Genomic DNA, 144,179 nt, shown 5'->3' with positions numbered 1-144,179 from the left:
TTCCCGAACCCTCTCTCACCGTACCTGGCCCTGTCTGCCTCTGCCCTTATTACAATTTCCGACCGTTAGGTCACGTGCTTCCCCTCACGCGACCCTGTCAACGCTTGTCGCATCAATCATTATTAGCAACCACTTAGGTCTGAACTTACCCTAACGTGACCCTGTCTGTTCCCGTTACGTTGATTAGTAACCATGGCCATGGGGAGCCGTACTGTCCCTACATCACCCCGTACTGTCCTTACACAAAATTTATGCAAACCGACACACCTGATGATGACCGTTTGAGTTATGGTCGAAACGTCGTGAGAATTTTGTATTGTTTTATATATATTTTGTTATTTTGTTGTTTCTCTTCAACGTGACTTTACCGAAAAAACTAAGAATATGTCCTTACACCATCAAGAGATTGGCTCCCACTATTGCAAAGTGATTTTTTTTTATACCACTGGCTTTGGACTGCCATCTGAGAAGAGCACCACACAAATATATCTTTAGTAGATAAACTGTTTAGCCTGTAACATTATGTAACACAATTTTTGTTCCTGGGTAATAAGTGCTATTTATTAATTGATTATGCCTCAAAAGTATAGAAAATGGCTATTATTCCCCACAAACTTTGGTTTCGTGACCAAGATAGTGATATTTTGAAATTTACCTATTTGCAATGAGAAAACGGGCGAATTTATGTCTTTTTGTTCACATAAAGTCAGAAAAAAACAACATATGAATCAAAATTCACATGTATTTATACTAAAGTTATAAAACAATTACTACAAAAGATTTAGAAGTGAGTAGCTCACTGGTTTTTTTTCGGTAAAGTCACGTATGTAGAAATACAATGAAATTATATTAAAACAAAGGTGGTCATTTTTTGAGCTGCCGTTTTGCATTTACAAGAGGTGGTCCTTTTTTTGAGTTGCCGTTTTCTATGTGTAAGATGTGCGTGTTTGAGCTGCCGCTCTCGCTCTGGCTCCTCCCCCCCGTCCAACCGTATTTCCTATTTAAGCTTCTGTTCATCCCTCCGGCCCCCTCTCTCTGCCTCCTTGTCCGTCTTTCCTCCCTCCTTACCTCTTGGTGGACTTGTATATGTATTTCTACTGACCATGTACCTCGTATTTTTCATTCTATCTATGCTGGTATGTGCAATCCAAAGGTTGAACACGAAATTTAACACTCTTCTGAAATTCGTGGTCCGCCAGGAAGCGTATAACTGTATTGTTGGCCTGACTGGATGTGCTTCACGTAATGTTTTTTTCAGGTTTGTTGAATTCTCGTCTCTCATCTTTTTGTTGTATTTACCTCCGTGATTTGTTCTTGACACCTGATGAAGATCGCTTGTGTTGTGATCGAAACGTCGTGATTGTTTTGTTTTAATATAATTTAATTGTATTTCTACATACGTGACTTTACCGAAAAAAACAATGAGTAATTTTATGCAGTCACGAAAGCTTTAATACTTTATCAAGTGAGTAGCTTTTCGAGATTTACGATTATACTGTAAATCACTTTTACAAATCAGCCCCCATATGTAGTCTCCCATCATGTTCTCGTTATACTGTCTATGGCAGCGGCGTTCAAAGTCCACGTATATCCTGGTGGAAGTGCTCGCCTTGCTCCTCCGAGTAGGCTCCCATGTTTTTGAATTTATCAAGATGAGCATCAAGGATATGGACTTTGAGGGACATCCTACAGCCCATTGTGCCGTAGTTCTTCACCAGAGTCTCAACCATCTCCACATAGTTTTCGACCTTGTGATTGCCCAGGAATCCATGAACCACTGCGAAAAAGCTGTTCCATCCGCTTCCTCCTATCTAGTGAGCTTCTTGGGGAATTCATTGCACTCCAGGATCTTCTCTATCTCTGGTCCGACGAAGTCACCGGTTTTGAACTTTGCCTCAGACCGCTTAGGGAAGAAGTCTTGAAGGTACTTGAAGGCTGCCGACTCCTTATCTACAGCTCTGACAAATTGTTTCATAAGGCCCAATTATATGTGCAATGGTGGCATCAGCACCTTCCGGGGGTCCACCAGTGGCTCCCACTTGACGTTGTTCCTCCCCACAGAGAACTCGGTCCGCTGTGGCCAGTCCCGCCTATGGTAGTGCGCCTTGGTGTCCCAAAGGCAAAGATAGCAGGGAAACTTGGTAAACCCGCCTTGGAGGCCCATCAGGAATGCCACCATTTTTGTCTCCGATGACCTCCCAGCCGTACTCATCATACTTCAAGGCGTCCAGCAAGGTCTTGATGCTGTTGTAATCCTCTTTGAGGTGCACCGAGTGAGCCAGGGGAAGAGACGGATACTTGTTACCATTATAGAGCAGCATGGCTTTGAGGCTCCTGGATGAGCTGTCAATGAAGAGGCGCCACTCATTCTGGTTACAGGCGATTCCGATTGCCTCGAAGAGACTGGTCACATTGTGGCAGAAGCAGAGCCCATCTTGACGGATGAAGAAGCTGCAAAAAGGTTTGTTTACGCTTGCTATGATCTGCAACTTACACACTTTCATCCAGCAAGTTACACTGCTTGAGCCTAGACGTCAAAAGCTCGGCATTGGACTTGGTGAGACCAAGATCGCTGATCAAGTCGTTGAGGTCTTTTTGGTTGGGGTAGTATGGGTTTCTCTCCTCAACTCCACCTCTGAAATTGTCATCTGGATCTACAACGTCTTCCTCGCTCTCTGACTTGCTGCTCTCTTCTAAAGACGGCTGCTCTCTCCGGAGGAGTGGGTATGGGGAGCTCATGGCAGTGTGGCACCGGGGCGATGGATGAAGGAAGGTTTGGACACGTGATAGCAGGTGCATTCTTGCCAGTCCGACGTTTGGAAGGGTCCACCATGCAGAAGTAGCAGTTGCTTGAGTGGTCAGTGGGCTCCCGCCAAATTCTTGGGAAAGCGAACTTCATGGCTCTCTTTTCCCCTCTGTACTATCCTACAAAAATACATTTATTTCACCCATGACTAATGTGTAAGAGATTCTCGCAAGATTTTTCATATATGATATATATTCAATAACATTGAAAATTGTAAAATATGAAAAAATTACAATTAAAAAAATTGTAACAAATTTTTTCACATAAAGTTCTGAGCAACAATTGTCCATATTACCTTCCAGAGTTTTTTTTTTGCATTGCTCGCAGGTGAAATGAGGTGCCCAGGGTTTGTTTTGATCCCCGACAGGCATGCCGAAATGCCTTGTAGGCCTCACATATCTTAGCAGATGCTTCTACGGAGTACTTTTTCGCTCTTGTCTTGATAAATTGGCCACAGACATAGCAAAACGCGTTTGCCAGATGCTTGCAGCCTCTTGATGCCATCAGAAAAATTCAGATATGTATCCACTTAGGCAGCTGGAACTAAACTGAACTGGTGGGCTTAAGGCCCCTGAATTTATACCAATGTAATGGGTTCATTTGAGGCGCGCACTTGATCTTGGTAACTCCTACTTAACAGGATAACGACTAAGGATGGTGACCACCACGAGGGATGACTATTTACATATTGGATGGGACATCTACTAAATCGGACCAGGACAGCCAACACTGCCTGGCCCACGTGTGCGAAGACTCAGGACCCACATTATGTGTTCCTCTCACCTCCTCCCTGGTCCTCGTTACCACCTCATCCGGTCACGTGCCCCCTCAGTTTCACCCAGACTGTTGTGACCTCACCTGACCTGTTCCCTGGTCTACTCAGGTGCCAGGGAGAGGCTCCGCACATGCAGTACCACTCACTCTATACTGTCGCTACACTATAGTGCCATCATCTATGACACTACACTAAAATTTATGTTACTGAAAAGTTCTAGAATGTTCTAGAAGTTACTCCAAGTTTACTCAGCACTGAATCTATCTGGAATGTTCTGAAAAATAGGTAAATTTCAAAATATCACTGTCCTGGTCACAAAAGCAAAGTTTGTGGGGAATACCTGCCATTTCCTGTACCGTTGAGGCATACGCAATTAGGAAATAACACTTACTACCCAGGAACAAAAACAATTGTTACACAGTGTAATTATTTTTTTACTTGACCACCTCATTGTTTTCGCCTGACAGGGGCATGATGCTGGGGTGGAGATTGGGTGCCACATGCCGCACTGGCCTGGCTGCTGTCACCAGAGTACTTGAGGTGGCCCAAGGACCAATGCTGTCTCCGAGCATGCGCTCATTGCATGGAGAGGACTACAGTTTGCAGGGCATATGCCAGACAAGGAATGGAGACCCAAACATCGTGCCCTACCAGGTGACGTGTCTCTGTGAGTGTGTGGAGTAGCGGTAGTGTAGTGGTGCGTGCAGTGAATCTCGATTGTGTAACAAGTCTGCTACTGCTTTTACCAATCAAAAATTCCAGGTGAAATGTGATACCTCTGCATTCTGTCTGTTCCCCTTCTCTCAAATGATCTGGCTTTGAAGTGTAGAACATAAGATCTGGAAGTGGAGTTGAACAAGCTGGTCTAGTTTATTGGGGCACTCACATGAGGCTGCAAAACCTAATATAAATATAGCTACATCATGGGACCTCCTTTGCCAGTATCAAAATATGAGAATAGGTTTTCCCCTTTTTTCTGGCAACAAAACAGGTGGTAAGATGTTAAAACACCAAACTGAAGCCTTTTACAAGGAATCATGTCTGCATTAACCACATGTACTTGTGGTCAAAATGCAAAAAAATCATACTCTGATAGCATATGCATTGTCTTTGAAACTGATTGGTCCACACCAGAGACAGCTTTCTTTCGAGCCTAGTCTTGTCTTTGAGCTGTACGCCTTTTGGGGTCCTCTGGTCTAACACTGTTTGAGACTAGGCTCAAAAGAAAGCCGTCTCTGGTGTGGACCAATCAGTTTCAAAGTCAATGCATATATTATCAGTGTTTTCTTTTAAATTTTGACCACAAGTATTGTGGTTAATGCAGACATGATTCCTTGCAAAAGGTTTCAGTTTGGTGTTTTAACATCTTAACACAACTGTGTTATTACCAGAAAAAAGGGGAAAACCTATTCTCAAAAATATAGCTACCCTTCATGTCGTATTTCACCACCTCACTTTTCTATAAATACATTAACTGTACTTTCCCTCCAAAAACCCTAGATTATTCAAGTTTCAGCAAGTTTAGTCACCACACCTAACAATTTTAAGTGAAGTAATGTTCATATTCTGATATCCAGCTTAACCTCTCCACAGTCTGGCTATCACAGTGGGTGGTGGGTGTTTTCCCAGGCTGAGACTGCAGTGGTGTGAGGCTAAACACAATGAGCAGATACTGTTCTTGCAGATAAATGCCAACTCTGTGTTAACGCTTTAATCAGGGAAAACTGATGTAGGTAGTTGTACATACCTGTTACCTTTACACATATATGCAATGCATTGGCATGTTGTCCGAGTACATATGTGTGAGTGGACGGAGGTATTTGCCCGTGGACACGAGCAAACATGCAAATGTGGCACTTTCGAACTGTGGAGCATGGGTGTGTCCAGTTCAGTGGCTGCACATTTGTAGTGGGTTCTATTGAGACGCACTCCCGAGTATGGAGGCAACACGTTTTATTCACTAACACAACAGGTAAGTCGACACTCAACGGGATAACGACTAAGGGGGATGACCACCATAGATAGCTACATAACCACACGGGAACACTATATTATCGGCCGGGTCAGCTAACATGCTTTCCGGCTCTCGACGACTTGTCCGACGCCCGAAGACCGAGGATCGAAGACCTGGCCGGTGGATTCCATTTCCCTGGGACAGGACAACGACGTCGGCAACCCTGCCGGCTTCTCCGCACCGGCTTTTAACCACCCCATTCCAGATTCTTCCCGAGGGTTCTGGTTCCCCATCACGTGTCCCTCTCGCCCCCTTTGGGGGGGGGGGGGGGTAGCCCCTTCCACCTCATCTGGTCACGTGTCCTCATGGGTTCACCCAAAGGCCATGTCCTCACGCGCTCTCTCTCACCCTTGCCAGGGCGATGCCCCCTACAGTACCCTTTGTCACTTGGTACTGTGGCTGCCCTCTAGTGACATCTAATATGTCACTACACATTCATGACTTTAGAATGAGTTTGTAAGTGAACTCGGGGGTTGACATGCGGACCACGATGGACGTGGAGACATCTCCACGGTAGATTCCCTGTTACCCAAGTCTATCAACGAAGGGAATGCCACGCTGAGCTCTCAGCCCACGTGCGTCAGCCATCGCTCCCGACACCTTATCTCAGACGCCTGCTTAACACCCTGCTCCACGCAAATATGCAGTGCCGGATTATCCCAATAGCAAAAGTAGCGACATATGCTACGGGCCCCGCACTTTCAAGGGCCCCGCGCGAAATGCTTTGAAGCTATCAATTCCGGTTCAGTGATTCTGCACTTGCTCCTACTACTGTAGTACTATACTGCCTTCAACGTTTATGAACAATTGGGTGTTTAAGGTTAGCGATTTGTCGTATTATTTGGCTGTATCGCAAATGCAAAAATACAATTACTTTACTATGCAAGTAATAAAATGTTTTAATATTTATGTGTATTTTTTGTATTATTTAGGGCCCCTTTATAACATATGCTACAGGCCCCACACTAGCTTATGCCGGCACTGCAGACATGTCTTTCATGTTGAAGTGGCGACACTTCACAAAACTTAGGAGGGCATTGCCACAACGATACACTCGTATAGTTGTGTAAATTGTATAGAATGCAGGAGGACACGTGGTGATACGGGGACCCAAATATGGTGGATCCTACTATCGCGAAGGTTTCCAGCGAATTGAATCCTCTTATCCACGACGCAACTGGAAATAATCGTAGCTTCCGTTACCCACGAATAACCACGCGACTTCTCTTATCCGCGAAAAAAGCGCGGGTCAGAGGAGATTTAAAAGTGCAGCCGGGGGTCGTTAAAGCCACATGGCTCAACTTTGCCTGTCTGTGTAAGCAACAGAGATGGAGACACAGAGACGCACAGATAGACACACTGACATAGACACGCACACAGTGTACAAGCCACTCAACTTGTGTACACACGTCTCCATTCCTGTCGACCCATGCGGTTTACCCGTATTCTTGTACAGGGAAATTTAGTTTTTAGGTCCATACGGCGTACAACCCTTTCAATACGAGCAAAACATTGTTTTTGTCTATTTGTTTGTGTTTCTTCCTTGTGATGGGACCTTTGTTGGAATTAAAGTTGAGATTTATAAGGGCACGGGGTGACCAATAAGGTCTGAATTGGTCTGTAATAAAGTAGGCACTGATAAGGGGTTGACAGGTATGAGTCTCTTGTGTTCTGATTTGGTTTTGTTGTCGTATAGATTTAAAGCTTTCCAACATTTTCAGAACGATTATTTTTTCGTTGCACAAATATAATATTTTCTTCATCAAGCAATGCAGCTTACGTGTTGAATTCCCACCACAGTCTCAGCACCACCAGAAACCATTTGAGCACGCAGACACTTTAGCTGTAATCGTTACATGCATAAATAGAAAAAAAATTCTGATAACTGAGCACTTTTATTATCATTTCTTCCTCACCTGACCCCAGGAATGGGATTATTACTCCCGAATCGCGAAAAGCATACGGATGAGCCATGATGACAAACATAACCTGTTATACGATGTGGCCGTGAAAAACCTCATACACACGTACCAGGTGCATGTAACTTTAGTTTGTGTGTGTGGACGGATGTGCATGCATGCATGTTGAACTTCTTTGCACAGTACGTAGCCAATTGCACTAAACGGAGGTGCGGGGGAAGGACAAACTGAACATTAAAAGGAGTTCTAAAGAAATGAGTTTTTAAATCTAGATCACTTAAAAGTGCATAGCTCCAGTGGCTTCCAAATATCGGAAGAGCAAACGGCTGCATCGCGCATCTGAAAGTGCGCGATGCGGTGACCGTCTTTGTTTGATGGCCAGCTCAAAGCCACTGCTGCGAGATGACCGCCGGAGTTTGCGTGATGCTTGATGCTCCTTGACGAGGTCGGCGCGGTGTTGTGGTTCGGATGTCTATGCCGTATTCATAGGGGTGTTTAAATGCCTCGGCTTCTAAAAAATCCCCTTACATCACGTATCTCAACAATTTTGTTGACCAATAGGGAACATTTTGATTTAAAGCTTTCGTGACTGCAGTAATTCATATTCTTAGCTCTTTCGGTAAAGTCACGTTGAAGGGAAACAATAAAATAATAAAATATATATTTTATTAAACAATAAAATAAAAATATATTTTATTATTTTATTGTTTCCCTTCAACGTGACTTTACCGAAAGAGCTAAGAATATCAATAGGGAACAGTTTTGCCCTTTTGATTTTTTCCCAATGATGCAATGTGCGGGTACATTTTTAATGAGAATAGGTTTTCCCCTTTTTTTCTGGCAACAAACAGGTGTTAAGATGTTAAAACACCAAACTGAAACCTGGTGGTTAATGCAGATGTAGTGGGTTCCGGAGACACTTTCCATAGGCAACTTCTTTATTACAATACAGCACTCCAACAGTCCTCCTGATACACTGCTACAGCCTCGGGACACAGCCTACTCCTAGCGTGCCGTGACACTGCCTACGCTCTCGGGTCCTCCGCTATGATTACCCTAGGGGAGGCTACCCTGACCCCACCCAGCCAAGGTGCGGGTCTAGACTCTGGCTTCCTCGGACCTCGCCCTTACAAGGGCGTGGGGCCGGGAGTCCCAGAGTCCCACCACTGGCCCAGAGTCTCACCACTGGCCCAGAGTCCCACCACTGGCCCAGAGTCCCACCACTGGCCCAGAGTCTCACCACTGGCCCAGAGTCCCACCACTGGCCCAGAGTCCCACCACTGGCCCAGAGTCCCACCACTGGCCCAGAGTCCCACCACTGGCCCGGACAGTGTCCTGGCCCAGGGTCCTATCTAGCTGCTGGTCTTCGGCTTCGGTCTTCAACTGGTCCCGATCGGCTGTGGAGGTCCCCTTTTATACCCCTTGCCCATTGAGGGGTGGGGCTGCGAGGGATCCTAGAACCCCCGCAGCCCCCCCCCCCCCCCCGTTCGGGGCGCCGAGGGGCTTAGCTGTCTGGGGATCCTGAGCCCCCAGCAGCCCCTCCCCTCTTGGGCTGGCACTGCAGCCCCTCCTCTGACGGTACGAGGTACCGTTCCATCTATGGTGCTACACAGACATGACTCCTTGTATAAGGTTTCAGTTTGGTATTTTAACATCTCAACACCTGTTTTGCTGCCAGAAAAAAGGGGAAAACATATTCTCATATTTTGGTACTGGCATAGGAGGTCCCATGATGCAGTTACATTTTTAATATTTGAACTAAGACGTCAGCACACATAGACTTCAGTTTTTGTTTTTAAATAATGTCATGGAATCTTTAACATCCACCCTGAACAAGAAGGTATGTGCTTTAAATGAATACACTGCGGTATTAACTAGGGTGGCTGCTAGGCTGGAACCGCAAACCTCTGCAACGAGTGTCAATATTGCCACTCCCCAGCCACATCACTGCATAAAGCAGAGATGAAGTTCAAGAGTTCATCAGAGAGAGCTACTTAGCTCACACCTATGGCTCTCGAAACACTGCAAGTTAAAAGATAATTTAAAAAATGCACTATACGCTCCAAAGATAATGAAGTAGACTAAATGTATGGATATATTACGCAACAACGAAATGAGAATGTTATTTATTTTAACATCATAATGGGTGACTTTCTGGCACGCCTCGGTAAAAGATGCAGATGGTGTTTTATGTACGTCTAATAGACTTTCTCCAATGGTATATGCTCTAAGGTAGTAAAGAAGGGGATCTTAGGTGTGTGTGTGTGTGTGTTTTACAACACAACAGTGGAATAATGAATTCGACACTGTACTACAATGTTTTATTTTTATTATTTTATTATTTCCCTTCTACGTGACTTTACCGAAAGAACCAAGAATATGAATCCCAAAGAAAGTTAAATGTATATTCTTAGTTTTTTCGGTAAAGTCACGTTGAAGAGAAACAACAAAATAATAAAATATATATAAAACAATAAAAAAAATCTCACGACGTTTCGACCATAACTCAAACGGTCATCTTCAGGTGTGTTGGTTTGCATAAATTTATTTTTAAACGGCGCATTTATTTATTTATATATAAAAAAACGTTAGCGCCACGCGCAGCGATTTGGCAGTTTACCCAGGACTAGTCCATCTATATAAATTTATGCAAACCAACACACCTGAAGATGACTGTTTGAGTTATGGTCGAAACGTCGTGAGAATTTTTTTTATTGTTTTATATATATTTTATTATTTTGTTGTTTCTTTTTAACGTGACTTTACCGAAAAAACTAAGAATATTAATTACTGCAGTCACGAAAGCTTTAAATCAAAATTTAAAGTTAAATGTGTTTCACTGCCGTGCACAAAGTGCTTGTGTGGCGTGTAAATATTAGTTCTGGCGAAATAAATGTAACTCTACGTAATTGCTCCGCCACGCCATCATCTGCCGTGCCAGACCAAATAGGTGCTTACTAACAGCACTGGCCTCAACAGTCTATAAAGCAAGAGGAATGTGTTTTTGTGGATTGATTGATGTACATATGTATTGTATGTCAAAGTATCTCCGTACTAAACTGAGTATGGGGTGGTGCTTATCTCCACTCATGGCCCCGAGCCACTAACCCCCATATCCAGAATAATGAGCAGATATGGGTTCATCTGTGTGTGTTGTTTTTGAATTCACGAGTAACCTGTTGTGTTCATCACATGTACACACACACGCGCGTACAAAACTACTCTCCCGTCAGGTGCGAGGACACCGAATCGCCAAGCTGGATCTGCAGTTGCAGAATACAGACCAACACCGCTGGATCCCAAATAATCTCATCTACGACATGACCAGCCTGGGTACGTCTCGAGGCTCGGCACAGGTGGCCTTGGTTTTGACAGTGGCAGTCGAAAATGAATTGGTGACGATGGAACACTTTGAGAAAACACCTCAAATGCCTCGACCAAATTGCCACTGAAGGCGGCTTTGAGTGCAGATAACTCGGTTGGTCATACACCACATTCACTCTCGCAGCCAAGTCGCTTTATTTCAACCTCGGTACTCGTGCAATTATATCGACTGGGCTGAATATGCAACTCACAGCAAACCTGTGAAGACAACACAGTTCAGAGGACAATGATGAACGCAAGAATAAGTAAACATATCATGTTTGCCCAAAGTAATTTGCAACACAGTCGCCAAAAATCGCCAAGTATTACTGGTAAATGGAAGTGACGTTCAGACGGAATTTATCAAGGGGAAGTAAAATAATAAACAACATTTGTCAAAAACCTTTCTACAAAACTCCCCAAGCACTGTACATGACACGAAAATAGAGATAAATAAATACATCGTTCGTCAAGGGGAGGATTAACTAAAGAAGTATGGGATCTAATTTCGAGAACCGAAAGTAAGAGACCATAAATGCATCTTGAGGTGGATTTTAAACTGCCATTGTCTCTGAAATGCTAACACCGCTGGGTAAAGGGCTCCCCAGATGGGGAACAAGAAAACAGAATGCACAATCACTCTTTGTGTGGAGTCACATCTAGAGAATGCACAGGGCATCAGCCATGGAAGAACGAAGTCTTCGTGATTGATCATATGAGATCTGAAAATCTTGCGAGATGACTTGGTTGTCCATTTTTGAAAACCTTATGTCAGAAGGAGAATATTAAACTCAACTCTAAATATCATAGGGAGCCACGAGAGAGACACCAAGGCCTGGACTAATAGATTCAGATGACAGGACTCTTGATAACATTCTGGCAGCAGAGTTCTAGACGTGTTGCAATTCATCCAAGACTTGGGCAAAGGCACCAAACAGAACAGCACAAATCATCAACCCTTGAAAACAGAAAGGCGTGGATCAGCCTTTCCGCATCAGTGGACGAATAAAGTCTTAGACAAGCAATGTTTCGTCATGAAAAAAGGTGCTCAAGTGATGTTTTTAACGTGAGCCTTGCATGAGAGAGCTGAGTCAAAAAGAAAAAAATATATATTTTGAACAATCTGATGTGGAAAACCCAAATGTTCATCGCCTGTGATGTGAATATTGCACCATTAACAGATAGAAGTCGATTTTGAGAGCCCAAAAGAAATACCCTGGATTGTACGCTGTTTAACTGTAGCCAAACGTGACGTAAAAGATGAAAGAGCTAGGGCGATATCCAGTTTTGATTAAATAAACATTTGAGTCATCCACATAGAAATGGTATTTAAAGTCATACCGCTGAATGACCCAACCCGAGTAGTGTCATGCAGATGCGAAACAAGATGGGACAAAGCACCGATCCCTGAGCTACCCTGAAGATCACAGGGCCATGATTCATAATTGATTTATGGGTCAGATCACGTAAGTAAAATTTATGTTATAAACCCTGCTCACCCGACACAGTCAATTAATATAAAGGAGGCCCCATGATGTAGATGCTCACCCGAGCTCTCATTACTCTGATAGTGGCATTGTCTTTGTGCTGTACGCCTTTTGGCGTCCTCTGGTTTAACACCGTTTGAGACGAGGCTCAAAAGAAAGCTGTCTCTGGTGTGGACCAATCAGTTTCAAGGACAATTCATATATTATCAGAGTATATTTTTTGTTTGCATTTTGACCACAAGCATTGTGGTTAATGCAGACATGGTTCCTTGTAAAAGGTTTCAGTTTGGTGTTTTTAACATCTTAACACCTGTTTTGTTGCCAGATAAAAGGGGAAAACCTATTCTCAAATTTTGGTACTGGCATTCTTAGCAGGGCTATAAATTTGTGCTCTCTTCTGATGAGCCCTATTCAAGGTGAAATCTTTAAACAGTCTTGTAGGATAGTGAAGACATGCTGCACTTATAATTCCTAATAACAGTCAAATTGATATGCAAGTGCATTCATGTTGTATTGTTAATCAATGTCTACACAAGCAGCATGCCGCCAACCGGATCACTCAAATTTGTGTATGCGGATGGCCTTGTCCTGGCAATGCAAGCAGTCACTTTCAACGACATTGAATCCACTCTGAACCAAGACTTAAAGACCATGGGGGAATACTTATGAAAATGGAGGCTCAAGCTGAATCCACACAAAACAACAGTCACTGCATTTCACCTTGATAATAGGAGCACCAAGTACACTCTGAAAGTGACCTTCTGCGGCAAAACTGTGCGACACGACCCCACTCCAACTTATCTCAGAGTGAAGCTGGACCGTACTCTAAACTTCATCAACCATCTGAAAAAGGTAGCCGCCGATATCAAAACAAGGGGTCAACTTGGTCCAAAAACTGGCAAGCACAAGCTGGAGAGCATCAGCAGCAGTGCTATGAACATCAACAATGGCCCCTGTGTACTCTGTAGCCGAGTACTGTGCACCAGTATGGACCAGAAGTTGTCACACTCGACTTGTTGATGTCCAACTGAACACTGCAATGCGGCGTATCACTGGAACCCTCAAGTCAACCACAACACCCTGGCTGCCCGTACTGTCACATATCTTTCCCCCACCCATCCACCGCGATACTACAATCGAGGGAAACAGTTGCCTTCTCATTCATCAGGATCTCAACAACGTCCCTTGTCATGACTTAAAGTCACGTAAGCCCTTTTCGACCCATGCGCTTAACATTAATCAATGGAAATTCAACCCCGATAAAGCTTGGACGGCTGGAGTCTAAAAGAAGTCACAAACACCTTGTGAATGACCCAGCACAGAAGATCCCTGGTTTTGATCTTCCATGAAGCTCATGGTCTACCCTAAACTGCATCCACACAAACTATGGCATGTGTGGATACCTGATGCGCAAATCTAAATTTTTAAACTCTCCGGTGTGCAACTGTGGTAATCCAGAACAGACCGTGAAACAACATATAACGACGCAACGCCCGATCCACAACTAGGAAGGAGACATCACAGCGACGATGATACACTCCGCTACTCCTGACGCGGTTTGTTCTGGCTTGACCACCTGAATGTGAGATTGTAGTTGTTGCTCTGCACCTACATCGGCCGTACAAAATAATGAGATTGCTATACAATTTTACAAACTGCCACACTTTCCTATGAGTTAAACAAGCTCCACACATTATGCACTATGGGGAAGGCTGAAAGTGCATCATGGGTATTTCCTGCAGTTCTGCGAATTTCATGTTGTGTGATTGTTTTACTATTTGTTCGGTGTAGATGTTACACACTCTCATGTGCTCAATGCAAGTCCTTTATTTATTTCCACTGTTGCAAGGTTGGTCGGAGATGAATTCACAGTAGATCTTGACTCAAAGCCTTCATGACTGCAGGATTCCTTGGGTCTTTCGGTAAAGTCACGTAGATGGGTTCAAAGAAAATAACAAAAAACTACGACTTTTTCATCGCAACACAAGCGGTCGTCATCAGGTGGAGAAAAAGGAGGTGTTAGCCTCTAAAGGCAAACTGTTTATGAAGTTTAAAATGGGCGTAGCCCAAGTGTCAGAACGGAGTGGGAGGGGCACAAGGGCCATGGGCCGGCATGGGTGGAGGAGCTTATGTTAATGTCAGCGATTAAAAAACGTTGGGTTGCTACATGTGTAGTGTCTTCTTTGGTTCTTTCGGTAAAGTCACGTAGAATGAGAATAAAATAAGAAATTGATAAAATAAAATAACACAATAATATTCTCACGACGTTTCGGCCACAACACAAGCGGCCTTCATCAGGTGAAGGGACGAGACTGTCTGGTAGGACAGCGCTGTCCTCCAGACATAATTTTATTGTGTTATTTTATTTTATCAATTTATTATTTTATTCTCATTCTACGTGACTTTACCGAAATAACCAAAGAAGATGAATCCTTGCAGTCACGAAAGCTTTAAATCGAAATGTGTAGTGTCTTCAAAAATTACTCACACCGACACATTGTAACAAGTCACCTGCTTACACTTTATTCACTTATTCTTGCACCAGTTGTAGGCACTCCTATAACTATCTATACAGTCACTTATTTTTAACTTCTCCCCATTCTTATCTTCCTTTCACCTCACTTTTCCTGCACTCAGCAGCTCTGCCCTCGGCGACTCCGCATACAGCGTGCTCACACACAGCAACTCTGCACACACTGTCTTCGCACACAGCGTCTCCGCACACAATGTCTACGCACACAGCGTCTCTATATCTTCACCGCTGCCCTCATCTACGCTCCCTGAGACCCGCTCACCCCTCTGTCCCGGGTGGGAGGATCAGCCAACGCCCGCCCGGCAACGGCGTGAGGGTTGAGGTCCCGTTGATGGCTGGAGCGGCAGCGGTGAGATGTCTTCACTCTTCGTCCCCGGCCACAACTCCCCCTCCGCTCACACACCCTAATATCCCTCTGCTAATTATCCGAGACTTCTCGTGCATCTCTTTAAGCTCTCGCCAGGCCGGTGCCTGTTGGCCCATCAATCAACCCTTTTCTCCCGTCTCCCTGGCAACACCTCCGGTCTCAACGTGCACAACCGGTCGACCCCGTTTGCACCTGCTTCACCCCTTAACAACTGGCGGTTTGTCCGTGCAAACCTTATGTTGCACATGCGCACCTGTTTGCCCTCAGTTGCCCTTGGTTAACTGTGCACATCGTGTATTTCACTCCTCTACACATGTAGGGCAGAGGTTATATTAATGTGATGGGGGGGGGGTTAAAAAACTAGTGAGCAACGGACAGTGCTGAAATGGCAACATTACAGCCAGTTATGACTTAAACTGGTTGATAACTGAAAAATCACTGGAAGGATGTTATCAACCAGTTTAAGTCAAAAATCACTGGAAGGATGTTATCAACCAGTTTAAGTCATAACTGTCTGTAATGTTGTCATTTCAGCACTGTCCGTTGCTCACCAGTTTTTAACCCCCCCCCCCCCATCACATTAACATAACTTTCTCCACCCTATATGTAGCAGCCCACCGTTTTTTTAATCCCTGACATTAACATAAGCTCCTCTGCCCATGCTGCCCCAGGGCCCTTGTGCCCCTCTCATTCTGACACTTGGGCTACGCCCATTTTAAACCTTTATAAACAGTTTGCCTTCAGAGGCTAACCCCTCTTTCTTCTCCACCTGATGACGACTGCTTGTGTTGCGATCGGAACGTCGTAGTTATTGGTTATTTTCTTTGAACCTATCTACGTGACTTTTCCAAAAGACCCAAAGAATAACTCACAGTAGCTCATGCCTTCTTCGCCCCCAGCCAGTTATGGGTTCCTGGAGTCCGACCCGGACCAGACGTTGAAGCTGCCGAACACGACCTTCATCGGCAGGGACCACTCCGAGTTGATCTGCTGGCGTACACCACCCACGGCACCATACACCTTGTCACCAACAACCAGGTGTGACGTGCATACGGCTGTGCATGTCTGTGTGCGGGTTAGGTGTGTGTGGAGAGAGTTGGTGCCGGACGGTAACGCTGTCGTGGCTGTGTACAATGCCATGGGGAGAAGACCAATTCCAATCGACTCTTCCCTGATGGCTCGTAGCCACCACAGCAGCAAATGGGGGCTCTGGACAAGTGCGGGGGGCTGGTGACCCCTCCACGTTCAATTCCATTACCACGTGAAAAATATCTAAGCTTGTGCCGAAAGCCCCAGGGGGCAGGCATCTATGATGTCTCCTTGCCAAACCCCGTTTGACTGAACCCGCACCCTCGGGGTGAGGTTTGGGAAGCTGTAAGTCCCAGGCTACTGTGGGCTCGCCTCCCCATCAAACAGGAGGCGAGGATTAGTGATGGTGGCTTACACTCCCACCAAAAATGAACACCAGTGGAGAGATGCTGACAAGGCCAATGAGTCAGATGCCTTCTATAACCTCCTGTCCCAGGTGCTCGCTAAAGTGGCCGCTCAGGAAAGACTCATCCAGTCATACACCATGGATGCACGCCAGGTCCAAACAGAATCTGCTAAGACTATATAGTGATGGAACAGCGGATGCAGGCCCATATCCTTGACACCAGGACCTACCGTGGAGCTGATCCACCGACTGACCATCGGCTTGTCATCTGTAATATGTGCCTGCCATTCTATCACTGCGATGGTGGGCATCCACCGAGGAACCCATTCAAACCAACAATAGCCTGCTTTCACCTAGCTGATGAAAGTTCAAGCAAGAGTTTTGCCCTCACTTGCAGCTGGGAAATAGGTGAGGTTCAGGATTGTGGTTCATGCAGCTGCAATGGCTACATTGGATGCGCAGTCCAGACCTCTCCAAAGTCCCTGGCTGACAGAGGTGTTCCAGCTAGCCGAAAGAAAGCAACAGGCCCAATTCGACTGTGTACAACATCCCACATCGAAGATTGAGGAGGCTTACCGCAGCCTTCACTCTGAGGTTTAGATAGCCGTGCGGCACTCCAAAGATGAGAAGTGATTGCGGGTTGCTGAGGAGATGTAATCTGCCTCAGTAGCCTATAATTATCACAAATCACTCAATAATTCCATCAAAAAAGTAACTTTTAATACCATACCTATCACCATCCTTAAGGGAAAGAACAGTGATCCAATCTCCAACCCCTAGGAACAGGTCTGCAGGTTTGCAAAACATTTTTGTGAGGTCTTGGAGGGAGGTAAGGGAAATTCCTCAGCTCTGATAACGTCATTGGGCAAGGTAGGGATGGATGACCTTGCTGGGGCTGCCATGCCTTACATATTGGAACAAGTATCCAGCTCCTGTGAGTGGCTGGTTGAGGTGCCATCTGTTGAGGAAGTACAAAAGGGGATCCAGAGTCTAAGACCTGGAAAAGTGTCGGGCAGAGATTACAGATGCAGTGGCATTTGTCTGTAGACTTCCCTATATGACATATTCACAACTCTCTAGACCACTGGATGGGTTTTTTTTTAATTGGGTGAAATTGTGAATAACAGCCATATCAGACATTAGTACATCTAATCGGCATAATCATTGGTTCACTGCAGCTCAAACTCACTCCTACAAGGCGTGTGGTGAAGTTAGGAGATGTCCATGTGCTCGGCATTTGAAGGCCTGAAGACCAGAATCGGTTATTTCGCTGACAATGTATTCAGGGAGGCAGTTCCATATCTGGACAGCAGACTGAAGGGAGCTCCTGTCCAGGGAGCATGTTCTGGCAACTGGGGGGGCAAGGTGTGGCTTGGCAGGGTTGTGCATAATCAGGTGACATGGTGTCTTTCATATGGGGGTGGAAGCATGGCCTGAAGGTCTGTTGGACAGTGGTTGGTTTTCTACAGGACTGTTGACAACAGCAACTTGTTGATGGTGATGCAGGCTGGCGATGCTTAGTTGTGTGCTGACAGTGGCTTCAACACTAATTATTTTCAGTGCCTTCCTCTGGATGCTGTCGAGAAAGTTGAGGCGAGTTGGTGGGGCATTCATCCAGCACAAAGAGGCGTGCTCCATGACACTGCGGACTTGAGCTTCATAGACTGTGGCTCAGTCCTCTCTGTCAAGTTTATTGGCCACCTTTCTCAGTGCACCCCGTTTCTATCCTCCTCTGATGTAGATAATGGTGAGATGTTTTGATCATGTCAGCTTGCTGTGTTGCGCCCGAAACGTCGTGATTTAATTTATTTTATACCTACGTGACTTTACCGAAAGAACCAAAGAGTATACTTCCGCTTTATCTCGTGCTGTGATATGAGCAACATCGTTGTGCACAATGACAGGGATGTCAGAGTTCGCAGCTCTTCCAGAGAGGGAGTTGACGAGCCTCCACCATTTCTTACTGATCAGCAAGCTCCTTCTTGAGTTTGATGTTGTAGTTCCTTCTAGCCTGCTTCTCAACCTGGTTGTAGGAGTGTCTTGCTTGGGAAAATTCCAGCTTGTTGGCGGCAGTGTTGTTTTTCTTGAACTGGCGGAAGAGGCATCACTTCTTCCTTGTAGCTCTCCTACACTTCTCGTCAAACCATGCCATATCTCCGGACTTTTCGGTTACCCTTTTGCTGGAGATGTATCACTCCACAGCATTACAGATGATGTTAGTGACCTCGCTACGTGTCTTCTCAGGGTCTTTCTCTGAGAAGACTCTTGACCAGGCTGTTGATGCGATGAAGCCTCTCATTCCCCAGTCGTTGCCTTTGTTGTATTGCCACACTTTCTGTACGCAGGGACATCAAGCAAGGACCGGGCTATGGTCGAAGGTACGCAGGTTGGAAAGCATTGTAAATACGGCATGACAAAGTCCAGGATTTGGTCACCTCTTATTGGAAATTCAACAATCTGTTGGAGGCTCAAGCAGCTTGCAAGCTGTCGCGCTCGACAGCCAGCTGAATCTGTTGTTCGGCTCCCTAGCCAGTCTTCATGATGGACATTGAAGTCTCCCACCATCATTATGGAATGTGCATTGGACTGTAATTTTTTGACAAGGTTTCAGTATCCAGGTAGTCAAATATGTTATTGTTAGCACTGGGTGGTCTGTACATGTTTCCTATGAATATAAGGTGACTGAGAGCCACATAAGTTCCATGTTTGTTGGATCTCTTTAGGAGTCATGATGGATGGCAATTCCTTGTAGGGAGTAGACTGCAATGCCCCTTCCAGATGATGCAGCTCTTTCTCTTCGGCAGCACATGGTGTAACTGGGTATTGCAATGCAGTCTGCTCCGTCTTGAACAGTTGGGTCCGGGAATGTTTCTACCACGATGATAATTGTGGGTTCCCTGTCCTTGCACAAGTTGGCAAGTTCTCCGATGTTAGATCTCAGGCCACAGATGTTGACCTCAATGATTCGCAGTTCCTTGTCTCGTAGTCGAGAGGCAGGCACATGTCTTCGTTTTGGTCCGTCCTTTCGAGCCTTTGCTTTGTTTCTTGTAGCAATTGAAAGTAGGGTTCAAGGGTTGCTGGTTTTTGACCCCAGATACACTTGAGCAGTGTGGTGGAGGCATACACTATACATGACCTGATCTGAAAGTATCCAAAGACTCATAACAGATTGTACTCAGGCAAGAGCCACTCGGTCAAGGGTGGGGTGACCAGCGTTTTTGTTATACCCCCACTACCCCTGCAGGATTGGAATGATGCCATGGTGGTCCCTCTCTTTAAGAAGCAGGACCATACTGATTGTAACAACCACCAGGGTATATCCCTTTTCAATGTGCTGGGAATGGCTTAGGTAGCACCAATGTGATTTCAGGCCGCGGCGGTCCTGCACGGATGCAATATTCTGTCCATTTGCTACAGCAGACGAGTAGAGAAATTCAGCAGGACATACATCTCTTCTTTATTGACCCAGTCAAGGCCTACGGTACCATCAATAGGCCAGGGCTCTGCGTTATTCTTTGTGCTTTCGTGATTGTGCGGCCGGGAGTCAGATCCATTTTCTGTTCACCTTGGGGTGTGAGAGGAATGTCCTCTGGCCTCTACACTATTTAACACATTTTCTTTTACCACTGCCCGTATATGGACACCGGCGCTTGTGAGATAAAGATGGCCTGTGGTGCTGGCCACTTCACACCAAATTTTGCTATTCTGGCCTGAATAAGTGTTTGCTTACAGCACTTACCTCACTGGTGTATTTAAGGCTTGGCAGATGATTTTTATTTACATGTAAGTTCATGTGGGCATATGTACACAATTGTGTGCTCCTGTGCATGTGAAGTTTCTGTGTCAGCCTACGAGTATTTGTGCCTGCTTGTGTGCTTGTTTGCTGGTGCTCATGCATGTCTGTGCGAGTACGTGCAAATGCGCATGCACGTGTGTTTTTGCGTTTATGTGCTTGTACCTGCACGCATAAGTTTGAGCACGTATATTCTTGTGTGAGAAACACCTGTACTATGGTGTCCGACAAGGCTCCATCCAGTCTGAATTGATCTCCTCCCAATTCGCAAATTCACCTCCAACTTTAATGCCAATATTCATTTGCATACTGACCAGAGGATGTACATATGTTCACGCGTATGCATGTATGCTTGTGTACACGCGTAAGTACATGTGTTTTTATCAATATGTTGGTACTTTTCTGTTCTCCCTGGCGCGCCATCGCCCTGGCCCGTCACAGATCGGCTTCACGACGGACCCGCGCTCGTCGCGCTCGTCCCCGTACTGCACGGACGTGGCGCGCGTCGTCAACGCGCCCATCTTCCACGTGAACGCCGACGACCCCGAGGCCGTGACGCATGTGTGTCGCGTGGCGGCCGAGTGGAGGAACACGTTCCACAAGGACGTCGTCGTCGACCTGGTGGGTCCGAGTGGCTCTGTGTGTACCCCGTGGAATTGTGCGTGGCAGTACTCGGTGACGCAGGCGATGCCGGAAACAATGTCATCGAGGACCTTTGCCAGTGCAGTCTCAGTGCAGTAGGTTGGAATAAAGGTGGACTAGAAGTATAAAGAGGAGATAAATATGAGCCTTGAGCTGGGTGAGGGAAACACATTCCCAAAGCTTGGAGGTGGAGGATTCATGGAACAATAGCTCACTGGGCCAGTCATGTTTCTTGGGTAGCGGTCTGACTTGACTAGTTTCATAATATGGGAAATACCTGACTGCAAATTAGACGTTGGTGATGTTGATGATCATAATGGAGAGTTCTGTGTGCAACGTTTGAACAGAGAACCTGGAAGGGTGTCCAGAGGAGATGAATTTATGTTAAATGCTTCGATTAGGATGAAGGACATCCTTCAGCAAATGGGCAAGGACAGGAACATATGAGAAGTTGACATGGATTTGGGGGCCAGGGCATGAGAGAGGTTTGGGTAAAGTTTAAGCGGTGCCTTGATAGTTTCGGCAATGGTGGCAAGTTTGTTGACGTACACGCTGAATGAGGTTGTGAGTCTGATTAATGCAATGTGGGACATGTTTACAAAGGTCACTAGAGCTTTCTGAGACAGTTTGGATGCAACCTTTGATGTAGGAGGTGCGTGATGTAAATATCAGCTCATTTATCTCCTTGAAAGCTGCTCTGCAATGATCTGGGGTCAGTGGCAATATCTATAAGCACAACAACAATAACAATGGTGTCCATAGCAGCATAACTCCTGTTGAGAGCATCAAAATTAGAAACCAGTAACAGTAGACTAAGAACCACAGCACAGAGGTCGTAGAATCACTCCCCTCTGCTGGACCCTTCCCATGAGATATCCTGGCACCGCCAAGTCTCTGGCGAGAGCTTAATCAACTGAGGTGCCCACCTCGAGCAATCTCTTGGAGCCACTAGAGAACTGCATGCCAGTTACACATTCTTTTGAAGAACCTGGGTCCCAGCCAGATGGCCACAACAATCTGAAGCAACTTAATCGATGGGGATCAGTAGTTGCACAAGATGTATCTGAGACCAACATAATTTGGTGTCCTTAACTTAAAACTGGCCTGTACTGTGCTACTTCAAGTTGGTGTTTGCATTTTACCTTCCATAATATAGCGCTGTAGTCTAAGAATAACACATTTCATGTAAACTCATGTAAATTATTATTACTTGGTATTTAAACTCATTTATCTTCTAATGGACATCATTTATTTAAATTAAAAACTGTTATATTGTAAATTTCACATTTATAAAGGGTGTTAGGGCACCAAGCAATGAAGTGTGATCTCCAAGATAGTCAGACTTTCTGCCATTGCTCGAATTGTTAGCCGCATGAATATATGTTACGTAAGGCATTGTTGCATATGGATGGGTGACCATCATCAAGGAACAAGAGGTCATTAGGGCTGAGGAGCTAGATGGTGGGCGGCAGTAGGCAGTGCAGCAAAATCAATTGTGGATTGTACTTCTATGCTCCCGTGTCTCTGCTGCCCACCATGTTAATGTCAAATACCCCCCCCCCCCCCAAAATCCACAGAGTTGGGAAGTCCTCGTCCAGCAACGGTCTAAGAAAACAGCTGCACGTGTACAAGACATTAATGAAGGTGGCGAGTTGACCTTGGTTTGTGCGTGCGTGGTGTCGGTCGCAGGTTGGCTACCGCCGGAATGGCCACAATGAAGTTGACGAGCCCATGTTCACGCAGCCGTTCATGTACAAGCGGGTCGCACGGCAGGTGCCTGTGCTCAAGCAATACTCTGACGCCCTCATCAAGGAAGGGGTCACCACGGGCCAGGAGTACAAGGTACCCGGGTTATGAGATCGTTTGTTTTTTTAGGAGTCACGTCTGGCTACGGGGGAGATCTCAAATCCTAGGTTTATTGTATCTCCTTGCATTTCCATGAATTGTCACAATCCGAGGTCGCAAATGTGTTGCAAGATTTTATTACACTATGTAACACAATTTTTTTTCCTGGATAGTAAGAGTTATTTCGTAATTGCTTATGCATAAAAAGTATAGAAAATGGCTATTATTCCCCACAAACTTTGCTTTTGTGACCAGGACAGTGATATTTTGATATTTACATATTTTAAATGAGAAACGGGCGTATTTGTGTCTTTTCGTTCACATAAAGTCAGAAAAAGAACATATGAATCAAAATTAACATGTATTGATACTAAAGTGACCACTTAGATGCCAGAGCTACCTGTCTGTCAATGACAATCGCACACAGAGTAAACCACGCAGCCAATTCCCTTCATCTCATCGATAAGGAACGTGATCATACGCACCGTTTATCACGAACACAACCAACCCGGTTACAGTAGAACCCACAAGCCTGAGAGGTATATTACCCGGATATCGGCCAGGCAGCCCCACCTCAACGGCACCAATGCGAGATGGCAGCACTGTACCCACTGCACTTATTTTGTCTGCACTTGGCTGTGGGTGTCTGTACGCGTGTCGTCACGCAGGTTTTGACCTGGGCCTCGCGATGTCCAGCCCCCACGCGCTCGTGTGCTGGGAGGCACAGTTCGGTGACTTCCACAACATGGCGCAGTGCATCATCGACCAGTTCATCTCCTCGGGCCAGGCCAAGTGGCTGCGGCAGAATGGGATTGTCCTGCTACTCCCGCATGGCATGGAGGGAATCGTACGATCATGGTACCTTACAACAATTCACAGAGCCATCAACATTATTCATTCCAGCAATCTCTAGGTGTTATATGTAGAGTAAGTCAGCGTATAAATTTCCCCATATTCCCCTTAACCACCAGATTTGGTTTTGGATTCAGAAGCTCAGATTCAATTTAAATTCCATTCAATCTGGTTATTCTCATTCCTAATTGAAATGGATATCAAGTGTGGAGAGAATACCATAGATGGGTGTGGTACTGCCCTCACCATGCCTCATACTGGGTTGGGCTTAATAGTTGATTATAAGCATTTTTATAAATTTGAGTTGCATTTTATAATGCCAATAACAATATCATAATTTCAGTTCCCAGTCAGGGGTTGATTCAGCCCTTCTTCTTCTTCTTCTCTTTTGGGTCAATACAATGAATACTGCGTTGTGGAAAGTCAATTTGCGGTTGTTTTGTAGAGATATTTTCCCTGCCATAGGAATATGGAATTCTCACCATCAGGTCAGAGACACAAGCTGATATAAGCACTGTTCTGAGCTTGTTTGAACACGGAGACAATTTAACTATTTATTTACAACAGCACGTGCAGCTATAGCTTGTGAAGATAAATTTAAACTTATGTCTGGCATTACGGTTAGCATTTTGTGCTTTGGACCCTATAACCTGAGTTCAATTCCATAGCGAGCTCAATTAATTTAATGAGCGAGTGATATTTGAACGGCTCCTGGGCATTTCCAAGGCCTTAAATGAATGCCTGGTGAGGTGTACAAACATTCGCATTGGGGGAGACAAATAGGATGGACTGACCATTACTACTCAAATTCTGTCCAAAATACGTAATCGCCAACAGCCTTTGCCACAACGGTTTGCTAAAGGCCACACTGGAGATATTTGCCCTTCCCTGTTCTGTATGTGCTCATGCATGTGTTGTGTGTGATGATAAATGGTTGCATAGTAGTTATCAGACTCCATTAATGTGCTAATTACTGCCCTCCTGGCATGGATTTGATACCAGGCTGTGGAAAACAGTGGTAAGTGGTATCTGAATCTGCTTTTGGACTCTAAGTTGGTTCAGCCTTAAACGAGTAACTGATTTAATGTGTAAATATCAGCACGAGCGAGACAGAGACAGTGGATGATCTAAGGCTAAATCAGGATCTTTTTCCGTGTATGTGTGTGAATTACAGGGTCCAGAGCACTCCTCCGCAAGGCCAGAGAGGTTCCTTCAGATGTGCAATGACGACCCAGATGTTTTTCCGCTAAGGAATTGCAACCCTATCAAATGATGCTCATGTATGGCCAATGAAGAGCCACTATTAGGAGATTCAGTTTTAAATTATTTAACCATTCAATTGCTTTGTCTGGGCGTTGGTGAATTGCAGATACAGCACCTTAACATTTATATTTGGGGCAGCACAAGGTTACATGGTCCGTGGTGTGGTGCTCACAACCACAGTCTTCCATGGTTTGCGCAGATACGGTAAAGCGCTGCTTATTGTTTCTGCCTCCATGATCCATGTGTGTCTTCGCGTGTGTGTGTGAGACGCTGCTGCTGAGACTGGAGCGTGCCACTAAGAGGTGGGGCCTTACCATCAGCCCCACCAAAACTAAGCACCTGCCTGGGTATTTTGTACCATCAGACACTCCACCCCCACAACTCCCAATCGGTGATGGGGCAGTTGTGGAGAGAGTGGAGAGTTTCCCATACCTGGGCAGTGTGCTTATGACTGGCTCCAGTTTAACAGCAGAGGTCTCACTCCGAATCAGTCGAGCGGCAATATATTTTCATCGGTTGCGTAACGCTGTGTGGAAGCTACCTGGTCTGTCGCTCCGCACTAAGCTTCAGGTCTTCTCGGCCACGGTCATTCCCTCCCTTCTCTACGCTTGCGAAACGTGGACCCCCCTAATGGAACATCTTCACCGGTTAGAAACATTTAGGCTAGCCTGCCTACGATCCATCCTGGGTTTAACCAGACTGGATTGTGTGAGGAGCTCACAAATCCCTGAAAGATCTGGGCAGGGTCCCATCGGTGAGCTCCTCCGGCAGGCAAGGCTGCGATGGCTGGGTCATGTAGCCCGCATGCCCAGCCACCGCATGCCGAAACAGCTTTTGTTTGGCCAGATTGAGGGGGCTAAGCGGGCGCGGCACGGGCTAGAGAGGAGATGGAGTGATGTGGTACAGGAGGACGTGGAGCTGAGTGGACTTGCCAATGACTGGTACCAGCGGTGTCAAGATCGGCCTCTGTGGAGGAGGCTCGTGAAGGATGCTACTGGGCAGTTGGAGGCAGTCGCCCTCCAACAACAACGGAGGGCGAAGGAGCGACGCTCACAACAACGAGCGGAGCGCCGGGTGGCTAAAGCACAGCAGGTTGGCACAGTAGGGGGCACAGGTGGTGCATCAGCCAGTCATCTCAGTCAGTCGACCCGTGGCACCTGGGTCTGCCCCGTGACCTCCTGCCAGTGGGCGTTCGACACTTCACGTGGCCTCAGGGTGCACATAGCCTGGCACAAGCGTCGTGGTGACGTCACCGCCACTTAGTGGCGAATGGCGGTTGTTGTTGTTGTTGTTGTGTGTCAGAATGTGTCTCTTGTGTGTGTATCTGCACGCGTGTTTGTCCCATACACATTCTTGCTGGCAGACAATTGTTGAGCACTTTGAGGAGCGTCAGATCTTCGATTCGAACTGGACGGTGGCCAACTGCTCGACGCCTGCCAACTACTTCCACATCCTCAGGAGGCAGATCCTCCTTCCCTTCCGCAAGCCGGTTTGTGACCCCAGAATAAATCCCTCTACATTTTAAGCTAAACACATTGTTTTATTCACAGCATCCCAAAAGTCTGAAAGATGTTTGAATCGGAAGTTTTTTACACAGCAGGTGTAGTGGCATTATAATCGAAAGGATGCTAAAAGTCATCCGTATTCAGAGTTGTTAGAAATAATCAAAGGTTGCCATTAACGTGGAAGCGTGGCAACTCTGCCATGGAAACGTCACAGGAGACTTGTACGTTGGCTTGCATGACAATCACTTGATGGTAACGGCTCTGCCATTGGATGCCTCCCATTGGTTAGGAGCCAGACAGGTGACAACATAACGGCTTTACGATTGGGACTACCATTGGTTTAGCGCTGAGCGCATGGCAGCAAAAACAGCTCAGCCAATAAGCGAGGTGCAAGAAGCTCTAATTGGCCGTTTGTAACATTGTTCTGAATTGGCAATTCTTTAAAGCGGCATTCATAAACGCCTTTGACAGCTTGATAAACAAGAATGACAGTTGCTGTTGAACTATATAAGGGGCATGTAATAGAGCAACTCAGGACCATTTGCTTCAACTCTAATAAACCTGTAAAAGACTGCCATGCCCATCAAGTGCTCACTGAGTTGCACTGGCTTCTGGTTGCTGAACGGATACATTATAAGGTCGCACTCATTACACAAAAAGTGTTTGCCATAAATGAACCACAGTACATTGCTAATCTCGTCAATTTATATAAACAATCACACGAACTCTGGTCATCCTCGCCGTGGATTTTGGCTAGCCATTGAACAAAGACGGTCAATGCATCGCGCCCATTCGGATGCGCTTCTATGCTAGTCTAGAACGGTCTTTCCGATCTTCTTTGGTTCTTTCGGTAAAGTCACGTAGAATGAGAATAAAATAATAAATTGATAAAATAAAATAACACAATAATATTCTCACGACGTTTCGGCCACAACACAAGCGGCCTTCATCAGGTGAAGGGGCGAGACTGTCTGGTAGGACAGCGCTGTCCTACCAGACAGCTGTCCTACCAGACAGCGCTGTCCTACCAGACAGTCTCGCCCCTTCACCTGATGAAGGCCGCTTGTGTTGTGGCCGAAACGTCGTGAGAATATTATTGTGTTATTTTATTTTATCAATTTATTATTTTATTCTCATTCTACGTGACTTTACCGAAAGAACCAAAGAAGATGAATCATTGCAGTCACGAAAGCTTTAAATCGGTCTTTCCGATATTTGGAAACCACTGGAGCTGTGCACTTTTTAAATCTAGATTGAAAACTAATTTCTTTAAAACTGCCTTTTACGTTTAGTTTGGTGTCCTTCCTCCGTACCTCCATTTTGCACAGTTGGCTACGTACGGTGCAAAATAAGTTCAACTTACACACATACGTGTGGTGGAACTTCTCCTAAACATGATTAATTACCAGCATGGTGCAGAATGTGCTGTTGGACACAATGTGCTGATGTCACTCACTTCTCAAGGTGTGACGATGTGAGATGCAGGGCAGATCTGCAGTTTCCTGTGCCCATGGTTCCAGGCCACCAAGCCAGTCAGGGCTTGGGATTAAAGGCCACATGTTCATGTAGGGTCGGTAGGTAGGTGGAGCTCCTTAACTCCAGCCCCGCTGAACAAAGAAACACATTCTCGTGTGTGTGTCACCCAAGTAAGCTTCGAAGAAGTAGTATATAGGTGAGCATAAATTCTCTGGTAAGCTTTGGAAATTTGAGTGTAAATGTTGTTCGTTGCAAAATTGGCGCAATAGCATAAGTATTCTTTTTAAATTGTGTAATTAATGTATTATAATTAATAATTAATAATACATTATTAATGGGTGTAAAGTTGATTAGATCATGACAAATTTCGAATACAATTTAACTTTAGTATGTGCAGTAATCTTATAAAGGTTAAAAGGGGGAAAAATAAGGAGAGTTAAAGTTTCCTGCCAACATTTGACCATTGTAAACCATAGACTGCGTTAGCAATGGTTATTAGATAGCAGGAGGTAGAAGTAATTGATCAAATGTGCAAATGTAGAAACTAATAACTCTGATATTCTTTGGGCCTTTCGGTAAAGTCAAATAAAGCAATCTATGTGACTATACCGAAAGACCCAAAGAACATGAATTCCTGCAGTCACGAAAGCTTTAAGTCATAATAACTCTGATATAACGTAGGCTGTGAGCGGTTTTAAGGAACAATTTTTGAGGAAGGCTGATGCTTGAATAGTTTAGCAGGGTCAAGAGTGGCAAGATAATTAACTCCCTTATAATGCAGTGGTACATAAAAATGTCCCCCGTTATATATTTATATTTTTAAGGCAACAGTATTTTCAAATGTAAGTGTTTGTTGTTTTTGTGAAACATAGATGCTTATGGTGGGGGACAATACAAGCCATATACGAAGATTCATAATAAAGGTTTTTGGGTTAGATCGCGTTATTTATAAATGTGTCGTAACCCTCCACCACCCGACACGGCCAAAACTGACACCTTTATACTGGCAAAGGAGGTCTCATAATGTAAATGCTTACCCCGAGCTCTCAATACTCTGATAGTGCGCTGTTTTTGAGTTGTACGCCTTTTGGCGTCATCTGGTCCAACACCAGTGGAGACTAGGCTCTAAGAAAAGCCGTCTCGGGTGTGGACCAATCAATTTCAAGGACAGTGCATATCATTATCAGAGTTGTCTCTTTTTGTTTGCATTTTGACTGCTTGTGTTGTGGTTATTGCAAACATGATCCCTTGTATAAAGGTGTCAGTTTTGGTGCCAGATAAAAGGGTAAAAACCTATGACTATATCTTAATTACCTATTCTTGGTTCTTTTGGTAAAGTCACGTAGAAGGGAAATAATAAAACAAACTAAAAAAGCGGCGGTTTTTTCAACATTTTCTTGCTGTGGTTTTCACACCTGATGATGATTGTTTGTGTTGCAATGGAAACGTCGTGAGAATTTTATAATGTAAATTTTATTATTTAATTATTTCCCTTCTACGTGACTTTACTAAAAGAACCAAGAATATGAATCCCTGCAGTCACGAAAGCTTTAAATCGAAATCTTAATTCTCTTTCCAGCCTTGGCTCGATGCCTAACGTGAAGACTAACCCAAACTTTGAGACAAGTTATAGACCGCACACATAAAGCTGTGAGGGGTTCATTCCATTTCTGCCGATTAGGTCGACACGGCATTGGGCTGCAATTAATTCAGGGCTATTACGTTATATGTTTGTTTTACAATAGGATTTGTGCATTATTTTTGTCAGTGGGTTTGAGACTGAAATGTAACGCAGGACTCAAACCCAGGATACGACTGGCGCTGGCTCATTATCCTGATGAAAGGAATCGCATTGGCCCATGGGCGGAGTTTGCGGGGGGGGGGTGCACAAGGAGGGGCAATGCCCCTCCCAAATAGTTTACAATTAAGATAAAACAAATATAATTATATGCACCCACGATTCCCAATGTGAGAGACAAAGCGAACCAATGCCCGCCCCACCCTGCCGAATATAGAAGACAAATTCCGCCTATGAATTCGCTTCAAAAGCCTCCCAACTGCTTCCACGACTTTAGCACTGAGCCCAGTTTTCAGAGGCGTCCGCCACCAAGCTCGGGTTCCTTGGTCTCGAACTTTGACCCTGAGCTAGCATTCAGAAATCTAGATAGGATTCAGGGCTGAGGGGAGTCCCACGTTGTCATGCTTGTAGATCAGCTTCTTACCCGCCTAAACAAACACAATAAAAATCACGTGTCCCCTAGCCACCAGGAAGACAACTCGAATATCAAAACAGCCAAGAAGTGGGACATAACACCACCAAATCTTTGTATTTGAGAGGACAGTGAGGGAGAGCCGAACATGGCAATGACCAACTCTGAAAAGTAATTTAAAAAATGGCTTGACGTGAGTACTAAAACTCTGCTTATTCATTCGGTGTTTACTGCCACGCTACAGTTCCTTGGTCTCAACCCAGTAACACAGCCAAACCAAGGCAGAGGGGGAAACAACTAAACTAGCCTATGGGAAATAGGAGACGGTCACTAATGTGGAGCTGCCACAGAGAGCACTGCTCCTGTGAATCCATCGTGGCAAGCTTGGCGAGAGTATCAAAGCTCCAAACCACTGCCCAACAAACTTCTGCCAGAAGGACACCCAATCTAGTGGCCCAAGAGACCGTCATGGCCCTTCTAGAGTGAGCATTAGATCGAAGAGCCAATCCCTGAGCCATGATCGTATACACCTTCTGTATACATACGCAGAACTGAGTTGCAACTCGCTGCTTTAGAGCCGCCTCACCCTGATTTCCCCCCCCCCCACCCCCCGATGAAAACTAATGAAGCGGTCACCGTAGTGACAGGAGTAGTATTGTCGTAGCGAAGCAGGACCTCCCTACCTGCCATATCCTGTTTGCAGATGCGCCAAAGCCAGAGGGATGGCACACAGCTCGAGAACATTTATACAGGCATGACGATCGAATGATGACCACTGACCCTGGACTGCGAGGGCCCTGTAGCGGGCACCCCATCCAAACGGGCTAATATTTTTCAACAATAAGCTCTTCCTCGAAAAACTCGAGCAATTTTCCCCACTCCAGGTTGGCAGAATGAGACCACCACAGATCATCCCTCTTTTCATCTGAACACAATGACCCCATGCTGCCTGGGAAGGGATTCCGTCTGGCCCGGAAGGCACCATTGAAGAACTTGATAATTTTATTCGAGCCCAGTACATGGCATCGTCCAATGCAGCCATGTGCCTCAATGCCACCAAGAAGGCACAAAGCCATACTCCCGTGGGCAGCCAGCAGGTTTGCTGATAGTAGCGGAAGGTGCTCGACCTTCTCGGGGACCACGAAAGCACGGACTTGCACTGTCAAGACCACCCCTAAATGCTTCAACCTCTGAGTTGGGGTGAGATGGCATTTGGCTGCAATTGAACATGGAACCATGGGATTTCAGCAGACCCAACCGTGGAAGTCTCAGACTCTGCCCAAACAAGCGGGTCGTCCAGAAACGGTTAAACGTGGTGGCCATGATGCCCACTAACACCTTGGTGAAGACCCTCAAGGAGAAAGTGAGCCCGAAGGAAAACACTGCCTAAGACAACCCAGCATGCTAAAGCACAGACAACGCTGATGAGCAGTCACAATGCTGATTCACAGATATGCATTCTTTAGATATATGGATTCCAGCCAGTCCAGGGGCCTTGCAGCCCTTGCCATGGCCACCAAGGATTCGAAAACAATGGTATGCCTTGAGAGCCCACACCCAAAGGCTTCACCTGAAGCATTCATGGAATGCCGGGCCAACTGCAGATCGTGCCGGATCTTGAGGAGCTGTGCTTTCTCAGCCTAGCTCCATCGTGCCTGGTTCCCAGGCAGTTAATGGGTCATGATGGTCGGTTAATTTGAGCCAGACTCCTCCGTGCGTCGAGCCATGTGCACCACCATTCCTGCAGCCTACCATAATTCGCGAGCTGTTACCCGTCAGTTTCTTCTCGCGGTGTGCTTCGGCTCGACCAGCACTGCGCAACCTGGGGTACCATATTACTCGTCCCCTAGCTGGACCTAGCACCAACAGCTTGGAGCTCATACTCTTTGTTTTTTTCGGTAAAGTCACGTAGGTAAAATAAAATAAATGAAAACTAACTTATTTTATTTTACCTACGTGACTTTACCGAAAAAACCAATGAATCCTTGCAGTCACGAAATCTTCAAATCTAGCTTGGAGCTCCCAGTGCAGGAGTTACAAAGCAGTTCTGTAGGTGATAGCTCAGTCATTTAAAAAAACAGTCTTCCTGGTGGCGGGGTGACATGTAATGAGGGGGTTCCCCCCACACCTCCTCTACGCTGGAGGGACGGGGAACCCCGATTCATATTTCTGAGAGTCGGTGTGAGGTTCAGGGTTTGAGACGAAAGAACTTGTGCGTGGCATTGGCAGTCAAATGATCATCTTCAACTTGTATTGGTAGGTTGATTGGGGTGCCACGTTAGCGAGATGTTAACTACCTCGCCTGGTTTTCAGGAGGTCGTGGCTTCGATCCCGATCTCTGACGCCTGTATATTTGGAGCTTGTATTTTCTCCCCGCGTTCGCGTAGATTTTTCTCCGGGTCCTCCTGTTTTCCCCTCTACATTTAGAAACGTGCATTTAGAGTATGTTGCTGCTATACATTCCATGTGATAAGCCACTTTGTTGAGCAATCATTTGTGGCCAGGTCGCTTCTGAAAAAAAGAGCTATATAGCCGAGTGGGTCTTGTAAAATAAAATAAAAATACGTAGTTTTAGTTTCATATAATTGCTGCCATGTTGTGGACAGCCATCCTAGAGAGTGCATGGTCACATGACCTTGCACAATTACTGATAGACAAGTTGGGATGTAACATATTGATTGGTGTACTGGGGCTTGACTGCAGAGACACTGCATACAACCCACCATACCAACGCAATTTACAGAAGTGAATTCTCATTATGTAAAAACGCACATATATATTGGTTTGGCAGTATTGGTGTGAGTTAATGGAGGTTTTATTAACTACTTTTGAGAAATGTATGCATACATTACACTGCATGTTATCGATGGTAAAGTATACCCAGTGTGGAATGGTTATGTAGTTAAGTTACAATGTTGAGCATTCCTTTATCCTACTAAATTGGAAATCTTCTTTGTTTTTTTCGGTAAAGTCACGTAGAATGAGAATAAAATAATAAAATAAGACAATAAAATTCTCACGACGTTTCGGCCACAACACAAGCAGCCTTCTTCAGGTGAAGGAACAAAACTGTCGGGACAACAGAGCTTCAATAAACGCTGCTAAGATTCGTAGCGTCTTTTAAGCTGGTTGAGAGAAGTGAGGCACCGCTTGCGTTGTGGCCGAAACGTCGTGAGAATTTTATTGTGTTATTTTATTATTTTATTCCCATTCTACGTGACCATACCAAAATAACCAAAGAAGATGGATCTCCAGGTATATTAATCGTTTGAATTTAACAAGCTATAATTACATTACTAGTATGTTGCTCAACATTGTTTAACATTTTACTTCACTACCTTTGAGTGACAATTATCAGCTAATCACTTGAAATCATATTCGATGAGTTTTTATTTTGAAGATGTTTTAAAATAAAGGTATGTTTAGGGCGATGAGATTGTTTTGAACTGGACGTATCCTGCTCTGAGTGTTAATATGGAATGTGTTGCTTAGTGCTGCATCCAGTCTTCAATGATCATCTAATTACTGGGCTTGAAAATGTATTTTTAATATATGTTCCCATTTTTGAGCTGAACTAAGCCATGATTTAATGATACATTATGCTGATGGTAATTATTATTAGTTTGCTTAATTTAATAATTAAATGTGATTTTAATGACCATTAATAGTGTCTTTACGAATATCATGTATAAGCATTCATGATGCTATTTCTTTTATTTTATAAATCACATTTTTAATTGGAATTGTGCTCAAACTAGAGCAACTGACTTGGGCGGGCCCCTCTTTCATGTTTGTCTCTTACAGTTTTTTCATGTGCGATTACCTAGAACAATAACGACGCCTTTTAAGCAGCACACACCACAGATCGCCAATACAAATTAAACTTTCTGTACTGTCCAGCAGGTAAGGATCTCACCTGCATCGCGGCACCGTTCCTGTGCGATCCACCAGTCCCACTTTAGAGTGGCTGTATGATTTAGTGATGCAAATCCAGCCAGGTGGCACCGGTTATGGTACTTGCCAATGAAAAGGATGCAAACGGAAATTTCAGCCGAATCCAAACCACAGCACATCATACGTTTCATAAATTAGCACCACTTTATTGAAAGCTAAGTGGTCATTATTTGGCGCCACCGGCGCCACCATAAGATTGTGGATTGTACACCACCGGTGGAGGTTACGGTAATCAACGTCGGCTTGTGGTATTTTAACTGCGCCATGCGAACGAGGCCGTGCTTCTTTAAATAACCCAGTGTGCGACGCGCGATGATGAAACTGTCAGTTGAAATCAGAAAGAGGGCAGTTAGAGTCCTTTATTTTTTTAACCAGGTGACACCGCGCACCTCCGATCAGCACGGTTGGCTGTGTTACGGTGCGATGGAAGCTCAACATACATCGATTGAAACAACACGCCTTTTGAAATGGAATGCTAGGTTAATGTAGGTGAATTTAATCACTTGCCAACAAGACCTGAGGAATAATAGTTTACATAAATATGAGTTTTAGAACAGTTCGTGCAAATTTGAAAAGAGTAACATGACATTAATTAGGTACAAAAAATTGCTTCATATATGCAATAAGTTAACACATTTATATTAGTACAAATGATAACATTTTAAATTAAATAAAACATACTTGAGGTAAATAAAGAGAACTCTCCATCATTATAGTAAACATTAAAGATCTGTATTATCCCTAAAACCACATTTTGGTCCATGGGTCAAAAGGCCGACCAGTTCAATGTTTTTGCACTGGCACTTTTGTCATTTGGTGAATATTTATTCGTTTGATAGAATAAAATCACCTCCATATTCCCTTGAGATGGAACATTTGCATGGGTTTTTCTGATGATAAACAGATCCTGGTCCATTTTTTGGGTTTTTCACAATTCACCAAGACATAAATAAAAATGTATTTGTGTATTTACAAACATTAACTTTGTGCAATAAAATCGATCAGGTGATAAGCGTGTACAATGAATTACAGACAAAATAGTATCATGCTTATAAGACTTAACCAAAGTTTGCATTTTGGGATTTGACAAAGATGCTAAGTCCAGTAATAATACGGGTTCCAGATGTGTACATGTAGACAGAGCAACCTCGTTCACTGCAATGGCAAAATTAGAGCAAGTCGTTTTGAGAAAAAAGAACTGACCAATGTCATTTCTTTTTAAAAACGATAAACATAAAAAAAAGTTTTACCAAGTAAGCCCCACTGAGCCATATAATATCTCTTTTTTTTAGAAGCAATCCGGCGACAAATGATAGCTCAACAAAGTGGCTCATCGTGCGGAAATGTATAGCAGCCAAATACTCTGAACGCATGTCTCTAAGTGTGGAGGGAAACATCGGAGGACCATTTTCAATCGCCTACCAGAATAATTACAAACATCAAGGTCATTGTGGCAGGTGGGAATGAGTTTGCTCAACGATAAACTAATGCAGGATGGGAAATTGAATCTCAACTCATGTAAGGTTATTATTGGAGCTGCCCTAGTTTATAATGGCATAAATGTTGAATAATTGGTTTTGGAAGTGCAGGTTCATGACATTGGTTGTGAAGTTTTGGGGTAGGAAGATTCTCATAAAGAGTTGAACATGTATATTTCTATGTATATACACTTATGCATCTGTGATATATTGCACATCTAGTAGGTTAATGTGTTCGTATAATATCTAGGTTTATTTTTTATGTGTACATATACTTATATAACATTTGACAATATAGTCTTTTTTAATATATATATAAGATATAGGTTTTCATTTACGTAATTTTTTTTACCATCGCTATATTTATTTCCTATTCACAGTCTAAACCAGATGGAATATTGCAGCTCGCTAATACTGCCAACGCTATTCGTGCATTGGTGGCATATTTTCAACACGCACATTTAAGAACACACGCATGGAAAGTATAAGTACGTAAGTGCAAAAACAAATGTGGCAGATTCACATTGGAATTCCACGCAGTGCTGCATGTCCCATGTGAAAGTTCTGGAAACGCAGTCAATCAACGGACTTTCAGGAAAGCTACTGCCATTGTTTTGTTCACTTTCGTCTTTTTCAGTTCATCCATGTCACTGTATGCCACTATGCATTAAACCCCAAGCAATGCCCAACCAAGAGTCCACCATTCTCTTGGCTGTTTAATGCTAAAAGCAGACACACACAATCTTGCTCTTTGTTACTTCGCACAATAATGCCTCTCAATAGAATTTGAGTGTAGCCTTGGGCTGATTTAATGCTTTCTGTGGTGTGTATTTGGAAATGCATAACACAAAGCACTTCATGCAAGCACTTGCATGAAAGCACAGCCAATCTGCACATGGTGGAGAATCGTGTGGCAAACACTTTTCCAAATACACCTGGCCGAGCGGCAGGGGTGTTCGGCCATTACTGGTAAACCCACCATGCTATACCCATCCTGCAATCTATGATAAATAATTCACAGTACAGGATTATTTGCTAGAGTCTGCATTATATAGCTCGAATGCTCAAAGCCATTAAGATCCTTTAATGTATTATGCAAGCCAGAGCTGAAGTCAATTTAAAAGCTCAAATAAGCATGTGATGGCATCCATCTCCATCGGTACATCCAAGCTAGTGGTGTTAATTCCACACTACAATGCTAAGTACCAATCTCACCAAAGCATAACCACTGCCGACTTTCTACAAAGTGGTGTTCATGTTTTTGGTCAGGATTTGAACTGGCAACCTTCTGACGCAGCAGCACTTCGACAGATTAGACCTTACCAACTGGAGCAAAATATATTCACTGATGCAGAAGATGACTGCCCTGATATTAAAAGTAAAGGGCTGTAAAATGCACTTTGAGATATAAAAGAAACTAAAGCCCCAAGGCCTAATAAAATTCTGGTTTAATGGGACAAAATCTCAAGATTGAATTGCCCGCTGTATTAATTATGTAACACTGATGAGAATTAAATTATTTAAAGACAGATGCCTCAGTCTTCATTCGTGAATATTTTCAATAAAATTTGACATTTGATAAACAAATCGTTCATAAACAATTTACAACTCTGTAGCATTCATCATGCCAGGTGGTGCTGCGGTGAGAGAAACTTCACTCATCATTGGAAGATTGTGAATTTAAGATTGAAAAAAATGGACTCAATGTGTATCCGGCGGTTACGAGAGAGACTACACTCGAAGTGGGGGAGGGGCATTCTACAGGCTGCGTCCTCTGGGGCAGTGACTCTTTCTGTAAGGAGTGTACTCGTTTGGGAGTGAGGAGGGGGGGGGGGGCATTTTATACTTAAGTATGGTCAAGGAGCGACTGCCAGATGAGTGGAGGGGGGTGTTAGGGAACTACAGACCTAAGAGCTTTCCTCTCATTTTGAGGCCTTCTAATCGGGGGGCACAGTAGTCAACTATTTCCTTCTGTTTCAGACCCTTCTCCTTGGGGTTTCTGGGTGGGTGTGGGGGGGACTAGGTTGAGTGGACTGCTGGGGAAGGTGGGTGCGGTTAGGGAGATAGGGATATAATTCCATGTAGGAAGCGAAGTCGACATATCCTGTAGGTGCGGTGGGGAATCCCTCTGGAAGAGAGTGGGGGAGGGGTTGGGGGGGGATTTTTACACCTACATATCTGATCTGGGTTGGCCACCATCTGAATGGCGAGAGTGCTTCTGGAGGCTTGGAAGAGACTGGGGAAAGTGGCATTAGTTCCGATGTCATTGAATTCAAATCATAGCCAGAGATCGTGGGCTCGGATACGGTTGGCAGGATGTCGTCTGCGTCGAGATTTTTTTTTCTTTCTCTCGTCGCCTTGCGTATTCCGAAAATGCCTTGACTGGATCTGAATTCCAGTGCCAAGAGAAAAGGGGCAGGGGGGGGGGAGAGAATTCCTTGCCTCGTGCCTCGACTCAGTTGGAAGTTCGGGGAAATCCAGCTGTTGGGTTTGACTGTCGCAGGAGGGTTTGGAGTATAGCTGCTTGCAAGTGTCTATGAACCGAGTGGGGAATCCGAATTTTCCAGTGGCCCTTGGCAGCTATGTCAATTGCATTTTATTAGAGTTCTGATGTCAAATCTCTGCTTCTAATGAATCATGTTTGAGTTTCGCTGACTAGGCTCAATAGAAAGCTGTCTCTGGTGTGGACCAATCAGTTTCAAAGGCAATGCATTTCTTATCAGAGTATGTTTTTTGTTTGCATTCTAACCACAAGTATTGTGGTTAATGCAGACATGATTCCTTGTAAAAAGGTTTCAGTTTGTTTTGTTGCCAGACAAAACGGGGAAAACCTATTCTCATCATTACGGTAATGGAATTACATCACAGGATAGATGATCACATAATTTAACATAATCATAATTTGGGCTTGTATAGTTTCTAAATGTCCTTGCGCAGGAGGTTAGTGCAATGCATGAGAGGCCATTTCGCCTCCGTGTTGAAATACATCTGCGCTGTACTTATCATTACGTTGTTGTGGAACCGTCCATATTAATGTCAATACCGATACCTGCCAAGTAACATTCAGAATCAGTCTGTGAACGCACGATCGAGTTCGTCATTTATCTGTCTAGACCTGCGGCTCCGGAGCCGCATGCGACTCTTTCAGGACCGCTGCTTCGTGACGTTATTAAGGACCGCCGTCACGTATTTACCACGTGCATTGTGACTCTTGAAATTTTAGTTTTTTTTTTTTTACCCCTGGTCTAGACCTACATACTGGTCATTCTAGTCCTATCAAAGACCAGTACATAGGAGTCGTCTCTGTACATTCATATATAGTCTGTTCAGTCTGGCACCAACCTAATGCTATGGTGGACTAGCATATAAGTGAATGCCCTGTGTAAACACGCATATATCTGTACTGTGTAGCCCTATGGGTGATGAATACACAATCAGCATGTCCAATAATGCAAATGTCTCATTATCCTTATACCTGCCTAGTCCTGTTGATAACAACCTCTACAGGACTTCTATCCCTGCTCAATCCTCGCCCCCAGTCGATGCTCTCAAACTTTCTCACTCTTTGGTCTTTGCGCCGGCAATTGCCGAAGATCCATTTCCGGCCACGGCAGAAGCCACGGCCGGAGCTGTGCCACGATTTGTGGTGGTGGTGGCCGTGGCGGGGGCAGTAGCGGGGGCCTTGGAAGGCGTCGTGGCAGGCCGCTGTGCGCGCTTGTTCTGCCTCTCGCACAGCGCCCGCATCTCATCGAGGCTGTCGTGCAGCGCGCGGGAGAAGTGCTCCGAGCCCGTGGTGGGGTCAGAGTGGAAGCTGGAGATGCAGAAGATGAAGTGGTTGTCCTTGGGGTTGTAGGAGACCCCGTAGCCATCCGGCACCACGGGGCCATAGCACATGAATGCGTCCATCGTGGTGGGGATCTGGGGTTCAGAGGATAGAGGGATGGCGCTGACAAATCACATGCGTATTACTCCTGCATTAAATAATCTTATTTATTTTGGTCCTCCCTAAGCTGTATAAGTCAGGGTTTCTTTCACCATATTTCATCATGCTGGTAAGTACGGGCTGGCGAAAGGATAGCCTAGGGAGATATCACTTGCCACCGATGTGAGCTGTGGCTTGGAATCAATTTCTATCACCCAAGTCTCCAGTGTTCTGCAATAACCAAAGCGTTACCACCCGATCCTATGCAGAAATATACCCCTTTCTTTACACGAGAGTTGGAGGTGGCTGGGTGGGCTTTGAGATCATATCGTAATGAGCGACTTCCGCGATACGTCGTTTAGAGGGTACTTCTTCTTTATTCATACACGGGCACAACACAGGCCAACCTTATCTTCTCATTCTGAGTACAACACTTAGATGTTAGTGTCTCTACTGGCTACACACATGGTCGATCACACGGCGTGGTTCCACCCGTCCACTCTCGGCTCTGTCGCCGGCTGGCGGCGTGCCGGGAAGGGCAATGGAACCCCGCAGAAGATCTTCCACGTGGCCGGACGAAAGAGAGAGATGACGGAAAGTATGTATGTATGTTGAACTTCTTTCGCACCGAACGTAGCCAACTGTGCTAATTGGAGGTGTGGGGGAAGGACAAGTCACCTCTGACTGCATAAAAATAATTAAATTCAGTTCACTTAATTCGGCATACTTCAGCTCTGTTAATTAAATATGTAAATGGTATTGACATGCAATGGACACTGCAGAGCATACAAGAAGGGTTAACCCCATCGGGGAAAAAGAGCTTATCAAACTGACTTACGAACGTAGTTCTGTAATGTCAACTTCCACAGCCGTTATCTGAGACAAGCAGGTGAACTGCTCAATTCAATAGCTTCAAATTGAATTGGAATGCTATTGTGTAAGTATATTTTGGTAAATAAAAAATCTAAGCAAAAAAATGTGTATCTCTGCTCTTCCAATGTAGTTTACATGGAGACCACCAACAATCTTACCTCTGAGCACAATACATCTCTTGCTCTCCTTCTGAGAGGTTCATGCATTGCTTCTATATCAGTCCAGAGAGCTTGACTTTAAGAAAGCAACATTAACCCTCTTGGCTTTGAATATTGATGCGTGTGGGAGGATGCTCGCAATTGCACGGCAGTACCAGGATAAGTGAATTAGAAATTTTTAATAATGTGGCAAGCAAGCATCGTCAATGTAATGAGGAAGAGGTTGGCATGGGTGCAACATGTGTGCTGGATCGAGAGCCCAAGTAACCGACACAGACATTGGAGTGAGCCTCATAAGTTATTGACCAGGGCAGGTGAAGAACTACAGCCGGACGTGGAAGACTGTCAGAGTGACCTTGAAGGTCGTCAGGCAGTGACAACAGTCGACGCAGAGAAGTGATGGAAAGGTGTGGTGACATCATCAGAAATGGCCACGATGGGCTCCTCAACTTGACCCAGTTGCTACATTTAGGGGGGAGGTGGACCCCTAATGGACTAAAACCTCAATAATATAAAAAAAGGCATTATTAAAAATTGGACATACAAAAATATAAGATAATTATCGGGTGTAAGTAATTATTTACATTAAAATAACCCCAAACGCTATCACTTTTATTGTAAAGCACAGGAAAGTGTATCACCCTTTATCATTAATGTATGTATGTTGAACTTCTTTCGAACCGTATGGAGCCAACCGTGCTAATCGAGGGTGTGGGGGAAGGACAACAAACTAAGTTGTTTAGGAATTAATGGGGTTTGTTAAAATCTAATTATGCAGTGATATGTAATGAAACATACTTTTACAGCATTTATGTTTCTCTTTCCCCCAAAAAAACATTCCAATTGTGTTATCAGCAACCTGTTAATGAGATGAAAACATCCCCTCATTGTAAGCAATGCATCATCGAACGGATGACTTTTGGAAAATGCCAAAGAGCCACTTCCGAATTAATTTCAATGGCATTTTAGCTACACTAGGTAGTGCACCATTATATGTCATGCAAATAATATTATTAGTTTTTAGGTCTCACAAGTGGAATAGGCCCACGTGCTCTCAGATTAGTCCTGTACCCACTTGGTCACCTATATTTTTGGTAATTTAGCCTTTGCATTGATACATGTGTGGAATTCTTTGCAAAGCAAAAAGTATATTTGAACAACGACATGAAAACGGTTACAACACACGTTTTTCGCTGTAAGTATAAGGATATACATGGTAATATGTAGATGTTACCATGTAGATTCAAGGGGGCCTCACGGTGGTCAAATGTTAACTACCTCGCCTGGTATACAGGAGGTTGTGGGTTCCATCCCGACCCTGACACCGTATATTTGGAGTGTGCATGATCTCCCCGTGGTGGCATGGATTTTTCTCCGGGTCCTCCGGTTTTTGTCTCCACATTTAGAAACGTTCATTTAGAGTTTGTGGCTGCTATAAAGTTCCACGTGACAAGCAAACTTCGTTGAGCTATCCTTTGTGGCCAAGTCGCTTCTGAAAAAGAGCTATATTGCTCAGTAAGGCCTTACCTGGCAAAATAACAAAAAATAGTTTCGTTATTTTTGTTTTAACAAATGTTACAAGAGTCACGTGACAGCGATGTCACTGGCAATCTGGGCAAATCTTGAGGGTCAGGTGACAAATAATTGCCGGTGGTATCGCAGGTGGCCCAGCTGATCACAGCGCCGAAATCTGGCGACGTGAATTTAATTGAAAACGCCAAAACTTCGAACGTAAAAAAACCTGCGCATTTTCCCAGCGTGCAATTAACAGCATAATATTGTAAAAAAAAATTGTAAAAAAAAGAAATCCGATTTGCACACGTGGCAATTATTTTGCCGACTGTAAGGCAGAAATGATTTAGGATGGGCTGAGAATGATTAAGGAGCCAATTAAAATTCAATTAACACAGGTGCAGTGGTGAATGGCATGGGTCCCTCTTGATGCTGCTCAGCTCTGGATGATCGCCATCGGCCCCCGACTGGGGTTCCCCATGCCGTGTAATAGATTATTGATCTCGGCTGTGTCATCGATAACACGGAGTCGCGCGTGTTGCACCGCTGCCACTCGCTCCACCCACACGCACGCGGGAAGGTGCTCAGAGAATGAATCGATTCAATTAGGCCCACATCGATGATCTGAATGTGTTTTCTTCAACGTCCGATTTAACCCCCAACAACAAGCATTTATATTTAAAGCAGGCACTGATCCCAATAATGTTTGTTTAAAATGGAACTTAACCCAGTATCGTATTTTTAGCTCTAAAACCTGGTTTAGATGTGTCCTGTAGCTTGCTCCATTAATTAAGGAAGGACTCACCACAGCTCTTCATTCTAAGTGTATTTTTTAAGGGCTTAATCTCAATCCTAACACTATATCTTAAGCACAGGGTGAAACCCTAACGATATACCTTGAACACATGGTTAACCCCTCCCTCTATGCCTTTAACAAATGATTCAATGCAAAACCTATACAGGGCTAAGCCATACAGCAATATATTAATTTAACACATCAATTAATGCTGACCCTATAAATGTAACAAATCAGTAAAACGTAAGCATCAACTTAGAACATTTAACCAATAATTCAACTGTAACTTTAATCTTAACAATGTGGTCGTGCGATGGGCAAACTGGTCCCAACTGTGGCAACGTGGAATTTGTATCACTGACTTAGGATCACACTGCCCTGTCTTCATGGGGCTACACTGATTGACATTCTGACTACTGTAGTTGCCCTTTGACACGGGATTCCTCCCCAACGTGAACCGTACTTATATGTGTACTTTCCTTTTTGTCAAATTCTTAGAGCACGGGGGGTAAAATTTACAAGGTGAATCTGGCAAGAGGTGAATTGTGGCCCACGACCCTCATCCCTGATCCCTATCGTACTTTGAAATCAGCTCGGCGGCGCAGCCTAATGTTCCTCCACGGTAAAGCTAGTCTCGTTTTGTAGAAGGCCAACACCGGACAAGTGTCGATTCACTCTCCCCCAGTGATTCTTTATTGCCTCATGTTTACCATCTGATTTTCATTGTCTCTCCTATTATGTGTCTTGTTTGTTGACATAAATGTAACAACGTAATTATTATTCTTGGTTCTTTCGGTAAAGTCAAGTAGAAGGGAAACAATAAAAATAAAATAAAAATATATTCATTTAGCACATCAATTAATGCTGACCCTATAAATGTAACAAATCAGTAAAACGTAAGCATCAACTTAAAACATTTAACCAATAATTCAATTGTAACTTTAATTATTTGTAGTTTAACGGTAAGTGTCCTTCAGTTGATGTCCTTTTGAAGGGATTATCCTTTACCGTTGGAAAGTGTAATTTCCACTTTTGAGTTAGCCTGTGAGATAACTAAAAACCAAATTGCCCGAATTGTATTTTACCAGGGAAGGGCCACTGAGCTATATAGCTCTTTTTGAGAAGCGACCTGGCCATCACAAATTATATTCTAAACGCAAGATGATTCTAAATGTAGAAGGAAAAACCAGAGGACCCGGAGAAAATTCCACGCGACCATAGGGAGAGAACTCCAAATATACAGCAGCAGCAGGCGTCAGAGTCGGGATAAAACCCACGACCTCTTGTAGACCAGGTGAGGTAGTTAACATACATCTCCTAGCCACCGTGATGATGATGAGAGAGAGACACGCAAACTCCAAATATACAGCAGCAGCAGGCGTCAGAGTCGGGATATAACCCACGACCTCTTGTATACCAAGTGAGGTAGTTAACATCTCCTAGCCACCGTGATGATGATGAGAGAGAGACACGCAAACTCCAAATATACAGCAGCAGCAGGCGTCAGAGTCGGGATATAACCCACGACCTCTTGTAGACCAAGTGAGGTAGTTAACATCTCCTAGCCACCGTGATGATGATGAGAGAGAGACACGCAATCTCCAAATATACAGCAGCAGCAGGCGTCAGGGTCGGGATATAACCCACGACCTCCTGTATACCAGGCGAGGTAGCTAACATCTCGCCACTTTGGCGCTCATTGAGGTGCACAGACAATAATTCACTTTGACTTCACTTTATAGCTCCGACAGTGTGAAACCAAATCCCGAACCTGCACCCGCATTTACGAACAAATCAATCAATAACACATAGTGATGCAGTGAGGAGGGGAAGCACACACCTGACTGGTGGACAGAGCAAAGAGGTTGCTTTGGACGTAGGTGATGTCCTTAAAAACCTCGGGGAGATCGTGGTCCAGCTCCCGCGCAATCTCCCGTAGCCCCAACATGTGACAGTCAATGGCCATTCCTGTTATAGCCTGCGACAACAACATCATCATCATCATCATCCGCGATCAACAAACTGCTGAATGAAGACTTCCCAAAGCCCTCGCTATCTCTCGCTGCCCCACGATGTAACATTTTACCTCTGCATACGAGCCGATTTCATTGCTACATCCACGCGGTGCACACCCCCTTGGCTGCAATTCCATCATTAGTCTCAACCACCGGTCATCATCCCTTCTGGTGACATGTCCTACTCAAACCCCCTTGCTATTCTTAACAGCCAATGTCACATATTTAACGTGCGTATGCTCTTTAATCCATCTGTTCCTGCAATTATATGAGCCTCTGACGCACCGACACAACCTCTCATTTCCGTGACCACTGTAACCAGTGCCGGCACCGGACCAGCCCGGAGTTTTAAGCCAGAGCCGTCTGTACCCATTGGCGAATCCACTTTGTGTGCCTGGTTCCCTAAGTGGGCCTGAGCGCTCCCTTCTCTAACCGTGTTACACGCTCAGAGGGGGTCAACAATGGGTTAACACGGAAACGAGATGTGCGCTGTCACATCCCCTCACATGGTTTAACCATTGGGGTCATGTTATTGTTACATCTACACGACAGAACGTTTTAAAACATGAAAACAATTGCTGTACTTAAAAATAGCCTAATCCAGCAACGGCTTTCGGGGTGAAAATGTAAAGTATTTTGCTGTACTGCCCTATTCTGCCCACAATGCCTATTGCACCTATCTTTTGCTCATTTTGCTCACCCATCCAAACACCATCCAGACTCAATCCTGCCGAATGTCCGAGATTGTACGTTGATCGGGTGCATTCATTTGTGATTTTGTTATAGCCAATAAGATATTTGTGTATATATATGCACATACACACATACGGGATATAATCACTCACAAGTATGGTGTAATCCGTCTGTGCCTGTATTGCCTTCCACAGGAGCTCCATTCTCTCAGCATCCTGAACGGGGGAAATTGTGGTCACAAGGGGAGAGGAGAAGTCCCATTATGAAAAGCTGAACAAAGTGGCAGTGAGGAGGGAGTAGGCAGTGGAGGGGTTACACTGGATCAAAAATGAGACTTAAGGCGAGCGAGGAGGAAAAGGCAGATATTGGGGGCAAGCTAGGCTTGGCGTTGAGAAATGATTAAACGCCTTTCCTGGACTGTATATTTTTTTGTAAATATAAGAAATGTTCTACCTGGCGTTTGCTCCAGGGTAAGATCCTATTTCCAATCGTTGGCCTTATTTGATACGAGTTAAAGAGCCCTGAATTCTTACACGAGGGAGGGAGAGGCAGAGGGGGCAAGAAGGTCGCATGTATTTGGGAAATTACACAGGGTTTTATGGGGTTTTTTTGTTGGTGCCTTTTCATAGGTAGTTCGCACGCTTTCGTGCTCATATGACAAAGCACTCTTGACCCACGCAGCTGTTTCCTCAATGTAATAATTTGCAGTGAAGTCGTAGGGGGTATGGAGAAATCATTGGACTGTTGAGTTATTTCTTTACATTTTTTTTCGGAAACCAAGAAAGCCTCACCCCGATAAGAGAGACTCCCAGGAGGGTCGTGCTCAAAATATTTGGTTCAGTTCCTCAGGGAGGTGTGGGATAAAATTAATATTTGGACGAAACCCACACCTGCGAGGCTATAGAAGTGAAATCAATTTTAGTGGTTAAAGTATAATCATCGCCTGTTAAGTATGGGGCAGTGCCCTGATCAGATAATGGTTCTGATCAGTGGCAAAAAAATTCCACATTCTCATGGCAGGGGCTTGAATATGCATAGGACAAATTTTTACTTTTCACGGTACTTGTTTTTGTAATAGTTACCACTCTGTTGGTAACTGTAACTGCTATGCCACGCAGAAATATCATCCTTCATTTGAGAGAACACCAGCATGCTTGGAAAAACCCATATGTTAGTGGAGAACACTCTGAACATGCGTTATACCACGTTTATAATTAACTTTCTTAACTTGAAAAGTTGTAATTTACTCGGACAAGTTATTTTGAAAATTAATGTGGAGGTCGAACATGTAGACATCCTTTCAATAAAGAAATCATTACTTTTTTATGATTACATTTTAGATGCAAAAAATTAGTTGGCACGTGAAATGAGCTCCGTGTGATGGATTATGTCCCGTCACAGACAGTTTTAATCAGGAACAAACTCTAACACAAGGCTTAAATCACCATCGCATGACAGCAGCGATCGCAGATACAGAAAAAAAACTGTTTGGGTCAACAGCAAGTCATATACGAATAGATTTCAACTTTAATAAGTGGAGTTATTTTTCCTTCTTCTTATTGTAATGCCAGTGTATGTAAAAATGATTTTCCCTTTACACTGGGGTCAGACACACCCTTGAGAGATCTGATTATCCAGACGATGAGTGCCATCTTGCACAAAATGAAGGCTGTCATCCCCGCCTGATCCACCATATTCCCCACTTCCCAAGTCACAGTATTACGGGCCACAGTCAACGAGGCACCATTATGCGCAGACCGGGAGCTTGGCAATTTCATTGCAGCAGGAGGAGTCCTTCACCCCCCACCACGAGCCCTCCGTTTTTTTCACTTAACGTCATACGCCGTGCTATTAAGAGACTGCGCGAGACACCGATGTGACCCCCCCCCCCCTCCTCCCCCCGGTACAGACGGGGTCATTTTCATCAGAAGGTCACGCTATATGTCGCTTTTTGAGTGATTTTTTGTTGTCGCTATATATGTGTGCGTCAGTTTAACGCGTAGGCTGTTGCGACCGATATCCATAGTAGAGGGGGGATTTTTTTTTTGGGGGGGGGGGGGGGTGATCGCGTGAATATAAATGTGTCGTTAAACCCGCCACCACCCGACACAGCCAATTAGTAAGGTTTGTCACGTAAACAAAACGTGTCAATTCGTCACTCATTCAGCACACCGGTTGTGTGTTGGAGTGTAAACACACAACATTTACAATTCGAGTACGACATTTCGCCAGTAATCACAACCATCATCATCATCATACATCCTCCTGTTTCGGTCTTAAACAGAGGGATAGATGTGACGGTCGTCGCTTGTGAGCCAATCAGGTGCGAAGACAATCGGCGGTGTGGGGGTGAATGTATTCATGTAAATGATAATGGATATATATTATTGGTTTGGTTGTTCACAGTTATTCGTGTGTGTGTGTGAACAATCTTATAACAGAGACGTGCTATCCAATAGGCACAGTGCCCACGAAAACAAAAGGGTCTACGAAAAAAAAAACTTTGACCACGTCTTATTTTACTTGTATGATAAAAAAAATGTACCCAATTATATCTTCCTGAATAAATGTATTTATTTATATAGCAAGGATGGGCACAGCGTTTCAAATGAAATCTGCTTATGTGCGGCACACAGCGCGTTCCCACCGAACGAGGGCACGGACTAAATAATGAACAACTAAATAATGAACAACATCTATCCAGCGGCTGGACGAAGTCCGCGTGAAACAAGCGAGTGACAGCTGCGGTAGTGGTAACATGGGGCAGCAGTGGTACCAACTGTAGGGTTATTATCACTCAGGCAGTGGCGGTTTATCCTCGTAGTACAAGTAGCTACATAATGCTACGGGCCCCGCACTTTCAAGGGCCCCGCGCTAAATGCTTTCAAGCTTTCAATTCCGGTTCTGTTATTCTGCACTTGCTCTATTACTATAGTTCTATACCGCCTTTAACTTTTATGAACGACTGGGTGTTTAAGGTTAACGATTTGTCGTATTATCTGGCTGTATAGCAAATGAAAAAATACAATTACTTTACGAAGCAAACTAAAAATGTGTGTTTTAATATTTACGTGTGTTTTTATTTAAGGCCCCATCATAACATATGCTAAAGGCCCCGCACTAGCTTAATCTGGCACTGCAGTCAAGGCCTATGAAACAGAAGCGCTTACGAAAGCTTTAATCTGGCCCTGTCTTGTAACGACCCCCTTTGTGGCCCGATGGGACACTGCGCGGTTTTCAGCGGCTGACTCGCCATCAGAAGGCGTGCGAGCTCAAATCTTAGCCGGGGGGTGGGGGGAGGAGAGGATTTGACTCGTTAAATAGAAAATCAGACCGCGTTATGGGAAGTCGAGAGACATGACCAACTAAAATTGGAGGCAGAACATCAATCGTTATCCTAGGTCAGTGGTTCTCAAAGTGTGGTCCCCGGGACCATCAGTTGGTCTGCGACAGTCCTCCAGGTGATGCAAATGCAGGTTGGTCCGCAAATAATGGCAATGTTTGTGATACCTTTCATTTCGGAAATTAATAAAAATTTAACTCACGAGAATTCATTTTTTTAAAAATGAAGGTAAACTTGCCCTGATTGAACTACCCTAACCCTAAGATCTAGATGCCTTAACAAAAAAAAGTTAGTTGCGTTTAAAAAGAAAAGTTTTTTTTATGTTCCATTAATATGAACAATTTAATATGAGTGGTATTGAGAGAGAAATGAACGCGGTTCGTCACCAGGGGTGTGGGGGTTGGGTGGTCCGCGGAAGTGTTTGCATCGGTTGAGTGGTCTTTGGGCCAAAGAAGTTTGAGAAACACTGCACTGGGTCATCATGAGACTCCAGTTCAGAATTAGCTGAGTGTGGCGTCTGGCCAAGTACCCGCCACTGTGATTATAGCGCTCAATTAATCATAATAAGACGGCAGGAGAGATGGTGAGAAGACGTCAAATTATTCGGAGGCCACGACTGAACACGTTTTTTTTACGAAAGAAATGAAGTGATTGAATAAAATGAGAGATACGTTTGGCCAGCAGTGAAAATGTACAGGCTCAAAACAACAACACCAACAACAGCAATATCGGAAAGAAAATGAAAATCTCGACTTTTCGGCAGACTCCCCCTTCTCCACCGTTCACTCACGGACACGCCGGCTGCTGCCGCCCCAGCCTTGCCGAGGCTCGCCGAGGACCTGCCCATGGCTCGCACAAAATCCCAGGCCTCCCTCGTGGCCGAGCGAATGTTGTCGACGCGGCCCTGCTGGAAGCGGCGCAAGGAGGCGCTCTCGTACGTCGATACCAGCCGCCCGTGGCACCTGCAGAGGAAGGGCGGGTGGCGGGGTAGCGGGCAGAGAGACCTTGAGGAGGTGCGACCGAGAAACACTGTGGCAGGGAGAGAGCTGATGAGCGCGCGAGAGTGCCGTGCTGGCATCCGGATGAGCGCCTGGGTTAAATTTCGGGCAGCTTCCTCATGTTAAACGACATGTATGCCGAACATATTTGCCCTAGCAGATCACCAGTTGAAAGAGTGGCCAGTTATAAACTTTAGACAGACAAAAAACATTTCTAAAATAAATAACTACGATTACATTTGTGACATCAAAATCCACGAATAGTAGTTTTTTTGCATCGTGTTTAAACTTGATAATTATTTAACGAATTGTTTAGGCTTTGTGGATATTGGTGTGGCTCACCGCATGTCTTCCATGATGCACAATAATTCGCTCTCGGACCTCAAACTGAATACCTCTCAGAGTTTACACGTGAAGAGAAAAAAAACCGTTATTTTATTGATAAGGAAGACACTTTGACTTTCAATGCGTATTTGAACACTGTGATTGATAGTACAAAAGATATCATGAGCAATACGTTAAATTATTTTCATTCCTCCATGTATGTACGTTGAACTTCTTTCGCACCGTACGTAGCCAACCGTGCCAATCGGAGTTGCGGGGGAAGAACAACAAACTAAACAACGAAAATCAGTCCTCAAGAAATTCGTTTTCAATCGCGATTTAAAAGTGCATAGCTCCAGTCGCTTTCTAATATCGGAAGGAAGAGCGTTCCAGACGGCCGCGGAAGCACATCTAAAAGCGCGCGATGCGGTGACCGTCTTTGTTGGATGGCCAGCACAAAAGCCGCTGCGAGGATGACCGGAGTTTGCGAGACGGTTTTTGCTCCTTGGCGAAACTCGACACGCATGTATACATGGATACATGTATACATGGATATATAAATGCACAAGCCCCACATTTGTCGTCCATTCATCGATATGATATGGCAGACTTATGTCCAGAGAATGAACATCTCTACAGATAGGCACGAATGATGACAGCAACATTTGAATGAAGGGGCCAGATGCTGACGTCTGTGTCAGAACACTGAGCCAGTAGGGATAAGAGATGGTTTAAATGATAGGGGGCTGCCTCATTTCAAACTGGTCATGTATAAGAGAAGGCAGACTTGAATCGCGACACAAGCTGTTTATAAATGCACAGATTGCCAGGAGAATTAAGGTAAGAGACGTAAACTGCTGACACAAGAGATGCACTTGAAGAACAGCCCTTGTATAACACGAGAATAAAGACTGTCGAGACATAGATACCATCTATTGCGCTTCTGTGTGACGGGACAAATATAATAAACTCGTGTAATAATCATCCTTTTGTCTATGCACTCCTGGACAAAGGCTAAGTCAGTCGAAATGAATTGCTTTTATTCTACTTCACTATGTTGTATAGTGGAGGTTTGTGAATATATTATTTGGGTCTTTCGGTAAATTTACGTAGATAGGTTCAAAGAAAATAACAAAAAAAACTACGACGTTTCGATCGCAACACACAAGTGGCGTGAATTTACCGAAAGACCAGAAGAATATTAATTCCTGCAGTCACGAAAGCTTTAATTCAAATTTGTTTGTGAAGATGTAAGCCAATCACAGTGTTCAGACATAGACTAAGATCCCAAGTATAGCATTAACAGACTTTTGGGGACAAGTGTTCTTAGAGAGCACACGAGGGGGTGGGTGACCAAACACCGCGTCCATAGTCTCCCGAGTGGCGATGTTTACACATCACACACGCCCATTACACACGTACACACACACCCACTACTCATGTACACACACACACCCACTACTCATGTACACACCTACACCCACTACTCATGGACACACACACACTACTCATGTACACACACACACTACTCATGTACACACCCACTACTCATGTACACACCTACACCCACTACTCATGGACACACACACACTACTCATGTACACACACACACACTACTCATGTACACACCCACTACTCATGTGCACACTCGCACATTCCCTTCCATACTCCAAAGATAAAAAAAACTCAGCAAGTGTTGTTAGTGAGCACCTTTTAAGGCCGGCACGGGACACGAGGGGGTTGGTGACCAGCACCACGTCAGGCCGCCTTTGTCTCCCTGGTGGCGATGTTTGCACGCTGCAGCAGCTACTCATTTGAGGCTGAGTCGACCTAGGGGTGGCCCAGGACCGGTTCAAATAATCGTCACTGGTTTTGGCCGTGAGCGGGAATCGAACTCGGGGGGTCAGGTTCATAGGTGCGTAGCTCCAAGACCAAGATCCTCCGTAAAGCCTGAAGATACTGTTGGAGCAAGTGCTGTTAGCGAGCACCTATGAAGGCCGGCACGACACGCGAAGGGGGTGATGTTGCCAGCAACACGTTCGGTCACATTTGTCTTCCCAGTGCTTAGAACAATGACATCAGCTAGGCCTCTTGATTGAAGTCTGTGTTAACCTAGGGAAGGGCCATGACTGGGTCAGATTCTACTCACCACTTATATCGGACGTAGCCAGGATGAATGTCAGTTGTTACCTAAGATGGCTCATTCAGAGGATGATCGATCTGACAATATTTTGACATCTATATAGGTTCTCTACCCATATAGGACTTTTATTGCTAGAAGCATTGCTCTTTGTTTGACTAGGTGCAAGTTCTAGTAAGCTTCATTAAATATTTAATCCCATCATATCCCAAGGACAGCTGTTATTTTACCATAGAAGAGTGCAGATGCTTTCATATTCCAGATTTGGGCTAAGGCACTGACACACAATGGCCTACTATTGCATACGATGATACCATAAAAAGAGCCTTTCAAGTCCACTTAGCAGCACCTTTTGTTTAGTTTAATAAATTCCGAGAATATTACCATACCAGGTGTCAAACTGTCACATCCATACAAAGTGGACCTATAAACTATGAACTGTTTTTTTTATTATTTTAGCAGGTAAGGCCCATTGAGCTGCATAGCTCTTTTACAGAAGCGACCTGGCCACAAATGATAGCTCAACAAAATGGCTTATCACATGGACATATAGCGCAGCCACACACTATAAAGTCTAAACATGTGACGTTGATTCTAAATATGAAGGGAAAAATCGGAGGACCCCGGAGAAAAATCCACAAGACCACAGAGAGAGAGCGAGAAATGCAAACTCCAAATATATAGCAGGCGTCAGGTTCGGGATCGAACCCACGTGTTCCTGTATACCGGGCAAGGTAGATAACATCTCGCCACCGCGGTTCATTACGCTCTCTTAGAACTGGCCGAGTGTGGTGTCTAACGAACCGTCCGGCGCTGTGGTCAAAGCACAAACTCACCGAGGAAGATCACGAATGAAGATCGTCACGAGTTCAAGGGTTAACTCATCCCTCTGGAATAAAAAAAAATGCAGTGGCCTATCCTTCACCTTTCCCCTTCTCTTAAATGGTTCAGTTGCGTTGGGATCATTTCTGTGAACTGCGTCGCCTGGGTGAGTGAGCTATGCAACGCGCTGTAACGAGCTCGCATTTTGTAACAATAAAAATAATGCACCGTGGCTGTTTGGAGAGGCCGGTCCCACCACCGGCACAGGAATGCCGACAGCGATGGGAACCGTCCCACGGTCGGTGGAGCATGGAGACGCTTGGACTCAACTATGCCCATTTGATTTCACTCTGAACGGCGTCATATAATACACCAAAACAACAACAAAATACTGTTCATATTCTTGGTTCTTTCGGTAAAGTCACGTAGAAGGGAAACAAGACATTTTCTTGCTGTGGTTTTCACACCTGATGATGATTGCTTGTGTTGCAGTCGAAACGTCGTGAGAATTGTATTGTTTTATATTTTTTTATTGTTTTGTTGTTTCCCTTCTACGTGACTTTACCGAAAGAACCAAGAATATGAATCCCTGCGGTCACGAAAGCTTTAAATAAAAAAAAATACTGTTCGCTAATAAGATTTAACATTTTGGCAGTGCCTTTGACAACAGAGGTGTTATTTTTTAATAGCTTTTTTCACTTTGATTTTCCTTCTTTATTTAATGCAATTGACTTTACCAAGCACTACACGACAAGAGAAGAATCGATTTTGCACGTCAGCCGTTTCCTTCCACAACTCTGATGTGTGGGCGTGTGCGAGTTTTTTTGGCGAGGAAATGTTCGGTGGAGCTGCTAAGTGTATGGACATGTGATGTGCAGGCATGCACGTACTGTGCATGTGGGTATTTATCCAGTGGAGGAGGCTGGTGAAGGACGCTACTGGGCAGTTGGGGGCAGTTGCCCTCCAGCAACAATGTTTGGCAGAGGAGCGACGCTCACAATGCGGAGCGCCAGGTGGATAAAGTACAGGTGGTCTACCAGTCATGTCAGTCAGTCAATCCATAACAACTGGGTCAGTCCTGTGACCTCCTGCCAGCGAGCCTTCAACACTTTGTGACCTCAAAGTGCACCTAGCCTGACACAAGTGATGTGGCGACATCACCGTCACATAGTGGTGAAAGGCAGTTGTTATTATTTGGTGGAACGGTGGTTGCAGTGGTTCTTGCACTGTGCTACGATCTGGGTTCAATTGCCTGCTCTGGCGAGTGATATCTGATTATGCCCTGGGTAGCCCCTTCACCAACCATCACGGATCAGCAGACTGAAGTCGAGTAATGTTATGAAACTGTTACAATCCTCAAATCCGTTTCCAGTACTTTTTCACACTTGCGTATTTCATCATCGTTTGCGGTTAAATTCCGAAACCAATAAACGTTATCTCATCTGAGCGCGGTGTGCGTGACGCGTCTTAGGAGGTGCACAAAACATGCTGTTGAATAATCTTAATATTATGAACCCACGACCGCGGCCTCGCCTCCGCTGTCTCAACGTGGCCCCTTCCCCCCTCTCCACCAGCCGTGCTCCTCGAAAGCGCAGCAGCCACCCTCACTCCCCCAGGCCTCCTTCGTCTCTCCTCCTCTCGCTCCAGAGCCACCCTCTCTCCCCTCCTCGTTCACGCCTCTCTTCTTTATCGCTCTCCCCCCCCAACCACCGCCGTCTTAATCTCCTGCCTTTGTTCCAGGTCTTTATTTTAGTTCTTAGCCTTTGAATGGGCTCTAATGGGCTATTCAGCAATGGGCCACTATTTACATTTCACGGGGCTGTTGAGTATCTGGGTTATTTCCACCCATATCCTGCTCTTGCATCGGTCGCGACAGTCAACAAATCCCATGACTGATTGACGTGGAGTGGCAGCGGATTGACAAAGGGCAAATATTTGCATTGCATTCATAATTATTATAATGCGTATATTTGTTTAGAGCGGTGATGCAGTGGTGTGACGCACTGCAGAAGGGTCCACTCAATCTGGTTGAAATTCCCAGCCTGGCACATTAGTGGCACATGGCATCTAATCACTCTTGTTGTGCCTTCTCAGCACGCATAGCTGCTTATTAACAGCAATTAATTTTATACACTGACACAACATAATCAATTTTCCTTTGCAAGAAAATATATCAAGCTTTAGAGTGGAATAAAAAACTCCAAAGTGTTTCCCCGCTCAGGGGTTTGAGCAGTGACGCAGTGCCTAACGCACTGCGGAGTAAACCCCACAGACCTGAGTTCGATGTCCGGCCGTGGCCAGCATCAGTGGTGAATTGCATCTGAACTGGCCCTGGACAACCGCCAACTTTGCCGACCCGCACTGACCAAGGTGGATGAACTATGCTTCAATAATCCCCACGGCTGACAAAACCGTGTGGAGCGGGCCCTTCTTCCACCGTAACGCTGCGATTGTTATCATCGTCATCGATTAAGAGACACCGACCACAATGCAAGTGAGCACACGGTGCGCGCGTGCGCGCGCGTGCGTGTGTGTGTGTGTGCCACCCACTTGTAGTGCGCGAGCTGAAGGGCCACCTGCACGTAGGCGTCGGGGCTCATGCGCTGCTGCTTGATGAACTCCTTCCCGTAGCCCGAAAAGCGGTCGATGAGGAGGTCGAGATTTTCCACCACCCTGCGGGGAGGCACGCACGGCACGGCACTCACTCCCCTCCGTGTCCTACAGCGGTTGTGCGACCGGCATTACGCACATGCTTTGCGATTGTTTAGATGATATTGCTGCGATACATTTGCATGCGATTAGCCACTTGGTTGAGCTATCGTGTGGCCGGATCGCTTCTGAAACACAAGTCAATATCTCAGTGGGCTTTGTCTGGTAGGATGGGGATGCTTTAGTGTCATCTGTATGTTTTTGCATGATTTGTTTTCCTATCCCTATACTTTGTACAACTGTCGTGGTTTTTTTTTTATAGTTTGTCGCTTTAACGTTCTTACCCGTCCCTACTGGACATCTGCGAATAAAGAGCTTCGTTAGCTCATCGAATTCCTCCAGTCTGAATATTCAGATTCTGTGACCTCCTGCCAGCGGGCCTTCGACGCTTCACGTAGCGGCCTCAAAGTGCACCTAGCGCGGCACAATCGTCACGGCCGCTCGACGGCGAACGGCCGTCGTTTTTCTGTTTGATGTTGTTGGCTCACGAGTCGAGGTTCCGTGCCGCGAACGCCAAGTGCTCGTGAATCTCGGGGCTGAGCTTCCAGCGCAGGCGCCGCGGGGCCGGCAGCTCACACACCGAGTCGGCGCGCAGCAGCTTCCTCTGGGACGTGTCCTTGCTGCGAACGCGGTGGCACACAACGTCATCAATCGCGACCGTGATCTACATACAATGGTTAAAAAATACATAACATCGCTCACATGGCAAAACCACCCCCTACTTGCAGAATCGTGTCTGTTGGCAGGCCGGTGCTATGTTACACCTTGTGCTGCACAGTGAAAGCTGCCACTGTGGAGTCCCCTTGGCTAAAGTGCAGCAGAGCATTGGAACGGTTGAGATGAGATGTGATTATTAGGCATTTAAGCAAGCGCGTTATAAATATAAATCCTGATCCCTATGTAGCATCGAGGTGCAACCACATCTCAAGGTGGACCTTTCGATGCATGTAACGATGGATGCATCCATTCAGCAATTAAGATTGATTCTTACTTTGACTGTACATGAATCAATTAATTATTTTCTAATTCATGTAAAGTATGTGCTGTTGGTATGCTAATGTTATGTACTGTATTGCTAATCGAGTGAATAAAACTGCACACATGAGACAATACAAATTACACAAATTTGGTGTAAAAAAATAAGATGATTCTTGAATTGAATCGTGACCCTGGATCGTGACATTTCATAAGACCGCTGAGGAGTAAATAATTATCCACGCCTAGGAACAGATTACAAGTAGCAGCACACTGAGAAACTTAAAAGAAGTCCATATGACTGAAAAAGAGACATTTTGTCTCACTGGGCTGTTAGCTGGTTATTTAACAATAGTGATATATGTATTGGTCTATCTGCGACACCAGAGAATGGGACACTGAGATATGAGACGCTAGGCCATGGAAGACAATGCGATAACACTTTACATTGTAATTGTCAAGTGCTGAATGGGATTTGTGCAATAGTATCACATAGAACAACGAAGGCACGTGGATATTGCTCTATCATCTTTAACATCTACTTCCCTGTAAAAAGGTATCCAGTACTTTTCATCTGCAGTTATTCATGAGTGACTGGTAGAACTGACCTATCAACTCATTGTATACCAGGTACTAACTAATTTTCAAGCCAGGTTAACATACCAATTGTCACCGATACAGATGTTGGCACGAATGCGGAGGTTGATTTATAGCAGAAAACAACCTTCTTGCGTGTCTTCCCACTTAATTAGAAACTAGTTAAGAGGTGGCCCATTAGTTCATGGCACTAATCACAGTGTTAGAGCACTGAGCGAGCACCGATGATTCCATCGGCTCCAATCCAGGTTTCAGCCACCTGTGATTAAATCAAAACAAACGTTAGCATTGACGTAGAGAATATGAATAACAAATGACATAATTTGTTATTTGTATTCTCCATAGCAACGCAAATAATTATTTTGAACTACGTGTCACGTAATTTCGCGTCGAACTGACGCTAGATGGTAAGCGGAGGGCCCTGTAAGACCGGCAGGTCACCAGCATTGTCAATTTGAGCAAGACTGACTCTGCTGATGAGACTATGACTGTAAAAGGCGGTCCAGAGTTTGTTTGTTTAGAAACAACGCTGCTGAAATTACGCACTCCCCAGAAGGCCGTGCGGCTGATGAGTTGGTACGAAATGCTTGTTTTCTTTTTGCATAAAGTGACGGATTACATGTAACGGATGATACATTGTCTGTTTATTACTGATTGATTAAGTCAGGCTCTCATGTGTAATAAGTTAACGGTCTGAGCCCAGTCACCCGGTGATTGTTTATTATGTAAACAAGCTCCGGATACTTGAAACATCAATTCCACTGGCATGCAATGAGCAGCTTTTACAGTTCTCGCAAGGGTGCACCACCATGAGTCAAATAAGAGGTCAATTGAAGTGACGTCAGACGCGGTGAACGTGGCATCATCTTCCCGAAGCCATTCACTCGCGCAAAATAATGCACTGGTGCATCATGCAGAGATTTCGTAAATCACAAAGAATGCCACCTTAAGAGTTCAGTGAGCACGCCACAATAAATAAAACATCTGCTATCGAATCTTGGACGCAGAACAAAAGGCACGTGCCCGCGGAAGAACAACACCCCGCCTGCCTCCGCGCGCCCACTCCGAGCTCACAACAAACGCAGTCATCGATCGCCAGCTTTAATGTTTACAACTGCAGCATCCGAGAGGTTAAAAGGTCATAAGGGACAGATGGTTTGGCACCAAGGGATGGCTCCAGGCTCCTCTTTGACCAGGCTCTGTCTTGTGTTTTCCCCAGTTTTTAGGTAAATGGCACCGGTGGTCCAACATCTCATGGGATCCTGAGGCTGATTATATGAATGCATATTTTGCTGTAGGAAATGAATGATCATTGACCACCAGCAATCAGATGGATTTCCACGGATCAGGGTCTGGTTTATTTCAACAATCAACAATGTTTGTCTTGTTTTTACCCTCTCGTATGTACTGTCAGTCTTGTATATAAATGCGTTTTGTTTGTATTTCTTTGCCGCTTTTGCAAAGGTGGCTAATTTGAATCGCCTTGTTTGCGTGTCCTGTCCTGTACTGCATCTCTTGTCTGGTCTGTCTCATGTGTCGTGTCTCATTCACATAATCTGTCTCGCTTGTTCCATAAAACAATTCGATTGCCACGAATTTGCATTTATTATAAACAATCAATACTGACAAGATTCATTTGATGCATGTATCGTGAGCATGAGAAGTGATTTCAATTGATGAACTGACGATGTCGTAAGATGTTTGTTAGCTGATGACCTGTAAGTCAAAAAACATACCCAGTGTAACTCTGCTCAAAGTGAGATCATCACCCATCTCAGCCCTGCGCCAGTCATGAAAACTCTACATTCCAATTACAGGCACCAAAATATCCATCAGGATGACCACTGTTCACCTTTTTACAAAGGAGAAACGATTTCATCAACCCCAGAGACGTGAACGGCTTGATAGTGAGAATGACTGTTCAGCATACAATAAAAAGTATATAATTGGTGGCTTAAAATAATTGTCCATGCGATAATAAGTTTGGCTGTGTTGGGTGGAGGAGGGGTGCACGACAAATGTTTGATCAGATTGTTACATGGCATGACCGAACCAAAAAACATCTATTATAATTCATGATTATATTATCATTTGCTTGCCGATGAGACTCATTGATATCAAAACCAGTCAAAGGTTGCTTTATTTACACAGGGAACAATAATTATTCTTTGTTTACCCACGAAACAACTCACTATCAGGACTTTGTTTTTTAGATTCATACTGATGGATTAAAGATATATATTCTTATACTGTCATCTTCTGGTCACCTTGCAGGCCAAGCTTACAACATTCAGTATTCCTCATGGCATTCTCCAGTCCAAGCAACAACCATATTCCCTCCTGCTTAGCTTCCCAGACGCGACGAGATTGGCTGGACTTTTCAACGGCGAGTTGATCACAGGTTGGTCTTACGGCGCTAAAAATTCAGTATCTGAAATGTTTATTCTCCAGCACACCGGAATGCTGTACTAGTAACGAATTGGCGTGTTTTGTTTACGTGACAAATATTACTAATTGGCTGTGTCGGGTGGTGGCGAGTTCAACGACACATTTATATTTACGCGATCAAACCTAAACACCTCTATTACGAAAGTAAATAATCTTAATACATTTTATTTAAAAAAAAATATTTCAACAATTAACCATGAATTAAAAAAAGCATTGTTACAAATGAAAAAATAATATTTCCGAAAAATATACACAGCTTAAAATCTAGTAGCGCTACTGGTTTTTTTTACTGACATGGGCATGAAAAAAATATGCATGATGACTTAATTGTGAGTATTGTACCTTTAAATCTTATTTCATTAATAATGTCACTATGAGACTGTCTTCCTCTAAACCCAATACACGGGTGCAACTAAAATAAGATATATAGTTATAGGCTACGTATTATTGTATACTGGTTCAAAACACCCGTAGCTATTTCAGTAAAAGCGAGTCTTAGGAGGGGGGGGCACAGTCGCATCCCGCATAGCCCCCCGTTTGAAAGAGGTCGTTGTGCTACTCACATGTAGGAGAGTAGGTGCTCCACACACTGCACCACGGCAATGCCCTCCGCCGGCGAGTGTTCGTAGACCAATCCGCACGCTCCATCTCGGCCCACAATGAACTGCCCACAAAACACACGCCCGCGCTGATGTACACATGCTGCAAGCAGGTGGAAATCAATTTAAGGGCGAGTCGACCTAGCGGAGGCCCAGAACAGGCTCAGATGTCACTGTCAGATCATTTGTCAAACGATGTGTGCATGTATGAGAGAGCGAGAGAGAGAGAGAGAGAGCGTGAGAGGGCTGTGTGATCGAGTGGAGAGAGAGCGTGTGTAAGTGATTTTGAATGTGCCTGGAAGAAGGTATAGTCTATACGGGGGATCTTGAACTGTGGTTCTTCATGTGTGGCAAGTGTTAAGTTTGACGTTTTATTACTTTATTTTAAAATTATATACCGGTAATTGATATTTTTTAAAGCTGTTTAAGAGTGGAAGATCTGGGGGCTAAAACAGCATCTCTGCTTTTAACATGTGAGTCGGCAGGGAAAAGGTCTGTCGTCAGAAACGTTCGCGTTCGCCTGCCGAGCAATTTTCGCGGAACGTATCTCGCACGTTAAGCGAGACGACGCCACGCCTGTACTCATTTACGGCCGAGTTAAACCAGGAGAGGCAGCGCTAAGAGACCCAATCGATTCCCGTGTTGAACCCGTCCAGGGGTTTAAACCTGGCTTGTTGCGAGTAGATTCAGCATCGCACATTCACCACCGAGGGATGGAGAGTTGGGGCAGCGGTTCCCGCACTGCCGCTTTATGAACCCGGCCACCCGGGTTCAATCCTCAGCAGGAGCTAACATCGGTGGGAAGTGATATCTGAAGCTGGTCCTGCCAGTCACTTCCCAGTTAGTGGTACCCATTGTAGCGATCAAGCACAGCAGGATGGGTTGAGTCAACGCACAGCTGTAATATAAAAACTTGTGGTATTCCGGCTAGAAAGTCACGCACTTTCATCACATTGAAACGGAGCCCCTACTTGATCGAGGGTAGGAGGAGTTGGAGCATCGTTTGTCGGCAAAAGACAAAGATACCCCGTATAGCCTTGAACAGACTGTTGGGGCAAGTGCCGTTAGCGAGCACCTATGAATGCCGGCACCGCACACGAGGGGGTGGGTGGCCAGCACCACGCCCCGAGTGGCGATGTTCACACGCAACGCATCAGGTACTCATTTGAGGCTGAGTCGACCTAGAGGAGGCCCGGGACCGGTCCAGATATTCGTCACTGGCGTTGGCCGTGAGCGGGAATCGAACTCGGGACGCCGGGGCTCGTAGCGCGGCGTAGCGCTAACCGCTGTGGGTTGGGGGGGGGGGGGTAGCACCTGCATGGGTTTGTCGAACCAGCGGTTGCCGCTGTTGGCCCGCGCACCCCCTCCGTGCAGCATGTTCTCCGCCAGGGCCACGTCCGTGAGCGGACGATTCATGGCGCCGTCCAGGCACAGGAGGAAGATGCAGCGCTCGATCGCGTCCAGCGAGTCTCGATTGGTCGAATCTGTCGGGTTCGAAAACAAAAACAAGAGGGGGGTGGGGGGGGGGAGATCACTGTGCGATAAAAGGGAACAGCAGTGGTGTGGTGTGGGGGGTGCAGCGGTTTGCCGGCGTTGTGCGACGAACCCGCTGACCCGAGTTCAATTTGCGGCCGTGGCTAATATCCATGGTGGGTAACATGGGAAATCGGTCTTCGCCTCCTCGCACTGACCAACACGGTGAAGTATGGTCAGAGTTACTGTAAAACAACTGACGCCGTGTGTTGGGGAGGCCTTTATCCAGCTGTGGATTGACAACGAGCCGTACATCTTTTTCGATTTAAAGCTTTCGTGACTGCAAGGATTCATCTTCTTTGGTTCTTTCGGTAAAGTCAGCGCTGTCCTACCAGACAGTCTCGGCCCTTCACCTGATGAAGGCCGCTTGTGTTGTGGCCGAAACGTCGTGAGAATATTATTGTGTTATTTTATTTTATCAATTTATTATTTTATTCTCATTCTACGTGACTTTACCGAAAGAACCAAAGAAGGTGAGCCGTACATCATTTGCTCTGACTATAACATTAAATGTTAACGACGCCATCACACCAGCCCATTGCTGTCTTCCTTCCGCCAGGTCCTTGCAACTGTTGTGCAGTCAACGCGTAGAGCGAGGACCGGCCTCACCGTAATCCATCGCCACCCTTCGCCCTGACCTTTGGCTGCTGACCTCTGGGTGCCACTGCGATGCGTGTCTCGATAACCTGCCCTCCTCCTACATCCTGCGGGTGCTTTGTGCCCATCGCAGCCTCCGATTGGGCAATGCTCCACTCCATTCTGAACTCCTAAGTCGCTTGCCCTATCCTCCCACGAAATCCCCACAATCGTCCGCATGTACCGACACTCAAAGCTCAGAAGGTTTACGCGAACTCCTTTTCAAATGGTGTTCGCGTACGATGCGAATCAAGTTCGACATACGTAGATGCCTCGGTGTCTTTGTCTTTCTCCATGTCAGCTTTTTTTTTTGTTTCTCTATGTATTCGATACCTGTCAACCCATACGGTTTACCCGCTTTTTTGTACAGGGAAATTGAGTTTTCAGCCCCATACGGTGTACAGCCGTTTCAATACGGGCAAAAAACATATATATATATTGTCTATTTGTTTGTGTTTCTCCCTTGTAATGGGACTTTGTAGGATGAACGTTGAGATTTATTTGGGCACTGGGTGACCAGCAAGATCTGAATTGGTCTGTAATAAGGTAGGGCAATGACTAGGGCTTGACAGGTTTGGTGTTCCCTTGTCTCTGTCGCTTTGTCTCCTCGTATGGCTTCATCTCACCTGGCACAAGCGCCCGAGCTGACGTCGCCGACAATGAGTGTGGAACGACGGTTCTGATTACTGCATCTGTCTTTGTGTATCTGCGTCTATCTCTGTCTTGCCCTGCGTCTCCATCTACATTTGTCTCTCTGTCTACACTCTGTAGCCCCGCTTTTGCCGCACTCTGTATAGTGCCCCAGTTAGTGTTGAGACGGCTCTGTCGTTGTATTGTCAGTGGGAGAGTTTGTCATTCGAACCGGGTATATTTTTCATATGAAAGCAACAGCGATACACTGCAATTGGGCCGTTTGTATTTCTGCGTCTATCTCTGTCTTTCCCTGCATCTCCACCTGCATTCTCTCTAATAACACACACACACGTACGCAGTACTGAACGTGTACACTCATGAGAAACACACACACACACACGTACGCAGCACTGAACGTGAACACTCATGAGAGAAACACACACACACGTACGCAGTACTGAACGTGTACACTCATGAGAGAAACACACACACACGTATGCAGTACTGAACGTGTACACTCATGAGAAACACACACACACACACGTATGCAGTACTGAACGTGTACACTCATGACAAACACACACACACACACACGTAAGCAGTACTGAACGTGTACACTCATGAGAACCACACACACACGTAATGGAGTACTGAACGTGTACACTCATGAGAAACACACACGTACGCAGTACTGAACGTGTACACTCATGAGAAACACATACACGTACGCAGTACTGAACGTGTACACTCATGACAAACACACACACACACGTACGCAGTACTGAACGTGTACACTCATGAGAAACACACACACACGCAGTACTGAACGTGTACACTCATGAGAAACACACACACACGTAATGGAGTACTGAACGTGTACACTCATGACAAACACACACACACGTACGCAGTACTGAACGTGTACACTCATGAGAAACACACACACGTACGCAGTACTGAACGTGTACACTCATGAGAAACACATACACGTACGCAGTACTGAACGTGTACACTCATGACAAACACACACACACACACGTACGCAGTACTGAACGTGTACACTCATGAGAAACACACACACACGCAGTACTGAACGTGTACACTCATGAGAAACACACACGTACGCAGTACTGAACGTGTACACTCATGACAAACACACACGTACGCAGTACTGAACGTGAACACTCATGAGAAACACACACACACACGTACGCAGTACTGAACGTGTACACTCATGAGAAACACACACACGTACGCAGTACTGAACGTGTACACTCATGAGAGAAACACACACACACACGTACGCAGTACTGAACGTGTACACTCATGAGAAACACACACACACGTATGCAGTACTGAACGTGTACACTCATGAGAAACACACACACACACACGTACGCAGTACTGAACGTGTACACTCATGAGAAACACACACACACACGCACAGCAAAGGCGGTGTAAGGTCGTGGCACACGAACCTCTGACCAGGCACGTGCGCGCGGCCGCCCACGTGCTGCGCCCGTCGGTGGTGAGGAGGCCGATGGGGGGAGGGGGCACCTCGTCCGCCTCGGCCAGCTTCAAGATCTTCCCCAGCTGCGTGAAGAGGTCCGTCTCGCTCAGGCGTCGGAAGTTGATGACGACGTCCAGCACGAAGAACTACAGCGAGAGATCGTGCGGATAAGGGTGATGACCTTATCTGGCTCTCTTGCTTTTGTACACGCTTTTATTTAACTCACTCTGTCTGTTGTATCCTCAAATCTTGTAATTGGTGTCGACTGCATACTTGGTATACTTGTGTCATACTGATGACAATACCATATTCTATCATAAAAAATGAAATATTTTTGAACAATCTTTTTTATATGTTATGTTTCGGCTTTGTCCACGGTAAACTGACGTTGGCTGTAAATGTCCACGGCCCCCTTACGTTATGGCAAGCTTCGGGGCCACTTCCTAAAGTCGTGGAGTTCTTCCATTACTGGTACGGTACATTAAATGAAAGCGTGTTTTAAAAAAAAGTTTTGAAAAAAATATTACTTATTTCGATTTGTCTCGCATGGTCGCGCCCAGGCTATTATCTGTCGCGGCTTAATCTTGCCTCATCATATCGTCCTTACGCTCACGGTCTCGAACATGTAACGCTGTAGGGGCGCTCCGTCTTCAGACAATGCAGCCACTGCAGCTCTGATTGTTTTACCTGGTTACCACTGTGGTGATGACAACAAGGTAGAAACACACATGCTATGCGCAATTTGGGAAAGCCAAACGTTATTGCTCGAATTAATTAAAAAGTAAAACGTGGAACCGTCAGTGATAGTATTTGAATAAATAAAAACACATCTAAACCGCGTTTTAAATAAGTTATTTTACACTGTTGTTGAAAACATATCTCATGGTGGTTGTCAAGGGGGCCTCAACTCGTAGTTTTGGCCGGGGGTGGGGGGCAAGGCACCCCCTGCCCCCACGCTCGTTACGCCGATGCCAGTTTGGGATCTCCACCTCCGCGCCGCAGCCAAAGCCTCGACTCCTCCACCGCGGAAACTTTCGCCCACGTAGCTCAACAGGGCTCGCGAAATGCCACTAGTCCAGAGCACTGCGATGGCGACCGCTGACTTTCTGCGTCTGAATGTGGGTTTCAGCGGCCCATGATTGAATCCGTTTTTAGTGACCACATTACATTAGTCCTACTATCTCTTCATTGGCTACCTGTCAAATTCCGAGTGGATTTTAAAAAAAGGGCTCACCACAAATTACTTGAATAAACTAATACATTTATATATTCCATCAAGATCCTTAAGATCTCCTGATCTCCAACTGCTCAGCGCTGCCAGATCTAGGTTGCGCTCTTTTGATGATCATGGATTTTGTTAGTGTGGCACCCAAGCTATGGAACGCCACTTGATATCAGGCAATCAGTCGCCAGATATATTTGTCTGCTTTGAAAACCCATTTCTTTAAAGTGGCCTTCCTTCTGTAGTTTGGTCGGTTGCCTCTGGTTCTGTTTTTGTTTCCTGCTTTTCATGCATTGCGATCTTAGGATGGAATGCTCATGATAGATTTGAATTATTATTATTATTAAATGCAGCGAGCTGATTGGTCGCAGCCCAGTCTGCAATGACTGCACAATAAATCCCTGAATCACAATGTGGTTTTTCACTGAAGTCAGCACATTCCAATTTCGACATACACATTTTGGATTTCTCTTTGCGCGATGAACACTTTTTTTGCAGCACATAAGTGTTAAACCATTTTATAAATTACTTCAAACCTGCTGTCATATAAGAATGTCAGTTTAACACTTAGGCTTTCGCGACCAATATTATTCATAATAAAGCTTTTTGGGTTAGAACGCGTTATTTATAAATGTGTCGCAACCCTCCACCACCCGCCACGACCAATCAGTAATAAATGTGTCACGTTGACAAAATACATTTGTATATGCATAATAACGCGATCTAACCCAAAAATCGTTGTTATTAATATAAGAATGTATTTTTTCGTGCAATGAAACAATCAGCACATCAAACATTTTTTTACTTCCCACCTTGACGATAAGAGCTGCCACCCCTGGTATTAGCTGCTTACATCCAAATCAAGAGTCCATCATGGTAAATACCATCATGCAACTACATCTTGTAATCAAATTGCTCCTTCTGTCAGATCACTGAGACCATTGGGCAATTGATACCCTGTCCATCAATGTCTGCTCTTTCAGTCTTCTCACCGTCACCGCCAGTCTGGCTTTAGGTCACCCCCTGGGTCAATGACATCTGGATGCCACTCCCAGGTCCTGTCCCGGGAACCCGGCTGTCCAGCACGCATGTCCCACCCATAACCTCTTATTTTTCCATTACATCTACAACAATGTCCTGCCACATGTTATTCCAAACCACGTGGTTGCGCTTACCCTGCAAACTATTTGCTATAAATTAATGGCTACGAATGAATCAATTACTTACAAAAAGCTGAGAGTCAGGTGATTTGCAATGTTTCGTTTTGTAAAAAAAAAAATACCCGGGTATAACATTACAAGCACAATGGCTTTTACTCGCAAACATTGTTTAAAATAATCACATTTAAAAATATTCTCTCACAAAACAAGATTGCTTCCACATATATTGTCCCACCAACCAGCCTGCTCTCTCGCCTATATCCCTGCTCAAAGAGATGCACCTTGCATCGCGGGTCAGTTACGAGGCTAGAGGCCTGGGGAAAAGAAATAGCTGATAGCAACGAGACATATGCATCATCTTTGCGGTGGTCGATGCAAACACGCAACATTTGTTTCACGGAAATGTAGAAACGTTGGTCTGAATACAAAACATCCCCGCAAAATGTTTGTGAATGAAGGCTTGAACGCTAATCTGCATCTGGTGTCTCCGCTGGGGCTGTTTTCTCGTAACACAGACGAGCCAAGCATGCATCCACTGAGTCAATAGACTCGGCCATTAGGTGATTAGTTCGCTTTCATGCGGGGCCCATTACGTTGATGAGCCCCTGGTTAGGGAATGCCCACAAAGGACTATGGGGACAATGAATCATTCATTCAATTATTTAATTAAGCGGTCGATACGATGATCAATCCATCACGCGGTCTGATAATTATAATCAATCAGAGCAAATGTAACTTGCGTATGTAACACGGTACGATGACGTCTTGTGGGAGGATTAGGGATGCGGTACTGACGGGAGGTTGGGAGTGGGTGGATGCGATGGTGCGGGCTACCGAGTTTTGGCAGAACAAGAGGGAGGGGGGGTTTTGTTGGCCAGAACGAGACCTCTTTAATCATAAAATATATTTAAAAAATCAGGACATTGTGCATTGTATTGCTGCCACGTAGGATGTTTGTCCTGCAGTGCTCGTGTTTTATACTTTCACCCGTAACATTAATTGTATTTAACGATACCAAAGTGAAATTGAAACCAGTCCAAGGTTTTGCAAAACTAAGCAAATGACACTACGATGCATTGACGTGGAAGTCGAAACACAAATGAAAAACAACTGGTAACACTGTTGTAGATCCAAAACAAACACATTTTTAGCTTTGTTACTGAGACAAGTTTACCTCCAAATGTTAAGCTTCTTCATTGCGAAATGATTCATTTCTTAGGTAAAACGTTTGGGTGCAGGCCTATGCTGTCGTTCCCTGCAGAGACGTCAAATGAAGTGCAACTGAATTTCGATTTAAAGCTTTCGTGACTGCAAGGATTCATCTTATTTGGTTCTTTCGGTAAAGTCACCGCGTAGAATAAGAATATAATAATAATAAATTGATAAAATAAAATAACAGAATAAAATTCTGTCTGGAGGACAGCGCTGTCCTCCAGACAGTCTCGTCCCTTCACCTGATGAAGGCCGCTTGTGTTGTGGCCGAAACGTCGTGAGAATATTATTGTGTTATTTTATTTTATCAATTTATTATTTTATTCTCATTCTACGTGACTTTACCGAAAGAACCAAAGAAGATGAAGTGCAACTGGTTTACGCTACACGAGAGAGTCCGAGTGGAACGTGGGAAGAGTGCAAAGGCAAAGATCCGCCGTATAGCCTCAATAGACTGTTGGGGCAAGTGCTGTTAGCGAGCACGTATGAACGCATTGTACACGAGGGGGTGGGTGACCAGCGCCACGCCCGACCGCCTTTGTCTCCACAGTTGCGATTGTTTGTACACACCGCACCAGGTACTCATTTGAGGCTGAGTCGACCTAGGGGCTGCCCAAGACCGGTTCAGATAATCGTCACTGGTGTTGGGCCACCGGGTGACCAGGCGCAGTGCGCTACCGCCCCTCGCAAGAAGCGTGCACTTCCCCCTGACACAAGCATGAGCCGAGTCATCGGCTCTTCCTACGACACGGTGAAGCAACCACGCAACTTCCATAATCATCATCGACAGCCACTGTAACAATGCCGAGTGACTCGATGTGTCGGTGCTCGTGAGCAATCTCCGTTCATAACGATGAGAGCCACGTGAACTTGCTTACATCAGAGTGCGTGGGTTTGCGCGGGCTGTCCATGCATGTTAGTCTGCGGAGCCCAGCGCATTAGAATGGAATATGAACCCCATAATGGTGTCATTACTATACTCGAGCCAGGAGCCAGAGTTTGAGCTGGATGGCAATTGTGTTCGATACATATATTTGAACTGCCAAATTGTAGTTGTTGCTTTGATATGCAAAAATATACCCATTTTGAATGATAAACTCTCCCACTGACAATAGAAGGACAGAGCTGTCTCAACACCAACTGGGACACGATACAGAGTGGGGCAAAAGGGAGACCATGGGGTTAGACAGAGAGACAAAGGCAGATGGAGACGCAGGGCAAGACAGAGATAGACGCAGATACACAAAGACAGATGCAGCAACCGCCGTTCGCCACTCATTGTCAGTGACGTCCGGGGGCGCTTGTGCCAGGCTAGATGCAGCAATGCAGGGAGACAAAGAGACGGACAAATATAAGTACATAGAGAAACACTGACAGAGAGATAAACATGGGGGAAACACAGAGGCGGTCTATGTATGGTGAACTTTTTTCGCACCGTATGTCGCCAACTGTGCTAATCGGAGTTGCGAGGGAAGGACAACAAACTAATCACAAAAAAAGCAGTTCTAATGAAATTAGTTTTCAATATAGACGTAAAAGTGCATTGCTCAGTGGCTTCTTAATATTGGAAGGAAGAGCGTTCCAGACGGCCGCAGAAACGCATCTGGAAACGCGCGATGTGGTGACCGACTTTGTCCGGTGGTCAGCCAAAATCCCCTGCTGCTGCGAGCATGGCCGGTGTTCACGTGTCGGCTTATGAGATCAGCAGTAAGGTATTGTGGTTCATTTGTGGTTAGCACTTTGTGTGTGTGTGTATATATGTATATAGTAGAGCGCATGGATAAAGACACGGAGACGGACATAACAAGAGAGACGCGGAGACACAGAGAGCGAAGAAGATACAATGAGACACGGACAAGCAGTGCCGGATTATCCGAGTAGCAAAAGTAGCTACAGATGCTACGGGCCCCGTAATTTTCAAGGGCCACCGCGCTAAATGCTTTCAAGCTATCAATTCCGGTTTAGTGATTCTGCACTTGCTCTATTACTAAAGTACTATACTGCCTTCAACTTTTATGAACGACTGGGTGTTTAAAGGTTAGCGATTTGTCGCATATCTGGCTGTATAGCAAATGAAAAAATACAATTAGTTTACTATGCAAGTAAAACATATGTGTTTTAATATCTGTGTTTTTTTTTTATTTAGGGCCCCTTAATAACATATGCCACAGGCCCTGCACTAGCTTAATCCGGCACTGCGGACAAGGACAATGTTGCGCACCCTACACAAGTGCGCGGTTCACGTGCGTGTTCACGTGCGCGCTCTGCACACGGAGTTAGCAGTGAGCACGTGCGCGGCCGGTGGCTGTGTGGGGTCATCACGTGGTTGTTGCAGGCCACGATGATGTGCTCTGGCTCCGGCATGACGGTGCTGCGTGGCGCGACCAGGGTGTCGCGCGGGTGCCCGGCCAGGCGGTACGACGAGAAGAGGCGGTAGTACTGCTCCATGCACAGCGGGTGGCCTGAGAGCTGGCCCCGCGCAAAGTCCTGTGGCAGTGCACGCCTGCGTGTGTGCGCGAATATGAAGCGGTGATTGTTGTTGTTTTTAATGCACAGCGTTCTTACCTTAGCAACCGACGTTCGATTTATGGCCACAGATAGGGTTCGAACGGATCCTGGGTCTCCTATCTAATGACCAAGCTTTTTAACTCTGGTGTTTTTGCGCACGGATATGTGTTCAGGAGCTCAATGCCACCAGTGTCGAGGTCTGCGAGCCTTGAGATGGCTTCAGAGGATATTCCTCTCGTGGCTGGACGACCTCGACATTAGCCTTGAATGAGTACCTGGTAAGGTGTGCGTATGTTAACATTATAAATGGGCAAACAAAGGTGGTTGGGCGTGAATCTGGCCACACCAGCCCATTGTGTGTCGTGCTGGCCTTTATATGTCCTGGCGAACATCACTTGCACCAATGGTATATATTGCTATTTGAGAGATATTTATATTGATATGGCATTTTAAATCTATGTACTGCATTAGGGTGTGTGTGAGCATATTTATGGGAGTGTACGTTGTCTAAGGATATTGGAGTTGACTGTACATGGGAGTATGAATGCGAGTAAGGGCAGGACAGTGGCTGCATGGGTATGAGAGTATGTTTCTGTGTATATGAGCTGTGGGATTGTGAGTTTGTGTGTATAGGCGAAATTCCACATTCCATATTCAAAAGCCCACATTTCATAATTTCGACAACCACTGTTGGCTTAATTCTAGATTTGAAGTTTTCGTGACTGCAAGGTTCTTTCGGTAAAGTCACATAGATGAAAAATGAAAATAATCATAATGAAAATAATAAAATGAATAAATTAAATCACGACGTTTCGGGCTCAACACCAGCGTCCGTCATCAGGTGGGAAAGCATGGTCTGCTGCCTACACTAAGTGATGGAGTGTCACTGGGTGGTGCTTATTGATAAAGATGATGATGATAATAATAATGGTGATGATTCAACTCTGGTCAGGATTTTAACTTGATCTCATTACTGGGTGCCCTGTTGCTCCGATGATGATCAATGTAAAACAAGACCATTGGAATCCAGCTTGGAGGTCGAGAAGAACTCACGCATCAATCACCACCTTGTAGTCCAAGATCCCTGAGATGAGCCGAGCAGCGAATCTGGACAAACACACACATGGAGGAGACATGGGGGGGCGAGCCACGCCATCGTCAAGGGAACTCCTCCAATTACTGCATTGTACCTCTGTACTAGTAGGCATGAATGTTTAAATAACAAAGGGCCATCTATATATCTACATCAGCTCAAGCCTCCCGTAATTCGCGTGACTTCTGTGTGACCACTCACACTCTGAATTCCTTCACTTGCCCTTCTCCCTGTGAAAACAGTCGCTGCTCCGCGCAGCTCAGTTCTGCTCGATCTCCTTCCTTCTCTCTCTCTATCATCTCCTCTCATCATCCCCAAGAAGTTTTATTTTCCATCAACTTCATAACGGCTTTATTGGTTTGTTTGTAGTGTATCGTCATATTTACAATCACATTATACTATTACCGTAATCGTGGTGCGTGAGAGTAAATAATTGTTACGTTAATCATTGACTATTACTTATTAAAGCAACGGTTAACATATACATGTTTTAAAATATAAAATAACAACATTATATCAGATGTAAGACATTGATTTAAAACAAAAATGAATACAAGTGTGAACTACTGTTGCTTACGTAAAATTTCAGATGAATTAATGTGTTTATTTAATTACTGCAACCTTCCAGATCAATCAGCAATGTAAATGTCAGAACTGCACACATCCCCCATCTTGTAGGGATTATTTATATGTAGCTGTATTAAGATGGTATATAAACCCAACGTATTGCTTAAAGTAGGAGTCATGCATGCATCATGGTGTATGAGGTAACAGTGGAGTTTGCCGCGAAGCCAAAGCCATATCACTGACATCATGCAGAGGAGCTGTCCTTGGTACTGAATTCCTACATCCGGATACATTATGCATGTATCTGTGTTTTGCATTGAAGTAAAACCCGTTTGTAGATTTACATAAGCGTGCATGTGTTTGCTCCCAATCACATACAGACGTAAACTCGAATGATCGTACTGTTTAGAGGCCTTGGTCAATGCACTGCTGGATAAAGGTACACCAGTGTGCAACCAGTGCACCAGCAGTACAGGAATACATAGATAATTATATTCGGCACAAATACAGTTCACTCAATGTTTATATTTCTCAATGTAAGGCCACGTGGAAAATCATTAACTCGGTATGCATTGTTTGTGTGTTTTATACTGGGGGTGTGCTTGCCTGTGTATACATGCGTATGTCTGTGATTGCAATGTAGTCTGTGTGCAGTTCCACACCGGAGTTGGTCAGCCTGGTCTCGGAAAAGCTGCCTTGGCAGAACCATCCCCGGGTTAGAGTTGACGGGCAATGGTACTCGATTGTCAAGATACATGTCGTTGAGCCACCACTCATACACCTGCACGCACGCATAAAGACAAATATCCCGTTATAGCCTTAAACAGACTTTTGTGCAAAGTCATGTTAGCGAGTACGGTACACGAGGGGGTGGGTGGCCAGCACCACGGCCGACCGCCTTTGACTCCCCAGTGGTGACGTTGACACATGACACCGGATACTCACTGAAGGCCTTAAATAGGTACCCAGATGTAAAATTGTCAACAAATATTTTGTAAAAACAGGTGTGGGTGCTGGACCACCCACCTGGAACACACGCTCGCTACGTGTCTCCACCAACACGTTAACCCAGGATGAATAACAAATCTCTGAGTGTTGATTTTGGGAATTTTTAAATTACTTTCACTTAATCAATCTGTGCGTGACTGCTGAAGTAGCAATTAATTACTGTGTACACATATACGTGACCTGCTTGCCCTGTTTATGGGGATTGCCACACAATCAATGTGATTAACACAGAGTTAATTGCAATTTAATGGGCATGCTAACAAGCGCAGTTCTGCTGACTAATTATGTTATGAGAGTCAAAGAGAGCGAATTATGGATATGGCAAAACAAAGCTAATGACGCAGGCTGCTTTCATTAGTTATCATCTGTAGAATCACAATTGAATGACCTTTTAAAAGAACATGAGGAACAATAAATAAGTGGCTATATTTGCAACAACAAAAATAATGCAAATTGTGAGATACTTTGTGTACATTATTTAGTTTCAATGAGAAGCCAAATTGTGTGCAATTGATCAAAGCTCGGTTTTAATCAATAGATAATTGATGAGTTACTAAAATTGTACAAGTACCTTTATTTAGATCAACGACACGAGCTGAGGAAAACATCAATGCATTCTATAGAAAAGGATAAACGAGCGATACATGAATAAATCACGCACAGCAAGTATTTATCTTGGTAAATATAAATTGTAAACATTTAGCCGGGCGGTGTTGGCGCACGCCTGTAACCCAGCACTGTGGAGGCGACAGTTGGTGGATCACAGAAATTAAAATAATCTCTTTGCGTGGGCGTCGAGGAGATGTAGAGGACCGCAGAACTTGGGGGGGAGGGGAATTTGGTGCCAACTCACTGCCTCGCTGCTTTCCCTGATTGGCTGTGATTCCTCGCGCCTCTGAGTCGTCTCTCTTTGAGAGTGAGCGGATACTTGCGCGTTACAAGTTGAAATATTATTACATTCGTTAACCTCTCACATTTTCCGCGAAATTGCCTGACATGTTTTGTTTTTCTCGGAGAAGGGTTGCCCTTGTTAATTCATTCAAACCCATGTGACAACTCGAGCCAATCATGGAAGTGTTGTAATTCATAATTTCCCATTTTAAAACTGTATTTGAACGATTTTGGAAATCCAAATGCACATTATTTCAAGATTGTTCCAGATAACCTATGTTAAACAGAATATCATACACTTAGCATAACCACTTTTTATTACTTCACACACCTTGCACGTCAGTGAAACTGACATCAAATTTACCTACCACCCTCACAACTCCACCCATCCATTCCAGTATATTAATATGACACGATACTCTCTGGAAACCTTCGATACATTGCGATCTTCCATTCCTTTCATTTACAGCAATACTCCATGTAATGCTTGCTTAGCATGTCATCCCGTGTATTGACTGAAGCAGTGGCTGCTTCACATTGCATTTAAATAATGCCACGAGGAATATTTTCACAGTTGTTGCACCGTTGATTTTCAGATTAAGGTCAGTTGCCCAGCTGCCTCACGGTGGCGAGATGTTAGCTACCTCATCTGGTATACAGAAGGTCGTGGGTTCAATCCCGACCCTAACACCTGTATATTTAGAGTTTACATGTTCTCCCCGTGGTCGCATTGCTTTTTTTCTCCCGGTCCTCTGGTTTCCTGACATTTAGAAACATGCGTTTAGAGTATTTATCTGCTGTCAATTTCTACATAAACCACTTCGTGGAGCTATCATTTGTGGCCAGGTCGCTTCTGAAAAAGAGCTATATAGCTCAGTGGGCCTTACCTGGTAAAATGAAAAAAAAAACAGTAATAGTCGTTATACAATAACCACTGTTAACTTCCCACAAAAGTTGTATTCATTGCATGGACTCAGGTCAACCCTGAGCCAAGATGTGAACTAGGACCATTCTAACTGTGATCGGATTGTGCTATCCATAGCCACCACCTGGCCAGATGTTATAGCTCAGTAGTGCGCGTGTGTTTTCCAAATTGCAATGCATGCATGTGAAACCTTGGTGATCGATGTGGCAGGATAGCGGAAAGTTTTTAAACTGTGGTGCTGGCGAAGATAATGATCACATATCATGTGGATGGCAAGAAAGAAAAAACCGAATACACGGAAACTAAAGTATGTGGGACACATAGCTTACAGATGTGATGAGAGAAACTTGGAGAAGCTGCTGATGTGTCGTAAAGTGGAAGGAAAAAGAAACAGAGGTAGACAGAGACTAAGCTGGACAGATTAATCTTGTAAAATTAACCGGGAGGACAGTTGACAAATGTTATAGCAAAGCACCAGTGGCGTAGTAGTTACATTATCAGCTCAGGGGGAGGCGGCAATCGGTCAGGTGGGGCCCCACTATTTATTTGTCTGACACGGTCGCACCTAGGCTAAATATCGCCACGATATATAGCCTAATTGAATTAAAATAAAAAGTGGAACGTAAATGAAAGCATGTTCATACAAATAAATGTAAACCGCGTTTTAAATGCTTTTTTTGTTTTCCACTGTTGTTGTTGAAAACAAATCTCATGGTGCTTGTCAAGGGGGCCCCCAGCTCATAGCTTTGGCCACCCGGGGTGGGGGAAGGGGGGGGGCAAGGCACCCCCTGCCCCCCACGCTAGTTACGCTGCTGCAACGCACAACATCGGAGAGATCGGAACAGCTTCATCATCGAGGTCACAAATGCTCAGCGGTGAGAGGCGCACGAGCGCGCGTGCGTGTGCGCGTGCGTGCGTGCGTGCCTGTGTGTACGAGTCGACACCCACCCAGTTCGTGTGCTGCGTGCGTCGCTCCACAAGAGCCCTTTGCAGACGCTCCCCGTGTCCCCCCGGGGCCCCAAAGCGCTCCACCAGCACCTTAGTGCGCCGGAACTGTTCCGGGGCCACAAGGTGCCGCATGCAGTCCAGGTAGCGCCGCAGGGTGTCGGACAGAGGTGGCACGGGCAGCAGTGGGATGGCCTGGCGTGGGTGGGTGGGTGGGGGGTGAAGAGGCGCGTCAGCAGACCTAACGGAGAATGACTTACGAAGACGTAAGATATTCGTGCCAGAAGGACGTAGCGCTCCTTGAGCATCTTGGCACAGAGACAGAGGAAAGTGGAAACAAATGACGGCGTGTGCAGTGGACACCGATGGGGTATCTGCCCATGGATCGTGGTGATGATGATGATGATGACTATAAAGAGTGCAACGCTGTATCTGTCTCAGGGCCCATGTGCTGGAAGCGCCCACGTGCCAAGCTACGTACAGGAGACCAAATTGTATATGCTACACCAGGGCCAATACCATCTACACTATGCCACTGGCCTTATGCATGCGAAAGCTGCTGATGTCCCCATTATCCCGAAGCCCCTCCCTCCAGCAATCCGTGCTGTCTACTCCGTGCACCTGTTGAGGTCCAGGATCAAGATATAACTCTTCCCTGCATATGACTTTCTCCTACGCATGATATGTCTTATGTTTCTAAATGCACATATATTCAATCTCTTTTTGTAAGTTTTCCCTTGGTGTGCATGTCCATATTTTGTACAGTTCCTTTAGATACATCTGCATTAAGACACCTATACATTCGAATTGTATTCATCAGGGGGGTTGTGTAGATGGTAGAGGATGGATTGGAGAGCTAGAGGTCTAATTCCTATGGCTCAACATTTTCACCTGGAGTATAGTGTCTCGAACGATCCTGACCTGTCATAGGGGATTATTGTGACATTTCATTGTTCAGGCCCCTCCAAATTACCCACCTGCCCCTCTATTGCATATCAATCCATCCGCATTTAATTCAATCAATGTCATTGTTATTTTAACGCAGTGATTAGATTACTCCGAGGCCCCATCTCTCCCAATGAGAATTCCGTGTCCTGCTCTGATGGGTCACAAAAACATTTAAAATCGCAATTACTATGACAATAATTTACTATATACTTTGGGTCTTTCGGTAAAGTCACGTAGATAGGTTCAAAGAAAATAACAAAATAACAAAAAACTACGACGTTTCGATCTCAACACAAGCGGTCGTCATCAGGAACGTATACTCTTCGACCGCTTGTGTTGCGATCGAAACGTCGTAGTTATTTTGTTATTTTCTTTGAACCTATCTACGTGACTTTACCGAAAGACCCAAAGAATGTGAATTCCTACAGTCACGAAAGCTTTAAGTCAATAATATACTATGTTCATCCAGGAAAGGCTCACTTAGTCTCCAGAATAGTTTAAGGAACATACTCACACTGAGATATCTGGCCAATCCCTTTAGGTGTGTTTGAAATGTGGACGGACACCAGAAGCCCCACAGACATCCCATTGACACGCTCATAACTATGTACAGATATAACAATTCACAATACAATTATACACATCTACATGTACAGAAAATCGCATTTAATCCAAGCCAATTTACATGACAGGAAATGTATTTTCTTTAATATTGATTTTTCTTTGCACTGTATTTCCAACGTCTCATGTAATGGCATACTTATTGCTCTGATTATCCGTGTTCGCCATTGCTGTACTTTCTATTAATTTATTGTTTTTGTAATTGTGTTGACCCAGGTCACTCTTGCAAGTTAGACTATCTGGTCTGTCAAGTTCTCACCTGAATTAAAAAAATAAACTTGACTCTACTTAATATAATGTCAGTGCACTTAAAGAGTATCATCGCAGCTTCCTGGATTCAAGCTTGGAACTTTAAAATTTGTGCCATGATTTCTGTAGGTCAAATGTCCTATTTGTTCTTACGTAAATCAAAGTACATTTTCAACTTTATCGTGAATGAATATGAAGCGGTATACTAGACACAAATATTAAACCATTTGCGGTATACGGTCCTTGAATATACAAATATGAATGTATATCAAGCTCATGGCAAACCTGAACACTGATTTAGTTTGGCCATGACCATGCTTGTTAGTAAACCTCCTGTGCGTACAGCAAATGCCACCTACTCTCTCCTCTGCTGTCCCACCTCCTCACCCTTTACCTGGCTGTCTCTCCTTCTGGCCTCCTTCGATGGCTTCTCGAGCACGGGCATGGTGTCTCCCACCACTGCAGCACCCGGCGGGTTATTGTATTCCTGCAGCAGGCACATGGGCACAAACAACATCACACATCGATCATTAATGCCCTCCGCTGTGAATTCGTTTGTTGTCCTTCCTCCGCGCCTCCGCTTAGCATGGTTGGCTACGTGCGGTGCGAAAGAAGTTCAACGTACATGCATACAAACACGGAGGTCAATAATAGGTGGCCAACGTGCCCAACACTGAGAATCCATCCCACACTCGGGATAGCCAGCCACCAACTCATACCATAAAGTATTTCATTTTATAATTCGTTCCTGCCATATAAAATGTGTAATTTTCACCACTGGCCCAGGGCCATCAGTGGTGCTGATCACGACCCAATTTTTTTGTCGCCTCGGGAGATGCTTTGACCATGTGATATACACAGTAAGTACAACATATGAGGATAAAGATCCCCCATTTAACCTATAAACTGCCAAAGAAAGTGATGTTAGTGAACTCCTATTAAGGCAGACATTGCCCATGATAGGGTGGTGAAGCCAGCACGAGATCTGCCCACCTCTGTCTCCTCCATCGTACTGTTAGCTCCATATCAGGAAACTTATTTAGGCTGAATCTACGTAGAAGAGTCGCAATTCACGTTCATAAACCAATTACCAGTATTGGCGTGGCACGGTCAGAAACAAACCCACGAGTCTGACATCAGAGGAAAATTTAAATAACGCTGACAATCGCACGCGCACACGTCCATTTATTATCTAGGTATACAGAATTGCAACACTCGTGTCGCGAACGGAACATACCCTCCCTCATTGCGTTGCTTTAATCCCTTGAGATGAAACACCCGTAATGATGCTATTAAGATAGTCCTTACTGAGCCAAGAGGCTTACAGCATCTGTATAATTTCTGTACTTACTGGTGTGTTTATATAACTTCATGCTACTGAATGCGCATCATTATACAGGTTTATTTCTCACGTTTTGCTAGCATATAGAAACATGCCGAAATATATTAGTGTTGTGTTATGGTGTTACATGCGTGTTATGTTCGTCCATGTGATGGTGCGTAATAGAAGTGTGTGTGCGCTGGAGCCTGTGCGTAGGGATGATTGCATCTTTGGGATATTTCCATGATATTGTGAAATCTAATCTTGTGAATAACAACAGGGGGATGGATTAGAAAAAAAAAAACGAAGAGGCAGGACAGGCAATATACTGAGCCTATCACATATAAAGTGTTACAACCACAATTGTTCATATAAACTGCTAAATAATACAATTCGGGAGGTGGCACCATCCACTCTGGACCCCCTTGCCAATGACATATTCATCTCGAGGGGTGATCCATATTAAACATTTTAATTAATAAAAGCCAAAGTCAAACCGTCTCCCTGCTCAAAAGAGCCATGGGGTGATGCTCATCCATGTTAGCAGCACTTTGCCGGTGGTGGAAATTCTACATTACTATGGTGGGAATAATTCTCTCCACTGCGCCACCACTGTGGATTTACCACATCGCTGTTCTCATTCATTCATCTCTGTAGGGATGACTGACTAAATTGACGTTCATCTACTGTCAAAAATATGATGGACCAACGGTTATTTCATTGCGGTGAAACAGAACACAAATCCTTTCTAGTATAATTATATTTTACCCAGAACCCACTATCATGGAACCAAATATACGAGGTGATTCATTTATCGATACCCCCCGCGAAAATAACTGGGATAAATTATAGAGAAAACAACATTTAATTCATGGCCTCTACACGTGCACATGTATGTGTGTTTGAACGTGAGCTGAGTGAACTTGCCGATGATTGGTACCAGCGGTGTCATATCAGCCTCTATGGAGGTGGGTTGTGAAGGACGCTACTGGGCAGTCGCCCTCCAACAACAATGGAGGGAAGAGGAGCGACACTCACAACAACGAACGGAGTGCCGGGCGGATAAAATACAGCAAGTTGGCACAGTAGGGGGCACAGCTGGTGGTTCTGCCAGTCATCTCCGTCAGTCAACCCATGGCACCTGGGTCTGTTCCATGATCTCCTGTCAGCGAGCCTTCGACACTTCACGTGGCCTCAGACTGCACATGGCCTGGCACAAGCACCGTGCTGACGTCACCGCGAGTGGCAGCTGGTGATGTTGAAGCGGTAGTGTCGTGGTTAGTGCTCTGTGACGCAAACCCGGCGACCCTAGTTCGATTCCCGCTCACAGCCAACACCAGTGACGATTATTTTTGTAATGATCATGGGCCTCCCCTAGGTCGACTCAGCCTAAATTACTTCCTGATACGGTGTGTAAACATCGCCGCTTGGAAGACAAAGGCGGCCGGGGGTGGTACTGGCCATCCACACCCTCGTGTGCCGTTCCGAACTTCATAGGCGCTGCTCACTAACAGCACTTGTCCCAACATTATGTTAAGGCCATAAGGTGGATCGTTTGTGTGTGTTTTTTTTATTTATGTGAATTTATGTTAAGTTTTAATCACGATACAAGATTTTTTACAGTGTTACATGCAAATGTACAATATTTATTTTATTCATACGTTAAACAATGCTTCCCTTTTTTGTTGAACCTGAAACACATTTCATAACACTGACCGTATGGGTATTGAAATACAATGTATTCTTGTTTTCCAACTGACGAACCGTTCGACTGGCGAACGCGTCTCAGGAACGGAACCCGTTCGTAAGTCGAGGACTGCCCGAACGCTTGAAAACTGCATTACTGCAGTTTTCAGATCCTGCCAGTAGTAGGCAGCTGGAGGCACCCTGACAGTGAAACATCGCTGCATGCAGGCGATGTGCAGAGTGAGCTCCTCAGCAGTAAAGCAGGACATAACTGTGTTAATCTTTTATTGATACTATTTGGTTCTTTCGGTAAAGTCACGTAGGTATAAAATCAAATAAATCACGACGTTTCAGGCGCAACACAAGCGTCCGTCATCAGGTGCTTTGTCACTTGATGACGGACGCTTGTGTTGCGCCCGAAACGTCGTGATTTATTTTATTTTCTACCTACGTGACTTTACCGAAAGAACCAAAGAGTATGGATTCCTGCAGTCACGAAAGCTTCAAATCAAAATCTTTTATTGGTATAGGTAAGATAGTCACCCTAGCTTGTCATACATAACGTTTACACATATTATAAGTAAACCGCCAGGGACATTTGTAAGCGTTATGATGGGTTCATGTACAGGATAACTCATCTTATCCGTGGTGACGTGGGGGATCAATGTCGCGGATTATATTATGCACGGGGTTATCCACGAGGTTCAAGATTTGCGGATAATTGGATGAATTTGCCACGCGACTTGAAGCAAAAACAAGGATCCATAGCGAAACAAGTTGTGCCACATTTTCATAAGTGCCTTCCTTCATCGCGTAACTACATTGCTTCCGTTGCACGAATTGTTTAGAACCTTGCGAGGATGGACGCTACCTCGTCACAAGAATGCTACAGATGCAGGCGAACATCGCCCACATGTTGAGACTTGGAAGAGGTCTGCACGGAGCAAAACATCAACCGATTGGAGTGTGTGGGAGTAATGGTTAATAATCCCACGTGATCCCTCCTCCTCGTCTGCCGAAACGGGGCCACTGCACGCCCATTAGTCCTTGCGTGTCGCGTGTGTATGATGTAATTAGGAGCAACGGGGCCTTAATATTGTAATTGAATCTCACCCATTCGCAATGTACGGTCTAGGTGCACATAGAGTTCTGCACAATATGACGAAACAATCAGAAACGTAAATAACAAAATATTGTGACCGAATATTTAGCCAAACAAATGCGCGAACTGTTTGCCAGTTAATACGATCACCAGGATGAATGTATCCACGGCTATTTGAAAGCCTCCCCAATGCTGTCATCGTCCCGCCATGGCCAACAATTGAACTCATTCCCGCACTTAGACTGGCATTGCCACATCTCCACGGTGGCAATGTGCTCTCTCGGGCACAGTCTGTCTCGTGGCTGCCGTTCTCTCTCCGATTAGCACGGTAGGCTACGTACGGTGCGAAATAAGTTCAACGTACATGCAGTACATACATCAAGGCCATAGCCATGGAGTCAACATTGAGGGGGGGGGGACCAAATCTTCCAGGGTGTCTGGGGGTCCCAACCCAGAAAAAATATCTAAATTTGAAAACTAATTTCCTGCCTAAAATATAAAAAAAAAATCACTAACACATGGGATGGACTTTTTCTTTATTTTTGACAATAATGTCTAATAGTGTATATTGTATTAGATCGCTCTATTTTTACTTTTTTTACCATTTCTTGTTTTATTGTATGTAATGGCAGAGATTAGGGATTAAGAAAGAACAACCATAACCACAATCATATAAACAGAAATCTATGCATTGATTTACATGAAGGCAAGTCCAGATATTGTGGCCAAGGTTTAGCAAATTGTTGTTTTTATTAACATAGCATAGCAATAATTATTTTTAAGCAATATATTGGGGGGGGGGGGACATTTTGAGCATATTTGAATATTTGGGGGGATATGTCCCCCCCAATATATATGATAATTACGGCCTTGACATACATACTCTCTTTGGGCTGCTATTCTGTCACCAGCCGTATTCGTTGCCCGCAATTCTTTCTAGCGATGTATCCTGTTTAAGCCTGCGTTGACTTAGTTTAACACGTAGGCTTTCGCGACTAGTATTATTTATAACTAGCCTTTTGCCTGTCCAAGGACGGGTGTATTTCAGTAAATCTGAAACTTTCAAGCGAAAAGCAGACCGTGACGTGATAGTCATTGTATCCATTCGTGTGCAATTTGTAAGGGCGCGGTGACACAGACTTATTTCATTTAAAGGTTATAATCCCATTTCATCATGACGTCCTTTTTACTTCTATGTCTCAACAACAGCGTCACGGAGATCGCGTGACGTGAGGGTTCTGCCTTCGTAGTGAGGGTTGTAAGTGGAGTGACGTCAGCCGCTAATTACTATGAATGGGGGGGGGGGGGTGTCCATTTGGAGGACGTCATCTGCTCATGAATATTAATGAGGGGGGCTGTTCGATGTGGAGAGACGTCACGAGCGTTAAGGACATTCCTGGGTGATTATATGAGGTATGAAAAAGGTGCTTTGGTTAGATCGCGTTATTATAAATGTGTCGCAACCCCAAGATGCTGGATGTAATTGCCAGCGAAACGTCGTACAACTCAAATTCTAAATGTTGTAGATTCACTCTTCAAACACACCGCTGGGCTGAAGAAGTCACTAATTGGGGTTTTGTTAACGTGACACATTTTTTTTTACTGATTGGCAGTTTCGGATGGTGGAGGGTTGTGACACATTTATAATAACGCGATTGAACCCAAAAACTTTTACTATGAGTGCTGACTTAACAACTTTGACACAGAAACATGGACACAACGCTGACAAAAAGCACAAAATTGAGTGCAGGGCTGCATGCTTGGGGTGACGATGGCAGACAGAGGAGAGGAGCACGTGGATTAAGGAACGAACGCAAATCAACGTTGGGCCCCTTTTAGGAAATGTTAAGTGTTGAAATGAAACTCATCGCACTGTCGTGCCCCTGAGCAGATTTACACTGCCCAAAGCTTAGTAGAGCTAGCACATTTCGATACGTATTGTGCATATTAAACTGCATGATGTTATGCATAATAGATATATATTTAGATTGTTCCATTAGCGTGCACAATTATGTTATTGCGTGCTCATCTCTAGAACATTTTTATACATGCGTGGTTAGGGTTTGTTTTGTCATGCAAATAAAACATACTTTAGTAATGATAACGTATGCCTAATTAGGAGCATTCGCCATACATGTGAATGTAATCGTATATTGAATAAGATTATAATTTTACAAAAATGCGTAATTTATCCAGGAATGCCCCGATTGAGCACGAACATATTTTCAGGAGGGTCTTATATGACGATTTTAGCCAATTCCTTGTCAATGATTGCACTTGTAAGGAAATCACCGTCCTCGAGAGCAAACACATGCGAGCACGTGAAGAACCACGGACACAAGACTCAACAGGTTTACACAAATCACGTAACTCATTACTAATACAGGGGAATAAATGCAGCTAAACGTGCAGGTGTGTGTGTTACCAGGTGTGTGTGTGTTACCAGGTGTATGTGTGTTACCAGGTGTGTGTGTTACCAGGTGCGTGTGTGTTACCAGGTGTGTGTGTGTTACCAGGTGTGTGTGTTACCAGGTGTGTGTTAGCAGGTGTGTGTGTTACCAGGTGTGTGTGTTACCAGGTGTGTGTGTGTTACCAGGTGTGTGTGTGTGTTACCAGGTGTGTGTGTGTGTTACCAGGTGTGTGTGTTACCAGGTGTGTGTGTTACCAGGTGTGTGTGTGTGTTACCAGGTGTGTGTGTGTTACCAGGTGTGTGTGTTACCAGGTGTGTGTGTTAGCAGGTGTGTGTGTGTTACCATGTGTGTGTGTGTGGGAGCAGTAGTGTAGCGGTTACAGCGCTGCGCTACTGAACCTGGCGACCCGGGTTCTATTCCCGTTTACTGTCAATACCAGTGACGATAATCTGAACCGGTCCTGGGCCTCCCCTAGGTCGACTCAGCCTCAAATGAGTACCTGGTGCAGTGGTGTGTAAACATCGCCACTGGGGAGACAAAAGCGGTCGGGCGTGGTGCTGGCCACCCACCCCCTTCGTGTACCGTGTCGGCCTTCATAGGTGCTCGCCAACAGCACTTGCCCCAGCAGTCTGTGCAGACTATAGGGGGATCTTTGTCTTTGTTACCAGTGCATACTCGACATGTTCTGTACGGTGGTTGTGATGTTTCATCCCTCTTCGATAAATTATATCACGATGGGAGGGATGGGGGGGTCGCGATTCGTTTCGAGAATTCATTTTTTTCTTTTAATGACAGCGGTGCACACGAACGAATTGCACACAAAATTACACGGGTTCCAAAAATCAGAACATCTGTAAGCACATCGCAAATATCTATGATAATCGGTGGATAGATTCATTGGCTGCACCACGAACAATAACAAATGTCTGGTTTTCTGTACTTATCCATATTCGGCGGTCCTCAGCTTTATACATTTTCGGAGCCCGTCACAATCATCCAACCCCTAAGGCCACGTCCGATGTTATCCATGGCTGGGAATTAATTGTGGGTCCATTGTCAATAGCGACGCAGTGCTCGCACCACTGCGTCGCTATTCCCTGTGCACATGGCTTTTAAACATTTAACTGAAAAAAAATCCCCCGAAAGATGAGGAACGTCTTTTGTTCCTCTTGGGATGAAAACACAATTTATTCATGCGCGCACAACGGCACACACGCGCACAAATATACGCACGCTATTTTTACGTAAATCTTTTTTGCATTGTGTACCCTTTATGCCTATAGGGCTGCCTTGTACAACGTCGTGAGGTTTTATTGATGTTTGGACAGTTGATAAAAAAAAAATGGATTGTAATTATAAAGCTCGTGCACTCATGTGTACACAGAAAAGCACACGCGTTCACAGACATGAGCGCACATTGATGCGCTCACAAAAAAAACGTGTACACACATTACAAAAAAGCCCTGTAATAGCCGTTTAGACTGTTGGGGCAATTGTTTTTAGTAAGCACCTATTAAGGCCGGAACTGTGCAGGAAGGGGGTGGTATGGCCACCACTACGCTTGGCTGCCTTTGTCTCACTTTTGGTTATATTTGCACACCACATTAGAGGCTATTTTAAGGCTTAGTCGATCTAGTGGAGGCCCAGTGCTGGTTCACGTAATTGCCAGTGATGTCAGCAGTGGTCGGGACTCAAACATAGGTCGTCGGCTTCGTAGCGCAGTGCACAACAGAGACAAAGTTCCCCCGTGTAGCCTTAACAGACTGTTGGGACAAGTGCTGTTCGCGAGCACCTTTGAAGGCCGAAACGGCACACGAGGGGGTGGGTGGCCAGAACCAGGCCCGGCCGCCTTTGTCTCCCCAGTGGCAATGCTTACACATATGAGTACACACGCACACACACACACACGTGCGTACAAGAGATGCATGACCATCAGTAGTATTACTCTTTCCATCACTCGCCTCCCCGCCCTCCCGTGTGTGCTGGCCTTGATGGCTGTCTTGCGTCGATTTTTAATTAGAAATCGCCTGCGCTGAGCCATTAGGAGATTAAACACGCGGCAAAGACATGATACGATCCATCACGGCCTCCAGAGCACACCCGGCAGCCTCTTCCCACACCGATGCATCATTGTTCCCACAATGATGATACCGTTACCTCTAAACCGTCATAAGTAATTCGTCTCTGATTACTGATTACTCCTAGTTTTGTGATTTGATTTAATCCCATGTTTTTTTTTCTCTCTCAAAATAACGTCATCGAATTGCCTTGAAGGAAACGTGTCCACCATAGAAATGTGGCATTTCAATCACTGGCACCAACGTTGGCCCAATGCTGACCTCACGTTCCATGTTCGCTGGGGTTGCCACTTACAGTGAGGGAAAAAAGTATTTGATCCCCTGCTGATTTTGTACGTTTGCCCACTGACAAAAAATGATCAGTCTATAATTTTAATGGTAGTTTTATTTGAACAGTGAAAGACAGAATAACAACAAAAAAATCCAGAAAAACGCATGTCAAAATTGTTATAATTTGATTTGCATTTTAATGAGGGAAATAAGTATTTGACCCCTCTGCAAAACATGACTTAGTACTTGGTGGCAAAACCCTTGTTGGTAATCACAGAGGTCAGACGTTTCTTGTAGTTGGCCACCAGGTTTGCACACATCTCAGGAGGGATTTTGTCCCTCTCCTCTTTGCAGATCTTCTCCAAGTCATTAAGGTTTCGAGGCTGACGTTTGGCAACTCGAACCTTCAGCTCCCTCCACAGATTTTCTATGGGATTAAGGTCTAGAGACTGGCTAGGCCACTTCAGGACCTTAATGTGCTTCTTCTTGAGCCATTCCTTTGTTGCCTTGGCCGTGTGTTTTGGGTCATTATCATGCTGGAATACCCATCCACGACCCATTTTCAATGCCCTAGCTGAGGGAAGGAGGTTCTCACCCAAGATTTGACGGTACATGACCCCGTCCATCGTCCCTTTGATGCGGTGAAGTTGTCCTGTCCCCTTAGCAGAAAAACACCCCCAAAGCATAATGTTTCCACCTCCATGTTTGACGGTGGGGATGGTGTTCTTGGGGTCATAGGCAGCATTCCTCCTCCTCCGAACACGGCGAGTTGAGTTGATGCCAAAGAGCTCCATTTTGGTATCATCTGACCACAACACTTTCACCCAGTTGTCCTCTGAATCATTCAGATGTTCATTGGAAAACTTCAGACGGGCATTTATATGTGCTTTCTTGAGCAGGGGGACCTTGCGGGCGCTGCAGGATTTCAGTCCTTCACGGCGTAGTGTGTTACCAATTGTTTTCTTGGTGACTATGTCCCAGCTGCCTTGAGATCATTGACAAGATCCTCGCGTGTAGTTCTGGGCTGATTCCTCACCGTTCTCATGATCATTGCAACTCCATGAGGTGAGATCTTGCATGGAGCCCCAGGCCGAGGGAGATTGACAGTTCTTTTGTGTTTATTCCATTTGCGAATAATCGCACCAACTGTTGTCACCTTCTCACCAAGCTTCTTGGCAATGGTCTTGTAGCCCATTCCAGCCTTGTGTAGGTCTACAATCTTGTCCCTGACATCCTTGGAGAGCTCTTTGGTCTTGGCCATAGTGGAGAGTTTGGAATCTGATTGATTAATTGATTCTGTGGACAGGTGCCTTGTATACAGCTAACAAGCTGAGATAGGAGCACTCCCTTTAAGAGTGTGCTCCTAATCTCAGCTCGTTACCTGTATAAAAGACACCTGGGAGCCAGACATCTTTCTGATTGAGAGGGGGTCAAATACTTATTTCCCTCATTAAAATGCAAATAAATTTATAACATTTTTGACATGCGTTTTTCTGTATTTTGTTGTTGTTATTTTGTCTCTCACTATTCAAATAAACCTACCATTAAAATTATAGACTGATCATTTCTTTGTCAGTGGGCAAACGTAGAAAAAACAGCAGGGGATCAAATATTTTTTTCCCTCACTGTACTCTTTGGAGTGGGAAATGCTATCAAAGTGATTGTATGGCATGCGTAGCGTTGTGTGTAAAGTGAGTCACTCACGATCAGAATGTCATCAATTGATGACATTCTGATGTTTTGGGTGAACTTTACTTTTCATTCCTCAAGTGGCACTCATGTTAATCGCCCTCAAGGGTCAATCGTGGAAAGTCAATAATGTTGTTTTGTCATTTGGAGAGAAAAGAGGACCTGTCAGAAGAATTAGGAATCTAAGCCGCTGAGTTAAGGCCTCTGGTGAAGATGAGTGCTGCCCCATTATTCATTTGAGTAGAGAGATGCTTTGACTTTTTTGGACCAGTATTATTGAAAAATAAATAACAACCTAACAATCATTGAGATGATTTATGAGACTATCTTAAAATTGTATTATTTAACTATCATTAACTAACCTAACAATCATTGAGATGATTTATGAGACTATCTTAAAATTGTATTATTTAACTATCATTAACTAGCCTTCTGCCCGTCCAAGGACACGGTGTATTGCAGCAAATCTGAAACTTGCAAGGGAAAATCAGACCGCGACGTGATATTCAATGCATCAATTCGTGTGCAGTTTGTAAGGGCGCGGTGACACAGACTTATTTCATTTAAAGGTTATAATCCCTTGTTCATCATGACGTCTTTTTTTATTTCTATGTCTCAACAGCCTGACGGAGATCGCGTGACGTGAGAGTTCTGCCTTCGTAGTGAGGGTTGTCAGTTGACGTTGAGGAGCGGGGAGGAGCCTCGCCCCCCATGTGGAGTGACGTCACCCGCTAATTAATATTAATGGCGGAGGTCCATTTGGAAGACGTCATCTCTTCATGATTATTTATGTAGGGGCTGTTCGATGTGGAGTGACGTCACCTGCTCATGATTATTAATAAGGAGGGGGGGGGGGTCCATGTAGAGGACGTCACCTGTTCATGATTATTAATGAGGGGGGCTGGCCGACATGGAGTGACGTCACGCACGGTACAGACATTTTCGGCTCATTATCGTAGTAAATGGCATTTTTGTTGGCTCAGTTTGAACAACTAAATATGACACATTTTACAATAAAAAGTTGAATGGAAATGTATACCAAAAACCGATAACCTGTAGAAAGTTAACTGATAACAATTCTGGATGCATTCTAACATATATATCTGGTTGTACAATAACACATTTTCAATTTCAGGGTAGAATAATATTTGTATTTTTTTATCTTTACCCCCCAGTGTTTGTATTTGTCCAGGAGGGTCCCACTAGGATATTGACCAACTTTTCAGTGCGTTTTTTTAACTGTAAACAATATTTGCAAAGTGATTGTCCTCTGATTACCGATTTCCTGAAAATAACAGCACTCTGCTATGATGTTTGGCTTTGTGTCACAATCCACTGCATATGAATTTGCTGCCGCTATTCACCATTAGCCAAAGATTCCAACTTCATAATTTCCCCATTTTAAATACATGTTTTCATTATCTATCATTTTCTTCAACTCAACGTACAATAATAATTCTTAATTATAAGCCAGAACCTGGTCATGGTTATGAGATTGTAACCTAAAATTGAGTAATACAACAGCATCACCAATTCCTACCTTAGTTAATCTGATGAAAAGAACATGTTACATTGAGTCCCTTAGACTCTAATTTACTAATTGCCATGACCATATAATTCCGCGTATGATTTGTGTTGGCCTATAGCTACATTTAAAGCCATTTCATAACCCTGTATTAGATTATTCCACCTAATCTGCTAATGGACTTCAGATTTGACTCGAGAGGTCAACATCTTTGAATTTGTTTCGGAAACCAATCCAAAATGTCAGGAAATGTTTTTTTTTTAGCAAATCCCACCCATGATGTTTATGACCAGGAATAAACCCCACGTGGCCGTTTGGAACGCTATTCCTTCCGATATTCGGAAGCCACTGGAGCTATGCACTCTCAAATCAAGATTGAAAATTCATTTATTGAAAACTGTGTTTTGTGTTTAGTTTATTGTCCTTCCCCCGCACCTCCGATTAGCACGGTTGGCTACGTATGGTGTGAAATAAGTTCAACATACATGGCCTGGTTCATAGCGCAGCACATTTGTTAATCCGTCACCACTGCATCATTCTCCATCACGGGTGAAGCATGTCAGTGGAAGTGCCAGCTGTTACAGCTCAACGCGACAAAGCTCAAACCAACGCAGCGGGTAATTGCTCTTTTAAATGAATTTATTAGGTTCTGGATATGATATTGTATATATACACACAATCATAGTATGTTACATGAACTTGCACAACATTTCCTTTATATACAATCGAAGACCCCCCCCCCCCACCCCATTTAGCCTCATAGACTGTGGGGGCGAGTGCTGATATCGAGCACATATTAAGGTCAACACGGCACGTGAAGGGGGCAGTAAGACCAGCACCACACCTGGCCTCCTTAGTCTCCCTAGTGCTCTGATGTTGACCTCGCTGCGCTAAGTACTCATTTTAGGCTGAGTCAACCACGAGGAGGCCTGGGTCAGGTTCAGATTCTAATTGCCACTGGCGTTATACCATGGCCGGGAATCAAACCCTCGATGCCGGATCCATAACCATAACGCAGCGTGCCAACAGTCGCGCTGCTTATAATATCATGATACAACATGTACACGCCCTCGTCATACACATGTACACTTATTGCAAAATGTAATAGTTGCTGCTTCAGCAATTATATAATAGATTTTGCATAAGGCAAAATAAAAAGAAGGGTTTTTTTTCTGTAGCTGAGAAGAAACGGAAACTTTAACATTGAAGATAGCTGTAGTTTAGGGAAAGAGTATTTTAAGTGTAACAGGTGTAGGCAGAGATTAAAAAAAAACATATATATAACGAACAATTCTGGGTTATGACTGCTAGGGGTGAACATTTGGGGTCCAGCCTCTTCTCAACACAACAACCACCACCGCCACTGTTAATTGTCCAATCATGTAGTGCCACCTCACCCCCCAAAAAATACACGATGATGATCGTGACAATGCTGAATTAAACACACGACAGCACATAACACTGCCTAAAAGATTGCCAAACTACTGGTAATATATTAACAACAAAAACAACTCTTGACACTTAGAGGAATATTTTAAAACTTGTGATCAAAACTGGTCATACATCAATCTTTTCTATTCGTCTCAGCAAGAGAAACTTTGTATATCAGTTTTATGTTAACTTAATCAAATTGCTCTATGCATACATATGTTATGATACTCCCATATGGCATGGGTAGACATAGGATAAGTAGTGTCAGTGGGCTGCTATTGAGGTCAATAACACAGCTGTCAAATTTTACACGTAGGCTTTCGCAACCACCATTACGATTCATAATGGATTCTTGGGTCTGATCGCATTTATAAAATGTGTCGTGCACCCTCCTCCACCCGACACAGCTAATTAATATGAAGTCACGTGAACAAACTTGGCAAGTAATTACTGCTTCAGCACATCGGTGTGTTGTAGAGCAATCCACAAGCATGTTTCCAAATTGGGGGCAGACGTTTCACTGGTAGTTACAACCAGCATCATCAGGCAGTTGCCAGAATTATGATAATGTCCTCCAGTCTTGGGCCTTAAATAGGACAGAACATGTACAATTTTTACAACTGCCTGATCATGCTAGTTTGTTACTTCCAGATTTCTCTCCATCAGAAGCAGTAATACATAGCCATGTTTGTTCACGTGACGTCTTTATTTTATCGGCTGTGTTGGGTACACGAGGCTACATGATGCGTATTTTACTTTCGTGATCTGACCAAAAAATACATTTCGAAGCGCTCAGCTGTCGTCTCAGTACCGTTACGATAGATTCATTGTCTCTCCTGAGTTCAATCCAAAAGCAGAGTCCAGGGCCTGGTTCAGATGCTAATTAGTGATGATGTGCATGGCCACAAGTGCAATGCCCCAAACACATTTTGAGAATGAGACGTAATAAGTTCATACAGGCCCAATGTAATGTATCATTAAACATTGTCTTCCCTCCGTAATCTTCGTGAATTATTCATGCCTTTTTCAAGAGAATGTTGCCTAGCCTCAGGGAATGGTTGTTGAGAATACTTGGCCAAGCCTCACGTGTAAATCTGCATTGCGTGACAACACCGAGGTTCTCGGAGAAATCCCACAAGTTGAAAAATGGAAGAACCCTGAAATTCTGCAGACGTAGTGCAGACCTACTCGCTGTACTGTCTGCTACTGGCACCTTGTTACCTTGCAGGTAGGTCTCTGATGCAATGGCTCAATCTCTTCATGGTCCGCAAAGCACATTTTCCGATTGACTGAAATTACAGGCTTGTGCCACCCCATAACGTTAATTGAAAATTAGCGAACTCAAACTGGACTAACATTTGGTTGGACAGATTAGGTATCTCATTATCAAAGCGTTGTGACTGCCCCTTCACACTACGTGTATTATTTTTTTTTTATATATAAGCAGTCTTTAGAATATTTGCTTTGTAATTAAATATCATTTGTATATTTTAGAGGGGTAAACGGTGATGGGAATTGCATCAATTAGATATTAAGAGGTAAGTGTAATATGCCCAATTGAATTGGCCTTAGTTTTACAATGAAACCGAATGAGTTTGTATCTTTCAAGCAATACCCTTTAACATCTGCACACAATTAGCCTCGTTTTACAAGGTAAACTGATACCAATTTGCATACTTAAATGATCTACCTCTTTATGTGATCAAAACGAGAGCCCATGGGGACAATTGACGTTCTTCGTGGAAGTCAATCTGACCTCTTAAAAACGTAGCCCCCCCTCGTATCACTGAAAATAATGGCAACAGCATGTCGCTTAGCGGAATGTTTAGTGGCAAATTACGAACATTTACAAACCACAGTTCCTCTTTGGACATGTTTACATTTCATGGCATAATATATACTGTATACTATACACAGACATGAAGTGGGTTTTTTTAGCTGCTTCAGCAATTTTAAAGTTTTAAAAGGAATGTATTACATTACTGAATGAGGAAAAAAATAATACATTGAATCTACTGGCCTGTAGGTTTTTCATTTCAGTGAATCCAAGAAGGATTAATATTTCCTGCACCTCCGATTAGCGCAGTTGGCTACGTTCGGTGCCAAAGTTTAACTAACATACATACAAACCAGAAAGGAGGTGGTTCATCTTCACTGAATCTCTTCACCAGGGTTTTTGCCAATTCACGATCTACACTTTGCTTTTCAACATCTGCTTTCATCTTCCAGCGATTAATGAAAATATTTGATACTTTTAATTTGTGGTTGTGTGCATATCACACCCTCTCGCCTCAATATTTTATATTTATACATCACATTTTACAACAGTTTTTAAAGCACTTACAAATGCTTGCAGCAGACGTATACCATCTTTACACAAGCTTTGGAAGAGCCATGCCTTGCCGAAGACAAAGAGTAGCTGGATTATATATGTATAATAGCCCAAAGAGATATTATGATAAAAGCCAAAACGTTATTACAGTACAGCTCCTCTTACCCACGGTGATACGGGGACCAGGATCGCAGATACACTGGGTTATCTGTGAATTATCGCCATTTATCCATGATAAAAAAAAATATGTGCGGACACTCGAAGATAATAAGCATAGGGCCTTGGGTATAATAGCAGTTTTCCCCGGGACCTGACACATTCTGTGGATAATAGGAACCACAGGTAACAGACTCATGGAGAAGAAGAAGTTCTACTGTGTCCTGAAACCTTCAGCTTTGGACACTGGAAATATCACCAATTTCATGGGATGTGTTCACCAACAGTTTGAATTGCGAAGCAGCCAATTAAGTGGAACAAGCCCCATGATTTAATGCAGCAGCGGCTTTTGGCTGGCCATCCAACAAAGACGGTCACTGCATCGCGCGCATTCGGATGCGCTTCTGCGGCCGTCTGGAACGCTCTTCCTGCCGATATTAGAAAGCCACCAGAGCTATGCATTTTTAAATCAAGAATTAAAACTAATTTCTTTAGAACTGCTTTTCGTGTTTAGTTTGTTGTCCTTCCCCCGCACCTCCGATTAGCATGGTTGGCCACGTACGGTGCGAAAGAAGTTCAAGGTACATAAAGGTTAGGGTTGCAAGCAAAACACTTAATTAAAAAAAACAATCGTAAAGAATAAAAGTTATTGTTACACATAACTTGATACCATTTGTCCATACATACAATATAATAGCCCCAGAAGAAGATGCAACAGAACGATGTTTGGAGTCACTCCAAAAGGCCTATCTAACCCAACATGAGATGGTGTTCCTCCATGCTCTGTAGAGAGTGCTTCTCCACGTGTCAATCATGCTGCTATTTGTGTCGATAAAACATGCCTCTCAGCTAGTGCCAGGCTGAGTACCGTAACTAAAAACACATCAAACGTGATGGATGATTTTGCTTATTCGCAGGCACAAAATTAAAATTGTGCCCAATTTTAATCAGATTGCCCAATTAATTGACATATTTGCCCAGGTGATGATTTCATTGCCTCCGTTAGGCGGTGGCGAGTTCAAGTTAAACATTTGCATTATACCTATACCATCTAACCTAAAATTAACTCATTGTGAATCATATATGTAGTGAAAGCCTACGTTTAAATTTAAGCTAACCATCGGTTAATAGAAAAATAATCCTAGATAATTTTACAATGCCGTTTACATTAAATAAAGAGATCATATTAATGACTATGGGTTTGAATGTGGAAGTTGCATATTTCTCAAGATTAACATTTACTAATCAGTGCATCAAAACCCAAAGCTTATGTTCCCTTGTATCTGCAAGATAATATGGCTGGTAAATGTGCAATCCTCGTAATGTGAATTAGTATTTGTGTTGTCTTGCAATGACTTGTGTCTTATTTTTTAGCATTAGCTCAGTGGGCTTTCTCCTGAAGGGTGATATAAATGGTGAGAACCCCTTGATTTTATAACCTGTTTCAATTGAACTAAACTAAGTGTAACAGCAAACAGTAAACGGGGAAGTAATGCTGTGCTTCTCCGAACATGATCGGGCAACTCATGTAAATGACCCAGCTCCAAAACCTGCAATAATGTGCCATCGCATAATAGACTCTAGATTAATTGCATTAATTAACAGGGAATGGCCACGTTGTTCTGGGCAACTGGGTGCATGCACCATTGTCATTATCACAAATCCTGACTCATGAATTGGCTGCAAAGAACGGGGGGGGGGGGGGGGGTTGTGAGGGAGCTGGAGGGATCAGTGCCATCGCGTGGGCTGGCATTTGGCCCTGATACAAGGAATGAAATGGGCCCTCTGTTCAATTTTCCCCTTCTCTCTTTGCCCGGTCCTGGACCCCGATGCAGTTGCACCATCTGCACACTGGAAAGTTACACAACCCCACTGTTTTTTGGGGAGATGGATGAGGATGCAGCAATGATGCATTTTCATGACTAAACGAAATTATATATTTATTTTATAAGGCCCACTGAGCTACATTGCTCATTTTCAGAAGCGATCTGACTCACAAATGAAAGTGGCTTATCGTGTGGACATTTAAATACTCCGAATGTGGAGGGAAAAACCGGAGGACCCGGAAAAAAAATCCACGCGACCACGGGGAGAACATGCAAACTACAAATTTACAGGCGTCAGTCGGGATCGAACCCACGACCTCCTGTATTACCAGGTGAGCTAGTTAACATCTCGCCACCATGGCGACTAGTTGTAATGGGGTCAGATCTGTGCCAGGCTGGAGCAGTACTAGTGCCCACTTACTTTCACAAGTTGGTAAGCAATGCCCATGACATCTTGACAGGCCAGCCCCAGGCAACAGGACTGTTCTAAGAAACCGTTACAATGGAACAAGTCAATCAGACCTGTCACGTACGGCGGTAGCTCGGATTATCTTGTATTTTCACGCAATTTGAGGATGGGTACTTTTTGACATTCAACAATCATTTCTTGTTAATAATTCGCTTCAATAAGTAACACATTGTATGCACTTATTCTGAGCGCAAAGCGTCAATTTTATTTGATGCATCATTACGTACATCATTCCCGCCCCCCCCCCCCCTTCTCTTTACCTCTCCTCATACCTGTCTATAATCTCAAGCCACCACTTGCCAATCTCACACCAACCATTAGTCACTCACGTTTGCGATCTGCAAATCGGGATTTGGTGTCAACCATGTTGGTTTATCGACAGGACAAATAAAACTCAAATTAACGTAAAAAAAACAATCACAAACCCTCATGTTAAAATGTGTTAAAAAATAGCATCACTTTTACATACTTTGCAAATTATCATCTCCCACCGTAGCCTGGATTTCTACCGAGTGTATATGCATCCCCCCTGGGTCAGACTCTTGTGGGTCATCAGGGGTAAGTGGGCGAGGGTGCAGATAAGGACGGGCGAGACAAAACTGAAGTGAAGAAACAAGCCTCAGCCTCACCTTGGTCCAACTTTACCATGATCGTGACTGGTGGTGGCAACGTGGAGTCAAGGGATGACCATGTAAGACGGGCCTGTAGCCATGGGTTAGACCCCAGGCTGACGTTAAATAGAGTATAGTGCCCCCTCTAAATATCCAGATTGCACACGGTCACAGTGCTTGTCAGTATATGTTGGCGTCCTGTGTAAGTAGAGCACTCACCTGCACCATCTTAGCCAGCTACGGGCCTGGTGCAAGAAAACGGAGTGGGGGCAAAGGAAGCACGTGTATAGACATGGGTAGAGCGTGAGGCATAGGCTTGGGTGGGTTTCGGCATGCGTTCCACTATATCAGCCCACCGCACATCTACATTTTAAAACTGCTTTAAAGAACTTAGCATGAACGATTTTGAAATTATGGGGTCAATTTCCCAAGAGGGCCTCTTTAATAAAGGGCACAGTTACTCGTCCCATGTTGGCACGCCCGTGGGTCTTAGCCAAAAAAATCACGTCCTACGGTTGATAACACGTGTGGCTGAATGAAACGCCGTGAAACCAAGAGTCGACCGCAATTCGAAGTTTTGACTTTTATCACAACTGCCTCTGCTGCCTGTTATTATTCTTATTCTCGTTTGTCATCTTCCACCACACCAAGGGCCTTTCCCCCCGACACGCGTGCCCTGCGCGCCGCACGTATCGATCGGCTCGGTGTTGAACTTCGCCGCTCGCTAAGGGCTCCTCTTGGTGGCCACACCGAAACCAAAAGAGTCGTCGCTTTCGGGCCACGCCTGGTACGGGGAGGGCAGCGTGCGCGTCTGCGCCTGTCCGGTCAGGTGGACCTCGGTGTCCACCAGGCGACGGGGTGGGGACAGCCCCTCGCCTCCGCCTCCTTCCGGCTGTCTCGCCTGCTGCTGCTGCTCCTCCATGGCAAAGCTGTCGTAGGCCTCCTTGCACGAGTCCTCGGGCAGCAACGCCCGGCGCTCGGTGAAGGAGGCGGACGGGCGCAGCGCGCACACGTGGCGCAGCAGCAGGAGCATTGGCGCGTAGAGGACATTGGTGAGACCCATGCCCAGGCTGAGCTGCACGAAGCCCATCGTGTGCACGATCTGCCCGGCCACGATGGGGCCCATGGCGTAGGCGAGCGAGTACGAGATGTCCGCGATGGCGTACACGCTGCCGTACACGGACGCGTGGCGCACGTCGACGAGGAAGGCGAGGAGGGGCAGCAGCGCCGTGTCCACGAGGGCGATGCCGAAGCAGATGCCGCAGAGCGGGGCGATGAGCTCCTCGAAGGTCCGGCACGCGGGCACCAGGCACGAGCTGGAGCCGATGATCACGAGCCCCAGGCCCCCGTAAAACCACTGCAGCTGCGGGTACTTGGCGGCCAGCTTCACCGTGATGTAGACGCCGAGCACGTGCGGGAAGAAGGCGGGCAGCCACGTCATGCCGCGCTGCCACTCGTTGGCGCCCATGGTCTTCTTCATCCACGACGCTATGGTGGGCTCCAGGAACGCCAGCGGGATGTTGGCCATGGTGAGCGCGCCCGCCACCACCACGATGTAGGGGTCCATCATGAGCCGGTAGATCGGCGTGCCCTGGGGCATGTTCTCGCGCGAGCGGCTCGAGAAGGGCTTCGCCACCACCATGAGCAGGAGTCCGTCGAAGAGCGACACACAGGCGAGCACCAGGAAGGGCACCCGCTTGCCCACGAACTCGTACAGGGTGCCGCCGAAGGGCGGCGCCACGAGACTGCCGAACGAGATGAAGGCGAGCGCGATGCCCAGCGCACGGCTGCGCTCCGCTTCCTCGGTAAAGCGGTCCGCGATCATGGCGATGGCCGCCGTGTCGGCGAACGCGGACCCCAGGCCCTGCAGGGAGCGCGCCGCGAACAGCGTTGCGTAGCTCTCACCGAAGGCGAACACGGCCGTGGAGAGGAAGATGATGGAGAGGCCGATGAGCAGCGGGAGGTCGTAGCCGACGCGATCGATGAACGTGCCCGTCAGGGGGTTCACCAGCAGCTGCACGATGGCCTTGGAGGCGAAGAGGATGCCGATGCGGATGTCTTCGTCGGCGTCGTCGTCGGCGACGCGCGCGGTGGCGGCCACGGTGGTGGCCAAGGCGGCCGCGGTGGTTGCCGTGCCACTGGTGAAGTTGTAGACGCCCCCCACACCCTCCTCCCCCTCCTCGGAGTAGGTGGCGACGGCGGTCGTGACCTCGTGGCGGTGCTGGCTCCGGTGAGCCCTCTGCTCTTGCGCAAGCGCCGCCCTCTCCGTGTCCCGGTGCATGGCCTCAACGTAGTCGGGGATGATGGGCACGATCACCATGTAGAGCATATTGTCGAGCAGCAGGGCCACGCACACGATGAAGAGCACGAGGCCGCGCTGCCGCCGAGGATTCTGCATCCCACCCATGCCCCGGTGGGCCGTGTCCCGGACCCACGTGGCCACCCGCCACGCCATGCCCTTTCGCTTTCGAGCCCCTTTGGCAAACTGCCTCTCTCGGTCGACGGCACCTTCGCTCAAGAGTTACAATTGGAAGCGATCCCAGGTCTTTGTACTTCTGTCGAAGTTATGGCGAGTCAGTCCCGGTTTGGTGAAAATGTTGCGACCGCTTAAGGGACATCCGATTGCGACGTTTCGGTGTGTAGCCTCCAGAACTGCTAATTGCACTTGCTGTACATAGAATATATATTCCGTTTTAAAAGTGGCTCTTTTAGAGGCGATTGAAATAAACCACCTGGCAAAGTGTATTCGCTTTTTTTTCTTTTCAAATAAACATTGTCGAGAGTGAAATAAGACTGTGCACAAGTTGATTTTGACGTAGGGAGGCGGACTTAGAGTTTGCGGAAATACTTTGTGCGCGCGCGTGTCTGTGTGGGGGTTTTTTTTTCCAGCCAGCCGACTTTATTTCGCCTTTGGTCTCTCTGTCTCTCGTCTCTCGTCTCGTCCACCCCGCAACGTGGAAGGGTGGGTGAGGGTGAGTGGGGGTCCCGCGAGGGCGGTGGGTTTAGTCTCGCGACTGAAAAGGGGGAGAGACAAGAGAGGGGAGAGGAGGAGGAGGAAGAGACAAGAGAGACCTTATTTGTTTGACTACATTATGTTCTCCCGCACAATCATAAACACACCATTACAATATTTAGCATTTACTTTATTGGGGATTTTTTGTTCGTTTAAAAAAATAAATCACCAAATGATAATCCAATTCGGATAACTTGGCCATGAACGAAATTTCCAGTCAGAACTCTCACGGTGAGCGTTGGAGTTATCACATTATGTCAGGGGATGGCCCCAGATAATGACGTTACAGAACTACTTCTGAAGCCACTTCAGTGGGCCTCTAATCCAAAACTGGACGGTGTTCCTTTTTATGCGTTGTAAAGGGTGACATTTCACCAAAAATTTGGATCCTCAGAATAAGCCACATTTTGTAATAAAAATAAATGAGGGATGGTGGAATATGTATGTAGTCCTTGGTGACCAGACTGAGATAATTAATTAACTACATATGAGGACGCAATTTAATCACGGATGGCCGAAACAAGCATTCTAATTGATGATATTAGCCGTGTTGGCTCGCTTTGATGTGGGCATCAGCCTCAACTCATCTGGCCACCTCTACGGTGTTTAATTCTTATGTTAAGTCGGCTGGAAGAAAACTAACTTTCCTGTCAACGTTATGTGCTATTTTATCGACGTGTCGATACAAAAAATAATGCTTCCTAAAAGCAGCGTTTATCGTATTATATGAAGGTATTAATCGAAAAACTTGTAATCTCCCACAACTCTCTACACAAACATCAGGTGAGGATGATATGAGAAGAATGTACCTGCCATTGAGTCCGCAGAATTACTTTTGAGTCTTTATTCTATTTTACTTTTTTCTGCCACAAGCATGAGAGGATAATCCTGATGCGTGGTGCAGATTAATGATTATAAACGTCTATCGTCTGTAACATATACTACATCATTCACGAGTGAAAGTACCTCCCCGAATAATGAGATGCTGCTCAATTCTGTTGGCGGCGGATGCAAACACGATGATAATTTCAGTCTTGCTGACCCGCCCATAATGGACATTGTGAAAAGAGCTTCATAGCTCATCGGATTCCTCCTACAGTCTAAATAAATATTCATATTCTGTATTTTATATTCGAGATGTCAGAAGCAAAAGTAAATGGAGACCATAATGAGCAAGGTGCCGAGGAGAAACAATAGACAACACTTTGGCGAAGCACAGCAAGTATCCAGGAGTTATCGCAGTGTAAGCACATTGCCGCCATTGAAGGTCAACGAATTTAGGAGCAATTGGTAAACGCTTATCCAAAGTCTAAAGCGAGTCTCAATTTAAAGTAAGAAGTCCAGCTCTCGAATACTCGTTCCATTGTCACAACCGTTGGCACATTGTCGCAAATCATATACGTACACTGGACATTTGCATCAGAGGCCAGAAAGAAAAAAAAACATTCACTTATTGTAGATTTGACGTCCTTAGATGCAAATATTAAATTATTATTTTTATATCAAGATTTACATTTTACGCAACTTAAAAAATTACGGATATATACTTTTTATTTTTTTCGGTAAAGTCACGTAGGTAAAATAAAATAGAACAATTAAATCACGACGTTTCGGAGACAACACAAGCTTCCATCTTCAGGTGGAACAGTCACAGCAGAATCTGTCTCTGTGTCAAGTGCTCTTGACACAGAGATTCTGCTGTGACTGTTCCACCTGAAGACGGAAGCTTGTGTTGTCTCCGAAACGTCGTGATTTAATTGTTCTATTTTATTTTACCTACGTGACTTTACCGAAAAAACCCAAAAAGTATGAATCCTTGCAGTCACGAAAGCTTCAAATCTAGAATTACAGATATATATACCAACAAACATAATGGAGGGTGATTTTAATACTGTCAAAAACATAACTTAATGTTGCTACATGAAGCTTGGGTCAAAACCAATGAGCCCAGATAGCTGACCAAGTATTATCTCAGATTAATTATGTGTCGTTACTACTTTCTGCAAATCTCACAAAGTCTCAAAGCCATAAGAGCTCATTGTCAATTGCACTTCCAACCAACGGTCTGTCCAAATTGAGTGCACACTGTCATTTATAATCCCCTTGAACCCATGCAATTAAATCTCAACATGAATTCCTACCTGTGGAACACTGAAATACAACGCTAAAACAAGAAAACAATAGGAATGACTGAGATTAGGTTTTCCCTTTTTTTCTGGCAACAAAACAGGTGTTGAGATGTTAAAAACACCAAACTGAAACCTTTTACAAGGAATCATGCCTGCATTAACCACAATGCTTGTGGTCAGAATGCAAACAAAAAAAATACTCTGATAATATGATGCATTGTCTTTGAAACTGATTGGTCCACACCAGAGACAGCTTTCTTTTGAGCCTAGTCTCAAAACGTTGTTAGACCAGAGGACGCCAAAAAGCGTACACAGCACAAAGGGAATGCCACTATCAGAGTAATGAGAGCTCAGTTTGATGTTTTGACATCTCAACACCTGTTTTGTTGCCAAAAAAAGGGGAAAACCTAATCTCATATTTTGGTACTGGCAAAGGAGGTCCCATGATGAATGAGAATTACTTTAAACAAATAGTTATACCGACATATCTATTTCACAATTTTCCCCCATATCCAAACAAACATTGGGCGGCTATAATCTATATTGACAGATACGAGACAATGATGAGAATTTCTATTGCTATCGTGCCTTGATATGTACCGCATGGGAGGCGTAGGATTAATAGTAAACAATTTATGATGATCCTACTGTAGGACTAGTAACCATATTGAACAGCCACCATTCATTTTGACCGGAACTAAATTAAGATCTGAGCTGTCCCCTGTCTCGGGTTCAAGTTTGCATCTCGAATTTTCACCACTGACTCAAGGCTGTCTATCGGAGATGAGCACTATGCATGCTTATTTAGGAGCCGCTTTGACTTCAAAAAGTTATTTGGGGCCAGGCTGAGACACTCAAACGTATTACAACATACGAAAAGCTGACTTAACCTTGGGTAACATCCTAGATTTCCAACCCAGGATCTCAATGGCTTAGCACAGTTCTAAGCTACACAATTGATTTTGAGCAATTCTTCACGTACATAGTATGTATGGTGATGCATTGACGATGCTGATGATGATGACGAGGACGACAGTTACGCAGTGGGCCTGTTACATGATACTCTGCAACTCTGCCAGCATCAGTGACAGCCCCCCCCCAACTCAGGATCTGCGGGATTAATGGTGCTTTCCACCTACACGCCAAAAAAATTGCGTGTTTGCAATGCTAAGAGAAGCAAGCGTTGCGACAGATAGCCGAGGCATAGGCATTCAAAGGTGATGGTTTCGCACATTGCACAGTTGCTGTTGCAACCTCAATCATATATGTACGTATGTTGAAATGTGCGTTGAACTTCTTTCGCACCGTACGTAGCCAACCGTGCTCATCGGAGGTGCGGGGGAAGGTCAACGATAGTGACGGAATGGAAACCAAGGAATGGAAAGAGCCTGAAAGGACATCCACTCAGGAGATGGGGCGATGAAGTAAGCGCATGTGCGGGTGCTAGGTGGCTTGTACAATCACAGAACCATACAACATTCATTGTAACGGCTTGACGAAGCCTTCACCCTGCAGTGGATTTGCCACGGCTGATGGTGATAATGAAGCAAGTTAATAAAAAAAACACGTTTTCAAAAGACGTTATTCTAAAAGCAATGCAGTGATATTTATATCATTGCATCGAGCTAAACAATGTACCCCTCTTTGTAGCGGCTTCACGCTGGGCCCCCATTACTCTGCTAGATGGCCCTGGGCCGTGACGCCAGGACCCTGTCAGTCACACCTGTATGACATTTAAATATAAATAGACGGACCTATGCTACAAGGAAATTCGCTTTTTTTTGCAGACGCTACGCAGCATTGTGATCAATCTTAACAAGTTAAACTCTAATTGTCTCTGCCCAAACGGGCGTGGAGCGATGCTCATCTCTACTGGCAGCTCTGAGCAAGTGCAGGGAATCCCACGTGTATGTGGCTGGCAGGATGAGACTAAGATGCGGTAAAATCCCTCGAAAGCCAGACCAATTGGGGAGCGGAGGATTGCCGATGATGGGCTATGTCCGGTATACTGTAATGTAAATTATTAACCAGTAACCACATTTACATCTAATACCTGGAATTGAATTAAGACCCAATAATACATAACTAAATATTTTCAATTTAATATTTACAATTTAATTATGGTTAAAAAGTAACTATTATCCACTGTAATTCAAATCACTTCTCATACCATGATATCTAGGCTGATTCTGACGCCCAAAACAATGGGGCTTCAAGAATGTATTAAAATATATATTTTCGTGGATGAACGTGGCATCCAGGTGCATTGGTTAACCATATTCTATACAAAAAATACGTGTACACGTGGTGTCTTTAGAATTGCTCGTACACGTACACAAGCCATCACTTTATACGCAAAGTGTCAATTAGCAAGTGAACAGTGTTCCGGTCGGACTGTGTTTTAGTGTCGTTAAATACTTACATGTTTATATTGGTAGCCTTTCTAGCTTTACCCAGAATTCCCGCTTAATTAAGTCCAGCTTGGAGAGGTTAGACTGTGTTTTTGAGGCCATGGGGTTACATATTTTTTCTGGGGCCCGTGCCTAGTGACTTTGGCGCCCCACGTGAGAGTCGGGATAGGGTCCTTGACTCGCAGGGCCCTCCCGAGCAGGGGCAATCTGCTGCAGCCACTTATCCAAAAGGTGGAAATTCCACGTTAAAAATTGCAATGGCGAGTCTCTCTAAAATAAGACACGGACCATTGATTTCCCAGAGAGCACGTACTCATTGTATCAACCCCGAAGGAATACTAGGCGAATAAAACTCCCACAAGGGATTTGAACCGAATCAAGTGCTCCGATGAAAGTACCAACTCAGATGGATTTAAATACAGGCCAATTTGAATAGAGCCAACAATAACATAATACCTTTTCCTTAAGAATGGAAAAAAGCAACTTTCCCAGATGTAATTCAGATATTTCGTTCTGTGCCAGGGAATATCTCTTGTTTTAATGAAAGCACTAAACGAGAGAAGATGTTATTTTAGACTTTTCTCTCCAAAGCAATTTATGCACATTGAGTTTGGCATTCATTTGGGAAAGTTAACGCGTAACAACGAGATGTTGTGAAAGTAAAATATTGTCCTTATATGGATTTATGTTTACAAGGCATTTATTATTTTGTGATTGTGTTGCACAAATGCGATCGAGTCTGTTGCTATGAATATTCCAAAGGTAGCTGAGTAGCCTGGTCTGTGTGCTCAACACCGAGCAAAATTTTGCAATATCATTATGTTCCAGCATAACATTTCTAGGAATGTTTAAAAGAAAAAAATGTATCCATTCTCAAACGAGCGATGGGGCGCTGCTCCATTGTTGGTTAGAGCCAAAGGTGCAAATTCCACATTCCAGTGACGGGGACCTAGGGCTGATGCGAGCCCTGGCAGGGAGAACAATTCGCATTTTTTCCGATTGTGAGTTAGAGGGCCTTTAATATAAACATGCGATCAGATTATTTAGATAATTATGCCGATATACATTTCCACATGGTATGCCACTTCGTTGAACTGTCAATTGTGGCTAAGTCGCTTCTGAAAAAGAAGCTAATAGCTCATTGGGCTTTACCTGGTAAGATAAAATATATATATAGTTTTGTTTTATATGTATATATTTGTTTAACTATTTTTAAAAGTGATTTACTTACCTTTCCTATACTTCGCACTCCTATCGCGTATTGTTTGCTGTAACGTTCTGAAAAAGAGCTTCACAGCTCATCGGATATATATTTTAAAAAACTTCAGATTCTGAATAACATAGAGCATTGAGACTCACGTGCTACCCAGCAGTGAAAAACAAGAGCACGTCTTCCTGTGCAACTACACCCACCCAGGTCTCCTTTGCAAGAGATAATGAATACTAATAAGCTCTCACATGGTTAAATTAAACAGATACTGGGCGGTTGAATGGTGCAATAATGACGGCACTAAGTTTGATAGTGGTCCTACTTTATATAAAATGACTTCGGCCATAGGAATGTAGAATTGGTTCAGGGCTTCCAGTAGCGATACGCATCTTCCCATGCACATTTGAGCAGAGCATCACGTCGTTGTTTTGGAAAGCATTGTTGTCATTCTGAAATTTACGATGTTAATCTCAATAGACTTGCACGCGAATGCTAAAATATGTACGTTATATTTATAAAATTTACAGCTCCCTTTGTTAATCCACTGCTTGATGAAGGCCTCCCCTTCACTGGCAACAGGACTAGTTCAGATATCACTGGCCATTGACATTAGATATTGCCTGGATTAAAACTCAGTTCGCTCGGTTTAAAGGGCAATGCACTAACCGGGCAGTGGTCTCCAAACTTTTTGGCACCAGGGACCGGTTTCGTGGAAGACAAGTTTTTTCATGGACCAGCGACGTTTGTTTGTTTTTTTACTAATTTAAGCTACCAGGGGTTAGCTTGTGGGTTTACCAACACTGTGATTGAGACAAGTGCGCAGTGCGGGAAAGAGGCGCGGATGGAAGTGGTAAATAATAAAATAATTGGGGTGGGCCACGTGCGGACTCACCGCTCGCCTCCTGCTGTGCGGCCCGGTTCCTGACAAGCCGCGGACCGGTACCGGTCCGCGGCCCGGGGGTTCGGGTCCCCTGCACTAACGGATGTGCCACCACTCCATCTTGATAGCATAATTTTCTTTTATTATTTTACAGCCCTTTGTAAATTCACTTTCGGTCACGGGGAATGTTTGGCTATAACTATCATGCTGACCAGTGTGGATTGGTGACGTGGGAGTTTAAACAATATACTCGTCCAGATATTTTCTTGCCACTGGGGCCAAGTGTCAAAGCGCCACCCCAGTAACATTCAACAACAACCCATACAAACCTTACACTTCACATTTTTTGTAAATTTCGTCTGCGTGATGCAGCATAGTGACTTTCGGCGACTGCAACTTGCTGTCTTGTATAATATTCTGTAATCACACATTTGAGTTATAGTTACCAACTGTTACAAGCTCTTCCCCTAACCTTAGCCCCACACCACAAGTCAGTAATCAGTATGAGGCAATCAGAACTCTGCAGGTGGTAGATGGAACAGGATACACAGCTGCAAGGGTAATTGCAGGAACCGGAGGAAAACTCTTGGCCAGTGCGGCTGCATGTAATGCCCCATGTCCCGTAAGCCACACGGTCCAACCAACCCGTCTCCTTTCCTGTACATTTGAATAAATGCTTCTCTGCGGCATATTTCCATCAAATAAACATCGCCAGTGTCCAAGGTTACGTAGAATATTGCAACTCTATGTCGCTTCAATTGTTTTTGCTCGGCTCACAACTATTACATAATCGACACCTGACTTTCAAAGTCTGCCTTCACAGCATCTTATCGTCTTGGATTCGGGTCTTCCCGTTGGTTGTCGACTCCTGGGCTGCCTCTATAGCCTGTATCGGTAACCTGTCCTACCAATTACAACCATCTCCCAGCTGTGTCGTCTTGTCATGTTCTATTATGAACCTCAAAGATATGTATCCTTACCCACCATGACATTGCTTGCATCGTCAAAGGCTAGAGGTTTCTTTTTCTTTCCTGATTTGTTCAAGTCCAGCTCTCCGACTGTTGCTTCTAATCCCATGCTTCAAAGACCCATCCCTTAACGCTACAGTTGACATTTACCTGTTTGAATTGTTTTATGTAGTCAACCAACAACCCACTCTGTTTATGCAATGTCTCTCAACCTCATCGTCCTCCTCCCACCTCCGACTAGCGCCGTTGGCTATGTACGGTGCGAAAGAAGTTCAACGTGCATACATACTGCCCCAATTAACCAAGTAGGTACTCCCCCCGCATTATCGCGAGCTGCTGTCGCCTGTGATAAGGGCGCAGAGCCTCAACACTCGTAACGGCTGACGTCAGCTGTGTGTTTTTTTTTTGGGAAGCTCATGTGGGCACTGCTTCAGTTGAGGCTTCCAGCTGTACAACAGAGGAAATTGTGAACGCACGGAGCACTCGGCAACGCTTACACGAGGACAACGAGCGAGCGGCAACGCTTTTCTACGCGCGGGAAATTGCATTTACAATGTTTTATTTAAAATCACAACACCCTCAAAGTAATTGTTATGAAACTAACCGCACGTCGGCTGTTTCCATTCGGAGGGCAATCGTCACCCTATATCTGTTTAATTTTCCTGTACATTAATTGCAATTTCATTCTGATTTGCCGAAACATGATCTGCCCGAGACGACTTGTCTTTCAGGGATTCTTTTGGGATCAAATACGTAACGTCCGTTTGTGTATTGTGCAATATTTTACATTTCTCATGGTATAATGTTAAGCACTCTGGACTTGCAATCTAGATGTCACCGGTTAAAAATCCCAGGATGGAAGTTGAAACAACGTGAACGTTTTTCTAAATCCCTCCCAGCTCTGTGCACCCAGCAGCTATTAGTGGGCTGCACCAGAGTTGATTGGTAGGCCGTGTGTGATGGGATAAGACATCTGACCAGCATAGAAGAGAAGGCAAACATATCTTCTATAGGGGTCTCTAGCGCTTCCTCTCTTGTGGAGTGGGGGGACATTTCACCACTGGTTGCCAACAAAGGTCCTCTATCTGCCATCTATCATTAGTCAAAAATGAGCGTCTCTCTTTCTAAATGAAATAACGTTGTGGGTGTGGGAGTGTGGCTGTCAGGTTCAGGCCGACATTGGTTGTCATAGGCTTACCTGTCTAGTCGAACAATTCTCTGTGATATCGGAACCTTAACATGAGACTATTAAATTCCCGTTCTCAACTGTGTTAGGGATTAGTGTATCACCTTCGTGTCAGAGAACAGCTACCGGAAGATGACATCACAACAATTATCTAAGGTCTCTTTATCCCCACTGAGTGATACACCTGCATATGCCATTCAACAAGTAATTGCGAAACGGCAAACTGCTTTATTTTTTTCTAGTTTTCATTCTGTGTTTAAAGCCACATTAAGCTAAAAACGAAACCTTAAATTATGTGGGGCATTTTTTTTTAAAGTGCACATTGGCGACCACAATGAGTCTTTGGGCGCAAAATAATCGAGAACTTGGATGAATCATGGGTGATTGCCCAGGATTTAAACCCATGTCAGTGGTCCTGGGCTCAGTGCTCTGACATCGACGTAGCATTTGGTCCCCTCAGCCGGCTGTCCACTTCGCAGGAGATGCATTTTATCAAAGGACACATAGTTCCACATCCACGCCTTCCGCACGTGTTCTCGCTTGCGACTGCAAAGTGACCGCCGCCACTGACTCGTGGGTCACGGAGCAGGGACGCACGAAAGCCGTGGGGCCGGGAGTCTCATGATTAGAAGCAACGTGGGGCAATCGATTCACGTCACCCTCAATGTCGTGCAGGCAATGTGAGACACGTGCGGCGTAGCACTGAGCTTTGGCCACATGCGCCTGCCCGCACGAGAAGCGGTGCGACTGGCACAACGCTTGCGTTTACAGACGTGCACTCAATGTGGTTGTATTGCACAAGTGCATGAACCGACAGAGGTGTGTGTGTGTGTGTGTGATATTACCAAATACATTACAAGTGAACTCAAGCTGCCTCGTTCAGTATACATCCTGTTACATACTATTTAAATATGTAACTGACATGAAACTGTAACTGTTATATACTAAATTCCGATTTAAAGCTTTCGTGACTGCAAGGATTCATCTTCTTTCGGCTGTTGTCCCGACAGGTTTGTTCCTTTCACCTGAAGAAGGCCACTTGTGTTGTGGCCGAAACGTCGTGAGAATTTTATTGTTTTATTTTATTATTTTATTCTCATTCTACGTGACTTTACCGAAAGAACCAAAGAAGATGATATATACTAAATAACTATATTCTTGGTTCTTTCGGTAAAGTCACCACGTAGAAGGGAAACAATAAAATAATAAAAATATAAAACAATAAAATTCTCACGACGTTTCGACTGCAACACAAGCAATCATCATCAGGTGTGGTTTTCAACAAGAAAATTTGCTTGTTGTGGTTTTCACACCTGATGATGATTGCTTGTGTTGCAGTCGAAACGTCGTGAGAATTTTATTGCTTTATATTTTGTATTATTTTATTGTTTCCCTTCTACGTGGTGACTTTACCGAAGGAACCAAGAATGTGAATCCCTGCAGTCACGAAAGCTTTAAATCAAAATATTAAATAACTGTTATATAACTCTTCAACCCAAGCGATTAATGCTTTTATATTTCCATTGCTTTTGTACCGTTTTTTGTTGTTTTCTGGTTTAACACTGGTGAGACAAGACCTCAATCAGAATATCAGAATACCATTTTTTTACTGGAGGAATCCCATGCGCTATAAAGCCATCTTTTAACAGATGTCTCTGGTGTAGGCCATCAGTTTCAAAGACAATGCATGCATTATCAAAGCATATTCGTTGGGTCTTTCGGTAAAGTCACGTATATAGAACAATAAAATAATACAAATGAAAATGAAGTGAATAAAATAATAAAAATATCACGATGTTTTGATCACAACACAAGCAATTGTCATCAGGTGAAAAAAGAGGGGGAAAAACTGCTGAGGCAGACTGTTTTAAAGGTTTGAAATGGGTGTAGCCCAAGGGTCATAAACGAAGTGGGCAGGGCTAGTGATGTTAAAGTGAGAGAGATTAGCATGTCAATATAATAGATTAGCATGTCAATGTAAACGGCGGCTGTGTAAACGAAGTGGGCGGGGCTAGTCATGTTAAAGTGAGAGAGATTAGCATGTCAATGTAAACGGTGGCTTTGTTAGTGTGAACCTGTTAATGTAAAATCAGAGAGTCAAAAATAACTGCTAACATCGGAAGGTAGGATGGAATCATCACAGCCAGTTATGACTTAAACTGGTTAATAACGTCCTTCCAATGATTTCTCAGTTTGTACCCATCTTCTCGGTTGAAATTGTGTCTGTGTCTATATATCTGGATGGCTTCATGAACGAATCTTTGTTGATAGCCAGTGGGTTTTCAGAGTACCTTCGTCTTGGAGAAATAAATTTCGTGTGAGCCAACTGCATTAAAAGAATGATCAGCCATGGCTGAGGTATTGGTCCTACCGTGTTTCAGATCTGTCTTATGTTCAATGTAACTACTGCCGAAGTCATAGCTTAGTTTGCAGACGCCGGGGTATTGCATGTCAGGGATCACATCCTTCACATGGGATCAGATCACGAATTTGATGTACTGTGTTAAATCGAACCTGGATCTTGTGTTTGCTCATGATTTTGGAATTATTTTTGGTGACCCCTGCTATGTATGGCAAGGTGATGGTTTTGCTTGGGTCCTCAGATGGTTTTTTTTCCAACGGTTGGGGTGATAGCTTTACGGATTGTGTCGTCTGAATATCCATTTATCTTGAGGGCTTGGTGTACGTGTTCCAGTTCACTGGCTAGGTGGTGATTTTCGGAAATACATCGAGCTTTATGGTGTAGAGTTTTGATGAGGGAATTATTTTAATATGGATGGTGGTGGGAGTCAGGTTTTAGGTAGGCATCCGTATGGGTGGCTTTCCTGTAGACAGGTGCCCCATTGAGCCATCTGGTCTCTTTTCGATTAAAACATCCAAGAATGGTAACTTGCCATCCTTTTCCACCTCCATGGTGAATTTGATGGCTGGGTGTATGGAATTGATGTGGTTGAAGAATTGTTTCGGAGCTGATAGATGTAACGATTTTATGAAAGGCTCTACTATATAATCTGTAAATCATTGTTTGATTAAAGTCATAGTCAACATGTTTCCATGCTGAAATGAGCACTGGGCAGTTCTTATTTCCATTGGTAGCTCTCAGACAGTGTTGAAAATGTCACATTCTTATTACTTGGTCATTCCCACTATAGTACAGTCAATGTTGATTGCCCACAAACTTTGATTTAAAGCTTTCGTGACTGCAGTAATTCATATTCTTAGCTCTTTCGGTAAAGTCACGTTGAAGGGAAACAATAAAATAATAAAATATATAAAACAATACAAATTCTCACGACGTCTCGACCATAACACAAACGGTCGTCATCAGGAGTGTCGGTTTGCATAAATTTATTTTTAAATGGTGCATTTATTTATTTATTTAGAAAAAAAAACCATCATCGCCACGCGCAGCAATTTGGCAGTTTATTTAGAAGGACTAGTCCATCTATGTTCTGAAAAGAGGAGGTGGGAGACAAAAAATTAATGTATGCTGTCTGAAAGCCACCGTAAGCGTGAACAATCAATTAAGACCTGAAATTGTTAATCAAATCTTCCCAATGATTGCTAAGCCAGAATCCATCTTCTCGGTTGAAATTGTCTCTGTGCTTGTATATGTGGATAGCCTCATGAACGAATCTCTCATGGTAGCCAGATGGCTTACAAAGAACCTCTGTCTTGGAAAAGTCAATGTCATGTGAGCCTACTGAATTATAACAATGATCTGCCATGGCCGAGGTGTTGGTCCTACCGTGTTTAAGGTCTGCTTTGTGTTCACGAATGCGGTCCTAGACATGGCGTTTGGTTTCTCCAATGTAACTACTACCACAGAGGCAACTTAGTTTGTAGACACCAGGGTACTGTATGTCCGGAATCACATCTTTTACAGACGGAACCAGATCACGGATTTTATGTAATGTGTTGAAACGGACCTGGATCTTGTGTTTATTCAAGATTTTGGAGATCTTTTTTGTGATCCCCGCAATGTAGGGTAAAGTGATGGTTTTGAAAGGCTCCTCAAGAGGGTCCTTCTTCATGGTTTGAGTGATAGCTTTGCGGATTGTATAGTCGGAGTAACGATTAGCCTTAAGAGCTTGGTGTACGTGCTTGAGTTCACTGCCTATGTGTTCCTGGTCGGATATGCATTGGGCTCTATGATACAGAGTCTTGATGAGAGAATTCTTCTGTGATGGATGGTGGTGGGAATCCGGTTTCAGATAAGCATCCGTATGGGTAGCTTTCCTGTAGACAGAGTGGCTCATTGAACCATCAGGTCTCTTTTTAATTAGGACATCCAAAAAAGGTAGCTTGCCATCTTTTTCGACTTCCATGGTAAATCTGATGGCTGGGTGTATGGAATTGATGTGGTCGAAGAATTGGTCTAGAGCAGGGCGGCCATGTGACCAGATGACAAAAGTGTCATCCACGTACCTCTTCCATAAGGTTGGGCGCAGAGTAGCAGTCTGGATGGCGTCAGTCTCAAATTTCTACATGAAAATGTTAGCTATAACCGGAGATAGGGGGGAGCTCATTGGGGTGCCCTCAGTTTGTTTGTAGAAAGTTCCATTCCAAGTTAAGTATGTATTGGTTAAACAGTGTCTCACCAGGGGGGGTACCTCAGTGTTTAGTCCTTGATGAACCAAGTCTTCAATGATTGCGATGGTGTCAGGTACAGGAACCTTGGTGAATAAGGAAACTACATCAAAACTGACAAGCAGGTCGTCTGGGGACAGGGAAATACCCTTGATTGTCGATACCAGGTGAGTAGAATTTTGTACCGCAGAGGTGGTTTTTCCAGTGAAAGGGCGCAGGATTTCAGACAAAAAACGAGCCAGTTTGTAGGTGGGGGAGTTGATAGTAGAGACGATGGGACGAAGGGGTGTATCTACTTTATGTATTTTTGGTAAGCCGTATAATCTTGGTGGCTAAGAATATGCCCACAAACTGTTTACACTTTAACGATTTGTATTCTCAGCTCTGCGATTGTTGAGTGCTCTGTCATAGCCATGCCTGCTCAGATACCATTGTAATAATGGGCGCAAAGCAGGTTTATTTACAGCAAGTCAAATTGGGCAGGGACAGTAACTAATTAAAAGAAAAAAAATCAAACAAATTAAGGAAAATACTTTTTGTAAATAAATCTCTATACTAAATATTTGAACGACATGTAATCTAATGCTGTCGATTAATTTGTACTAAAAACTAAACTATGGACATTTTTTATTTTACCAAGTAAGACCCGCTGAGCTACATAGCTCTTCTTCAGAAGCGACATGGCCACAAATTAAAGTTCAACGAAGTGGCTTATCACGTGGAAATTAATAGCAGCCAAATAGTCTAAACTCACAACACACACTCCGGCTAGACAGCTAATCCAACAATAACAAAACCCTCCAGGCACCGTGGCTCCCATTCTCCATCATAATTTGACTTTCTCAAATAATGTTAGAACAAATTATCCGTGCTTAAAATATTCACATGGCTGGACACAAGCGATGACCCATTGCTGATTGGCATTCCTGTTATGCATCATTGCTTGGGCGCCACGGTGGTGAGATGTTAACTACCTTGCATGGTATACGGGAGGTCGTGGGTTCGATCCCGACCCTGATGCCTGCTGTATATTTGGAGTTTGCATGTCTCTCTCCCCGTAGTCGTGTGGATTTTTCTCTGGGTCCTCCGGTTTTTCCATCCACATTTAGAATCAACATGCATTTAGAGTATTTGGCTGCTCTACATTTCCACATAGTCATAAGCCACTCCGTTGGGCTATCACTTGTGGCCAGGTCGCTTCTGAAAAAGAGCTATATAGCTTAGTGGCCTTACCTGGTAAATAATAAAAATGTAATTTTTTGGGTTTGCGCAAGAATAGAACGAGCATCTAGTTTTGGTGACCCAGGTGACTCTGGAAAATTTCGACTCAAAATCGATATCTCACGAATTCTCATCCAGTTAAAAAATAATAAACTAGAATTTGGTAGCGTATGAACATTTTTGGTTGGACGAATGATCCACCTGGGTGGCGCTCTGGTTACATCGCACGACTCACAGTGGGAAAAGTCGTGAGTTAATTTGCCAGGTCTGGAGTCGCCAGACCATCATTTCTCTAGAGTCGATTAAAGTCGTCTGAATTTGTCAGAGGTCAGCGGTGTTACTCACTGACTCCTGCCGTGGAAATGTGGATTGTTTTTTCCCACTGGCTGCCAATGGAGATGAGCGTCGCTCCAGGGGTTCCCTTGGAGCATGGAGTACGTTCAGCTTTTTGAATAAAGCAAAACTAAACAATCGAGTTTGCGAGTTGTGAAAACCACTAAATAGTGCAGCTCTCGTTTTTCCCTTGGGAGTTGAGCAATGAACGCTCTGTACAGGGCCGATGGAGCGATGAAATCAGCTCATGTGCACAAATTCCAGACGGTTTGTTCTATTGCAAGACCACGAGAGATGATGACAGCGGCCTGGGGAGACTTTAATCCAGCAGTGGATTGATCACAGCTGATGGTTATATATGTATGTATGCTGAACTTCTTTCGCACGGTATGTAGCCAACCACGCTAATCGGAGGTGCGGGGGAAGGACAACAAACTAAATACAAAAAGCAGTTTTAAAGAAACGAGTTTTCAATTTACATTTAAAAGTGCAAAGCGCCAGTTGCTATCTATGACCAATAACTTACATTTGAAGCAAATGCTGCCCTACACAATGGTTGTGTGTTTATGTACCATTGTGTCTTATGTTTAAGGGACGCCAGGAATAATAATAATAACACGGGAGAATGTCTTCCAAGCAAATGAGCATTGGGACGGTTCTCGTATTCATCGAAGGACATGAGCCAGTGGTAGAAAGGCCACATCACTTTGTTGAGGGCCAGTGTCTCGATCGGGTGACTACCATGAACAGGTGATTATCAACCACATTCTCAGTGGGCATTGAATGGGTGTCTGGCCACTTTGCATGGTCCGAGCCCAGCTATATATGCCTGGTTATTTCTGTGTAGATTTAAGCGTGCTGTCTGATGTGGAGTGGACATTGTCAAGACACTGATATGCACAAGGGCAAAACCATTGTCTACGTGTGCATGTATGTACAGTGAGGGAAAAAAGTATTTGATCCCCTGCTGATTTTGTACGTTTGCCCACTGACAAAGAAATGATCAGTCTATAATTTTAATGGTAGGGTTATTTGAACAGTGAGAGACAGAATAACAACAACAAAAATCCAGTAAAACGCATGTCAAAAATGTTATAAATTGATTTGCATTTTAATGAGGGAAATAAGTATTTGACCCATCTGCAAAACATGACGTAGTACTTGGTAGAAAAACCCTTGTTGGCAATCACAGAGGTCAGACGTTTCTTGTAGTTGGCCACCAGGTTTGCACACATCTCAGGAGGGATTTTGTCCCACTCCTCTTTGCAGATATTCTCCAAGTCATTAAGGTTTCGAGGCTGACGTTTGGCAACTCGAACCTTCAGCTCCCTCCACAGATTTTCTATGGGATTAAGGTCTGGAGACTGGCTAGACCACTCCAGGACCTTAATGTGCTTCTTCTTGAGCCACTCCTTTGTTGCCTTGGCCGTGTGTTTTGGGTCATTGTCATGCTGGAATACCCATCCACGACCCATTTTCAATTCCCTGGCTGAGGGAAGGAGGTTCTCACCCAAGATTTGACGGTAGATGGCCCCGTCCATCGTCCCTTTGATGCAGTGAAGTTGTCCTGTCCCCTTAGTAGAAAAACACCCCCAAAGCATAATGTTTCCACCTCCATGTTTGACGGTGGGGATGGTGTTCTTGTGGCCATAAGCAGCATTCCTCCTCCTCCAAACATGGCGAGTTGAGTTGATGCCAAAGAGCTACATTTTGGTCTCATCTGACCACAACACTTTCACCCAGTTGTTCTCTGAATCATTCAGATGTTCATTTGCAAATTCAGACGGGCATGTATATGTGCTTTCTTGAGCAGGGGGACCTTGCGGGCGCTGCAGAATTTCAGTCCTTCACGGCGTAGTGTGTTACCAATTGTTTTCTTGGTGACTATGGTCCCAGCTGCCTTGAGATCATTGACAAGATCCTCCCGTGTAGTTCTGGGCTGATTCCTCACCGTTCTCATGATCATTGCAACTCCACGAGGTGAGATCTTGCATGGAGCCCCAGGCCGAGGGAGATTGACAGTTCTTTTGTGTTTCTTCCATTTGCGAATAATCGCACCAAATGTTGTCACCTTCTCACCAAGCTGCTTGGCAATGGTCTTGTAGCCCATTCCAGCCTTGTGTAGGTCTACAATCTTGTCCCTGACATCTTTGGAGAGCTCTTTGGTCTTGGCCATGGTGGAGAGTTTCGAATCTGATTGATTGATTGATTGCTTCTGTGGACAGGTGTCTTTTATACAGGTAACAAGCTGAGATTAGGAGCACTCCATTTAACAGTGTGCTCCTAATCTCAGCTCGTTACCTGTATAAAAGACACCTGGGAGCCAGAAATCTTTCTGATTGAGAGTGGGTCAAATACTTATTTCACTCATTAAAATGCAAATCAATTTATAACATTTTTGACATGCGTTTTTCTGGATTTTGTTGTTGTTATTCTGTCTCTCACTGTTCAAATAAACCTACCATTAAAATTATAGACTGATCATTTATTTGTCAGTGGGCAAACGTACAAAGTCAGCAGGGGATCAAATACTTTTTCCCTCACTGTATGTAGAACCTCTTTCACGTCGTATGTAGCCAACTTTGCTAATCGGTATTTGACAACTCCACAGGGAAATATCAAGTAAGAGTGTTGCTCTGCCAATATGAGTGGTAGAGTGGTGAAAATTCCACTCTTTTTCGTAACAAAACGCGAGCTCGGCACAGCGCACCACACAGCTCACTCAACCGGGTTTTACAATTCACAGAGGACAGTCCCGTCACAACTGGACCATCTAAAATGGGGGGTGGTGAAAGGTGGTGAGAGGAGCTCCGCTGCCCCAGCCAAGTGAAGACATCACGTTGAGGAGAGGATAAACATTTTACTGGTAGGAACCTCTTAGTTACACCAGCCCACAGGGGATTATTGTGTCCGTCCGTCCGTCGTACATCCAAAAATGGGAGGGGTGGAGTTGGGTGGAGAGGGGAGGGTGGGGAGGGGCTGGGTGGGGAGGGAGAGGCTGGGTGGGGAGGGGAGGGTGGGGAGGGGCTGGGTGGGGAGAGGCTGGTCACCCCGTGGTGCCCTTATAAAACTCAACGTTTAACCTACGCACGCCGGCTTGTGCCCGCCTTCACAGTCGGGCATATTTGCGGAACACACCATGCCGCCGTTGACCCTGGCCATTGACCGAGCAACCCAACGTTCCTACCAGCTCCCTCCGCAGGAATGTGTAAATGGGTGGGGGGAGGGGGGATAGCATGCGTCGAATGGGCGTTTATACTGTGGGCGTTTCTACTGTGGGCGTCTATACTATTGGTGTTTATTCATACTCCGTGTATGACTTTAAACTGGATGAGTCAAAGTGGGAGAGCTCTGGGGCCGACTCTTGAGGCTCGCCAGTTCTGTGGCCAAGTCTGCGGTATTATCTCATGGGGCATAAACGTGTCCCACAGTTTCTTGGTCGCTGGTCTTAGGCCTTGGACAGCCTCTAATTAACCATTGGTGTCTCCAACCAATTGGCTGGACCAACATGTCCAAATTTTTGTCAGGGGATTTCGTTATGGCATCTATGATCTGGAAATATCAAAAACATTGGGAGCAAGATTATAAGCGGCTCACATCCCATGAAAAGGCAGCACCCTCCTATCTGCAAATAAAAGATCAACCCTTTCCAGGCCAGACTCTCTCCAACTCTTCCATCTTATGACCCCCCCCCCCAACCTTTAGTCACAAGTTGCCCCATAGTGTCGACCCTCTGTGTAAGGGGATTTGACGGGGGGGGGGAGGGTTCGCGACCTCTACCACACGCGAGTGTCGATGAGACCGTCCATGGCGGCTGTACTCCTCGCGGTCTATTTTTATTCATGGCCAGAGCGAGCCCCTCCAGGGAGGACAGTTTAACCGATTCCTCCTCTCAGCTCTTGGCAATCCCCTACTTCGTTGGGTCAAATCAGCTCTTCACATTATGTAGCCGCACTGCGCTGTGGTATTTCGGAAAGACTAGGAGGGCCAGGCTGCTCTGGTCCTCCGGTGATGTAAGGTAAGACCATCCTATGCGCGAGCTTATGATTTAATATGAAAGGAGAGATTCGGGAATGCAGTGTCCTGAAGAAGGCCCTCGGGATCCGTATAGGCACCATCCTCAGGAGGTATATTGTTTTGGGGAGAATCATTTTATTTAAGTGTGCCCCATTTAAAATGAGAGGGGGGGGGGGGGCATCGGCCCAGGCAGCCAGAAATGCAGTGGCTTCCTGAAGAAAGGGAATTAGGTTTTCGAGAAGAGCAATGTTAACAAAGAAGGATCTATGACAAGGTATTTAATGTGAGATGGCGACCACTTAAAGGGCAGAAAGTTGTATGATGATTTGGAGGTTGCTGGCGACAGAGGCATGAACTCAGAGTTTTCGACATTTAAATTATATACCGACACCCTCTCGTACTCAGCGACCAGGGTTAAGATGGCAGGGATCGGCGATTCTGACTCTGTGAAAGTCACCATGACATCATCTGCATAAATATGTTTTTTTTCTCTACCATGCCAAAAGTCATTCCGATAATAGATGAGTTCTTCCCGACGCTTTCAGCAAGTCATTCCATTGCCAGAGTGAATACCAGCGGGGAAAGATGGCACCTCTCTCTTGTTCCTCTGCCTAGTGGAAAGTTATGGGATGCTAATCTGTTGATTACAACTGAAGCCGTGGGGTCCGTATAGAGAAGTTTACACATGTCCATGAATTGAGGAGGAAATCCAAATATATCCACGACTCGGAAAAGGAAGGCTCACTCAACTCTGTCAAATTCCTTTTCCTCATCCAGCGTTAGGGCATATGCAAATATATTGTTTCTAGCTGCTATCTCCACTACACTAACATTTTTAGTGGAGTCTTTATTTTTTACTAACCTCGTTTGGGCTTTATCTGATCGTCAGAAGAGTCTGCTCTAGTCTTCCTGTCAGGATTTTAGCCAGAATTTTCTAATCCAAGTTTAAGAGGGAGATTGGCCTATAACTACCCAAGGCATCTTCCGGGGAACTTGGCTTATGAAGGACCGATATTCTGGTGTAATTTGTGGATATAGCACTGCGTCCAGGGTGATCTTTAACTGCGGCGAGATGGGGTCTCCCATCTTAATGTAGAGCTCGATTGTTAGTTCATCAGGGCTGGCTGCCTTCCCCATTAGGGACACGGCCATGGCCTCCTGGGATTCCTTAGGGGTGATGGGCCAACACATTTCCTCACTTAGCTTTGGGCTTAATTTAGGGAGGGATATTTTGTCTAAAAATATATATCTCTTGTTCTGGTTAATGGCGAGAGTCCTTTTCTTTGCGAATGGATGCAATATAAGAACAGCGCCCTCCTAGCTTTGACCATTCTTGACAATATTCTGGCAGTGGCTCGGGGAGGGAGTCGTGGAAGGGTAGCCTGGCTCTCCTGTACACTCGGCTTTCTTCGTTCGTTTATCAGTTCATTAAGTTCTAATTCTATCCCGCCTATTTATTTGAGGGTCTCTGAGGAGTGTGAAGACTTTAACCTTTCGTGCAGCTTGGCCGGGGTCTCTTTCCAGTTGTTGCTGCATTTCCTGGATTTTCGTCAAATCTCCGGGGCCCCCTTCTTTATCAGGGAACCCCCTAATGCACGCTTTAGGGCGTCCCGCATTATCTGGAGGGGGGAGAGGAGGGGTGTCGATAAGGAGTTAATTCTAATGAATGCCACAGTTTAGTTTTTAAGCTCTCAATGATTAATTAGTCGGACCTCATCTAGGAGCCGCCAGTCTGGGGACCAGAAGTTATTCATTACCTTGTGGGGGGGGGGGGGTCCAGGACAAGTTGCGATGGTCAAAAAGCTGAATGTCTAGAATGTTCGCCTTCGTGAGGTTGTGAGAATCAAGGTCTGTAAATGAGAGAGTAGTCGATTCTGGTGAGTGCCTTTAATGCGCTTCGAAATTTTGTAAATGTTCGTGAAGTCTTTTGCAGCGGGGTATAGGGTCCTGTAGGGGTCTGTCAGCTGGTGTTGGGAGGTAATTTCAGCCAGCAGGAGTGTTTGGGCAGCGTTTTGATCTGACATGGTCGTATGCGAGTTGTCTAGCGTGGGATCCTGACGAGATGCGAGTCGCCTGCCACAATGAATTCCCCTGTTATTTTCCCGATCGGGGCCGCAATTGTGGAAAAGCGCTTTTGAGTTAATCGAGGGCGGGGGGGGGGTGTACACATTAAGTAGGGTAATTTCTTTGACATGAAGCTTTCCTACATACCAATCCTTGGAGTCTGGTGTCAATGTCTGGGAAGTAACTTTAATATATTTTATTCATGTCTTAGGATAGCCACACCTTTTCTGCCTGTGGTGTAGGCGGCGTGAAATACCTGGCCCCGATGAGATTTTAGCCTCCAGCTGGAAGAAATGTGTCTCCGGCAGCAGCGCAATAATAATAATAATAAATATCCGTCCCGATGTTTATAAAAAAAATGAGAGAGGTGCGCGCTGACTCTTAATAGGGCGATTCAAAAACTGATTTACGTCGAGGAAAATTACGTTCAACTTTAACCTCCGAGGGAGGGGATTGAAATTCCGCGACTCGTGGCGGGGGGGGCCACTTTATCCACAGGACAACAGCTGTGTGGCCGATAACAACTTAAATTGTGAAATTACAAAACTTTTCCGCTTGTTCTCCCAGGTCTCCGTTGCAAACAATGGTGATGAATCAAAAATGGGCGTTCACCTGGTTAAACACGTGACATCGATGCATGCGCAAATCGATAACGGCATGATAATAATGTGTGACTGAAGTGTGAGACACTCTACGTTATTTCTATTTATAAAACATATAGGCTGATGCAGATTGTAATGGTCTAGACATCGTCGTATTAAAGTACTACCTTAAAACTGTGCGCTTTTCGGTCCAATCGTCTTTGTCAGTGGGCACGAATAACGACGAAATGGGAGCCAAGCGAATGCTCACATCAGAGAGGACGGTCGCCGGGGAGATGGAGCCATGCGTCTTACTCGTGTACAGGTGCAAGGTGGATTATTACATCGCAGGATCATGAGAGATTGTGGTGGTGGTGGTGGTGGTGGCTTGGTGAGCCTGTAATCGTGCAGTGGACAGATGATGACAATTATATAATGGTAATGACAAGTCATTGTTGCAGATAATGTGTCTGTCTCGTTACTTTTTAGAGCAATGAGTCAAAACCCTAAAGTGTGAAAACTGCTAACTAAACTAAACTTTTTTTTTACCAGGTAAGGCCCACTGAGCTATGAAGCTCTTTTTCATAAGCGATCTGGTCACAAATGATGGCTCAACGAAGTGGTTTAATATGTGGAAAGCTATCGCAACCAAATACTCTAAACTCATGATTCTAAATGTGTGTGTGAGGGGGGGGGGGAGCGGACAGGATCGGGATCGAACCCGCCACCTCCTTCATACCGGGCGAGGTAGTTAACATCTTGCTAACGCGGCGTCCCTGTTCAATGGGTGGTGGTGGAAGTTCCGCATTACTATGGCAGTGTTATTTTTTTCTACAGGACAACCACTGTCAATACACACATATGCCTTATAATTATCCGCTTTTCGGTAGATTGTTGGGGCTATTGCTGCGAGTGAGCAATTTAATTGCTCACGAGCCCCAACAGTTATGAGGCAGCCACGTCACGTAATTTGGTGGTATGACGAGCAGCTTTCCCGACTGCCCGTTGTGTTCCCTTCCCCGACACGCCACACGACATCCTCAAGTTTCAGCTGAGTCGACCAAGGTCAGATAACATTTGGCACTCGTGTGCTGCAACGACAGGACTCAAACGCGTGTTCCTGTGTTCGTAGCCAACACCTAACCTACATATGCACGCGTGCTATATTACGTGTCCTGTTGTGTTAGGCTGTTTAGCTGCGTATTACATTAGCCAGGCTCCCTAACACGAATGCTGAATTATATGATTAGCTATGCCATAACATGTAATTTGCCAGTGCCATTTGTAATTTCTTTGTAATTTAGCCAGACACACTGCCAATGTCACGCTTCGGTGCGACGCACGCATATGATTGAAGCAAGACTTTGGTTCATTAGTTTCATGTGTTTTCACATTTTACCATTTTTACTTCACAACACTAAATAAACCGTGTACACATCTCGGTTACAGGTCTACGAGTCGGTGTTGACAAATCCACATTTCTGTGACAGGGCCCAGGAAACCAACCAGCCGTACCAGTTCCTGTGCGGTTTACTGATCCCAAAGGAAGGATGGTGATCTTGGTGATGGATTCGTGAATATCATATTTATCAGCCCAACAGCGATTCGGTTTATCCAGACAATGAATCATAATAATGACAAGAATGTTAATCCAGTACTTGATAGAAGTTGTGTATCGGCGAACTTCATTCTCTCTTCCGTCAAAATCACATTTGATCTGTTTTCACACTTAAATAATTATACCAAATATTTTCCCACGAAGACTTACTGATTGTTAAGACTATCTTTGAGGAGATTTCTGCACTGGGACAGGTTTGGCCAATGCCACTGATCTATTACGTGAAATAGCTCCAATGCTGTACGTCGTTTGAATCTGTGGGCAATGTAGTTACAATATTTTATCCAGCATTCAGACGTCCCAACCGGGCATTGTTGTTGATAATTGAAAATTATAGAAACAATAATCGATGCACCTACATTTATTTAAACTTGAAAATATATTTCAAATGCAATAAATGCTCTGTTAAGATTAATTAGCGTCACGTGCCCAAAGCAGTCAATCGTGTCCCTTGTTTGCGTGGTAGTAGCTTAGGTCGGAATACATGGGAGCCGAGGACCTCTTAGCGCATGCACATTTTGGCGAATCGTTAAGGCAGGCATGGGTGCCAGCACTTGGTTTTTAACTCAGGCTTATACAACAGTCATAACCGTGCTCTAATGACTGTGCATGGTACATGTAGATTTCCCTACACTGATATTGTTGTGTATAATACATCTTACATTTTATGCACGCGTCGTGATGTGATGTCATGTATAGTTAATTTAAAAATGGTATGCCGTGACGTTATGTAGTGTGTGGTACATTTTTAATGTAGTAACTGCAGGATAACTCCTCTTATCTGCCGCGGTGGTATGGGGGACCAACATCAAGGATCCGAATATCTGCGGCGTCATCAGCGGTTTTTCTCGTCTTATCCACGGATAACTGGCGAATAGCATGCATTTTTCCGCGCAACTTTTCCCGTCCGCGAAGAAATCGCAGATAATAGCAATAAAAACATCATAATGCCCGTAGTCCGTGAACAACCCCGCAGGTAATAAGGATGGATTTGCTGCACAACTTCCCTTATCTGCAAAATCGGAGTTTTTAAATCGCACCCGGGGGGGTAGCGGGAGCACACCGTATTCGCTCTAGTGCATCAAGAGACGTGTTTGTCTCTACTATTTACATTACATATCTGTGTGAGCAATAGTCAATGATACAGAAACACACACACACAGATACAAAGGCAATGATACTCCGAATAGCCTCAACATACTGTTGGGGCAAGTGCTGTTAGCGAGCACCGATGAAGGCGGGCACAGTACACGAAGGGGTGGGTGGCCAGCACCATACCCGACCGCCTTTGTATCTCTTGTGGTGATGTTTACACACCGCATCAGGAAGTAATTTTAGGCTGAGTCGACCTAGGGGAGGCCTCGGGATCGGTTCAGATAATCGTCACTGGCACGGAGAAACGCACACGGATAGACACGAAGACAGAAACACAACACACGTGTAGACACACAAAGGTGTAGCAGGTGTACACACAAAGGTGCAGCAGGTGTACACACAAAGGTGTAGCAGGTGTACACACAAAGGTGCAGCAGGTGTACACACAAAGGTGTAGCAGGTGTACACACAAAGGTGTAGCAGGTGTACACACAAAGGTGTAGCAGGTGCACACACAAAGGTGTAGCAGGTGTACACACAAAGGTGTAGCAGGTGTACACACAAAGGTGTAGCAGGTGTACACACAAAGGTGTAGCAGGTGTACACACAAAGGTGTAGCGGGTGTACACACAAAGGTGTAGCAGGTGTACACACAAAGGTGTAGCAGGTGTACACACAAAGGTGTAGCAGGTGTACACACAAAGGTGTAGCAGGTGTACACACAAAGGTGTAGCAGGTGTACACACAAAGGTGTAGCAGGTGTACACACAAAGGTGCAGCAGGAGTATTAGAAAGCCACGGCTTCACTGTGCATTATGGGTAAACTCACGGATAACCACGAATAATAGGAAGAAATAGAACCGCGGATAACATCACCTTTCGGGGACCCTACAGCTGCCATGTTATGTAATTATCGTGCTTTTTTTTACTCAATTCAGTGATTATATAGTGTATAATACATTTTATATGGGATACAGTTTTGAAATTGTATACACGAGAAAGCTACTTCTTTGAAGTAGCTTTCTCGTGTATACAAGCTACTTCTTTGAAGTAGCTTTTAAGTGTAGCAGCTACCTTTTTGAGGAGTATCTTATTGCTTGAGCTTGCTACTTTTTCAAATAAGCTTCGCCACCACTGCAAGCGTGTGTATGCACGCAGAAGCCTAGCCAGTCATCTCAGTCATATATAGCCTGAGTATAGTTGGAAGTGTACATAAGCATATTCATACGTGCGCACATATTTCTTGAAACGTATTACAAATATATATGTAAAGGCAAAACGTGAAGGCCTGCTTGTGTGGGAAGATTGACAAAAATTTAAACGAATATATTTATTTTTTTACAAATCTACGTAAAGATAAGATTATGGGACCGTAGTAACATAACTTTCAAAACAAAATAAGAAGGAAAATTATTTGCAAAAAAGACTACGTTACGGGAATGTTTTGCGCCCAACACACATTTAGAACCTGATTTGTTTACTCACTCATTTATCAACAGAATCTTTCCCAATTTGGGGCTAATCTGTTTAGAGGCGGGAATTCCCCATTCCCATGGCATGAACTGGTCAACCATACAAAGCGATACACCTACAGACTGGTACTCACATTATCGACCCGGGTCAGGATTTGAACTCCCAACCTCGCAAACGCGAGGCGTGCGACGCTCTAACCATTGGAATAATGACATCGATTCCTACATAACATACACACACACGCTCATACATACTACGCGCACACACAGGAACTCTGTAAGCGTAAATAAACTATCATGTAGCGGGCGTTGCCTGCAGTCTGTCGGCTTTAGAGTCGCACCCCACAGAAGGTGAATTAGAAGGTTCGCTGATGTTTGAAGCCAATTCTATATATATTTTAGTGATTCACATATTGAGACGTAAAGGAATTAGGAACCTAAGGCTGACCAATAAACGTGTGGATTTAGTCATTTTTCACGTCCCAAATTACAACAAACATGTTTGTTTGATTGTTCTAGTTACAGGCATAGAATTGACTATAACGGTGCCAAATGCTATCTGCCTAGCACTTGAGGAACAGCATGTGTACAAGTTACATCAGTTACAGTCGTCTCTATCAAATGAGGTATGCAAGGTAATATAGGAGCCATTCACAGTACAAATACTCTAGTCAATTGAAACATACAGTACTGTATATATAGGCGCTCAAATTCACAAAAAAAACATCTTAAAGGAAACAAGAACACTTACAGCTCACTTGGGCTCATAGCGAATCGTAATCTGTTACCCAGCTTTTGTCTGTAATGCGTTGAGGTGTGTGAAGGTATCCCGCACGTTTGTATGTGAAGTCACTTCGTGTCTCACCAAGCACACACGTGCGCGCGTGTGTGTCTGTGCGTCTGTGTATGCGGGTGTGTTAACATTGTGGGGAGCGGATGTGTAGCGGTTAACGCGCTGCGCTACGATCCTGGCGACCCGGGTTCGATTCCCGCTCACGGCAAACACCAGTGACGATTATCTGAACCGGTCCTGTGCCTCCTCTAAGTCGACTCAGCCTCAACTGAGTACCTGGTGCGATGTGTAAACATCGCCACTAGGGAGACAAAGGCGGCCGGGCGGAGTGTTGGCCGCCCACCCCCTCGTGTGCCGTGCCGTCCTTTATAGGTGCTCACTAACAGCACTTGCTCCTATAGTATGCTAAGGCTATACGGGGGATCTTTGTCTTTGTTAACATCCAAGCGCTGGCTGGCAAGGCACACCACCAGGCAACAATTATGCGAATCGACTCATTTATTCATCCAGGAAAGTTTCGGTGAGTCTTAAGACTCTTGTTCAGAGAGGTCCTACTCGTTGGCTCGTGTTTGCTTGTGGGAGGGAGTACACGGTCCAAACCCCGCCGTCCATACAAGAGGGGAACATTCGAAGGGGCTCACGAACCCTCTTGCTGTGCATGAATCACTCCACATTGCCTCCGACCACACCCAGCAATTGGTATCTGAACCAAACTTGGGCTTTCCCCTGGGTTGACTCAAGCTGAAACGAGTGTGGTCTTCCCGGTGCCGTGGTGGTGTAGTTAAGACGACCAACCACATGGCCACACGATTGGTCTTAACGGAGTGCTGACGAACAAGCATCTACCTCAACAGTTTAAAGAATAAGATCTTTGTCTCGGCGCGCAACGCGTGTGTGCGTGCGTTTGTGTGCACGTGTCTGTGCCCGACTCTCAATTAGAATTTAAATCTCGGTCAGTTGATGCATCGCTGATAACGTTCGTGAAGCTTTGTGACAGGTCAACTGTGTGCTTGTCGATGGAGAGAACGGCCCTACCAGGGAAATGTGTACATTTGACAACTGACTCGGTGATGGAAAATATCCGCGAAGGCGCCTACAACGCATTTTTGAGCGGTTTATTTCGTTTCAGTTTGTCATCGGTCTGGGGCTGTTTTATGTACACTCAGCCCATTGTGAGCAACAGCGCTGGTGAGACAAAGGCGGGAGGGCATTGTATTGGCCACACCACCCACACCTGTGCCGTGCCCAACCTGGATGGGTGCTCTCTAACTGCACTGGCCCCTACGATCTACAGGGCTGAACGAGGAATATTTGCCTTTGTGTAATGCATGCAATTCGTGTAAATAAAAATACATCACTGTGATACAAACTCTGAATGGGGGGAAAACCACTACGTATTTGGGTGCTCCGATAAGAATTTCCTGCTTTACTAAAACTGTTCACACAATGGATTGATAGGGCATTGCCTTGATTTACTCACAATAACCAACACGTGCATTCGACTCGTATGGGGCCTTTATGAAGGAAAAATTGCCCGACGTGCATATTTGTCTATGGTTTTTTTAGCATTAACTGTAAATGAAGATATTCATATGCACTGTGTAGACATTCACACATGCATATATACATGAACCAACTTAATATTTGTCCATGCCTGTCTTGAAAAAACATACTTTTGGTCCCAATGGGCTCTGCCCACGTCTCGTTCTGAAGCCAACAGATTAAATACTTTGGTTTAGTGAGGATCTAACAGTATTGTAAAACAGACACACTTCGGTCTGATAATTTTAATATAAACGTTGTGAATAGTAGCTTGTGCATTTCTGGCTTTACATGTGCGTAAAGCACTTTCATGGAGAATGGACACATTGTCATCCACTAAAAAAAATGTTGAAAGTGTGAGCACATATACACACGCATATGCATGTATATATATATAACACACAAAGGTATCTTTGTCATATCTCGAAATTAAACACAACACATACTAAATACACTAATTTCTACCTGATGGAATGCGCGTGCAATATTATGAGACAGGTGTGTGTGTGTGTGGTAGTAATCTATGTGGTAGCAATCCCACAAATGTCACAAGGTGTGTGGTCAATGAATTGCACAGGTACTCACGAATATTCTCGTCTTTTGGCCTTGGTCCACTACAGTTCGAATCCCAGCTGGGTGGTGAGTTGAGCGAACTGCGGCTGAACCGAAGCGAGAGCGTGGCAGCAGAAGCAGCAGCAGCGGCGGCAGCGGCGGCTGTTGGTTGGTTGGTGGTGGTGGTGGCGACGAGCTTGGAAGCGCAGCTCCCTCCTGGACGGCTATGGTGCCTGAAGACACCGCGAGTCTGTTGCGCTCCCTCTGAGCCACGCGTGTGCGTGCAGGGGTGGGTGGAGGGCGTCATGATTGGGTGTGCGGGCGGTAGGGGGGGGGGGTAGGGAAAGGGGGGTCGCGTCTGGGGGGAGGTGTAGGTATATGGATGGGCGTTTGGGGATGAGATGCGCGTATTATGTGCGCGCATTTGCATGTGCGCTGGTGGTTTAGCGCACTGCGCTATGATCCCAGTGACCCGGACTGGAATACTGGTCGCCTTCCATTCACAGCAGTGGTAAAATGAAATATGAGACTGGACTTGTTTTTCCCTAAGGTTGACTCAGCCTGAAATGAGTTACTGTACGGTGAGATCAGACGCTACTTTCATGGTAAACCTCACTATCTAAAAACTTGGAGAAGGCGTGGACCCACCTCTCCGTCGTTTGCCATTCGTGGTGACCTTAACAGGTTCTCGGCAAACAACACGAGTCCCAGTGGTCGGTCGGAATAAAAGGGAGAGATCTCTGTCTTGTGGATGTGCATCCGTGCAGGGATGGCATGTGGTGCTCCCACTGCTTCTGTGCATTCCCAACAGCACGGTGATCGATTCTCGGCCCTGAACTATCAGGAGGACACTAAAGCAGCCCGTGTAACCAGTTCAGTTTATTTTGAAGTACCCTGTGAGCTGTGAAGCTCTTGAATCGGGTTTCGTCAACACAAAAGCATCGGCTCCCTGGCAAACATAACGTACATAACGGGTCGCAAGAACAATAGGAATAAAAATAAATACGCAGTGAAGAAAAATGGCAACAAATCACACCATGTAGAGTATATTAGCGAGTTTTATTTTAAACATTTAGCTAAAGTAAGCATTACGATAAAATGACATTGTGATTAAAGAACCAGTCTTGCCCACAAGTACGCCCACTGAGCCAGTATCTGGTGCTTCGATTTAACTGTATTAAGGAGTGATCGATGTTGGCCCAATCTCCTCTTCACGTACCGTTTCAGTAATATTGATACATGCTCGCTCACAGTATTTGTCCAGCTAAGCAGGCTGCAATGGATAGTGATGCATTTGGAGTTTAATTATATTTATTGTATGTTTATGCTTGTAACCAGGTCTCTGTGGTGCAGTGTGTAATAATCTAGTAGCTTGAACAATGCACTTGTGTTTTCACACACATGTCCCAAACAAATTGGTACGAGTACATTTTCAGTTAAACAATGTTACGCCCACATTTGTAGCTGTTTGACCTCGTGGTTTAGACAAGGCTGAGAGCATTGTACAGGATGTCATTGACTTACGAACACCCGACTTACGAATACTCGGCTTACGAATATCTGCACTTACGAACGATCTTCCATGAGACATATATAATTTTTTAACATCAACTTGCGAACGTGAACTCGCACTTACGAACTGAACAATGGAACAATTTTGTTCGGCGGAGCTATCCTCCACGAGATGTAATGAGTCAGCCTCCCACTTGAAGTGTTTGTGTGTGTGTGTGTGAGAGTGTGTGTGAAAGTGAGTGTGCTTATGTGTGAAAGTGAGTGCGCATGTGTGTACGTGCACACGCGTGCCCCCCCCCCCACCCCCGTATGTGTGTGGGGGGAAGGTAATGCAAAGGTAAGCGTGCTACGCTACCAACCTAGCCACCCAATTCCCACTCGAGTGACGATTATCTGAATGAGTTTTGGGCATCTCCGAGGTCGACACAGCCTCAAATGAGTGCCTGGTGCAGTGGTGTGTAAACATCGCCACTGGGGAGACAAAGGCGGCCAGGCGTGGTGCTGGCCACGCACCCCCTCGTGTGCCGTGGCGGACTCAATAGGTACTCGCTAACAGCACTTGCCCCAACAGTCTGTTAAGGCTATTTACGGGGGATTTTTTGTCTGTGTGTGTGAGTACCGCCCTGTGTGTGTGTGAGTACCCCTATGTGTGTGTGTGTGTGAGTACCCCCGTAAGTGTGTGTCCAGTGGTCCAGACAACAGTCAGACAACAGTCTGGACCACTGGGCATCTCACTCCTCAGTGTGCCGGGAAAGGTCCTGGCAAGGATTATTCAACATCGCCTTGCCAGGCACGCTGAGGAAAGGCTTGCGGAGCCCCAATGCGGTTTCAGGAAGGGGCGGTCCTGCACAGATGCCATATTTTCTGTCCGTCTGCTACAGCAGAGTTGTAGGGAATTCCAACAAGACCTACATCTCTGCTTTATTGACCTGGTCAAGGCCTATGATACCATCAGTATGCCTGGGCTCTGGGTTGTTCTTCGTGCTTTTGGAGTTCCTGACCCTCTGCTCACGATCATTAAGGACCTTCATGATGGTGAGCGGGCCCGGGTAAAACTACGTGGCCGGGAGTCAGAGCCATTCCCTGTACACCTTGGGGTGCGACAGGGATGTCCTCTAGCTCCCATATTATTTAACATCTATTTTGACCACGTAGTTCGTGAAGCCTTCAATAGCTGTACCGGGGGAATCTCCATTTAGTACAGATATAATGGGAGGCTGATCAATGCCCGGGTGCGGTCAAGGGATGGCTCCCTATTGCTCAACCACGTTATGTATGCCGATGATTTGGTAATAGCTGCTCATTCAGAGAAGGAGTTGGAGACGCTGCTGCTGAGACTGGAGCGTGCCACTAAGAGATAGGGCCTTACCATCAGCCCCACCAAAACTAAGCACCTGCCTGGGTATTTTGTACCATCGGACACTCCACCCCCACAACTCCCAATCGGTGATGGGGCAGTTGTGGAGAGAGTGGAGAGTTTCCCATACCTGGGCAGTGTGCTTATGACCGGCTCCAGTTTAACAGCAGAGGTCTCACTCCGAATCAGTCGAGCGGCAATATCTTTTCATCAGTTGCGTAACGCTGTGTGGAAGCTACCTGGTCTGTCGCTCCGCACTAAGCTTCAGGTCTTCTCGGCCACGGTCAATCCCTCCCTTCTCTACGCTTGTGAAACGTGGACCCCCCTAATGGAACATCTTCGCCGGTTAGAAACATTTAGGCTGGCCTGCCTACGATCCATCCTGGGTTTAACCAGACTGGATTGTGTGAGGAGCTCACAAATCCTTTAAAGATCTGGGCAAGGTCCCATCGGTGAGCTCCTCCGGCGGGCAAGGCTGCGTTGGCTGGGTCATGTAGCCTGCATGCCCAGCCACCGCATGCTGAAACAGCTTTTGTTCTGCCGGGGCTGAACGGGCGCGGCACGGGTTAGAGAAGAGATGGAGTGATGTGGTACAGGAGGACGTGGAGCTGAGTGGATTTTCCGATGACTGGTACCAGCGGTGTCAAGATCGGCCTCTGTGGAGGAGGCTCGTGAAGGACGCTATTGGGCAGTTGGAGGCAGTCGCCCTCCAACAACAACGGAGGGCGGAGGAGCAATGCTCACGTCAACGAGCGGAGCCCCGGGTGGCTAAAGCACAGCAGGTTGGCACAGTAGGGGGCACAGGTGGTGCACCAGCCAGTCATCTCAGTCAGTCGACCCGTGGCAACTGCTGGGTCTGCCCCGTGACCTCCTGCCAGCGGGTGTTCGACACTTCACGTCGCCTCAAGGTGCACATGGCCTGGCACAAGCGTCGTGGTGACGTCACCGCCACTTAGTGGCAAATGGCGGTTGTTGTTGTTGTGTGTGTACCCCGTGTGTGTGTGAGTACCCCCATGTGTGTGTGTGTGTGAGTACCCCGTGTGTGTGTGTGAGTACCCCGTGTGTGTGAGTACCCCTGTGTGTGCAATTGTGGGGACTCATTACGCTCCTTCCGACAAGCAAGCCAGCATCAGGATTCAAAGTGAAAATAAAAGTTGTTTTCTATGATTTTAATTGATTTACACTTTTTACGTACTATTCAGTATATATTACATTACATGCAAATGTGCAATATTTCTTATGAGTTTAACAATGCTTTTTGTTGAACCGTAATACATTTTAGATCGTGCATTTAAATACAGGACATTATTGTATTCCGACTTACAGCACCCATTCGACTTACGAACGGGTCTCAGGAACGAAACCTGTTCGTAAGTCGATGACTGTCCATACATGTCATGTGGTGGTCAAATGACATGCACGCAAGGCGTGATGGGACGAGTGCCTGCCTGATGTTAGTGCGCAGCAGCAGCAGCACACCTTTGTGGTGTTAACTCAGTTTACAGCCTGCACGATGCATTTTCCTTTCGTGATTAGTTTTCTCATAATTTACGTCAAGTTTTGGATTTGATGTTAAACAAACTATCTCACAATCTCATCAACCTGGGTTCGATTCCTAGACACGGTGCGCAAGGAGACGTAAATTTGTATCTGAACCTGGCCCAGTAACTCTCTTAAGTCAACTCAGTCTAAAATTACCGCATGAGGTGGTAATGTGTGCCGACATTACCAATTGGGAGATAAAAGTCAGCCGGACATTGTGCGCATCACACCACCACCCACCCAAACTGTCCATCGTAGGTGCTTGCTCGCCACATACCTATAGGTATGTTCAAATAGAGGAGATTTGTGGTACAATTCTGAGTGCCAATGAATAACCCGATCTCAACACCAATACGTGCTTTGTTACTATAATGCATTGATTTCGCACAAAAAATTATAATGATACGAGCCTTAGTCAGACCAGTTTCCCTAACGCATGAATAAGACATTACTAGATTTTCAGTGTCAAGTTAATAATTAGGTATTGGTAAGCCATCTTTAGCCATGATTTATATTAATATACGCACAGACATACGCACACTCACTTTCACACACACGCAACAACTGCTATTCGCCAATAAATAGTGGCGACGTCACAACAGCGCCTGCTGTGCCAGGCCAGGTGCACTCTGAGGCCACGTGAAGTGTCCAAGGCTCGCTGACAGGTTACGGGACTGACCCTGGTGCCATGTGTTGACTGAGATGACTGACAGAAGCACCAGCTGTATCCCAGACTGCTGCATTTTATCCTCCCAGCGCTCCGTTGTTGCGGGCGTCGCTCCTCTGCCCTCCGTTGTTGTTCGAGTAATGTCCTTCACGAACCTCCTCCATAGAGGCTAATCTTGACACCGCTGGTACCAGTCTTCGGCAAGTCCACTCAGCTCTACGTCCTCCTGTACCGCATCAGTCCATCTCTGTTCCAGCCTGTGTTGCGCTCGATTAGGGCTCTATCCATCAGAGGTTGCTTGGGCATGCGGTGGCTGGGCATGCGGGCTACATCACCCATCCAACGCAGTCTTGCCCGTACACAGGCATACATAGACAACATCTCTTTTATTTTCACTTACCTGATACTGGCTTGCTTGTGGGAAGGGGCGTAATAAGTCCCCACAACTGCACACACACACACGGGGACACACACGCACAAACACACGCACACAGACGCACACGCAATGACGATTGCCCGTATAACCTCAACAGACTGTTTGGGCAAGTGCTGTTAGCGAACACCTCTGAATGCCAGCACAGAACACGAGGGGGGCTAGTCGCATTTGTCTCCAAAGTGGCGATGTTTACACACTGCACTCGGTACTCATTTGAGGCTGAGTAGACCTAGGAGAGGCCCTGGACCCGTTCAGATAATTGTTTGTGGTGTTGGCCGCGAGCGGGAATCAAACTCGGGTCACCGGGTTTTTAACACAGCCCGCGACCTGCTCCCCACCCACACATTGGGGCACGCGCATGCACACACACACACACGCATACTCACTTTTACACACATGCGCTCACTTTCACACACACACACCTTTGCAGTCTGCGTATCGGAAGTTCCACAGCACTGAGACGACTCTACTAAAGATCACTGATGACCTCTATAAGCAGGAGCGGCCTGTCCATATGGGTGAACTAGGCAGTCGCTTAGGGCGACAAGTTAAGTGGGAGGGGGGGGGGCAAATTCGAGGAAAAAAGTACAATTGAAATAACGAAGATGTCAATATTTCAATTCCCGTGCACGTACCGGGGAATATGAATTATAATAACGTGTTAATGTAAAATATTTTACTGAATGCAAACATAAATACCGTAAATCGCGGCATGGTGGTATTGGCAGTTAAAGCAGGATAGCATAATGGACGATTTTGCATTTGTAATAATAATTACAATAACATGTTTTAATGCACTTTTATTTGAAATATGACTGAAATCTCGTCTAGCTGTCGTGTACAAATCTATTCTGAAAATTCGTCTCTCTATTTTATCTGATATAAGAAACATTGGTTGGACAGAAGGATGGACAAACCGAATGATTATTCCTTTATTTAAAAAAATACGCTTAAAAACATTAAACGGAAAAAAGGAGCACAATGTTTCCCAGTTTACCAAAAGCCTCAGCCTGGATCTGCCTTTGGGGTTTGGCAGGCAGCGAGTCTTGGGCCACGCTTGTCTACAAGATCATGGATGACCGGTGCGTCACAGTGTTGGTTGGCCTCCATCTCTCAGCCGCCTTCGACACCATTGACCATGGCATACTCATCGGACAGTTAAAGTCAAGGTCGGGAACGACACTGGGGTGGATTGAGTCATACCTACATGGTCGATAAAGCTGGGTGATGAACAGTCATCGCCTATGCGGTGCCTGGTTGGCGTACCACAGGGGTCCATCCTCGGGCCCTTCCTATTTTAAACATACATCTCTCCGATCACCAATGTCATCTCATCGCATGACATCAAATTCCATCGATATGCTGATGATACACAATTGCACACTGATATGGACAGCCTCGGTAACCCCGAAAATTGGAAGCTAGTGGCGCACGTGTGGTTTGCATGAAATGAAATGCTGCTTAATCCATAAAAATCGGAGGTTTTTTTGATTGGTATTCAGGCTCATGGCAAAACAAATTGTGAGAGGATCAGGCGTGGCAGTCGCAGACTCCAGGATTCGGTGTTCGATTCATCTAAAGAGCCTAAGCACCATACTGGACCAGAATATGGCGTTTGATCACCCACATGCAAAATATAGTCAGGTCCTGCAATTTTCACAGCCCCGTCAAATCCGCGGCCAGGCCCGGCGGCATTGCAGGAGTGCCGCGCGATGTTCCCCCGGAGGAGTTGCTCCCGGAGACTAGCGATGATGGAACATGAGGGCCTGGCAGAGGCGGGAGCTACCTGGGGCCGGCACTCGCCATGCGGGCAAGGCCTTAGGCTTTGCCGGCTCTACAATTCCCCCACCCTGCTCACGTAGACTTCGTGTCGCGTGAGCAGGTGGTGATGTTTACAGGTTGTTATAGTGTGATTGTAGTGATGGTAGTTGGTAGTGTGATTGTAGTGATGGTAGTTGGTAGTGTGATTGTAGCGATGGTAGTTGGTAGTGTGATTGTAGTGATGGTAGTTGGTAGTGTGATTGTAGTGATGGTAGTTGGTAGTGTGATTGTAGTGATGGTAGTTGGTAGTGTGATTGTAGTGATGGTAGTTGGTAGTGTGATGGTAGTTGGTAGTGTGATTGTAGTGATGGTAGTTGTTAGTGTGATTGTAGTGATGGTAGTTGGTAGTGTGATTGTGGTGATGGTTGTTTTTGTGCCATTGTGGTGATGATAGTGTGGGCTAGACTAACCAGAGCCTAGTCACACAGGCTGCACTGGCTACGTACTTTACAGCAAAGTAATCGGGAGAGAAAAAAAAACCCTGATATAATTGGCAAAACTTAAATCAAATATACCTGATATAAACGATTAAAATATGAATTTATTAATCTGCGGATGCGCACGCCCACCCACCCCCGCACTGTGTTGGAGTGTATACTAGCCACTCCTGATTGTATTTTCATCATCAACTTTCGTTGAAAACCAAAATAACAAGAAGAGACGTATTTTTAGAATTCGGTAAAACACTAAAAAATTCAAAACCCGCAATGCCTTTGAATACGAGACGGCCCTTTCTCGATAATATCATGAAGCAGTCCTTAAAGACTCGCATGCGGCTCCGGAACCACAGTTTGCCGATCCCTAAATTAGACCACTTGAATAGTATCTAATTTGTTTTTTGAATGTCCGCTTCAAATTTCTGAAATGGCCCATTCCCATGTTGACACTCTGGGGGACCTTTCGGTATCCAAAATGAAATGTCATCTTCAGTCAAGACACTCCAGAGACCAAGATCATTGGGCTCTATCTCTATGCATCTACTTTCTTCAGCTGGGATTCGAGTATTCGCGTTCACATCTGTATAATCTGTCCCAGTAGAAGATGTGGATGACTGTGGTTGCTGTGGTCCCTCTGTTCCAGTGAAATAACTGTCAACTTTCAGTCATTGTTTTAGCTGCTCTTCAATCACCTGCTTCTTACTTCTTCTTTTCTGACATCCACTTCTAAAATTCCTCTTCATTTTAACAAATAAACTCTGCAAAGATAAGATAAATACACGTGAGACAAATTATTTTTACTCAATCATATGTGTTTACAAGCAAAGTAGAAATAAAAATAGCAATATAGAGAATACAAAATCTATGAAATATTAGTTTACGAGAACAATTGACAGGAGGATTGTGCCTGGCTTCAGTATTTTCAAACAGATTTTATTGACATTTAAATACAATTTATAGTTACTTCTGCACAGCTTTATAAACTCAATATGACAAATAATTGTATATCAATTCAAGTACAGGCATTCCTCAATTTATGAATAGGATGCATTCCTAAAGAACGGTGCGTAAACCCCCCAAAAAACTATTCCCATTATTTAAAAGGTTAAATTAAGGATACATTCTTGATTTTAAGCTTTCTTGACTGCAGGAATCCATACTCTTTGGTTCTTTCGGTAAAGTAACGTAGTTTCGAACACAACACAAGCGCCCGTCTTCAGATGAAAATCGCGACAGCTGCGATGTCTGCTGCGAGCAGCACGAGGGAACAGACATCGTACACAAGGGAACAGACATCGTGGACAAGGGAGCAGACATCGTGGACACGGGAACAGACATCGTGCACACGGGAGAAGACATCGTGCACAAGGCAGCAGACATCGTGGACACGGGAACAGACATCGTGGACACGGGAGCGGACATCGTGCACACGGGAACAGACATCGTGCACACGGGAGCGGACATCGTGCACACGGGAACAGACATCGTGCACACGGGAGAAGACATCGTGCACACGGGAACAGACATCGTGCACACGGGAACAGACATCGTGGACACGGGAGCAGACATCGTGCACACAGGAGCAGACATCGTGGACACGGGAACAGACATCGTGCACACGGGAGAAGACATCGTGCACAAGGCAGCAGACATCGTGGACACGGGAACAGACATCGTGGACAAGGGAGCAGACATCGTGGACAAGGGAGCAGACATCGTGGACACGGGAGCAGACATCGTGGACAAGGAAGAAGACATCGTGGACACGGGAGCAGACATCGTGGACAAGGAAGAAGACATCGTTGACAAGGGAACAGACATCGTGGACAAGGGAGCAGACATCGTGGACAAGGAAGAAGACATCGTGGACAAGGGAACAGACATCGTGGACAAGGGAGCAGACATCGTGGACAAGGGAGCAGACATCGTTGACAAGGGAGCAGACATCGTGGACAAGGGAGCAGACATCGTGGACAAGGGAGCAGACATCGTGGACAAGGGAGCAGACATCGTGGACACGGGAGAAGACATCGTGCACAAGGGAGAAGACATCGTGCACACGGGAACAGACATCGTGCACAAGGGAGAAGACATCGTGCACACGGGAACAGACATCGTGCACAAGGGAGAAGACATCGTGCACACGGGAACAGACATCGTGCACAAGGGAGAAGACATCGTAAACAAGGGAGCAGACAGCGATGACAAGGGAGTAGACATCGTGGACACGGGAGCAGACATCGTGGACAAGGGAGCAGACATCGTGGACAAGGGAGCAGACATCGTGCACACGGGAACAGACATCGTGCACACGGGAGCGGACATCGTGCACAAGGGATCAGACATCGTGGACACGGGAACAAACATCGTGCACAAAGGATCAGACATCGTGGACACGGGAACAGACATCGTGGGCACGGGAGAAGACATCGTGCACAAGGGGGCAGACATCGTACACAAGGGAGAAGACATCGTGGACACGGGAGAAGACATCGTGGACACGGGAGAAGACATCGTGGACACGGGAGAAGACATCGTGCACACGGGATGAGACATCGTGGACACGGGAGAAGACATCGTGGACACGGGATCAGACATCGTGGACAAGGGAACAGACATCGTGGACACGGGATCAGACATCGTGCACACGGGAGCAGACATCGTGGACACAGGAACAGACATCGTGGACAAGGGAGCAGACATCGTGGACAAGGAAGCAGACATCGTGGACAAGGGAGCAGACATCGTGGACAAGGGAGCAGACATCGTGGACACGGGAACAGACATCGTGGACACGGGAACAGACATCGTGGACAAGGGAGCAGACATCGTGGACAAGGAAGCAGACATCGTGGACACGGGAACAGAAATCGTGCACACGGGAACAGACATCGTGCACAAGGGAACAGACATCGTGCACACGGGAACAGACATCGTGCACAAGGGAACAGACATCGTCCTGCTCGCAGCAGACATCGTGCACAAGGGAACAGACATCGTGGACAAGGGAGTAGACATCGTGGACACGGGAACAGACATCGTGCACACGGGAACAGACATCGTGCACAAGGGAACAGACATCGTGCACACGGGAACAGACATCGTGCACAAGGGAACAGACATCGTCCTGCTCGCAGCAGACATCGTGCACAAGGGAACAGACATCGTGGACAAGGGAGTAGACATCGTGGACACGGGAACAGACATCGTGGACACGGGAACAGACATCGTGCACACGGGAACAGACATCGTGGACACGGGAGAAGACATCGTGGACACGGGAGCAGACATCGTGGACACGGGATGAGGCATCGTGCACACGGGAACAGACATCGTGCACACGGGAACAGACATCGTGCACACGGGAACAGACATCGTGGACACGGGAGAAGACATCGTGGACACGGGAGCAGACATCGTGGACACGGGATGAGGCATCGTGCACACGGGAACAGACATCGTGCACACGGGAGCAGACATCGTGGACACGGGATGAGGCATCGTGCACACGGGAACAGACATCGTGGACACGGGATGAGGCATCGTGCACACGGGAACAGACATCGTGCACACGGGAGCAGACATCGTGGACACGGGATCAGACATCGTGGACACGGGAACAGACATCGTGGACACGGGATGAGGCATCGTGCACACGGGAAAAGACATCGTGCACACGGGAGCAGACATCGTGGACACGGGATCAGACATCGTGGACACGGGAACAGACATCGTGCACACGGGAGAAGACATCGTGCACAAGGCAGCAGACATCGTGGACACGGGAACAGACATCGTGGACAAGGGAGCAGACATCGTGGACAAGGGAGCAGACATCGTGGACACGGGAGCAGACATCGTGGACAAGGAAGAAGACATCGTGGACACGGGAGCAGACATCGTGGACAAGGAAGAAGACATCGTTGACAAGGGAACAGACATCGTGGACAAGGGAGCAGACATCGTGGACAAGGAAGAAGACATCGTGGACAAGGGAACAGACATCGTGGACAAGGGAGCAGACATCGTGGACAAGGGAGCAGACATCGTTGACAAGGGAGCAGACATCGTGGACAAGGGAGCAGACATCGTGGACAAGGGAGCAGACATCGTGGACAAGGGAGCAGACATCGTGGACACGGGAGAAGACATCGTGCACAAGGGAGAAGACATCGTGCACACGGGAACAGACATCGTGCACAAGGGAGAAGACATCGTGCACACGGGAACAGACATCGTGCACAAGGGAGAAGACATCGTGCACACGGGAACAGACATCGTGCACAAGGGAGAAGACATCGTAAACAAGGGAGCAGACAGCGATGACAAGGGAGTAGACATCGTGGACACGGGAGCAGACATCGTGGACAAGGGAGCAGACATCGTGGACAAGGGAGCAGACATCGTGCACACGGGAACAGACATCGTGCACACGGGAGCGGACATCGTGCACAAGGGATCAGACATCGTGGACACGGGAACAAACATCGTGCACAAAGGATCAGACATCGTGGACACGGGAACAGACATCGTGGGCACGGGAGAAGACATCGTGCACAAGGGGGCAGACATCGTACACAAGGGAGAAGACATCGTGGACACGGGAGAAGACATCGTGGACACGGGAGAAGACATCGTGGACACGGGAGAAGACATCGTGCACACGGGATGAGACATCGTGGACACGGGAGAAGACATCGTGGACACGGGATCAGACATCGTGGACAAGGGAACAGACATCGTGGACACGGGATCAGACATCGTGCACACGGGAGCAGACATCGTGGACACAGGAACAGACATCGTGGACAAGGGAGCAGACATCGTGGACAAGGAAGCAGACATCGTGGACAAGGGAGCAGACATCGTGGACAAGGGAGCAGACATCGTGGACACGGGAACAGACATCGTGGACACGGGAACAGACATCGTGGACAAGGGAGCAGACATCGTGGACAAGGAAGCAGACATCGTGGACACGGGAACAGAAATCGTGCACACGGGAACAGACATCGTGCACAAGGGAACAGACATCGTGCACACGGGAACAGACATCGTGCACAAGGGAACAGACATCGTCCTGCTCGCAGCAGACATCGTGCACAAGGGAACAGACATCGTGGACAAGGGAGTAGACATCGTGGACACGGGAACAGACATCGTGCACACGGGAACAGACATCGTGCACAAGGGAACAGACATCGTGCACACGGGAACAGACATCGTGCACAAGGGAACAGACATCGTCCTGCTCGCAGCAGACATCGTGCACAAGGGAACAGACATCGTGGACAAGGGAGTAGACATCGTGGACACGGGAACAGACATCGTGGACACGGGAACAGACATCGTGCACACGGGAACAGACATCGTGGACACGGGAGAAGACATCGTGGACACGGGAGCAGACATCGTGGACACGGGATGAGGCATCGTGCACACGGGAACAGACATCGTGCACACGGGAACAGACATCGTGCACACGGGAACAGACATCGTGGACACGGGAGAAGACATCGTGGACACGGGAGCAGACATCGTGGACACGGGATGAGGCATCGTGCACACGGGAACAGACATCGTGCACACGGGAGCAGACATCGTGGACACGGGATGAGGCATCGTGCACACGGGAACAGACATCGTGGACACGGGATGAGGCATCGTGCACACGGGAACAGACATCGTGCACACGGGAGCAGACATCGTGGACACGGGATCAGACATCGTGGACACGGGAACAGACATCGTGGACACGGGATGAGGCATCGTGCACACGGGAACAGACATCGTGCACACGGGAGCAGACATCGTGGACACGGGATCAGACATCGTGGACACGGGAACAGACATCGTGGACACGGGATGAGGCATCGTGCACACGGGAACAGACATCGTGCACACGGGAGCAGACATCGTGGACACGGGATCAGACATCGTGGACACGGGAACAGACATCGTGGACACGGGATGAGGCATCGTGCACACGGGAACAGACATCGTGCACACGGGAGCAGACATCGTGGACACGGGATCAGACATCGTGCACACGGGAACAGACATCGTGCACACGGGAACAGACATCGTGCACACGGGAACAGACATCGTGCACACGGGAGCAGACATCGTGGACACGGGAACAGACATCGTGGACACGGGAACAGACATCGTGGACACGGGAACAGACATCGTGCACACGGGAACAGACATCGTGGACACGGGTACAGACATCGTGGACACGGGAACAGACATCGTGGACACGGGAACAGACATCGTGGACAAGGGAGCAGACATCGTGGACAAGGGAGCAGACATCGTGGACACGGGAGCAGACATCGTGGACAAGGAAGAAGACATCGTGGACACGGGAGCAGACATCGTGGACAAGGAAGAAGACATCGTTGACAAGGGAACAGACATCGTGGACAAGGGAGCAGACATCGTGGACAAGGAAGAAGACATCGTGGACAAGGGAACAGACATCGTGGACAAGGGAGCAGACATCGTGGACAAGGGAGCAGACATCGTTGACAAGGGAGCAGACATCGTGGACACGGGAACAGACATCGTGGACACGGGAACAGACATCGTGGACACGGGAACAGACATCGTGGACAAGGGAGCAGACATCGTGGACAAGGGAGCAGACATCGTGGACACGGGAGCAGACATCGTGGACAAGGAAGAAGACATCGTGGACACGGGAGCAGACATCGTGGACAAGGAAGAAGACATCGTTGACAAGGGAACAGACATCGTGGACAAGGGAGCAGACATCGTGGACAAGGAAGAAGACATCGTGGACAAGGGAACAGACATCGTGGACAAGGGAGCAGACATCGTGGACAAGGGAGCAGACATCGTTGACAAGGGAGCAGACATCGTGGACAAGGGAGCAGACATCGTGGACAAGGGAGCAGACATCGTGGACAAGGGAGCAGACATCGTGGACACGGGAGAAGACATCGTGCACACGGGAACAGACATCGTGCACAAGGGAGAAGACATCGTGCACACGGGAACAGACATCGTGCACAAGGGAGAAGACATCGTAAACAAGGGAGCAGACAGCGATGACAAGGGAGTAGACATCGTGGACACGGGAGCAGACATCGTGGACAAGGGAGCAGACATCGTGGACAAGGGAGCAGACATCGTGCACACGGGAACAGACATCGTGCACACGGGAGCGGACATCGTGCACAAGGGATCAGACATCGTGGACACGGGAACAAACATCGTGCACAAGGGATCAGACATCGTGGACACGGGAACAGACATCGTGGGCACGGGAGAAGACATCGTGCACAAGGGGGCAGACATCGTACACAAGGGAGAAGACATCGTGGACACGGGAGAAGACATCGTGGACACGGGAGAAGACATCGTGGACACGGGAGAAGACATCGTGCACACGGGATGAGACATCGTGGACACGGGAGAAGACATCGTGGACACGGGATCAGACATCGTGGACAAGGGAACAGACATCGTGGACACGGGATCAGACATCGTGCACACGG

The 144,179-nt window shown here is 45.4% G+C and overlaps 2 protein-coding genes across 2 annotated transcripts; both read right to left on the bottom strand.

The window, feature by feature from the left end:
• Nucleotides 1-34,578: 34,578 nt before the first annotated feature.
• On the bottom strand, nt 34,579-129,046 carry CHAT (choline O-acetyltransferase). Its single transcript, XM_032959092.2, has 15 exons — nt 128,918-129,046; nt 78,697-78,789; nt 76,488-76,679; nt 73,378-73,496; nt 72,109-72,162; nt 70,870-71,050; nt 64,922-65,099; nt 61,956-62,125; nt 60,606-60,706; nt 56,511-56,642; nt 55,864-55,986; nt 49,820-49,991; nt 45,839-45,901; nt 44,819-44,956; nt 34,579-39,635 (listed from the first exon to the last, which is right to left on the bottom strand). Exons 2-15 carry the CDS (start codon nt 78,745-78,747, stop codon nt 39,276-39,278), a joined length of 2,034 nt encoding a protein of 677 aa, XP_032814983.1. The 5' UTR covers nt 78,748-78,789; nt 128,918-129,046; the 3' UTR covers nt 34,579-39,275.
• Nucleotides 91,003-129,056, bottom strand: SLC18A3 (solute carrier family 18 member A3). The gene is made up of 2 exons (XM_032959093.2): nt 128,918-129,056; nt 91,003-100,223 (listed from the first exon to the last, which is right to left on the bottom strand). Exon 2 carries the CDS (start codon nt 99,662-99,664, stop codon nt 97,934-97,936), a length of 1,731 nt encoding a protein of 576 aa, XP_032814984.2. The 5' UTR covers nt 99,665-100,223; nt 128,918-129,056; the 3' UTR covers nt 91,003-97,933.
• Between the last annotated feature and the right edge of the window lie 15,123 nt (nt 129,057-144,179).

Source organism: Petromyzon marinus, chromosome 22 (genome assembly GCF_048934315.1).
Source record: "Petromyzon marinus isolate PM22_M1 ecotype Great Lakes invasive population chromosome 22, UKy_Petmar_22M1.pri1.0, whole genome shotgun sequence".
NCBI classification, from domain to species: Eukaryota; Metazoa; Chordata; class Hyperoartia; order Petromyzontiformes; family Petromyzontidae; genus Petromyzon; species Petromyzon marinus.
Note: the sequence above shows the minus strand (reverse complement) of the source record. Positions and strands in the feature narration are given on the sequence as shown.

Bases quoted from the DNA above. Each gene is read 5' to 3' on its own strand.
- CHAT (XM_032959092.2), bottom strand. From the start codon at position 78,747: ATGCCCGTGCTCGAGAAGCCATCGAAGGAGGCCAGAAGGAGAGACAGC. The intron at 65,100-70,869 runs GTGATGACCCCA...CTCTCGCTGTAG, and splicing joins TCGTGGCCTGCAACAACCAC to TTCTTCGTGCTGGACGTCGT. The intron at 49,992-55,863 runs GTGGGTGGCACA...CTTCCTCTGCAG, and splicing joins CTTCAGCTCGCGCACTACAA to GTGCCACGGGCGGCTGGTAT.
- SLC18A3 (XM_032959093.2), bottom strand. From the start codon at position 99,664: ATGGCGTGGCGGGTGGCCACGTGGGTCCGGGACACGGCCCACCGGGGC.